The sequence below is a fragment of the Phyllobates terribilis genome, unplaced genomic scaffold (genome assembly GCF_046119375.1).
Source record: "Phyllobates terribilis strain yellow unplaced genomic scaffold, ASM4611937v1 Scaffold_2__4_contigs__length_985480577, whole genome shotgun sequence".
NCBI classification, from domain to species: Eukaryota; Metazoa; Chordata; class Amphibia; order Anura; family Dendrobatidae; genus Phyllobates; species Phyllobates terribilis.
Genome location: NW_027362762.1, coordinates 905,823,045 through 905,967,223, shown reverse-complemented (window position 1 = coordinate 905,967,223; position 144,179 = coordinate 905,823,045). Strand labels below are relative to the sequence as shown.

General features: G+C 46.1%; 1 long non-coding RNA gene across 2 annotated transcripts; it reads left to right on the top strand.

Annotated features, from left to right (window-relative positions):
* Positions 1 to 86,746: 86,746 nt before the first annotated feature.
* LOC141253051 (uncharacterized) lies at positions 86,747 to 139,831 on the top strand. 2 transcript variants are annotated; one of them, XR_012314206.1, is made up of 4 exons: positions 86,747 to 86,925; positions 134,614 to 134,713; positions 135,409 to 135,481; positions 137,780 to 139,831. It is a non-coding gene; the product is annotated as an uncharacterized lncRNA (long non-coding RNA). The 2 variants fall into 2 exon arrangements; XR_012314205.1 differs by lacking the exon at positions 137,780 to 139,831 and adding an exon at positions 136,164 to 136,287.
* Positions 139,832 to 144,179: the final 4,348 nt, after the last annotated feature.

The window sequence follows — 144,179 nt, the reverse complement described above, 5'->3', positions numbered from 1 at the left end:
TCCACTAAAGCTGCTGCAGTTAAAAAGCTTTTATAAGGATCGAGCTCGGCTGTCCACCGCAAGGCATCCTACTGCCAGTCCCAGCCCCTATGCCTTGGGGTGCCTCCTGATGCTCTTCACTAAGTATCCCATGGTCCCGAAGCATTTCCTTTGAAAAAATTAAGTGTCTAAACTACAGGTGGTGTAGCTTGCTTAACAGCCGGGATAATCCGCTGACTAGCAGACACTGCTACTAGGCACAAAGTATTTCCTGGGCTAGATGCAGTTAAAAATTTGTAATTAGATACTCTCGTTGGATGCTGAGAAAGCATTCCATAGAGTCTCCTGGCACGCCATATATGATTCTCTTAAAAAGCTTGGGGTAGGGGTCTAGGGGACCCTTTTATAGCCAAAATCACGGCCCTGTATCACAATACGTCACCTAGGCTGAAGATAAATGGAACTGTAGCACCCTGAGGGCTCGGTTGCTACAGACGTATTGCACCTCACCCAGAGGTGTGATATCTCACTCTCAGGTAAGGATGGAGTGTGGATCAGGACCCGACACCTGCATGCATTACACCACATTGCCGTGGGGCAGGGCGACCAATATGCCTCTGAGATGGGCACGACAGTCCCTGTCCCTGGCTGGAGTGGGGGGAGGGAACACTGAGGAAGGGGAACCCTGTAGTGCAGGAGCAGGGAGGAAGCAGTTCCTGGGTGCATTGAGAAGGGAGTATAAAAGGTGGGCACCATCTTAGTTCAGTGCAGAGAAGTCTGAGCAGAAGTGGCAGGGAGCAGGGGCTCTGCATGAGCTCTGCTCCGGAGGCGGGCCTAGTAACAGAGGCCCAGGCCTGGAAGAGGGAGAAGGAAGGAAGAGGAGCGGAGAAGGCTCCAGGAACGAGGAATGAAGGGATCCCAGGGGTGCGGACGGGCGAGTCGCCACCGCACGCCCGAATCCACCTGCGTGGAGGGGTCAGGCCAAAGGGGGAGACCGGTCCCCGAAACTAGTGGAGGCAGGAAACGACCCTCAGCTAGAAACCGGAGGCTGTGACATTTTATGTGGTGCAGCCCCTCGCTATACCCGCTAGGAAGGCACCACATAGGGTCAGGGAAACTGGCGCCAAGTTTACCAAGAGGAGGCCCGAGGCAGCCGGACAGAAGGGTTGGTAAGAAAGGCCAGACAAAGGACACACAAAGGGGGTCCTGTGAAGCGCTCCAAAGTTATCTGGGAGTTGTCTGAGCCCCTCACCTGGTGAGCACAGTACGACGTGGGCAGCCGTTACCTGCAGACGTGGTCTGGATAATAAGAACTGTAAGTAAAGGCCCTGGACTGCATCACTGACTCCGTGTCGTTACTGCTGCTGCCCTGCACCATCACCCCCATCCTCCGCATACACTGCCCTGAGGCTATACTCCTCCCGTGGGGAGTTATGCTACGCTCTGCTGCACCCACAACACCAGCCTCAGCGGTCTGCCCTGCAGCGGCGGTTCACTCTGACCGCAATCCACGGGTGGCGTAGTCGGACATTTAAACATCAAAACCACATAAATAGTTCCGCCACTGGTTTGACCACCCTGAGCCACGGAACCGGGTCACCGCCACGAAGACTACAACCACCAGCATCCACCAAAAAGGGTCCGGCTCCGGGTGTCCCAAGGCCCAGGGGGTGCATCAGAACATTTTCATCACCTTTCACAATCACCAATGGGACAAGGCAGGGATGTCCTCTGTCCCCTCTCTTATACATCCTAGTGACGGAGCACCTGCTCTCATCAATTCGCCATAACCCCAATATTAGGTGGATTGAGGTGGGAGGCACTGAGTACAAGTGCTCTCTATTTGCTGATGATGTCCTAGTATATATCACTCAATCACGTATATCCATCCATGCTGTTATGGCTGAAATAGATCACTTTGTTACATGGTCAAATTTTAAAATCAATGCAGCAAAGTCGGAGGCCCTCGATGTCTCCCTCCCCAAATCCATATAGGATTCCATCCAGTCCAACTTTCCCTTTGCCTGGCCCTCACAGGGTATCAAATACTTTGGAATTCCTATTCATAGAGACCTCTCCCATCTATGTTATCTTAATTTTGGGCCCTTTATTGAACAACTCCATACAGACCACGGTTGGCAAGTTAGAACTGTAAGATTCACTACGTGAACCACTGGTGTTTTGTGGAAAAGCACATGTACACTGCGTTCCAAATTATTATGCAAAAAGTGTTTAGGAGTGATAAGGGAAGAATTTGTTTGTTTGTCAGTTAAACTCATTGATGGTGATGTGTGTCAGGGCTCTTTATTAGAGATGAGCGTTGTTCTACTCGAACTGTTCGCCAATCTCAAATTCGAGCTGTTTTGGGCGGTGTTCGAGCCGTTCGGCGAACACGAACAATTTGAGAAAAATTCGGCTGTTCGAGGTTATGTTCGATAACTGTTCGTGCACCAAAATCATAACTGGATTTTTTCTCAGTAATGATGAAAATTAATGTTAATACGCAGTTTGAGTGTACAGCGGGGTGGGGGGAGGGGCAGGGGATGGATCTCTGCAGGAACAATGAAGATCTCCATTTTTTTTCTCTTTCCCGCATTTACAGTGGGGAGGTGCAATCTGTCAGCCTATCAGCAGCGCACACACGGAGCGAAGTGCTTTTTTTCACACAAGCAAGGGCATGTGTCATTGGCAGTGTATGTCACATGTCCTTGCCCTATAAGACCAAGCCATTTTCCCCGTCGCCACCATTTTCTCACTGCTGCAGCTGCGTGTTAGACGGCACCGCTGTTGCTGTGTGTGTCTATACCTTGTTAATTTCAAGCCAATTTTCGCACAAATATACAGATAGCTTGGGAGTAGGGAATAGTTGTGATTGCAGTCCTTTTAAGGACTAGGTTACAGCATTTCCTACGACTTTTATCAGGCAGGTCTGTGCTCTTAAATAGATAGATTGTGGGAGTAAAGACTAATTGTAATTGGAGTCCTTTTCAGGACTAGGTTACATCAGTTCCTATCAGTTTTTGCCAGGCAGGTCTGTGCCAGTGCTGTGCAAGTTTTTTTCACAGCATTTGGCTGAATCTAGCAAAGCTAATCCTTTTTGGCCTATTGCAGAGTGTGTTAGTCAGTGGAGTAGCCTATCTGTGTTGCAAGATATACCACCTGTGTATAGAATACCAATTTTTTTACTGCACCTAGTGAAGTAAAATCTTTTGGGCATAGCATCATTCTATTAGTCCATCTATACTGACCTCCATCAGGTTGCAAACTGAATCTAATTTTTTTCTGCATCTAGCTCTGAAAAAATATTTGGCCTTCTAGCAGTGTGTGGGACTTGTTCTATTAGTCCACCTATACTGACCTCCATCAGGTTGCAAACTGAATATATTTTTTTCTGCATCTACCTCTGAAAAAATATTGGGCTTCTAGCTGTGTGTGGGACTTGTTGTATTAGTCCATCTATACTGACCTCCATCAGGTTGCAAACTGAATATATTTTTTTCTGCATCTACCTCTGAAAAAATATTGGGCTTCTAGCTGTGTGTGGGACTTGTTCTATTAATCCATCTATACAGACCTCCATCAGGTTGCAAACTGAATATATTTTTTTCTGCATCTACCTCTGAAAAAATATTGGGCTTCTAGCTGTGTGTGGGACTTGTTGTATTAGTCCATCTATACTGACCTCCATCAGGTTGCAAACTGAATATATTTTTTTCTGCATCTACCTCTGAAAAAATATTGGGCTTCTAGCTGTGTGTGGGACTTGTTGTATTAGTCCATCTATACTGACCTCCATCAGGTTGCAAATTGAATATAATTTTTTTCTGCATCTAACCCAGCCAATAGTTTTGGCCTAATACCACAGTTTGGCCACTCAGCTCTGCTCGGTTACCATCCATTGTTTTTTTGTGCAAACAACTCCAGAGTTGTGAATTAGTTAACCACCAAAATGAGTGGAAAAAGGCCTGCTGCTGGTGGAAAGGGGAATAGGCGTGTTGGGAAGGGGAAAAAAGGTTGTGTCCGTGGGGTAGGTGTTAAAGCAACAGTAACATCTGCAGAAGAAAGACCATCTTCCAGCCAAACTAAAATGTCTACTTCTTTTAGCGGACAATGTGATAAGATCCCTTTCTTGCGGCCACGTCAATCGCTACAAATTCCAGATGAGGCACAAAAACAGCAGGTGCTTCAACGGATATCAAGTGCTCCTTTAAGTGGGCTCTCCTCCACATCAACTTCAACATCACAAATACTCCAGTCCTCAAAGGTGTCACCCAAATCGCACTTGCTTCCTCACAGCTCCCAAATCTCCAGCTGCCCGTCTGAGTATGAGGTAGAACAGATGGTTGAGTCTGCAGAGCTGTTTACTCATACTATAGCCTGGGAATCAGAGGTCGACTCCAGCGCTTCTGTGAATCCAGACGAGGAAATGATCTGCACTGATGCCCAGAATCTTTATGAGTCGGATCCAGGACCAGACGCAGAAGGTTCTGACCATAATGTAGACCCTCATTCCCAAACTGTAAATCCTGTTGGTGGAGACAATGAGGAAGACGATGATAAGACTCAAATACCTGATTGGAGCGACAACTTTAGTTTTTTGTCAGGGCAGGAACAGGTTGACTCTGAGGACGACGGGTGTGATAACACACAGGGTGATGATGATGAGGTTGGAGATCCCACTTACTGTCAACCCACAGTCAGCCAAGAGATGAGGTCAGCAGAGGAGGTGGAGGAAGATGCTAGTGACGACGAGGTCAGGTTGCGCCTTCCTGGACAGAGACGTAGTACTGGAAGCACGTCAACAACTGCATCCTCAAACACAACTCTGCCTCTCACCACAAGTCGTGGTGGCTCTTCAGGTCACATGGGTGCTAAGCCTTGCATAGCCTGGGCATTTTTTCAGATCGATAAAGATGACCCAACTCGTGTTATCTGTAACATTTGTCAGCAAAAGCTAAGTAGAGGCCAAAAAATACATAGTTTGAGTACTTCATGCATGAACCGGCACATGGACATGAAGCATAAGTTGCAGTGGGAAGCTCAGTGTGCTACAATGCGGCCTAGCCGGCCGGGCCAACCACCATCTGCCATATCTTGTGCATCCGCGGCCTCTTCATCCTCTGTGACTGGGGGGACAGCAGTCACACCTGTTTTGGGGCGCAGACCTGCCACCTCTTTACCCGCAACAGCCAGCGTGATTGGCAGGTCATCATTTTCTTTGGAGGTGGTAACACCAGCTGGTGTTGAGCGCTGTCCGACATCGATAGCACCACCTTTGGATCAAGGCAACCTAACATGTCCGCCTGCATCTTCCTCACAGACCGGCAGTTTGCCGGGGACACCCTTATCAACCCCGTCTAAGCACAATAGCCAGCCCTCGGTCCCTCAGATGTGGACAAGTAAAAGACCATTTCCTCCTAGCCATGAGAAAGCTAAGAGGTTGAATTTCACCATCTGCAAGCTCTTGGCTACAGAAATGCTGCCTTTCCGCCTGGTGGACACAGAGGATTTTCGAGACCTTATGTCCGTCGCAGTGCCCCAGTACCAGATGCCCAGTCGGCACTACTTCTCAAAGAAAGGTGTGCCTGCGCTCCACCAGCATGTCGCACACAACATCACCGCTTCTTTGAGAAACTCTGTGTGTGACAGGGTGCATTTCACCACAGACACTTGGACGAGTAGGCATGGACAGGGGCGTTACATGTCGCTGACTGGGCACTGGGTAACTATGGTGACAGCAGGACAAGGGGCTGCTGTCCAAGTCTTGCCGTCCCCACGAGTTGTGCGTCAATCCTCTTTATGTCAAAGTTCCTCCACTGCTTCTGCCTCCTCAACCTCCTCTCGCTCTTCCACCTGCACCCAAAGCCTGTCTGGTCATGCCACAAGCTTTCTAACTGCGCAGAAGGGATCCTGCACACCTCCTTACTATGCTGGCAGTAGGGCTCAACGTCATCAGGCGGTTTTTACTTTGAAATGTCTGGGAAATGTGAGTCACACAGCTGAGGAGTTGTGGTCAGCTCTGGAGAACCAATTTCATGAATGGCTGTCTCCACTGGACCTGAAACCAGGGAAGGCCGTGTGCGACAATGCTGCAAACCTGGGTGCGACCCTTCGCCGGGGCAATGTCACACACGTGCCTTGTATGGCTCACGTGTTGAACCTGGTTGTCCAGCAATTTTTAGCCCACTATCCCAGACTAGATGGCCTTTTGCAGAGGGCACGGTCGCTGTGTGCTCACTTCCGCCATTCGCATCCCGCAGCTCAGCGACTTACATCTCTACAGAAGTCGTTGGGCCTGCCACTTCACCGGCTAAAATGCGATGTGCCTACCCGGTGGAATTCAACTCTGCACATGTTGCAGCGACTGTGGCAGCACCGACAAGCCCTGGTGCAATACGTTCTGACGTATAGCCTGGGCCAACGAGATCCAGAGGTGGGGCAAATCACGCTGGAGGAGTGGTCTCAGATCAGGGACCTATGCACCCTTCTGCACAGTTTTGAAATGGCGACGAAGATGTTTAGTGCTGATGATGCCATTATCAGCATGACTATTCCGGTGATTTACATGCTGGAGCACATGTTAAACAGAATTCGGAGTCAGGTGGTGGCACAAGAGGAGGTGGAGGAAGTAGAGGAGGAGGAGTTGTATGCGGAAGGGCTAACATCTGCAAGGTCCAGACGGTCGGCAGCACCAAGGCGGCAGGCATGTGAGGGTGGGGGAGATGGTTTTACCAGGGCGCATGGTAGCAGCCAAACTAGTGAGGAAGGTGCAGGAGCCCAGGAAGAAGTGGAGGACGAACTGATGGAAGACTCATCAGATGAGGGAGACCTTGATCACATTTCTGTTGTGCGAGGTTGGGGGGAGAGGACAGAGGAAGGAAGCATGATTGTTACCTCGCCACCAACACAACAGGGACTTGGTGCTCCTGGATGCGCAACACACATGAGTGCCTTCTTGCTGCACTACCTGCAACATGACCCTCGAATTGTGAGAATTAGAAATAATCCTGACTACTGGGTTGCCACACTGTTAGATCCCCGGTACAAAAGTAAATTTGCCGAAATTATTCCTGCCATAGAAAGGGATGCACGCATGCAGGAGTATCAGCAGAGACTGTTGCAGAATCTTACATGTGCTTTTCCACAAAACACCAGTGGTGCACGTAGTGAATCTCACAGTTCCAACTTGCCAACCGTGGGACCGTCAAGTGTTCAGCACTCAAACCGTAACAGAACCACAGTATCTGCTGGTAACATCAATTTTGCGGAATCATTTCACCACTTTTTTAGCCCATCCTTTGCAAGGCCACAGGAGACAAGAAGTCTGACACATAGTCAACGCCTAGAGACGATGGTACAGGAGTATCTCCAAGTAAACATTGAAGCCACGACTGTGTCACTGGACCCTTGCTCTTTTTGGGCTTCCAATCTGGATAAATGGCCGGAGCTAGCCACTTACGCCTTGGAGATCTTGTCATGCCCCGCAGCCAGCGTTCTGTCTGAACGTGTGTTCAGCGCTGCTGGTGGTGTGCTGACAGATAAGCGCACGCGGCTCTCCACTGATAATGTAGACAGACTCACGTTCATAAAGATGAACAAATCATGGATCCGAAACGACTTTTCTACCCCTGTGTCATTCTGGGGAGAGTAAAATCTTGATGATTGGTTAAAATCACCCTACCAACCGTTTTAAGCTTTCAAATTACTAATCATGTTTATCTGTATCTTGACTGGAAAATAATTTGGGCTTTGTAGCAGTGTGCAGCACTGATCCTATTAGGCCATCTATAATAAGCTCCACCAGATTTAAAATTAAAAATAATTTTTAGCTGCATCTAGCCCGGAAAATAATTTTGGGGCTCCGAGATGCGCAAGACACATAAGTGCCTTCTTGCTGCACTACCTGCAGCATGACCCTCATATTGTCAGAATTCGAAGTAATCATGACTACTGGGTTGCCACACTCTTAGATCCCCCAAACTTTTCGATCAACCTTTTCATTTTAATAAAGACCAAAAAAATGGTCATTTTTGAAATTATAAGCATTAGCAGGTTGTTAGAAACTGAAATCAAACAGTTTTCAACTCAAAACTTTATTCTAGGTGATGTTACATTTTCACATAGGACCCCTTGTTCGAAAGGAGCTTCTGAACTCTCTCGTCCATTGAATTTGTCAGGTTTTGGATGGTTTCTGCTTCAATTGTTTTGCATGAGGACAGAATACCCTCCCAGAGCTGTTGCTTAGATGTGAACTGCCTCCCGCCATCATAGACACTCCTTTTAATGATGCTCCAAAGGTTCTGAATGGGGTAGAGGTCAGGGGAGCATGGGGGTCACACCATAAGTTTGTCCCCTTTTATGCCCATATCAGCCAGAGATGCAGATGTTTTATGTGCAGCATGAGATGGTGCATTATCATGCAGAAAAATGATCTTGCTGTGAAATACACTGTTCTTCTTCTTGAACCATGGCAGGAAGTGCTGTTTGAGAAAATCCACATACATTATGGAGTTCATCTTTAGAGCCTTCAGGGATCCTAAAGGGGCCGACAATCTCTCTCCCCATGATTCCAGCCCAAAACATTACTCCACCTCATCCTTGTTGGCGCTGTAGCCGTGTTTGCGTGGGGTGTCCATCAACCAGCCATCCTCCACTCCATCCATCTGGACCATCGAGCGCTGCACGGCACTCATCCGTGAACAAAACAGTTTTGAAATCAGTCTTCATGTAATGTTTGGCCCACTGGAGCCGTTTCTGCTTGTGGGAAGTGGATAGAGGAGGTCGACAGGATGGCGTATGCACAGCTGCAAACCTCTGAAGGACCCTGCATCTTGTTGTTCGGGGGACGTTGGAGGCACAAGCAGCTTCAAAAACTTGTCTGCTGCTATGACAAGGCTTTTTTGCCGCTGCTCTTTCAACCTGACGTAATTGCCTGTAGGAAAGAGTCCTCAATTTGCCCTTATCAGCACGCACACGTGTGTACTGTGAATCAGCTACATACTTCTTGATTGCCAAGACACTTCATCCTGATCATCGCACAATGTTGATTGTAGTCATGCCTTGACCTAAACACTCCACAATTTGTTGCTTCTCAGCAGCCGACACATCCTTTTTCTTTCCCATTTTGGCAGAAAATGTAGGCTGCTTAATAATGTGAGAGAGCCTTCTTAAGTAGTCTTGCCTTTCATTGGACACACCTGCCAAACTAATTAGCACAGGTGTCTGCAATTGCTTACAGTGATATAAAGAGCCCTGACACACATCACCATCAATGAGTTTAACTGACAAACAAACAAATTCTTCCCTTATCACTCCTAAACACTTTTTGCATAATAATTTGGAACGCAGTGTACATGTGCTTTTCCACAAAACACCAGTGGTTCACGTAGTGAATCTTACAGTTCTAACTTGCCAACCGTGGTCTGTATGGAATTGTTCAATAAAGGGCCCAAAATTAAGATAACATAGATGGGAGAGGTCTCTATGAATAGGAATTCCTAAGTATTTGATACTCTGTGAGGGCCAGGCAAAGGGAAAGTTGGACTGGATGGAATCCTATATGGATTTGGGGAGGGAGACATCGAGGGCCTCAGACTTCGCTGCATTGATTTTAAAATTTTACCATGTAACAAAGTGATCTATTTCAGCCATAACAGCAGGGATGGATATATGTGATTGAGTGATATATACTAGGACATCATCAGCAAATAGAGAGCACTTGTACTCGGTGCCTCCCACCTCAATCCACCTAATATTGGGGTTATGGCGAATTGATGAGAGCAGGTGCTCCGTCACTAGGATGTATAAGAGAGGGGACAGAGGACATCCCTGCCTTGTCCCACTGGTGATTGTGAAAGGTGATGAAAATGTTCTGACGCACCCCCTGGGCCTTGGGACACCCGGAGCCGGACCCTTTTTGGTGGATGCTGGTGGTTGTAGTCTTCGTGGCGGCGACCCGGTTCCGTGGCTCAGGGCGGTCAAACCAGTGGCGGAACTATTTATGTGGTTTTGATGTTTAAATGTCCGACTACGCCACCCGTGGATTGCGGTCAGAGTGAACCGCCGCTACAGGGCAGACCGCTGAGGCTGGTGTTGTGGGTGCAGCAGAGCGTAGCATAATTCCCCACGGGAGGAGTATAGCCTCAGGGCAGTGTATGCGGAGGATGGGGGTGATGGTGCAGGGCAGCAGCAGTAACGACACGGAGTCAGTGATGCAGTCCAGGGCCTTTACTCACAGTTCTTATCCAGACCACGTCTGCAGGTAACGGCTGCCCACGTCGTACTGTGCTCACCAGGTGAGGGGCTCAGACAACTCCCAGATAACTTTGGAGCACTTCACAGGACCCCCTTTGTGTGTCCTTTGTCTGGCCTTTCTTACCAACACTTCTGTCCGGCTGCCTCGGGCCTCCTCTTGGTAAACTTGGCGCCAGTTTCCCTGACCCTATGTGGTGCCTTCCTAGCGGGTGTAGCGAGGGGCTGCGCCACATAAAATGTCAGAGCCTCCGGTTTCTAGCTGAGGGTCGTTTCCTGCCTCCACTAGTTCGGGGACCGGTCTCCCCCTTTGGCCTGACCCCTCCACGCAGGTGGATTCGGGCGTGCGGTGGCGACTCGCCCGTCCGCACCCCTGGGATCCCTTCATTCCTCGTTCCTGGAGCCTTCTCCGCTCCTCTTCCTTCCTTCTCCCTCTTCCAGGCCTGGGCCTCTGTTACTAGGCCCGCCTCCGGAGCAGAGCTCATGCAGAGCCCCTGCTCCCTGCCACTTCTGCTCAGACTTCTCTGCACTGAACTAAGATGGTGCCCACCTTTTATACTCCCTTCTCAATGCACCCAGGAACTGCTTCCTCCCTGCTCCTGCACTACAGGGTTCCCCTTCCTCAGTGTTCCCTCCCCCCACTCCAGCCAGGGACAGGGACTGTCGTGCCCATCTCAGGGGCATATTGGTCGCCCTGCCCCACGGCAATGTGGTGTAATGCATGCAGGTGTCGGGTCCTGATCCACACTCCATCCTTACCTGAGAGTGAGATATCACACCTCTGGGTGAGGTGCAATACGTCTGTAGCAACCGAGCCCTCAGGGTGCTACAGTTCCATTTATCTTCAGCCTAGGTGACGTATTGCGATACAGGGCCGTGATTTTGGCTATAAAAGGGTCCCCTAGACCCCTACCCCAAGCTTTTTAAGAGAATCATATATGGCGTGCCAGGACACTCTATGGAATGCTTTCTCAGCATCCAACGAGAGTATCTAATTACAAATTTTTAACTGCATCTAGCCCAGGAAATACTTTGTGCCTAGTAGCAGTGTCTGCTAGTCAGCGGATTATCCCGGCTGTTAAGCAATCTACACCACCTGTAGTTTAGACACTTAATTTTTTCAAAGGAAATGCTTCGGGACCATGGGATACTTAGTGAAGAGCATCAGGAGGCACCCCAAGGCATAGGGGCTGGGACTGGCAGTAGGATGCCTTGCGGTGGACAGCCGAGCTCGATCCTTATAAAAGCTTTTTAACTGCAGCAGCTTTAGTGGACGCTACTGGAGCTGGAATTACCGCGGCTGCTGGCATGAGACTTGCCCTCCAATAGATCCTTGTAAATGGATTTAAAGTGTATTCATTCAAATTAGAGAGACAATTTAAATTAAAAAGCTTAGAGCTGCCTCCACCACAGGGGGGCTCGCTCGACCCACCAGCGGACAGGCACCAGTATTGGGAGAGGGGGGCTGGCCGTCAGGGTTCAACGCGGCTCTGGCACAAACCCGGCGACACGGAGGTGGCACGGGCAGGAGCGGACTGGCCGTGTCGGCTTCTCACTTTTTGGATTTTAGAAGGGCATGACATGCCTATATCTGTGTCTCCCCCTCCTTTTACTCCTCCACCTCTTTTATTTTCGCATGACTATATGTACTTGTCACTTTTCCATGTGTTAGTTATGTCTTCTGAGCAGTTTGTCAGCTTTTGGACACCTTTGAAGGTGTTTTCTATGTGTTTCTATGTGTTTTTGTTTGCCTGCCATTGGTTTTAACGGTGTTCGAAGGTGTTCGACGAACAGTTCGACGAACAGTTCGGCGAACACACGGGTGTTCGACGAACCGAACCGAACTCGAACACTACGGGGGTGGCTCAACACTACTCTTTATATCACTGTAAGCAATTGCAGACACCTGTGCTAATTAGTTTGGCAGGTGTGTCCAATGAAAGGCAAGACTACTTAAGAAGGCTGTCTCACATTATTAAGCAGCCTACATTTTCTGCCAAAATGGGAAAGAAAAAGGATGTGTCGGCTGCTGAGAAGCAACAAATTGTGGAGTGTTTAGGTCAAGGCATGACTACAATCAACATTGTGCGATGATCAGGATGAAGTGTCTTGGCAATCAAGAAGTATGTAGCTGATTCACAGTACACACGTGTGCGTGCTGATAAGGGCAAATTGAGGACTCTTTCCTACAGGCAATTACGTCAGGTTGAAAGAGCAGCGGCAAAAAAGCCTTGTCATAGCAGCAGACAAGTTTTTGAAGCTGCTTGTGCCTCCAACGTCCCCCGAACAACAAGATGCAGGGTCCTTCAGAGGTTTGCAGCTGTGCACACGCCATCCTGTCGACCTCCTCCATCCACTTCTCACAAGCAGAAACGGCTCCAGTGGGCCAAACATTACATGAAGACTGATTTCAAAACTGTTTTGTTCACGGATGAGTGCCGTGCAGCGCTCGATGGTCCAGATGGATGGAGTGGAGGATGGCTGGTTGATGGACACCCCAAGCAAACACGGCTACAGCGCCAACAAGGAGGAGGTGGAGTAATGTTTTGGGCTGGAATCATGGGGAGAGAGATTGTCGGCCCCTTTAGGATCCCTGAAGGCGCTAAAGATGAACTCCATAATGTATGTGGATTTTCTCAAACAGCACTTCCTGCCATGGTTCAAGAAGAAGAACCGTGTATTTCACAGCAAGATCATTTTTCTGCATGATAATGCACCATCTCATGCTGCACATAAAACATCTGCATCTCTGGCTGATATGGGCATAAAAGGGGACAAACTTATGGTGTGACCCCCATGCTCCCCTGACCTGTACCCCATTCAGAACCTTTGGAGCATCATTAAAAGGAGTGTCTATGATGGCGGGAGGCAGTTCACATCTAAGCAACAGCTCTGGGAGGGTATTCTGTCCTCATGCAAAACAATTGAAGCAGAAACCATCCAAAACCTGACAAATTCAATGGACGAGAGAGTTCAGAAGCTCCTTTCGAACAAGGGGTCCTATGTGAAAATGTAACATCACCTAGAATAAAGTTTTGAGTTGAAAACTGTTTGATTTCAGTTTCTAACAACCTGCTAATGCTTATAATTTCAAAAATGACCATTTTTTTGGTCTTTATTAAAATGAAAAGGTTGATCGAAAAGTTTGGGGGATCTAAGAGTGTGGCAACCCAGTAGTCATGATTACTTCGAATTCTGACAATATGAGGGTCATGCTGCAGGTAGTGCAGCAAGAAAGCACTTATGTGTCTTGCGCATCTCGGAGCCCCAAAATTATTTTCCGGGCTAGATGCAGCTAAAAATTATTTTTAATTTTAAATCTGGTGAAGCTTTAGTATAGATGGCCTAATAGGATCAGTGCTGCACACTGCTACAAAGCCCAAATTATTTTCCAGTCAAGATACAGATAAACATGATTAGTAATTTGAAAGCTTAAAACGGTTGGTAGGGTGATTTTAACCAATCATCAAGCTTTTACTCTCCCCAGGATGACACAGGGGTAGAAAAGTCGTTTCGGATCCATGATTTGTTCATCTTTATGAACGTGAGTCTGTCTACATTATCAGTGGAGAGCCGCGTGCGCTTATCTGTCAGCACACCACCAGCAGCGCTGAACACACGTTCAGACAGAACGCTGGCTGCGGGGCATGACAAGATCTCCAAGGCGTAAGTGGCTAGCTCCGGCCATTTATCCAGATTGGAAGCCCAAAAAGAGCAAGGGTCCAGTGACACAGTCGTGGCTTCAATGTTTACTTGGAGATACTCCTGTACCATCGTCTCTAGGCGTTGACTATGTGTCAGACTTCTTGTCTCCTGTGGCCTTGCAAAGGATGGGCTAAAAAAGTGGTGAAATGATTCCGCAAAATTGATGTTACCAGCAGATACTGTGGTTCTGTTACGGTTTGAGTGCTGAACACTTGACGGTCCCACGGTTGGCAAGTTGGAACTGTGAGATTCACTACGTGCACCACTGGTATTTTGTGGAAAAGCACATGTAAGATTCTGCAACAGTCTCTGCTGATACTCCTGCATGCGTGCATCCCTTTCTATGGCAGGAATAATTTCTGCAAATTTACTTTTGTACCGGGGATCTAACAGTGTGGCAACCCAGTAGTCAGGATTATTTCTAATTCTCACAATTCGAGGGTCATGTTGCAGGTAGTGCAGCAAGAAGGCACTCATGTGTGTTGCGCATCCAGGAGCACCAAGTCCCTGTTGTGTTGGTGGCGAGGTAACAATCATGCTTCCTTCCTCTGTCCTCCCCCCCCAACCTCGCACAACAGAAATGTGATCAAGGTCTCCCTCATCTGATGAGTCTTCCATCAGTTCGTCCTCCACTTCTTCCTGGGCTCCTGCACCTTCCTCACTAGTTTGGCTGCTACCATGCGCCCTGGTAAAACCATCTCCCCCACCCTCACATGCCTGCCGCCTTGGTGCTGCCGACCGTCTGGACCTTGCAGATGTTAGCCCTTCCGCATACAACTCCTCCTCCTCTACTTCCTCCACCTCCTCTTGTGCCACCACCTGACTCCGAATTCTGTTTAACATGTGCTCCAGCATGTAAATCACCGGAATAGTCATGCTGATAATGGCATCGTCAGCACTAAACATCTTCGTCGCCATTTCAAAACTGTGCAGAAGGGTGCATAGGTCCCTGATCTGAGACCACTCCTCCAGCGTGATTTGCCCCACCTCTGAATCTCGTTGGCCCAGGCTATACGTCAGAACGTATTGCACCAGGGCTTGTCGGTGCTGCCACAGTCGCTGCAACATGTGCAGAGTTGAATTCCACCGGGTAGGCACATCGCATTTTAGCCGGTGAAGTGGCAGGCCCAACGACTTCTGTAGAGATGTAAGTCGCTGAGCTGCGGGATGCGAACGGCGAAAGTGAGCACACAGCGACCGTGCCCTCTGCAGAAGGCCATCTAGTCTGGGATAGTGGGCTAAAAATTGCTGGACAACCAGGTTCAACACGTGAGCCATACAAGGCACGTGTGTGACATTGCCCCGGCGAAGGGCCGCACCCAGATTTGCAGCATTGTCGCACACGGCCTTCCCTGGTTTCAGGTCCAGTGGAGACAACCATTCATGAAATTGGTTCTCCAGAGCTGACCACAACTCCTCAGCTGTGTGACTCACATTTCCCAGACATTTCAATGTAAAAACCGCCTGATGACGTTGAGCCCTACTGCCAGCATAGTAAGGAGGTGTACAGGATCCCTTCTGCGCAGTTAGAAAGCTTGTGGCATGACCAGACAGGCTTTGGGTGCAGGTGGAAGACCGAGAGGAGGTTGAGGAGGCAGAAGCAGTGGAGGAACTTTGACATAAAGAGGATTGACGCACAACTCGTGGGGACGGCAAGACTTGGACAGCAGCCCCTTGTCCTGCTGTCACCATAGTTACCCAGTGCCCAGTCAGCGACATGTAACGCCCCTGTCCATGCCTACTCGTCCAAGTGTCTGTGGTGAAATGCACCCTGTCACACACAGAGTTTCTCAAAGAAGCGGTGATGTTGTGTGCGACATGCTGGTGGAGCGCAGGCACACCTTTCTTTGAGAAGTAGTGCCGACTGGGCATCTGGTACTGGGGCACTGCGATGGACATAAGGTCTCGAAAATCCTCTGTGTCCACCAGGCGGAAAGGCAGCATTTCTGTAGCCAAGAGCTTGCAGATGGTGAAATTCAACCTCTTAGCTTTCTCATGGCTAGGAGGAAATGGTCTTTTACTTGTCCACATCTGAGGGACCGAGGGCTGGCTATTGTGCTTAGACGGGGTTGATAAGGGTGTCCCCGGCAAACTGCCGGTCTGTGAGGAAGATGCAGGCGGACATGTTAGGTTGCCTTGATCCAAAGGTGGTGCTATCGATGTCGGACAGCGCTCAACACCAGCTGGTGTTACCACCTCCAAAGAAAATGATGACCTGCCAATCACGCTGGCTGCGGGTAAAGAGGTGGCAGGTCTGCGCCCCAAAACAGGTGTGACTGCTGTCCCCCCAGTCACAGAGGATGAAGAGGCCGCGGATGCACAAGATATGGCAGACGGTGGTTGGCCTGGCCGGCTAGGCCGCATTGTAGCACACTGAGCTTCCCACTGCAACTTATGCTTCATGTCCATGTGCCAGTTCATGCATGAAGTACTCAAACTATGTATTTTTTGGCCTCTACTTAGCTTTTGCTGACAAATGTTACAGATAACACGAGTTGGGTCATCTTTATCGATCTGAAAAAATGCCCAGGCTATGCAAGGCTTAGCACCCATGCGACCTGAAGAGCCACCACGACTTGTGGTGAGAGGCAGAGTTGTGTTTGAGGATGCAGTTGTTGACGTGCTTCCAGTACTACGTCTCTGTCCAGGAAGGCGCAACCTGACCTCGTCGTCACTAGCATCTTCCTCCATCTCCTCTGCTGACCTCATCTCTTGGCTGACTGTGGGTTGACAGTAAGTGGGATCTCCAACCTCATCATCATCACCCTGTGCGTTATCACACCCGTCGTCCTCAGAGCCAACCTGTTCCTGCCCTGACAAAAAACTAAAGTTGTCGCTCCAATCAGGTATTTGAGTCTTATCATCGTCTTCCTCATTGTCTCCACCAACAGGAGTTACAGTTTGGGAATGAGGGTCTACATTATGGTCAGAACTTTCTGCGTCTGGTCCTGGATCCGACTCATAAAGATTCTGGGCATCAGTGCAGATCATTTCCTCGCCTGGATTCACAGAAGCGCTGGAGTCGACCTCTGATTCCCAGGCTATAGTATGAGTAAACAGCTCTGCAGACTCAACCATCTGTTCTACCTCATACTCAGACAGGCAGCTGGAGATTTGGGAGCTGTGAGGAAGCAAGTGCGATTGGGGTGACACCTTTGAGGACTGGAGTATTTGTGATGTTGAAGTTGATGTGGAGGAGAGCCCACTTAAAGGAGCACTTGATATCCGTTGAAGCACCTGCTGTTTTTGTGCCTCATCTGGAATTTGTAGCGATTGGCGTGGCCGTAAGAAAGGGATCTTACCACATTGTCCGCTAAAAGAAGTAGACATTTTAGTTTGGCTGGAAGATGGTCTTTCTTCTGCAGATGTTACTGTTGCTTTAACACCTACCCCACGGACACAACCTTTTTTCCCCTTCCCAACACGCCTATTCCCCTTTCCACCAGCAGCAGGCCTTTTTCCACTCATTTTGGTGGTTAACTAATTCACAACTCTGGAGTTGTTTGCACAAAAAAACAATGGATGGGAACCGAGCAGAGCTGAGTGGCCAAACTGTGGTATTAGGCCAAAACTATTGGCTGGGTTAGATGCAGAAAAAAATTATATTCAATTTGCAACCTGATGGAGGTCTGTATAGATGGATTAATAGAACAAGTCCCACACACAGCTAGAAGCTCAATATTTTTTCAGAGGTAGATGCAGAAAAAAATATATTCAGTTTGCAACCTGATGGAGGTCTGTATAGATGGATTAATAGAACAAGTCCCACACACAGCTAGAAGCCCAATATTTTTTCAGAGGTAGATGCAGAAAAAAATATATTCAGTTTGCAACCTGATGGAGGTCTGTATAGATGGATTAATAGAACAAGTCCCACACACAGCTAGAAGCCCAATATTTTTTCAGAGGTAGATGCAGAAAAAAATATATTCAGTTTGCAACCTGATGGAGGTCTGTATAGATGGATTAATAGAACAAGTCCCACACACAGCTAGAAGCCCAATATTTTTTCAGAGGTAGATGCATAAAAAAATATATTCAGTTTGCAACCTGATGGAGGTCTGTATAGATGGATTAATAGAACAAGTCCCACACACAGCTAGAAGCCCAATATTTTTTCAGAGGTAGATGCAGAAAAAAATATATTCAGTTTGCAACCTGATGGAGGTCTGTATAGATGGATTAATAGAACAAGTCCCACACACAGCTAGAAGCCCAATATTTTTTCAGAGGTAGATGCATAAAAAAATATATTCAGTTTGCAACCTGATGGAGGTCTGTATAGATGGATTAATAGAACAAGTCCCACACACAGCTAGAAGCCCAATATTTTTTCAGAGGTAGATGCAGAAAAAAATATATTCAGTTTGCAACCTGATGGAGGTCTGTATAGATGGATTAATAGAACAAGTCCCACACACAGCTAGAAGCCCAATATTTTTTCAGAGGTAGATGCAGAAAAAAATATATTCAGTTTGCAACCTGATGGAGGTCTGTATAGATGGATTAATAGAACAAGTCCCACACACAGCTAGAAGCCCAATATTTTTTCAGAGGTAGATGCAGAAAAAAATATTTTCAGTTTGCAACCTGATGGAGGTCTGTATAGATGGATTAATAGAACAAGTCCCACACACAGCTAGAAGCCCAATATTTTTTCAGAGGTAGATGCAGAAAAAAATATATTCAGTTTGCAACCTGATGGAGGTCAGTATAGATGGACTAATACAACAAGTCCCACACACAGCTAGAAGCCCAATATTTTTTCAGAGGTAGATGCAGAAAAAAATATATTCAGTTTGCAACCTGATGGAGGTCAGTATAGATGGACTAATACAACAAGTCCCACACACAGCTAGAAGCCCAATATTTTTTCAGAGGTAGATGCAGAAAAAAATATATTCAGTTTGCAACCTGATGGAGGTCTGTATAGATGGGTTAATAGAACAAGTCCCACACACAGCTAGAAGTCCAATATTTTTTCAGAGGTAGATGCAGAAAAAAATATATTCAGTTTGCAACCTGATGGAGGTCTGTATAGATGGGTTAATAGAACAAGTCCCACACACAGCTAGAAGCCCAATATTCTTTCAGAGGTAGATGCAGAAAAAAATATATTCAGTTTGCAACCTGATGGAGGTCTGTATAGATGGATTAATAGAACAAGTCCCACACACAGCTAGAAGCCCAATATTTTTTCAGAGGTAGATGCAGAAAAAAATATATTCAGTTTGCAACCTGATGGAGGTCTGTATAGATGGATTAATAGAACAAGTCCCACACACAGCTAGAAGCCCAATATTTTTTCAGAGGTAGATGCAGAAAAAAATATATTCAGTTTGCAACCTGATGGAGGTCTGTATAGATCGATTAATAGAACAAGTCCCACACACAGCTAGAAGCCCAATATTTTTTCAGAGGTAGATGCAGAAAAAAATATATTCAGTTTGCAACCTGATGGAGGTCTGTATAGATGGATTAATAGAACAAGTCCCACACACAGCTAGAAGCCCAATATTTTTTCAGAGCTAGATACAGAAAAAAATTATATTCAGTTTGCAACCTGATGGAGGTCAGTATAGATGGACTAATAGAATGATGCTATGCCCAAAAGATTTTACTTCACTAGGTGCAGTAAAAAAATTGGTATTCTATACCCAGGTGGTATATCTTGCAACACAGATAGGCTACTCCACTGACTAACACACTCTGCAATAGGCCAAAAAGGATTAGCTTTGCTAGATTCAGCCAAATGCTGTGAAAAAAACTTGCACAGCACTGGCACAGACCTGCCTGGCAAAAACTGATAGGAACTGATGTAACCTAGTCCTGAAAAGGACTCCAATTACAATTAGTCTTTACTCCCACAATCTATCTATTTAAGAGCACAGACCTGCCTGATAAAAGTCGTAGGAAATGCTGTAACCTAGTCCTTAAAAGGACTGCAATCACAACTATTCCCTACTCCCAAGCTATCTGTAGATTTGTGCGAAAATTGGCTTGAAATTAACAAGGTATAGCGCACACAGCAACAGCGGTGCCGTCTAACACGCAGCTGCAGCAGTGAGAAAATGGTGGCGACGGGGAAAATGGCTTGGTCTTATAGGGCAAGGACATGTGACATACACTGCCAATGACACATGCCCTTGCTTGTGTGAAAAAAAGCACTTCGCTCCGTGTGTGCGCTGCTGATAGGCTGACAGATTGCACCTCCCCACTGCAAATGCGGGAAAGAGAAAAAAAAATGGAGATCTTCATTGTTCCTGCAGAGATCCATCCCCTGCCCCTCCCCCCACCCCGCTGTACACTCAAACTGCGTATTAACATTAATTTTCATCATTACTGAGAAAAAATCCAGTTATGATTTTGGTGCACGAACAGTTATCGAACATAACCTCGAACAGCCGAATTTTTCTCAAATTGTTCGTGTTCGCCGAACGGCTCGAACACCGCCCAAAACAGCTCGAATTTGAGATTGGTGAACAGTTTGAGTAGAACAAAGCTCATCTCTAGTAGTGAGCACTTGCGCTCAAGACTTTTGACAACTTATTCAATATGATGACCTAATGTTATCAAATTGGTCGTACCTCTGGATTCAAAATGTTCACTATACCCCTTGATAAAATCCTTGAGGGGTGTAGTTTCCAAAATGGGGTCACTTGTGGGGGGGTTTCCACTGTTTAGGCACATCAGGGGCTCTCCAAACGCAACATGGCGTCCGCTCTCAATTCCAGCCAATTTTGCATTCAAAAAGTCACACAATGCTCCTTCACTTCTGAACTCTGCCGTGCGCCAAAACACTGTATTTTCCCCACATATGGGGTATTGGCGTACTCAGGAGAAATTGCACAACAGTTTTTGGGGTCTATTTTCTCCTCTTATCCTTGTGAAAATAAAAAAATTGTGGCTAAAACATTATTTTTGTGGAAAAAGTTTTTTTTTTTTATTTTCACGGCTCCATGTTATAAACTTCTGCAAAGCACTTGGGGGTTCAGGGTGCTCACCACACATCTAGATAAGTTCCCTGAGGGGTCTAGTTTCCAAAATGGTGTCACTTGTGGGGTTTTTCCACTGTTTAGGCACATCAGGGGCACATCCGCTAAGTATTCAAGTAAATTTTACATTCAAAAAGTCAAATGGCGCTCCTTCCCTTCCGAACCCTGCCGTGCGCCCAAACAGTGGTTTTCCCCCACATATGGGGTATCTGCTTGCTCAGAAGAAATTTCACAACAAATTGCATGGTGCAATTTCTCCTGTTACCCTTATGAAAATGCAAAATTGGGGGCTGAAAAAACATTTTTGTGGGAAAAATGTGAAAATTTTATTTTTACGGCTCAATGTTATAAACTTCTGTTAAGCACCTGGGGGTTCAAGGTGCTCACAACACATCTAGATAAGTTCCCTGAAGGGTCTAGTTTCCAAAATGGTGTCACTTGTGGGGGGTTTCCACTGTTTAGGCACATCTGGGGCTATCCAAACGCTACATGGCATCCGCTAATTATTCAAGCAAATTTTACATTCAAAAAGTCAAATTGCGCTCCTTCTCTTCCGAGCTCTGCCGTGCGCCCAAACAGTGTTTTTTCCCCAAGTATGAGGTATCTGCGTGCTCATGGGAAATTGAAAAACAAATTTTGTGGTCCATTTTTTCCTGTTACCCCTGCAAAAATAAAAAAAATTGGGTCTAAAGTAACATTTTTGTGAAAAAAGTTAAATGTTAATTTTTTTCTTCCACATTCCAAAAATTCCTGTGAAGCACCTGAATGGTTAATAAAGTTCTTGAATGTGGTTTTGATCACCTTGAGGGGTACAGTTTTTAGAATGGTGTCACTTTTGGTTATTTTCTGTCATAAAGACCCCTCAAAGTGACTTCAAATGTGATGTGGTCCCTAAAAAAATGGTTTTGTAAATTTTGTTGTAAAAATGAGAAATCGCTGGTTATCTTTTAACACTATCATGAAGTACAATATGTCACAAAAAAACAATCTCAGAATCAGGGGGATCCGTTGAAGCGTTCCAGAGTAATTACCTCATAAAGTGACAGTGGTCAGAATTAGTGTTGAGCGAGTATGTTCTGTTAACCCTTTCGGCCGAGCACCGAGTAGTTACAGCTGCTCGGTGTTATGTTTAAATCACTCCTGTGTGCATGATTTGCAACTGTTTGACAGCTTTATTACATGTGAGGAATGTGTAAAAAATAGACATTCCTTACATGTACTAAAGCTCTCAAACAGTCGCAAATCATGCACACGGGAGTGATTCAAACATAACACTGAGCAGCTGTAACTGTAGGGGAAGAGTCAGGAGGCCTCCCTCCATACACACAACATGTTCTACCGAAATTGGTGAATTCGGATGATTTTTTTATGATGTATACAGTACAGACCAAAAGTTTGGACACACCTGCTCATTTAAAGATTTTTCTGTATTTTCATGACTATAAAAATTGTACATTCACACTGAAGGCATCAAAACTATGAATTAACACATGTGGTATTATATACGTAACAAAAAAGTGTGAAACAACTGAAAATATGTCTTATATTCTAGGTTCTTCAAAGTAGCCACCTTTTGCTTTGATTGTCTGCTTTGCACACTCTTGGCATTCTTTTGATGAGCTTCAAGAGGTAGTCACCGGAAATGGTTTTCACTTCACAGGTGTGCCCTGTCAGGTTTAATAAGTGGGATTTCTTGGCTTATAAATGGGGTTGGGGCCATCAGTTGTGTTGTGCAGAAGTCTGGTGGAAACACAGCTGATAGTCCTACTGAATAGACTGTTAGAATTTGTATTATGGCAAGAAAAAAGCAGCTAAGTAAAGAAAAAAATGAGTGGCCATCATTACTTTAAGAAATGAAGGTCAGTCAGTGCGAAAAAATTGGGAAAACTTTGAAAGGGTCTCCAAGTGCAGTTGCAAAAACCATCAAGCGCTACAAAGAAACTGGCTCACTGAGGACCGCCCCAGGAAAGGAAGACCAAGAGTCACCTCTGCTTCTGAGGATAAGTTTATCCGAATCACCAGCCTCAGAAATCGCAGGTTAACAGCAGCTCAGATTAGAGACCAGGTCAATGCCACACAGAGTTCTAGCAGCAGACACATCTCTTCAACAACTGTTAAGAGGAGACTTTTTGCAGCAGGCCTTCATGGTAAAATAGCTGCTAGAAAACCACTGCTAAGGACAGGCAACAAGCAGAAGAAACTTGTTTTGGCTAAAGAACACAAGGAATTAACATTAGACCAGTGGAAATCTGTGCTTTGGTCTGATGAGTCCAAATTTGAGATCTTTGGTTCCAACCACCGTGTCTTTGTGCGTCGCAGAATAGGTGAAAGGATGGACTCTACATGCCTGGTTCCCACTGTGAAGCATGGAGGAGGAGGTGTGATGGTGTGGGGGTGCTTTGCTGGTGGCACTGTTGCGGATTTATTCAAAATTGAAGGCATACTGAACCAGCATGGCTACCACAGCATCTTGCAGCGGCATGCTATTCCATCCGGTTTGCGTTTAGTTGGACCATCATTTATTTTTCAATAGGACAATGACCCCAAACACACCTCCAGGCTGTGTAAGAGCTATTTGACCAAGAAGGAGAGTGATGGGGTGCTACGCCAGATGACCTGGTCTCCACAGTCACCAGACCTGAACCCAATCGAGATGGTTTGGGGTGAGCTGGACCGCAGAGTGAAGGCAAAAGGGCCAACAAGTGCTAAGCATCTCTGGGAACTCCTTCAAGATTGTTGGACGACCATTTCCGGTGACTACCTATTGAAGCTCATCAAGAGAATGCCAAGAGTGTGCAAAGCAGTCATCAAAGCAAAAGGTGGCTACTTTGAAGAACCTAGAATATAAGACATATTTTCAGTTGTTTCACACTTTTTTGTTAAGTATATAATTCCACATGTGTTAATTCATAGTTTTGATGCCTTCAGTGTGAATGTACAATTTTCATAGTCATGAAAATACAGAAAAATCTTTAAATGAGAAGGTGTGTCCAAACTTTTGGTCTGTACTGTATGAACACCTGAGGTCATGTGTGGTCATGTGAGGTCATTATGTAGTCACCATATTATGCTTGTTCAGATGAAAGATGTTCTGTCCTATGTTCTCCATACACAGGGACAAGTGACTCGGCCAAGTGTTCATGTGTTCTCAATGCGGAGATGGTAATATGTTACACGCACGCCGCCTAAGTTCAGATAGGGGCGAGACCGGTTACATAAAGTCGTTGAAATCCTGGGGGAACCGTTACTCATGGCGACCATAGGCTGCAGCTTCTCTCAGGCACACGATAGATTCAGTTGCTGACCAGACACATCTGACAAGAGTCTTCATAAACGGTAGAACAGTAACATATAATGAGGCACGGCCAGTGCAATGCAAATGTCTCTTGAGCAACAGGCTCCAGTAATAACAGTACGGTCTCCTTTGCAGCAGAACAGTACACTAGTGATGAGCAAGCATGTTCGCTTCTGCTCGGTGCTCACCCGAGCATCTCACTGCTCGAGATGCTCGGCGCTCGCTGTGTATTTCCGGGGTTGCTCGGCAGGAGCTCGGGTCTCCTTCCTGCATGTTTGGCGCTCTTTACAGAGCCAATGAACATGCAGGGATTGTCTGCCACTCACTGTAATGCCATAGCCATGTTGGTTGTGGCATTACACTGATTATCTGGCCGCACAGTGTCATCAGGTCTATATCAGACCTGGCACCGCCATGCTCGTCACAGTCACTCCGGAATTAGACAGTGTAGGGAGAGGTGCTGCTGAGCTAGGGAGAGATTTGCTTGTTTCTAGTTAGTGTAGGTGTACCAAACTATATTAGAGACACATATCCATCTCAATAAACAGTCCTTCTGAGGATTAATCCATATGCAGAGATATCAGGCAAGCAGTGTATGTAGACAGGCAGGCAGTGTATATAGCAGACTGCAGTGCATATAGCACAAGAGGCTCCATTACAGTTTTGTCTGTTGCTGCTGTTAGATATTTCTAGAAATAGGCCCGGTCTCAGGGGCCAGGAATAATTTTTTGGGAGATCTTAATCCTCATTATTTGCTTAAAAACCAATCCAGAGAACACAGTTTTTCTGCGCCATTTACTTGTTGAAACTGCAAAATACAGCCAAGTCCTTTCCATATTACAGCGCTAAATATCCAGCTATTTAAAACTGTGGTTTGTCCGTCACACAGATCACATAGAAATTGCGCTGAAAATACTGCCATTTCTGGCCTCCATTAAAAATTTGTTTCAGTGTGTCAGTGTAGCAATTGACACCAGTTTTCTGTTCAAAATAGTTACCTACAGGCCAGGCATTCAAAACTGTGTTTTCTCCGTCACACGGATCACATGTACGTTTTCAGAAAATACTGCCATTTTTGACCTCCATTAAAAATTTGTTTCGGTGTGTCAGTGATGCAATTGACACCAGTTTGCTGTTCAAAATAGTTACCTACAGGCCAGGTATATAAAACTGTGTTTTCTCTGTCACATGGATCACATATACGTTTATACGTTTTCAGAAAATACTGCCATTTCTGACCTCCATTAAAAATTTGTTTCAGTGTGTCAGTGATGCAATTGACACCAGTTTGCTGTTCAAAATAGTTACCTACAGGGCAGGTATTTAAAACTGTGTTTTCTCCATCACACGGATCACATATACGTTTTCAGAAAATACTGCCATTTCTGACCTCCATTAAAAATTTGTTTCAGTGTGTCAGTGAAGCAATTGACACCAGTTTGCTGTTCAAAATAGTTATCTACAGGCCAGGTATTTAAAACTGTGGTTTGTCTGTCACACGGATGACATATAAGTTCGCTCCAAATTCAGTCATTTGTAGTGAGCGTGGAAGATATTGTCCTCCATTTAAAATGGGCAAGGCACGTGACAAATGATGGGGAACTGGACGTGATGGTGATGATGGTGCATGCAGAGGCCGAGGCCGTGGGCAAGCTGAAATTGAGCCACAACAAACACTCACATCTTCTCGCTCGATCTTCCTGTCCCAATTAATAGGGGACCTCAGAACACCACTTTTGAACACAGAGTACTGTGAAAAGGTTATTGGTTGGATAGCAGATAATGCTTCCAGTCACTTAGCCACCACCACCACCACCTTGTCTTCCACATGGTCAAGTCTCAGTAGCTGTGAGTCTGGACCGCATATTCCTCACCCTGAACCTCCTTCCTCCCACCATGCCAAGTGCCCAGAGACAGCTGATCCCACACATGGACACTCCGAAGAGCTGTTCACTTTTCCATTTGTAGATTCGGGCCTCTCGCTCGGTCCACTTGAAGCGGGGCAAGAGGAGATCGCATGTAGCAATGCCCAAATATTTGAGCAGCCACGGTCACACGAAGGCGACGGTGGGAAAGTGTCACAAGAGGTGAAAAATGATCAGACACAATTGCCAGAAAGTCAGGAGGAGGACCAGAGTGCAGAAGTGGAAGACAAGGTGGTGGATGATATAGTAACTGACCCAACCTGGCAGGAGGACATGCAGAGCGAGGACAGCAGCACAGAGGGGTAGGGAGGCAGAGCATCCCAACAGGCAGGAAGAAGCAATGTGGTGGCCGCAGAAAGAAGGCAAGCAACCGTTCCCCGTAACATCGACACGAAGGAAGTTGCCAGTACAACTGTTAGGTCTTTCCGAGTCTGGTTGTTTTTTAAAGACTCTGCCGATAACTCCAAAAAGGCCATTTGCACCACCTGCCAGGCCAGCATCAGCAGGGGTGGCAAAACGACCAGCCTGACCACCACCAGCATGATCAGGCACATGGCAGCAAAGCACCCGACTTTGTGGGCCGAACCTCAGGGTCCAGGAACAGTGTCTGTGGGTGGCACCACTGCTTCTTCCGCTGTTGTGCATGCAAGCCAATCCCCTGTCCATGGTGCATGCGAAGATGCCTCCTGCCTTGCACCTGTCACTGCACACTCTCAAGTAGCAGCATCAGGAAGCACATCCACGTCCTTGTCCCAGGGCAGCGTTCAGTTGTCCATACCCCAGTCCTTGGAACGCAAGCGCAAATACGCAGCCAACGCCTCACAGGCCACACTACTAAATTCCCACATTTCGCAACTGCTTGCGCTAGAAATGTTGCCTTATAGGCTCATGGAGACAGAAGTATTCCGCAACCTGATGGCGGCGCCGTTCCTTGGTACTCGGTCCCCAGCCGCCACTATTTCTCCCGGTGTGCCGTCCCTGCATTACACAAGCACGTGTCCCAAAACATTAGCCGTGCCCTCAACAATGCACTTACTGGGAAAGTCCACCTAACCACAGACACGTGGACAGGGTCTTGTGGGCAGGGACGGTACATCTTGCTGACGGCACACTGGGTTAACAAAGTGGAAGCCGGGACCCAATCGGACCTTTAGACGGAACACGTCCTCCTGACGCCAAGGATCACAGGTCCTAGGTCAATCAGGGTTGCCCCCACAGTCTACAACTCCTGCACCTCATCCTCCTTAGCCTCCTCCTCCTCTTCAGCCTCCATCTCCAAAATGACCACATCAGCCACAAGCTGGAAGCACTGCAGCACTGCCTTGGCCAAGCGGCAACAGGCTATGTTGAAGCTAATATGCTTAGGTGACAAACTGCACAATGTTGAAGAGTTGTGGACAGCTCTGAAAGAGCAGGCAGATCTGTGTCTCACACCGCTGAACCTACAGCCAGGCATGGTCGTGTGTGACAATGGCCGGAACCTGGTGGCGGCTCTGAGGCGAGGCGAGCTCACACACGTATCATGCCTGGCCCATGTGCTTAACCTCGTGGTTCAGCGGTTTCTCAAATCCTATCCGGAGCTGCCATATCTGCTTGATAAAGTACGCCGCCTGTGTGCCCATTTTAGAAAGTCACCTACAACTTCCGCCGCCCTTGCCGTGTTTCAGCAGCGTTTGCAGCTTCCGGCTCACAGACTGGTTTGTGATGTCCCCACGCATTGGAACTCTACACTGCAGATGTTGGGAAGGATTTGTGAGCAGAAGAGGGCAGTTGTTGAGTACAAGCATCAACAAGGCCGTCGGTATTCAGTTCAGACTCCACACATAAGACCTCAGGAGTGGACATGGATGACAGACATATATACCATCCTCCAAAACTTTGAGGACTCCACCAAGATGGTGAGCGGCGATGACACCATAATTAGCGTTACCATGCCGCTTCTCTGTCTCCTGAAACGCTCTCTGCTCACAATCAAAGAGGATGCATTGCAAGCAGAGCACGATGAGATGGAGCAAGGAACCATACAGGGTGATTACACACAGCCCAGCCTCATCTCATCCCAACGTGAATTGGGTGACAATGAGGAAGAGGAGGAGGAGGAAGAAGAACAGGAGCTAGTTTCATGCCCTATAGACGGTACTACCTGCACAGCTGTCATACCATCTGTTCAGCGTGGATGGCCAGAGGACAGATAGGAGGAGGAGGAGAGCATGGTCAGTCATTCTCTTGGTGAGGACACGTAAGTCTTGGCACATATGGGTGAGTTTATGTCACGCTGCCTTTCCCATGACCCTCGCGTTCTCAAAATTTTGGGTGACAGTCATTACTGGTTGGTGACACTTCTAGACCCACTTTACAAGGAGAACTTTCTATCTCTTATTCCTGAGGCGGACAGGTCTACAAAAATGGGGCAGTACCAAAAGGCCCTTGTTGCAGAACTATTAAAAAAATTCCCATCTGAAAATGCTGGCGGCAGAGGTCACAGTTCGTTGGACAACCAAGGAGTACTGGCGAGAGAGACACAACTTGAATCCAGCAGCGGAACAATGTCAAAGTTCTGAGAGAATTTTCTCAGCCCCTCCCATCGCACAGGCCCTGAGGTGCGGGGTACTCTCACAAGGAGTGCAAAGTTTGGGAAGACCTAGAGGTTACAGCAATCGATGTATCGGCCGTGGATATGGTAGAGCCCGCAGTACCCCCCGCAGTCGTCTTTTGTACCCCCCTCGCGGGCCCCCCTCTAGGTTTCCGGAGAGGACCCGCTTCATCTCTACCTACAATCATGAGTGGGGGGCGATGAGGCAGGTCCTCTCGAAACACTGGAATGTTTTTGGCACGGAGCCCTCCCTTAGGGACACGGTGGGACAAGTTCCACTTATGACTGCTAGAAGAGCCAAGAATTTGGGTGATTTGGTTACTTCTAGCCATTATGTCCCTCCGGCCCCTAACCCATTTGGGTCATGCGGCCCCAGGGTTGGGTCTTTTCCATGTGGCGATTGTATGGCTTGCGCCAATGTCCTTCGCTGTTCATCCTTTACCAACTCGGATGGATCCCACACCTATCAAATCCTGAAATATATTTCCTGCAGCACCACACACGTGGTGTATTATGCCACGTGTAGCTGTCAGAAAATCTACGTAGGACTTACTACGAGGTAATTAAGGATTCGGGTGCGGGAACATGTGCGGGACATTGGCGCAGCCAAATCCATCTCAGACCCCTGGGAGCACAGAACGTTACCCCGACATTTTAAAAAATGTCATGATTGTGACCCACGTAGCCTTATGGTACGTGGTATAGATGTCGTGCATCTGGGCTCTCGAGGTGGTGATTATAAACTTTGCCTTGCGCAAAAGGAAGCCAGATGGATTAATACCCTTGATACCCTGGTGCCGCGTGGCCTTAATGAAAATTTGAGTTTCTCCTCCTTCTTATAACTCGGCCCTATTGTTTGGTTATGCTCTCCCCCAGTGTTATGTACATCTCTGTTCTCTTAGTCTGTGCTTCAGTTTTTAGCCTGTTTTTCTCTTTGTTTTTAATTGTGTTTGTTTTTCAACTCTTGTTTTAGATTTTGGGCTACTACTCTATTGTTTCAGTGCACCTCCTCCTGGGACCTTTTCAATGTGAAGCTCAAGACATCTCTGATAGCTGATATGATGGAACATCGTTTATGACCCCCCCTCCCCCCTAAATGTGCACTCCTACATCTTGGAGTGAAATTAATCTATTTTGAGTTGCATCATTTTTATGGACTTGCACACCTTGGGATTGATCCCCTGGGAATTATATTTATTTGTACCTGTGTATCCATAGGAGAATTTTTTTGATGCACCACGAATCTACTAACTGTGGATCATGAGAATCTCTTGCCCAACTCCATCTGTGATTGAGTCATATTGCTAGTCACTTTAGTATACTTTATCTCTGTCTTCATCACTGGTGGTGCGCGTGCCTCCTGTTCCCTCGCTGTCCTGCGCGCGTGTCTGGCTGTCTCCCCGTCCCTGGCACGCCTCTGGGGGCGTTCCTAGGCGCGCCCCCGGACGCCTGTCTGGGACCTGACGGCTGTGACGCGCACGGCGGGAGGCGGGGATCCGGACGCACGCGCCGCTGTACACCAATGAGCTCCGCGCCCAGTCGATAATGTGACTGGATTGGGGGCGTATATAGTTAGGTCCTTTCTGGTGTACTACACGGCGCCTCTTGAGAAAGAAGAAGCGAAACGCGCGTCGGGGCACGTCTTTCACCACTTGCACTTTCTGTGGCTCCCCTGGGATCTGGTCGACTGTCCTATACTCAGGTCTCTCCCCTTCCACTTGCTTGGGTGAGTGCTATGTATTAGACTCTAGGTGCATTTTGGACACTGCAATCTATTATATATTGGTGTCTGATATGGGTGCATCCTTTACCTATTGCTCTAAGTCCTTATCAGTCACTAATTTTTGTATTAGACTCAATATACTGTTTTACTGACTGTATTGGATTTCCTGCCCCACAATGGGGTTGTTTCCCTCTTAATGGAGGGTTTTTGATTGACCTATTTATGCACCCATTTCTGGACTCCTTGTCCTCCTTTTATATGTACCTTCTAGAGTTGGATATCCCACTGTATGATCTCCAGGAGATGCCTTAGTTCTGGCACCTCTTTTTACCTCATTGTGGTGTTATCTCTACATAACTTTTAACACTTTGTTAATGTATTTAGAATAAAATTGCTGTCTGTTTTGCGATATTGCTCTTTTTTGGTCTCCTTTTTTGCATACCCTATAACTGTATAGCAGACCCTCTCATTTTTAATGGGAACATGTCGCCTTGCTCTATGTGTCTTTAAATTCTTAGTGGGGTTTTTCCTAAATTTGTTCAGCCGTTGGACTCACTGCATACCCTATAACTGTATAGCAGACCCTCTCCTTTCTAATGGGAACATGTCGTACTTGTTACTGTGGCCCTGCTCTGTTTCTTTAAATTCTTAGTGGGGTTTTTCCTAAATTTGGTCAACCGTTGGACTCACTGCATACCCTATAACTGGATAGCAGACCCTCTTCTTTCTAACGGGAACATGTCACACTTGTTACTATGGCCCTGCTCTATGAGTTTTTGTTAGTGGGGTTTTTCCCAAATTTTGGCAGCCCTTGCAGTCACAGCATGGGCATTACCACTATAGGAGATCCGCTCCTTTATAATGGGAACATTTTTTTTTACTGAGACCCTCCTCTATGTCTCTTCAAAGGGGTATTGGGTTGCGTCTGAATTTTTGGCAGCCCTTGCAGACACTGCATACGCAATAACAGTATAGGAGACCCACTCGTTAATAATGGGAACAACAAAGCATAGCCGGCTGATAGCTCTCTAACAATAGCAAGGTCCAACTGCTGGCCTTTTAAGAATAGTAAGGGCCGCCTGATGGCCCTATAAAAATAGGCTTTGTGACTTTCAGAGTCCCTCCATCATAAATGAAACAGGATGTGTCTGATGATGTGTCATTGCCAGATAAGGTTGTAAAATGTTAAAATGACATTTCCTTGTGAATGCATTTGTCTTAAAAAATAACGTAATAAAAACAGTAGGATCTTTCTTTAGTATAAAAAACAGAGTCACCAATGTAACTTCAATGTAATCACATTGTTCAGCTCCTGCACCTCGTCCTCCAGTTCTGCTTCCATCTCCGAAATGACCACATCAGTCACAAGCTGGAAGCACTGCAGCACTGCATTTGCTAAGCTGCAACAGGAGAACATACAAAATCCTTGCAGATGTTGTCTTTGCTGGGATTTGAACCCAGGATCCCAGCGCTGCAAGGCTTCAGTGCTAACCACTGATCCAATGTGCTGCCATTCACTCTCTAATATCTAACAGGCTGGAGAAACTTGCACCTACTGTCACTCTATCTTCAGCTCCTTTGTGAGAAACTAATGTACTTGGGCAGCCACTCAGTCTACCAAATAAAATTCCTGAGAAGGAAATTAGGGATGGCTTCGCTTCTGGTACTGGGGGCAGTGCTAATTCCATGGCGTTGTACCATAGTTTACTGGAAATATTCCAGGCTGGTAGGAGGCAAGCAAATTCCAACAGAAAAGTACCAGCAGTAATGTTTAGGGACTCGCGCTTGTAGAAGGCGGAGACAACACCGGGAGAAATAGTGACGGCTGGGGACAGAGTATGAACACGAGGCATGAGGTTGTGAAAAGCTTCCGCCTCCATGAGCTTAAAAGGTCACATTTCAAGTACAAGCAGCAGCCCAGAAATCTGGCAGTTTAGTATTGTGGCCTGTGGGTGGGTGGGTTGGCTGGCTGCATATTTGTGCTTGCATTCCAAGTAACAGAAAACTAAGCAGATGGTGGCCTCTATCATCATCATGGCCTCAACTCGGCACTATGAACTCTCCTGAAGGAGAAGCCAGGGCCCACTGGAGGAGTCTCCGGTTTTCTGGTGGGTCTGACCAACCCTGCCGAGATGCAGCCCTGGCTAAGAAAAGTGTGGGGGAAGGTTCCCGGACACTCTATGGCTGCTTTTTTAATGTGGATCAGACGTGCTTATGCATGTTATTTCTCAAACTGCATTGCAGATCAGGCAATTGCCCAACTCTGTAGTCATGAAATTAAATGTGCAAAGAAAGATATTAGTGTGTCAAAGCACCACCAACAAGTGCTAGCTGATGTTGGTCATGCTGCCATTGCTTCTGCAACAAGCTGCATTAGAGGACTTCTTGGGAGAAATGACACCCAGAGTACATACAGTTTCCCTCTATGCCAGTCCTTTCACCGAGCTAAAGAATATGGCTGTGGTGAAATACAACTCTCAGCCAAAAAAGCTGTGGACTGGCTCCGTGCCTTCCCTGGCCACATTCACTTGACCACGTGTTTGTGGTTAGGCGGTCCTTCCCAGTGAGTGCACTGTGGAGGGCACGGGTAATGTTGTGGGACCCGTGATTGTGGAAGGCGGAGAGGATACCGGGAGAAATAGTGGCGGCTGGCGACCGAGTATGGACACCCGGCCGCCGCCGGCATGAGGTTATGAAAAGCTTCCGCCTCCTCGAGCCTGAAAGGCCACATTTCAAGTGAAAGCAGCTTTAGAGGACTTCCTGGGAGAAATGACAGCTGGGTAGATATGGTTTCCCAAGTCCTTTCACCAAGCTAAAGAATATGGCTGTGGTTAAATACAACTCAGCAAAAAAAGCTGTGGACTTGCTCTGAACCGTCCCTGGCCACATTCACTTGACCACATGTTTGTGGTTAGGCGGTCCTTCCCAGTAAGTGCACTGGGGAGGGCACGGGAAATGTTGTGGGACCTGTGCTTGTGGAAGGCAGAGACGACACCGGGACAAATAATGGCGGCTGGGGACCGAGTGTGTATGCTCGGTCGCCACCGCCATAAGATTGTGGACAGCTTCTGCCTCCACGAGCCTAAAAGGCCACATTTCAAATGCAAGCAGCCATCAAAAATTTGGCAGTATAGTATTGCAGCCTGTGGGTGAGTGGGTGGCTGGCTGCATACTTGCGCTTGCATTCCAAGGAATGGGGTAGGGACAACTGAACGCTGCACTGGGACAAGGACGTGGACGGTGATTGTTTCAAGTCTGCAACGACAGGTGTATAGTGGGAGGCATCTTCGCATGCGCCAAGGATCACTAATGATGTGCACACTTTTAGGCAGTGACCTGGGAGTCAGAGATGCTTCCAGAGGTCTTCCCCATGCTGTTATCATGTCTTTTCAGTACTGTATGCATGTGTCTGATGATGTGTCACACATCACATGGCCAGATAAGGTTGTAAAATGACATTTCCCAGTGAATGCATTTGTCTTGGTTGAAAGCAATGCAAAAAAGCATCAAAAACACTACGTGTGAACATAGCCCAAGGTGTGGAGGAGTATTTTTGTTTTTGGTTATTTATTTTGCCTTTTATTCAAGTCATTTCCCTGGAATGGATGTTCCTTAACATATTTCCCAGGAAAATCCATTTTGGTTTTGTTTTTGTATGTTTTATTGTGAGTCCGTAAAAGTGGCGTAATACTCTGACAATAGTGTTGACAGCAGTGACCTGGGAGTCAGAGATGCTTCCAGGGGTCTTCCCAATGCTGTTCCCATGTCATTTGAGCACTGTTCCCATTGATTTGGGCAATTTTTAGGCCCTCTGCAGACCGCCGGGGGGAGCTGCATTAAAAATGCTCGAGTTTCCCATAGACTTACATTGGGCTCGTTGCTCGGGTCGTTAACCCGAGCATTCGAATTTGCTCGACCCAAGCATTGAGCACCCGAGCATTTTAGTGCTCGCTCATCACTACAGTAGTGATGAGCGAGTATGTTTTGTTAACCCTTTCGCTGAGTATACTCGGCCGAGCACTGAGTATTTATAGCGTGCTCGGGTTTTAAGTTTTCGTCGCTCCGTGAACATGATTTGCAACTGTTTGACAGATATAATATATGTGAGGAATGCTGGAAAAACAGGCATTCCTCACATGTATTAATTCTGTCAAACAGTCGCAAATCATGTTCACGGAGCGAAGAAAACTTAAAGCCCGAGCACGCTATAAATGCTCAGCCGAGTATACTCGGTGAAAGGATTAACAAAACATACTCGCTCATCAGTACACTACAGTACACAGTCTATTATCCGGTAGCACAGTACAGCACAGTTTTAACCCCATTACAGCCTGTGCCGTATTTGTACGCACAAGGCTGTAACCTCGGTTCAGTGAGGGCTCCGGCGGTGAGCCCGCACTGAACCGGGCACATGTCAGCTGATTATTACAGCTGACATGTGCCCGCAACCGCCACGGGTGGAATCGCGATCCACCCGCGGCTGTTAACATGTTAAATGCCACTGTCAATCTCTGACAGCGGCATTTAACATCGCCGCTCCGGAATCGCGTCCTTTACCCCGCCCATCGGTGACCCTGTCACATGATCGCGAGTCACCGATGCATGGGCATGATAACCCTGGGTCTGCAGCAGACTCCAGTTGTTGTCATGAGCTGATTGGTCGGCGCTCATAGCACAGGACCATTTCTGCTGATCACCTCTATGTAGCAGGGGCGATCAGACAAGTGCTGCTTCTAGTCTCCTATGGAGACTATAGAAGCAAGCAAAAAGTTTTTAAAAAAATGTTTTTAAAAATATGAAAAAAATGTAAAAAAATATAAAAGTTTAAATCACCCCCCTTTCCCCCCATTCAAAATAAAATAATAATAAAAAAAACACATACACATATTTGGTATCGCCGGTTTCAGAATCGCCCGATCTATCAATATAAAAAAAGAATTAATCCGATCGGTAAACGGCGCAATGAGAAAAAAATTCTAAACGCCAGAATTACGTTTTTTGGTCGCCGCAACATTCCAATAAAATTGAATAACGGGCAATCAAAACATTGGATCTACCCCAAAATGGTATCAATAAAAACTTCAGCTCGGTGCACAAAAAATATGCCCTGACCCAGCCCCAGATCCCGAAAAGTGGAGACGCTGCGGGAATTGGAAAATGGCGCCATATTTTTTAGCAAACTTTGGAATTTCTTTTTCACCACTTAAATAAAAAAGAACCTATACATCTTTGGTGTCTATGAACTCGAAATGACCTGGAGAATAATAATGGCAGATCAGTTTTAGCATCCAGTGAATGTGGTAAAAAAAATAAAAAAAACATCTGTGGTATTGCACTTTTTTTGCAATTTCACCGCACTTGGATTTTTTTTCCCGTACACGAAATGGTAAAACTAGTAATGGCGTTGAAAAATACAACTCATCCCACAAAAAATAAACCCTCACACGGACATATTGACCAAAAAATAAAAACGCTATGGCTCTGGGAACAAGGGGAGCAAAAAACTAAAATATAAAAATGGAAAATCCCATGGTTGCGAAGGGGTTAATGCATACACAACCACAGGCTTTTCCTTCTCAAGGACTCAGTTGTACACATCATTCTTTATCCTGCATGGAGATGGAGGGGGGGAGGGTTTGATGAGGGAGATGATCTCTGTGACACAATTCTTTCCAGTCCTTATCTTCCTGCCCAATGATAGACTTCCTGAACTAACAGTGCAGGGTATCTGACCTGTGTTGAGCTTCACCCTGGACTTGAATCCTGTTCTCTTTCCTGCACTTTTACTGAGATACAGATCACACACACTACTTCTCCCTTTGGCTCCAGCTAGACAGTAAACAACTTCCCCACAATTCCCCTGGGGCTCTGCTAAAACACTCCCCTTCTCCTGTGACTGTGTTAACCCCTTTAGCTGCTGGATGCTTCTGAAGCACAACACTTCCTGTCTCATGTGCTTGTGTTACTTCTAATAGTTACTGACTGCTTTTAAAGCAACAGCACTACTTCTGCATGTCACACTCTGCAACAGCACTACATCTGCATGCCACACATAACACCAGAAACCTCTGACAGTGGCTCATCTTCTCTAAGAACAAAGAATTGGGCATGTTGAAATATAATATTCCTGATCATTCATTCCTCTAACATATGTTGTTGGGGAAAAGTTAAAAAAGCTCCATACACGTTAGATAGTAGACAGTCCTGCTGAAATTGGCAAGTATAGTCATCGTTCGCCTAATGCATGTTAATACCTCAACTGAGAACCATATTTGAGGACCTAAATAATTAGGAAGCAAACCTGGAGGCTAGTTTTGAAGTCCCCTGCAGCAGCACCACAAGAGATATGAAGCAGTACTCCTTACCCATTGAAATTATTATTAGTAGTAGTATTTGTTTTTAGAGCACCATGGATTCCATGGTGCTGTACATGAGGAGGGGTTACATGCAAAACACAGATATTTTGTAGACTCTATGCTCTTGTGGGCTTAGAGTCTACAGGGTAATTGGGAATGAGACAGTAGGTTGGGGATTTGCTGTGGTGGTGAGGTGGTTCGGGGTCATTACAGGCTGTAAGCTTTCTTGAAGAGATCGGTTTTCAAGTTCCGTCAGAAAGTTCCAAATGTGATAGATAATTGGATGGGTTGGGGCGCAGAATTCCAGAGGAGGGGGATACTGAGTGTGAGGAGAGGAGGAGGTCTTGGGAGGACCGGAGGTTGCATGTTGGAAGATATCGGGAGATTAGTTCGGAGATGTACGGAGGAGACAGGTTGTGGATGGCTTTGTAGGTCAGTGTTAGCAGTTTGAACTTGATACATTGGTAAATTGGGAGCCAATGAAGGGATTTTCAGAGAGGAGAAACAGAATAGTAGTGATGAGAGAGGTGGATTAGTCGAGCATCAGATTTAAGGACGGACTGGAGAGGTGTGAGAGTGTTAGCTGGGAGGCCACAGAGGAGGATATTGTAGTAGTCGTGGGAGATGATGAGGGCATGCACTAACATTTTAGTAGATTCAGGGTTGAGAAAAGGACGGATTCTGGAAATATTTTTGAGTTGGAGGCAACATGGGGTGGTAAGAGCTTGGTTGTGCGGTTTGAAGGACACGGCAGAGTCGAGGGTAACTCCGAGGCAGCATGTGGCGCCCTGCTGCGCATTGGTGCCACAGAACCCAGAAGGGTGTGACGTGCCCCCAGGGCCGTGGGGTACTCGGCAGCCAGGCCTCTGGTTGCCGTGGGATATCACGGTGGCTGGCCCGGTCCGTGACCCAGGGCGGTCAGTGAAATGGAGAAAACTTCTTTTGTATGGGGTTTTGGGGATTTTTCGTGACGCCACCTGTGGTGTCTGGTGAGGATCACCAGCGCTGCGACAGTCCTCTGAGGTAGATGATAGGGCAGCTTGAGATGGAACAGCTCCCCACAGGTGGAGCAGGCCTCAGGGCAGTGAAGAGAGGAATGGAGGTGCGCTGGGCGTTGTAGTGCAGGGAGGGAGAAGGTACTGGCGAAATGAAGAGCGGAGGCAGTTCAGTGCAGTCATCCGAGTTTACTCACAGTTCTGTCCAAGTTCCTCAGGTGCACAGTACTGGTGCAAGCCTCCCGCATCGCAGTAGATCGGAGCCTACTCCCTGCTCCCCTCCTGGGCCTCAGTCCTGGGCCCTTGTAGTGGAGCAGAGCTCCTAGAGAGACTCTGCTCCCAAACTGTTCTCCAACTACTAGACTGCCACCCTAAGATGGCTTCCCTATTTTATATCTTTACTGTATGAGTGCTCCCGTGAACTACTTCCTCCACCCACAGCAACTACTGGTTCCCCCTAACTTTTGGTTCCCCCCACCCCAGCCAGGGTCAGGGCTCAGCAGAAAACTACATTGCGTCTTGCCCCTCCTGCTGGCCTGGGGTAGTGTAGTGTTGGATGTAGGTGTTTGGGGTTCCGTGCAGCACTCCCTCCTTACCTGAGTGAAGGGAGGCTCCACACCTCTGGGTGAGGTGCAGTACCTCTGTGGCGACCGAACCCTCAGGGTGGCCACAGGTGCATGGATGGACTTCTCCACCTACCACCTCAGACAAGCAGAGGGAGCCCGTTAGGGACATATGTAGGGAAGGTGGAGCTAGGTAGCTCAGTTGAGTTTCAGTTCAGAGAGGAACATAGCTCAGAGTGAGCAGAGAGCGTGCCGACGCTCAGAGAGCGGTGAAGACGCAGCATGCCAGCTGCCAAGTAGTGAGGGCCCCGAGTGTGGTCGACGGCGAGGAGAAGAGGAGAAAAGGAGAGTGGAACTTAGGGGGCAGAGGAGCATAGTAAGCTCACCCCGATATATATACCGGACACCGGAACCGTGCCTACAGGGAATCACTACACCCAGTAGGAACCACCGGAACCCCTGGAGAACTACAGGTCCCAGGTCCACCTAATGCTGATTGTAGTACCAGGGCTAGGAGTCACAGAGGTCCCAGCATCCAGGGAGAGTGATCTCCAAAGAGAAGGCCCTACCACCAGGTCAGCAGGTGCAGAGAGAGACAGTAACCAAGCTAGGCCCAGCTCCAGGAAGGCCAGAATCCTAGAGAGTAAAGCAACAGACCAGGAGGCCCTATACTCGCTCACTGGGGAGAGTCCAGAAGTGCGCCCTTCACCTGGAGTACCCTGGACCGTGCCTGCAGCATCACCAGTAAAGGTACTGAAGCTTACCCCTGAATGTGTGAATGTGTGAATGTGTGAATGTCCATCCTTCCTCCGGGACCGACCTGCCGTCTCTCCCCTGCACCACCATCCAGTACATCCCCTACACTGCCCTGAGGCCTGCTCCACCTGTGGGGAGCTGTCCCATCATTTGCTGCCCTAACATCTGCCTCAGAGGACTGTTGCAGCGCTGGGGATCCTCACCAGACACCACAGGTGGCGTCACGAATAATTCCAAAAACCCCAAATAATAGAAGTTTCCCCATTTCACTGACTGCCCTCTGTCACGGACCAGGCCAGCCACCGTGGCAGACCCAAAAGCAGCCATAAGGCCCGGCTGCCGAGTACCCGACGGCCCTGGGACTTCTGGTACTGCGGAAAGCATGGTGTCATTAATTGTGATAGATTGAGTAGGGAGATTACATGGGATGGAGGAAAGATGATGAGTTCAGTTTTGTCCACATTGAGTTTTACGAAGCAAGTGGAGAAGAAGGAGGATATGGCTGATAGACAGTCTGTGATTCTGGACAGCAGAGAGATGACGTCTAAAATTAAAGGAGTTTTCCATGCTTACGATATTGATCTGTTTCTTTTCTTTTGATCATGCATTGTATATAACTCTCATTGTGGCCTACATGATTGCATTGGTAAAAAGTTTTAGACAATTGATGACCTATTAGAAAGATTGGTGGAGTGTTGACACCTAGTTTTGCTATAAATCAGTAGTTTGGAGCTTCGGTGGAGGGGGAGCTGTGCTGTTCCAGCTCCATTCACGGTATAGTGGCCATTCACATGAATAGGAGCTGAGCTGCAGGACCCGAGCCTGGTCACTACACAATGTACGGAACTCTCTAGGGAGCAGCAAACAGTTGATCGTGGGGGTGCCAGACTGCAAACCTCCATCAATCTGATATGGATCACCCATATACTGGTAGGCCATCAATATCGCTAGTATAGTAAATCCATTTAATTAGCTGCATTCATGAATGTGCTCAGCCCTCAAGCAGACAACCCCTTTAAGCCACAGCCATCAATGCAAAACCAAAAGGCAGGGAGCTACAGCTGTAAAAAAGGCAAGCAGACAGAGGAAACACCAGAAGACAGTCATGATAAGAAACAGATAATAGACCAGTCAGAGGCAGGACAAAGAAGCAGACAGGCTGATAAGGATGCAGATAATCATGTCCAAAACTGCAAAAAAAATTCTCCAGACAGCTAGAAGATCTCACACATGTACACAGTGTTTATGAAGGACCTCTTTAAATTATGCAAATTTACAAAGGACCGCTTTCATCCGCTTTTATTTTCTTAAACATTTTTTTTCCAATGTGGAAATGCTATTTTTTTTTTTGCAGACAAAAAAAAAATAAGTGATTAACATCTGCTCCTATATCCTTGCAGCCCACGGTGTGAACCAAGATCTTCTTTTCCCACAGTAATATGTTGGATGGAGATTGGGAACATTAAGAACAGGCAGAGAAGTTAGCAGATGTGATTACTGAGGGTATCACAATGATTGCTTTTGGATGGATGCCACCAGCAAAATGTTTTGAGATTCTTATAGAATTATTTATCCATATTCAGCGCTTGATACTCCATCTACAGTTCTGGACTGACCCAGTCTATGTGTTCCAGATGTTAAATCTAAGTGGGCAGAGCAGTTTGTGGTTAACTCTTGTTTTACTGCGAAGGTAAAAATTTGGGATAGTTTTTGCTTTGGGAAGACATGGCAAAATATTGTGTGCCATACTCCTAATGGAAAGTCATTTTTAGATGCCCAGGTTATCTACAAAGGATCTTATTTTCCAAATGGATGCATCAGCACCCATGGGACTAACTAAAGAGGTAGCTGTAGTACCTGCTGTGGGGTCCAGAGGCTTCTGGCAGCTGCTTATCTCCCCTAGAAGAAAAGGAATGTTGATCCCTAACGCTCCCGACATCTGCAGTAAGACATAGTCCACCTACTCATATTAGATGGTTTACTGGTCCCACTAAGATCGGTGGGTTCACATGATATTTATTTAATAAGTATGACCAGCTTAAGTCACCGGTTGGCCATACCCTTGAGATAGCCTTCGTTTGGCAGACAGGTATATATCCCGATTACACCATAAGCATAAGAGCTTGGCTCGGCCAAGTGTTCATGTGTTTGCCACAGGGAGAGATGAGAAAGCCACTGCCAGACACCTCAACTAGCGACACATCTACCCTGAAATTAAAAGGGTCAGATGCTAAAATTCCTACTGCCTGATCCTTCTCTCCCCAACATCATGTGTTGAGTAAAAGTCAGGAGACTCGTGTGCATATCATTTGTGTATGGGGGGCCTTAAGAAGTTTTGGTCTTGATGGACTTTTGTGTTTCCCAAAGTTTGTTCTGATCAGCTTTGGACAATATAGATTCCTGAGGCCTATATGCATTTTATTTGTAGGAAAAAGATAAAGAGAATCTGTCATATTGTACATTCAGTCTGATCTGTGGACAGCTCAGTATAGAGAAGAATGATAGATAGGTTTGTAAAGATTCAGTATAACTTCCATTTTATTCATGAAAATCCCCGGTGTTTGTATGTATATGAGTCCAGTGGGTGGTCCTACTAGTGACTGATCTCTGCATGCACAGTCATACTGGGAACTCTGTCCATCACTGAGTAGGACCACCCACTGGACTCATATACATGCAAACACCAGAGATTGCAATGAATAAAATGCAAGTTTTATGGAAATCTTTCCCAATAACATATACAGTATATCAATACGATCAGCTCCTCCTGCTCTATAACATCCCGCCTGCAGATCAGATACCATTTTCATTTCCCTTTGAACTTAAATTTACAAAGCAGGTATCATGTATATGTAGCACCCCAAGGGTTCGGTTGCTACAGAGGTATTGCATCTCACCCAGATGTGCGATATCTCACTTCCAGGTAAGGATGGAGTGTGGCTCAGGACCCTAACACCCACATGCACTACACCACATTTCCGGGGGACAGCTCGACGGTGCTCCCATTAGTTATGCAGGCACGAGTGAGCATGTCCCTGGCTGGAGTGGGGGGAGGGAACACCTAGAGAAGGGAACCCGGTAGTGTGTGCGTGGGGGAAGTAGATCCTGGGTGCACTCTGTACAGGAGTATAAAGGGAGGCACCATCTTGGAAAGGGAGTGAGTTGAGAGAGGAGAAGACAGGGAGCAGAGCTGCTTTATGGGCTCTGCTCCACAGGCAGGCCCTGTCAGGAGGCCTGAGCCTGGAGGAGGGAAGAAGGAGGAAGAGAAGCAGACTGGGCTCCAGGAAGGACAGAGGGGACCCCAGGGGTGTGGACTGGCTGGTAGCCACCACACGCCCGCCGCTACCTGAGTAGGGGGGTCAGGTCAAGAAGATGGGAACCGGATCCCAAATTAGTGGAGGAGAGAAACTACCCTCAACTAAGAACCGGAGGCTGCGACATTACATGTGGAGCAGCCCCTCACCATACCCGCTAGAAAGGCACCACATACGACCTGGGAAACGCAGGCCAACGTTTGCCCACCAAGAAGGTCCGAGGCAGCTGGACATAAGCGTGGTCACTAGTGGGGTTGAAGACCAGAGACAGGGGACATAAAGGGGGTCCTGCAAAGCACTCCAGAAAGACCTGGGAGTTAACCGAGCCCCTCACCTGGTGAGCACAGCGCGACACAGGCGGCCACCTCTGCAGCGGTGGCCTGGAGCAGTAACCGAGTAACCATGAGTAAAGACCCATACCACCGGCCTCAGCGGACTGTTCTGCAGCGGCGGCTGCAAAGCCGCACTCAACGGGTGGCGTAGTCGACATCCAAGTTAACATCTACTGCCATAGACTGCCACTTAGTTTGACACCCTGGGCACGGACCGGGTCACCGCCACAAGGACTACTACCCCTATCCAGATTCGGCTCCGGGTATCCCCTGAATATGGCCCAGGGGGCGCGTCAACTTTTGGCGTAGTCGGCAGGATTTCGTGCCCGCAACCACCGGGTACTGCGTGCCTGAAAAAAGAGACTTTTAAAACTTACCATCCGTGAAGTTTTCCCGCCATCCGGCGCCATCTTCAGCCTTCTTCCCGCCATCCGTGAAGATTCCCGCCATCCGGCGCCATCTTCAGCCTTCTTCCCGCCATCTGTGGAGTTTTCCCGCCATTGGGCGCCATCTTAAGGACGCCGCGCGGGAAGAAGAGGGGCGTGGACTCCGAAAGCGCGCGAGAACTGAAGCCCCGCCTCACGTCCGGACGTTGCGTAAGGTCCTGGAAGGAGCCCAGCAGACGCCGACGTCACTGGAGCGCGACGGAAGGTCCTCGACCCTGATGATCAACTGCGGAGCCGCGGCCTACGGAAGAGGATCATCGCCAGGTAGGCCACGGTCCACCAGGGGGGAGGAGGACACCAGGAACGGACAGCAAGATGGCGGACCGGCAGCAGACTAAGCTGCCCAGCATCGGCAGCGCCCCAGCCGTCGCGGGCCCCGACCAGCACCAGGAGAAGACGCGTGACGCAGGAGCGGTCGCGGGAGCAGGTAAGAGGAGTCTCCCTGTCCCGGACGCTGCCAGCGTCAGCCTGCTCCCGGGCCACCCGGTGGAGCCGCCGATCCCGGGCGCTGCAGACGCAGACCTGCTCCGGACCCCGCAACAAGCCCTGCAGCCGAGCCCTCCAGACCTGGGCACTGCCACCACCAGCCCGCGCCCAGGCCCAAAGTCGCACCCCCTGACCCCGGGCGTCATTAACAGTACCACTCAGACCCCGAGTACCAAGAGGGCCCGGACGGGTCTGAACCTGAGAAAGAGAAAGGAGCGTGTGGAGCACACCGTTAATCGTAAACGGTAAAAGAGGAGATGTAAATAGTTACCCGACCGGGTATAAGGACTGTTGTGGGACTGTTTCCACTAAGAGTGTGGTCCCCGTTGGGACAGAAAGAGAACTGTTTCCCTTACCCCCTACCTGGCTTGGGACTGAGAACAGCCACCCCTTTTTCCCTCTAACTGGCTGGGGACTGAGAACAGCCACCCCTACCTGGCCGAGGACTGAGAGCGGCCATATCCTGTAAATAATTATGTGTTTCTAGTAATATATAGGAGTCCTTGGTGGATTTACCGGGAATCCTTTGTACAGTTAGTAGAGCGTAACCCAGGATGGACTAAAAGACTGTTAAGGACTCGGGGCAGGACAGACCCCTACCTGGTTACGTCTCCCTGTTTTAGGAAAATGGACACCTGGTTGCAGAATAAACTGTGACCTGTTATAAAGAGACTTCTTCGTGGATCTGCTGCTAGAAATGTTTTATATGAAAAATTTATATGCTAGAATGTTTTACTATGAAAAAGAGTTCCAGAACAGTACATATGCACTTATACCGTTTAAGAGAGAGCCGTTCCCATAAAGGGAAACTGAATGTTGATACCTGTTATACTTGTTGTTTATGAAAAATTTGCATGTTCTAATGTATACCCTGTCTTTTGCTCAGTTCCAGCCCGCGGACGTGCTGGGTTTTGCCAGGGGGGAATGTAGCACCCCGAGGGTTCGGTTGCTACAGAGGTATTGCATCTCACCCAGATGTGCGATATCTCACTTCCAGGTAAGGATGGAGTGTGGCTCAGGACCCTAACACCCACATGCACTACACCACATTTCCGGGGGACAGCTCGACGGTGCTCCCATTAGTTATGCAGGCACGAGTGAGCATGTCCCTGGCTGGAGTGGGGGGAGGGAACACCTAGAGAAGGGAACCCGGTAGTGTGTGCGTGGGGGAAGTAGATCCTGGGTGCACTCTGTACAGGAGTATAAAGGGAGGCACCATCTTGGAAAGGGAGTGAGTTGAGAGAGGAGAAGACAGGGAGCAGAGCTGCTTTATGGGCTCTGCTCCACAGGCAGGCCCTGTCAGGAGGCCTGAGCCTGGAGGAGGGAAGAAGGAGGAAGAGGAGCAGACTGGGCTCCAGGAAGGACAGAGGGGACCCCAGGGGTGTGGACTGGCTGGTAGCCACCACACGCCCGCCGCTACCTGAGTAGGGGGGTCAGGTCAAGAAGATGGGAACCGGATCCCAAATTAGTGGAGGAGAGAAACTACCCTCAACTAAGAACCGGAGGCTGCGACATTACATGTGGAGCAGCCCCTCACCATACCCGCTAGAAAGGCACCACATAGGACCTGGGAAACGCAGGCCAACGTTTGCCCACCAAGAAGGTCCGAGGCAGCTGGACATAAGCGTGGTCACTAGTGGGGTTGAAGACCAGAGACAGGGGACATAAAGGGGGTCCTGCAAAGCACTCCAGAAAGACCTGGGAGTTAACCGAGCCCCTCACCTGGTGAGCACAGCGCGACACAGGCGGCCACCTCTGCAGCGGTGGCCTGGAGCAGTAACCGAGTAACCGTGAGTAAAGACCCTGAACTGCACCACCAAGACTCCGAGTTGTCTTTGTTGTGCTCGTGTACCACCATCACCCCCATCATCTATCCCTGCTGCCCTGAGGCCATACCCCTCCCGTTGGGGGTTATAACATCATCGCTGCACCCATACCACCGGCCTCAGCGGACTGTTCTGCAGCGGCGGCTGCAAAGCCGCACTCAACGGGTGGCGTAGTCGACATCCAAGTTAACATCTACTGCCATAGACTGCCACTTAGTTTGACACCCTGGGCACGGACCGGGTCACCGCCACAAGGACTACTACCCCTATCCAGATCCGGCTCCGGGTATCCCCTGAATATGGCCCAGGGGGCGCGTCATATAGTCCTAGTATGGGTATTATTATAGGGTTAATCTGATCTTGAGAAATTATCGTCTACCCTTGTCAGAAGGGATGTCCCAGAGAATCGGAGAAGGATGAACTTGACATAGTGTCAAATGGATCATTAGGTTTGGATGGTTACAAGCTTAGGGTAATATTGCTGCATAATTTACATGGAATTAAATATGCACTTTATGAACTCGCCAAACATTTTACTAGGATGAAAACAATGATGAGGTGGAGAGATGAAATACTAGGGTTACTAGGGTTATGGTCAATCCTGACTGGGTATACCTTGTCGCGGAGAGATGATTTTGAAGCTTTTTTGATCAAAATAGTGTCAACCGAGTAACCTATGTTATTTACATGTACTATTAGGCTCCGGATTTTTCCTGAGAGTTTCTGCATCTCCCTGGCAGAAAAAACGCATGCGGATTGTATATGCGGATTGTATATGCGGATTGTACATGCGGATTGTACATGCGGATTGTACATGCGGATTGTACATGTGGATTGTACATGCGGATTGTATATGCGGATTGTACATGCGGATTGTACATGCGGATTGTACATGTGGATTGTATATGCGGATTGTACATGCGGATTGTACATGCGTTTTCCTGCCAGGGACATGTGGATGTGAAGCGTTCTTCACATGCATTTCCACATGCGGGTTGACAAGCGCTTTCCAAGCGATTTTAGCATCACTTGGAAAGTGCTTGTCAACTTGGTCACACTATATAAATCCATGCAACCGACATGGATTTATATAGCGTGACTGTAAAAGAATGGTAAAAAATAAAAAATAAATATTATACTTACTTTCTGATGGCCCCCGGTGTCCTTATCCGATCCGTCCTGGCTTGCTGGCAGCTCGCGATGTTCTAACATGACCTGCCATGACGGATCGGATAAGGACACCGGGGGCCATCAGAAAGTAAGTATAATATTTATTTTTTATTTTATTCTTTTTTTTTTACAGGTACTATGGTACCTGTGTCTGGAGGAGAGTCTCCTCTTCTCCAGACCCGGCTACCATCCGCACATTGAACCGCATGATATTCGCATGACATCCGCACGTGCACATGTAGTGATGCGGATGTCATGCGTTCTAATGCAAGTCAATGGCGGCGAAAACACCGCTATTCCGAAAAATAATTGGTAAAGCTGCGGATTTTTCCGCAATGATAACCCGCAGTGGAAATTTCCGCAGCATGTGCACAGCACATGCGGATTATCATTGGGGAACATGGCAGACCTTCTATCAAGCGTTTTTTAAGCGTTTCTGCAGCAGAATTGCCGCTGCGGAAACGCTTAAAAAACACATAGTGGGCACACAGCCTCATTACTAACTTACTGCAGGGTATTTGCTCATTGATTTTATCCTAGGTTTTGTCTGTTAATGGCCACAGAGTGTGCCTGCCCATTTTTTCAGTTTTGCAAACCTTTCACTCGGATAATACATGACAGAAACAGTAAGGTGATGAGTTATTTTACTATCTGACATGCTACATTAATTTCGGCTGATGATGGCATAATTGTGCATGTATTGATGCGCCTGTAGAGGTTCCACTGTGTGCATTGTGTTCTGTGACTTACTGATTTCTTGGTGGTCACTTCCTGATAAGACCCTTGAATGAGATGAGACCTTTGAATGGTTCATTGATTCTGCTATCTTCTACTGGGCAGTTAACCCATTACCTATGTCTGGACTTTGCATCTTTGCTATCTGCACTGACCCCGAGGACTCCATGTTCCTGAGTAAGTTCACCTTTGTTTTTTTTCCAATTTTAGAATTTTACATGTGAAGAGATACACGTGAGTCATGTGGGTAATTACTTATATATTACCAAACCCTCCCCTGCCCCTGTGAGTCAATGTGTAATTTTAGGTGTGATTGTCTTCTGTAGTATTATTTTTTTTATTTCACTTTTTTAAGCTGCAATTCTAGGAAATGTTTTAGGGTGAATGTCCACATATTCTGTATCATCTCCTATTAAAAAACAGCCATTATAAAAGCAAAGTGCCAATGGGGGAAATTTAAAGGGAACCTGCCATCTGATTTGTGTTGCCCGAACCACAGGCAGCATGAATCAGAATCTGACTGTGCTATTACAGCTGTGTATGTTTTACTCTAAAATGCGTTTCAGAGAAAACATACTATGTAAAGCCGGCTGTGGACTATATGGCTTAGCTGACTAATCTAAGGCCAAACCCAGATGGCTTCTCCCCACCTCGATCTCTCTGACTGACAGGTCTCTCTTTATGCACACACGTAGGCAGAGACTTTTCAGTCTAGAGGAGTGGGGCAATGAGGAGCTGCCAAGGACACCTGAGGCACTTAGCCCTATCTAAGTATATTGTCCAAGTATAAATCCTTATAAATATGGCTGATCGAGTTGTGTCAAGCCGTAATAAAGTACTCCTGATGTCTCAATGTATTTCCTATTTTATAATCTTATAATCTGATAACTCAACAGAAAAAACACTCTATCGCCTTTAGAAGAGAATAGCTCCAAGATATGATTGACAGTTCAGCCCAGTGGATCGTGAATGTGGGATACCCCGATGCTGCTATACATACAGGCCTGTGCAATTTGGTCTTGGCTCTGTAGGTGGTCTATAATAGATAATAGATGGTCATTAGTGCTATAGAGAGGTGAGTGGACAGGAGTGTACTATGCATGATCCAGTGTGAGAGCCTCCATGATATCAGCCATGCTAAATAGAAAGGGAGGAGGAAAAGAGTCGCATGCACCACCGCTGCTGTATCATAGTCGATCATGACTTAAACAGCCAGCGTGGAGAGGAGGAAACAGGTTGAATTAATTTAATAAGTCTTATATTTTTACAATATCTAACAGATGAAATATAATTTAGCAGATGACAGTGGCGTAATTAGAGTCCAATGGGCTCCGATGGAAAATTTGAACCTGGGTCCCCACCTGCATGTTAGTCAGAGATATTAGCCCGTCTAGCGTTCTAAATCCTATAAAGAAAGATATCTTGGATCCTTCAAAATGTAATAATGTTCCACATCCTGTACTAATGTCACATATCCTGGGCCCCTTCCTGATATAATGTCCTTCATTCTGAGCCCCTTCCTGCTTTAATGTCCAAGCTCCTAGGCCCATCCTGCAAAAATACTCCCTGTTCTGCTGCTGTTCTCTCCCAGATATATATATATATATATATATATATATATATATAGGATATATATAAAAAGCATGATTCTTCTCACCTTCCCCTGCTCCCATGATGCACGCATCCTCTTCTATTGCCAGCGCAGAGAGCAGCAGCTCACTTTGACATGCCTGCTATGAGCGTTGCAAGACGTCACTGCAATATGCCTGTGACTGGCATGCCAAGTCATCTGCCAGCCACATCTAGCTGAAATAGTCACCGGCGTCAGAGGGCCCCGCTCCCACACGGGCCCAGTCGTGGTTGCACCCTCTGCATCCGTGATCATTGTGCCTTTCCCAGATGGGCATTCCCCTTAGGACCCTCAGTGGTGGCATACCATAGGTCTGTTTTGCTCCATGTTATAGTTTATGGTGTCACTTTCCTTCATCGTATTTAACACACCTTGCAATGTATGGGAAATGAACCTATGTCTGGTACAGTATGGGCCCGGGTCTGTAATATCCTCATCTTGTACCATAAATGTATAGTAGATGTGGGTCCTACCAATGGGATCAGCATCTGTCTCAAGAACAAGGCCCCGTCATACACTGATGTCAGTGGAGAGGTGGTCGTAATTCTCATATACCTGCACCATGTCATCTATAACCATCGCACTCTAATCAACATGTCTGTTTATCCATTTCTCATACAGGTACATCACTCAGCTTTTCCCATGCTGTCATTCGCCCTACCACTGCTGGCTGTACACACTTAGTATGTCTTTCACCTAATCACTACTCTACCCCCACTTTTATTTATGACCTCCTTGTTTACTCTGCCTTGAATATCCTGCAACTGGCTCAGTCTTAATTATCTGATAAAGATAAGCAGAGGCCACGCCCCTCTGTTTCACACCTGAATGTATTTTGTAGCAAATATATTGTGAGCACTAAGTCTGCAAGATGTCAGTCTGCTCAGTGCAGCATAAAAGTGCAACATAGAAGTGTACAGCTATGAAGAAGTATACAGCTATGAATTATACCAGAATGGAACTGAAAGTAACTGGATACTTAGTCACAGTAAACAATGTTTCTGTTTGTTTTCACTCTCACCCCTATAGTCCTTCACTTCCTACTAATCCCCCTAATCCCAACACCTAGTAATGAACTAGTTATCTCTCCCTACAGCCTCCCCATCCATCTCACCTCCTCCTCAGAACTGTTCCTCAACATACAATCCTTTGGTTTCAAACACAGACAGCCATCTCATGCCTTCTCTTGCTCCCACCTACTAACACTTTCTCTGCTCCTAGTCACTGCCAGTGATATCTCTCCAAATCCTGGTCCTCCTCACTACATCCCCACAATCACTTCTACCTCTCATCCATGACCTATCACAATTTTCCGTAACCCTTCTAACCTTATACCCATCCGCCCAGCCCCTGCTTCCCCAGTCCCTCTGAAAGGAGCTCTTTAGAATGCTCGCGCTCTCTGTAACAAACTTTCCTACATTCATGATCTTTTCATTACTAACAAACTTTCCTTCTTTGGTATCACTGTGGGCAGCATGGTGGCTCAGTGGTTAGCACTGCAGCCTTGCAGAGCTGAGGTCCTGGGTTTAAATCCCACCAAGGACAACATCTACAAGGAGTTTGTATGTTGTTTGCGTGGGTTTCCTCCCACCCTCCAAAGACATACTGATAGGGAATTTAGATTGTGAGCCCCAATGGGGACAGCGATGTATGTAATGTATGTAAAGCGCTGGGGAATATGTTGGTGTTATATAAAAATAAAGATTATTATTATCACTGAAACCTGACTCCCCCCCTCTGACACAGCCTCTCCAGCTGCACTTTCATATGGTGGATTCCACCTTCCCCACACCCCCTGCCCCCCTGCCCCAGTGGCAAACATGGCAGAGGAGTTGGTTTTCTCCTGTCAGATAACTGCTCCTCCCATATCCCACTGCCGCCCTCCATTACTCTTCTCTCTTTTGAGGTGCACTGTGTGCGCATCTACTCCCCCTCCAACCTCCAACTAGCTGTCATTTACAGCCCCCCAGGGCCAGCTATCAACTTCTTTGACCACTTCACCACCTGGCTGCTTCATTTCCTTTCTGCTGACCTCCCCACTATCATCATGGGTGACTTTAACATCCCCATTGACACTTCCCACTCAGCTGTCTCAAAGTTTCTAACACTTAATTCCTTCTTCGGCCTTGCTCAATGGTCTTCCGCAGCCACTCACAAAGATGGCCACACACTGGACCTCATCTTCACCTGCCTCTGTTCTCTATCTAACATCTCTATCTCACGTCTCCCTCTTTCTGATCACGACCTACTTACATTCTCTTCCCTCTCCTCTCCAGGTCCACAATCCCCAGTCCACAAACTTGCACACTCTCGCAGAAATCTCAAACACCTTGACCTACACTCACTGTCTGAATCTCTTCTCCTTCTTACAGACATAAAATCCTTACACGATGCAGATGCTGCTGCCGCTTTATATAAAACCACAACCGCTGCAGCTCTCGAATCGGTCGCCCCCTGACACATACCAACGCTCACACAATCAACAGGCAAACCTGGCACACCAGCCTGACTAAAGAACTGAGACGGTCTTCCAGGGTTGCTGAGCAGAGATGGAAAAGGTCCCACTTAAATGAGCACCTTATCGCATTCAAACAGTACCTCACTACTTTCAAATCCACACTCACTGCAGAAAAACAAACCTACTTCTCATCTCTCATATCCTCCCTGTCTCACAACCCTAAACAGCTATTCAGTACTTTCAATTCTCTGCTCCATCTCCCAGCACCTCCTCCCTCTCCTCTCATCTCAGCTGAAGACTTTGCCTCATTCTTCAAGCAGAAGATTGACAACATAAGGCAAAGCTTTTGTCTAAAGTTCCTACAGCCCCTCCTCAGAACTACTCCACTCTCCTCCTCCAAAATCAGCTTCTCTGCCATCACAGAAGATCAACATCAACCGATGTGAAAAAAGTGGAGGACTCTTTATTAGCCCATGTGGTAACATTTCGGATCCATAACAGAACATTTCTCTGCTATGGAACTGAAATGTTACCACATGGGCTAATAAAGAGTCCACTGCTTAAAGGGAATCTGTCACCCCTTGGGAAGTTTTTTAGCTATTAATACGGGCATACAGGTGATAGAATGGTTATAATAGTCCTACCTGTATGCCCATATCTGCGGTCTTGTTGTGGAGAAATCATCTTTTATTTCTTTATGGTAATGCGTTCTTCCAGGCTCTGGGGTATGCGGTGCCTGAAAGAAAACTCTGCCTCCTGTCTTGATTTGCATACTACCCCCCCCCCCCATCAGCGTCACAGGGTCCTGTGACGTGTACTCTGCTCATTGAATGATGGAAAAGGTGTGTATAATCACGCTATTGCAGGGCGCAGGCGTGGGATTCTTGGGCCACCAATACACGTCACAGGGCCCTGTGACGCTGATGGGAGGGGGTGGTACGAAAATGAACACTGGAGGCAGAGTTTTCTTCCAGACACCACATGCCCCTGAGCCTGGAAGAACACATTACCATAAAGAAATAAAAGATGATTTCTCCACAACAAGACCGCACATATGAGGCATACAGGTAGGACTATAATAACCATTCTATCACCTGGATGCCCGTATTAATAGCTTGAAAACTTCCCAGGGGGTGACAGATTACCTTGATTTGGTGCTGCACAGTACCGCTTCTGTCCTGTATATACACACTGCACAGTACCACTCCTCCTGTCCTGTATATATACACTGCACAGTACCACTTCTGTCCTGTATATACACACTGCACAGTACCACTTCTGTCCTGTATATACACACTGTACAGTACCACTTCTGTCCTGTATATACACACTGCACAGTAACACTCCTCCTGTTCTGTATATACACACTGCACAGTACCACTTGTGTCCTGTATATATACACTGCACATTACCACTCCTCCTGTCCTGTATATATACACTGCACAGTACCACTTCTCCTGTCCTGTGTATATACACTGCACAGTACCACCTCTCCTGTCCTCTATATATACACTGCACAGTACCACTCCTCCTGTCCTGTGTATACACTGCACAGTACCATTTCTCCTGTCCTGTATACATATACTGCACAGTACCACTTCTCCTGTCCTGTATATATACACTGCACAGTACCACTTCTCCTGTCATGTATACATATACTGCACAGTACCACTTCTCCTGTCCTGTATATATACACTGCACAGTACTACTTCTCCTGTCCTGTATATATACACTGCACAGTACCACTCCTCCTGTCCTATATATACACTGCACAGTACCACTTCTCCTGTCCTGTATATATACACTGCACAGTACCACTTCTCTTGTCCTGCATATATACACTGCACAGTACCACTCCTCCTGTCCTGTATATATACACTGCACAGTACCACTCCTCCTGTCCTCTATATATATACTGCACAGTACCACTTCTCCTGTCCTGTATATATACTGCACAGTACCACTTCTCCTGTCCTGTATATATACACTGCACAGTACCACTCCTCCTGTCCTGTATATATACACTGCACAGTACCACTCCTCCTGTCCTCTATATATATACTGCACAGTACCACTTCTCCTGTCCTGTATATATACTGCACAGTACCACTTCTCCTGTCCTGTATATATACACTGCACAGTACCACTTCTCCTGTCCTATATATACACTGCACAGTACCACTCCTCCTGTCCTGTATATATGCACTACACAGTACCACTTCTCCTGTCCTGTATATATGCACTACACAGTACCACTTCTCCTGTCCTGTATATATGCACTACACAGTACCACTCCTCCTGTCCTGTATATATGCACTGCACAGTACCACTTCTCCTGTCCTGTATATATGCACTACACAGTACCACTCCTCCTGTCCTGTATATATACACTGCACAGTACCACTCCTCCTGTCCTGTATATATACACTACACAGTACCACTCCTCCTGACCTGTATATATACCCTGCACAGTACCACTTCTCCTGTCCTGTATATATGCACTGCACAGTACCACTCCTCCTGTCCTGTATATATACACTGCACAGTACCACTCCTCCTGTCCTGTATATACACTGCACAGTACCACTCCTCCTGTTCAGTTGTCGGCATCAATATTGGTTTAGTATTTTCAATATTACTATGACCAAATAAGAATAAATATTGGAAAACCTGTTTAAATTGATTATCCCAAGTAATCCCCTCTCCTCTGGATAGGGAATAACTGTCTAATCGCTGGAGATCCGACTGTTGGGACCCCCATGATCCCGAGAATCTGAACTTTGTAGAGCACCATGTGAATGGAGCTGTGGCTGATCATACGCACTGTGGCGCCATTCACATGCGGCTCTTCAAATAACTCCTTTTAGGAGAGTGGGGGGCACGACAAAGTAAAGCAAAATTCACTGATAGGGGGTAATGAGTGTTATAGTATGTGGGCTGATGGGGTTTGTGTGGCATATCCTGTGAATATGCCATAAAAGTTCAAGATGGGAATACTCCTTTATGGTTCAAGCAAACAAATCTTATATACAGGTATAGCTCATAAACAGCTCTTGTTTTAGACGCGGCTACTTAGAAACGCTGCAGGGTGTACAGACACATGGGGAAGGGGAAAAGGTTATGCCGGCAGAGTGGTGATTGTTGAATGTCATTACTTATGGGCTGAAGCAATTTACTGCTTTTAGACACAGGATTTTCTTCTTATAATGATACACAAAATACTGAATACTTGTTGACTTCCAATATTTCATTTTTTGCATGAGCCGTCGTCGTGAGAATCAGGGTCTTTCTCTCGCTTGAGAATCTAACCAATAGATCACGCATTACACCTTGTAAATTTGGGAAGTGAGAGAATAAAGGTCAGATTGGAGGTCTCTTAGTAAGACACGCAAGAGATTATTCCGCCAGCCTCGGCTATACAGCACGGAGCTGGTGTAAATTTGACTATGCAGCCTGCATTATCACAGCAATGAAAAGTCACCTTGTGGGGATTTTGTGATAAACCTGAAGGAAAATTAAAGTGACTGCATGTTATTCACAATCTGCATTTTTTCCGAAATCCCAAAAGCAACTTGTAAAACATTTCTCAAAGGGTTTGTAAAGCCGAATACTTAGCAATTCATGAGGAATCTTTTAGACCTAGGTGAAGAAATATTACTTATTTCTGGCTGCGAGGAGACGCTGATCCCGAACATCACATCACCTGGGGTTTTAAATGCTAGAAAATCACATAAAGTATAATTAGGTTAGAAATGTTTAAAAAACACTTTCATATAAGTGTAATTTCAGTGCCACGATGCTCAGTGCGTCTCCACGTACTGGAATGATAATAATAATAATAATAATAGATAGATACAGTGGTGGCCAAAAGTATTGGCACCCCTGCAATTCTGTCAGATAATACTCAGTTTCTTCCTGAAAATGATTGCAATCACAAATTATTTGGTATTATTATCTTCATTTAATTTGTCTTCAATGAAAAAACACAAAAAGAATTGTCCTAAAGCCAAATTGGATACAATTCCACACCAAACCTAAAAAAGGGGGTGGACAAAAGTATTGGCACTGTTTGAAAAATCATGTGATGCTTCTCTAATTCGTGTAATTAACAGCACCTGTAACTTACCTGTGGCACCTAACAGGTGTTGGCAATAACTAAATGACACTTGCAGCCAGTTAACATGGATTAAAGTTGACTCAACCTCTGTCCTGTGTCCTTGTGTGTACCACATTGAGCATGGAGAAAAGAAAGAAGACCAAAGAACTGTGTGAGGACTTGAGAAACCAAATTGTGAGGAAGCATGAGCAATCTCAAGGCTACAAGTCCATCTCCAAAGACCTGAATGTTCCTGTGTCTTCCGTGCGCAGTGTCATCAAGAAGTGTAAAGCCCATGGCACTGTGGCTAACCTCCCTAGATGTGGACGGAAAAGAAAAATTGACGAGAGATTTCAACGCAAGATTGTGCGGATGGTGGATAAAGAACCTCGACTAACATCCAAACAAGTTCAAGCTGCCCTGCAGTCCGAAGGTGCAGCAGTGTCAACCAGTACTATCTGTCGGCGTCTGAATGAAAAGGGACTGTATGGTAGGATACCCAGGAAGACCCCACTTCTTACCCCGAGACATAAAAAAGCCAGGCTGGAGTTTGCCAAAACTTACCTGAGAAAGCCTAAAACGTTTTGGAAGAATGTTCTCTGGTCAGATGAGACAAAAGTAGAGCTTTTTGGGAAAAAGCATCAACATAGAGTGTACAGTAAAAAAAAGAGGCATTCAAAGAAAAGAACACGGTCCCTACAGTCAAACATGGCGGAGGTTCCCTGATGTTTTGGGGTTGCTTTGCTGCCTCTGGCACTGGACTGCTTGACCGTGTGCATGGCATTATGAAGTCTGAAGACTACCAACAAATTTTGCAGCATAACGTAGGGCCCAGTGTGAGAAAGCTGGGTCTCCCTCAGAGGTCATGGGTCTTCCAGCAGGACAATGACCAAAAACACACTTCCAAAAGCACTATAGAATGGCTTGAGAGAAAGCACTGGAGTCTTCTAAGGTGGCCAGCAATGAGTCCAGACCTGAATCCCATAGAACACCTGTGGAGAGATCTCAAAATGGCAGTTTGGAGAAGGCACCCTTCAAATATCAGGGACCTGGAGCAGTTTGCCAAAGAAGAATGGTCTACAATTCCAGCAGAGCATTGTAAGAAACTCATTGATGGTTACCGGAAGCGGTTGTTCGCAGTTATTTTGGCTAAAGGTTGTGCAACCAAGTATTAGGCTGAGGGTGCCAATACTTTTGTCTGGCCCATTTTTGGAGTTTTGTGTGAAATGATCAATGATTTCATTTTTGCTTCATTCTCTTTTGTGTTTTTTCCTTGCAAGCAAATTAAATGAAGATAATAAGACCAAAGAATTTGTGATTGCAATCATTTTCAAGAAGAAACTGAGTATTATCTGACAGAATTGCAGGGGTGCCAATACTTTTGGCCACCACTGTAGATAGATAGATAGATAGATAGATAGATAGATAGATAGAAAGGAAAGTGATTCATATGAGATAGTTAGATAGCTTCTATATCCTCCTACTAGGTCTTCTTCATCATCCTACTTGGTATGCTATATCAATTTTACTAGTTAGAACAGAAAAAAACATGAGTACAAAATGGCATAAAAAGTTAAAGTTTTATTTAGTCAATCTGTAAATACCTTACTTTAATGTATCCATAATATAAATATAATGCCTGACAAGAAAGTGCAATGTGCTGGAAGAAAAACACAGTCCCAGCTGCAAGGGCATATCATACCCAAGCTAAAAAGATAGAGTCCATATACATAGTGTGGTATCTATCCAGAGATATACTGGATAGAGTAAGACTATATATTCCAAGTGGAGCACATAAAAATGTTTAAACAAACCCAGGTTCACCAGATGCTTACCACACTTGTATATGGGTCCAGAGGGACGCGGGGGACAGGTGGCAAAGGTGTCTCGATGCACATTTCGCTTGCAAAAAGCTTTATCAAGAGACAGGTAAGTGAAAGAGAATTAACATGACCTTTATAAATACACCCACAATTGGTCACATGGTACGTCATGTGCTTGAAACACATACCTAGGTCCGCTACATCATCCTACTAGGTCTGCTACATCATCCTACTAGGTCTGCTAAACCATCCTACTAGGTCTGCTACATCATCCTACTAGGTCTGCTACACCATCCTACTAGGTCTGCTACATCATTCTACTAGGTCTTTTACATCATCCTACTAAGTCTGCTACATCATCCTACTAGGTCTGCTACATCATCCTACTAGGTCTTCTACATCATCCTACTAGGTCTGTTACATCATCCTACTAGGTCTGCTACATCATCCTACTAGGTCTGCTATATCATTCTAATTTGTCTGCTACATCATCCTACTAGGACTGCTACATCATCCTAATTTGTCTGCTACATCATCCTACTTTCTCTGCCACATCATCCTACTTTGTTTGCTACATCATCCTACTAGGTTTTCTACATCATCCTACTAGGTCCACTACATCATCCTACTTTGTCTGCTACATCATCCTGCTATGTCTTCTACATCATCCTACTATGTCTTCTATATCATCCTACTATGTATTCTACATCATCCTACTTGGTCTGCTACATCATCCTACTATGTCTTCTACATCATCCTACTTGGTCTGCTACATCATCCTACTAGGTCTTCTACATCTTCCTACTAGGTCTTCTACATCTTCCTACTAGGTCTTCTACATCTTCCTACTAGGTCTTCTACATTATCCCACTAAATAGGTGTGTACAGGTGCTTACTAGGAGCAGCTACTTCCATATACAACTAACAAACAAAGTAGCACTCTGCAAAGCTAAGAATACGAACATGAAATATATGAAACTTGAATTGCATTAATGCTCTAGAAAATAGAAATAAATGAGAAATCTTAGCGCATAAATTGGCCAATTCATGTGTACCTGGTAGCCACGTTAAGGCGTTTCTCGTTATACCAGGACCCTGCCAATGTGAACTCCTCTCTAAGAGACAAAAGTCTGCATGTGTATGGTTAAGCAAGATCCTGCTGCAATTAAAACCGCCTGTGGCCTTTATGTGGAGTGCTCAGTCAAAGCCTATACATATAAACAGAAAAAAATGACCACCACATCCAAAACAAGAAATAGGTGTGTACAGGTGCTTACTAGGAGCAGCTACCTCTATATACAACTAACAAACAAAGTAAAACTACTTTGTTTGTTGATTTCTCATTTATTTCTATTTTCTAGAGCACTAATGCTATTCAAATTTCATATATTTCATGTTCGCATACTTAGTGTTACAGTGTGCTACTTTGTTTGTTAGTTGTATATGGAGGCAGCTGCTCCTAGTAAGCACCTGTACACACCTATTTCTTGCTTTGGATGTGCCGGTCATGATATCAGTTTGCAACCTGATGGAGGTCAGTATAGATGGACTAATAGAGAAAGTCCCACACACTGCTAGAAGGCCACATATTTTTTCAGAGGTAGATGCAGAAAAAAATATATTCAGTTTGCAACCTGATGGAGGTCTGTATAGGTGGATTAATAGAACAAGTCCCACACACAGCTAGAAGCCCAATATTTTTTCAGAGGTAGATGCAGAAAAAAATATATTCAGTTTGCAACCTGATGGAGGTCAGTATAGATGGATTAATAGAACAAGTCCCACACACAGCTAGAAGCCCAAATATTTTTTCAGAGGTAGATGCAGATAAAAATTATTTTTAATTTGCAACCTGATGGAGGTCAGTATAGATGGACTAATAGAGAAAGTCCCACACACTGCTAGAAGGCCAAATATTTTTTCAGAGGTAGATGCAGAAAAAAATATATTCAGTTTGCAACCTGATGGAGGTCAGTATAGATGGACTAATACAACAAGTCCCACACACAGCTAGAAGCCCAATATTTTTTCAGAGGTACTGAAGATGCAGATAAAAATTATTTTTAATTTGCAACCTGATGGAGGTCAGTATAGATGGACTAATACAACAAGTCCCACACACAGCTAGAAGCCCAATATTTTTTCAGAGGTAGATGCAGAAAAAAATATATTCAGTTTGCAACCTGATGGAGGTCAGTATAGATGGACTAATACAACAAGTCCCACACACAGCTAGAAGCCCAATATTTTTTCAGAGCTAGATGTTTTATATGTATAGGCTATGACTGAGTACTTCGAAAATATCATATAGACTTAAAACTGGTGCTAAACACATTCTCAGAAAGTATCTTTCATACGGATTTCAAGTTGGTTTCTAAAGAGAGAAATAAATATATGTAAAATAAAAAAAATAGATTAACATGACCAATTAACCACAAAAAAACTCCTCGTAAAGCAAATCCACAATAATAATGAATTACCGTAGCCTGTTGAAATAAAGACTAATCAAAAAGACACGCTTGCTGCCTCTAGACAATAGGCCATTGGTCAGGTATCCAATGTAAGACATGTTTTAAAACAATCCATCAATAGAATTGTGACTATTGTATTGATCTCAGGTCATTGAAACCAGGCTGACATCTTGAATTTCCTCAGGTCATGTCATGGTAAACCTTAGCTTTCTTTCATGAGTTCATCAGAATACTATGTAATCTTAATTTTAACTTTAAAGTAGCGTGACTTTATAACTGTGTCTCTAACCTGATGGTTGAGAAATCATCTTAATTGTTAGACCTGAACCTAAAGAAGATCAATGAGAAAACCTTAAAAGCTTCTATTAAAAATCTCATAGCAAGTTACTTATAAGAAGCCTAAACTATGGAACCTCCATTTTGCGCCTTTGGACCACCTATATTGGACTGCATATACAGTGGGAAAGATAAGTATTTGATACACTGCCGATTTTGCAAGTTTTCCCACCTAGAAAGAATGGAGAGGTCTGTAATTTTTATCGTACGTAAACTTCAACTTGTGAGAGACGGAATCTAAAAAAAATATCCAGAAAATCACATTGTATGATTTTTAAATAATTAAATTGCGTTTTATTGCATGAAATAAGTATTTGATCATCTACCAACTAGCAAGAATTCTGGCTCTCAGAGACCTGTTAGTTTTTCTTTAAGAAGCCCTCCTACTCTGCACTCATTACCTGTATTAATTGCACCTGTTTGAACTCGTTACCTGTATAAAAGACACCTGTCCACATACTCAATCAATCACACTCCAACATCTCCACAATGATCAAGACCAAAGAGCTGTCTAAGGACACCAGAGACAAAATTGTAGTCCTGCACAAGTTTGGGATGACTACAGCACAAAAGGCAAGCAGCTTGATGAGAAGGCAACAACTGTCGGAGCAATTATTAGAAAATGGAAGAAACACAAGATGACTGTCTATCTTCCGCGGTCTGGTGCTCCATGCAGATATCGCCTCGTGGGGTAAGGATGATTCTGAGAAAGGTCAGGAATCAGCCCAGAAATATGCCGGAGGACCTGGTCAATGGCCTGAAGAGAGCTGGGACCACAGTCTCAAACATTACCGTTAGTAACACACTATGCCGTCATAGATTAAAATCCTGCAAGGCATGCAAGGTCCCCCTGCTCACGACAGCACATGTTCAGGCCCATTTGAAGTACGCCAATGACCATCTGGATGATCCAGAGGAGGCATGGGAGAAGGTCATGTGGTCAGATGAAACTAAAATAGAACTTTCTGCTATCAACTTCGCTCGCCATGTTTGGAGGAAGAAGATTGAGTACAACCCCAAGAACACCGTCTCAACCGTGAAGCATGGTGGGGGAAATATCTTACTTTGGGGGTGCCTATCTGCAAAGGGGGCAGGATGACTGCACTTTATTGAAGGGAAGATGGATGGGGTCATGTAGCCCGAAATTTCGGCCAACAACCTCCTTCCCTCAGTAAGAGCATTGAAGATAGGTCGTGGCTAGGTCTACCATCATGACAATGACCCGAAACACACAGCAGGGCAACTAAGGAGTGGCTCCGTAAGAAGCATTTCAGGGTCCTGGAGTGACCTAGCCAGATTCTAGACCTGAACCAAATTGAAAATGTTTGGAGGGAGCTGAAACTCAGTGTTGCCCAGCGACCGCCCCGAAACCTGAAAGATCTAGAGAAGATCTGTATGGAGGAGTTTGCTAATATCCCTGCTGCAGTGTGTGCAAACCTGGTCAAGAACTACAGGAAACGTCTGACCTCTGTAATTACAAACAAATGTTTCTGTACCAAATAATAAGTTATGTTTTTCTATTGTATCAAATACTTATTTCATGCATTAAATACAAATTAATTATGTAAAAATCACACAACGTGATTTTCTGGATTGTTTTTTAGATTCTGTCTCTCACAGGTGAAGTGTACCTACAATAAAAATTACAGACCTCTCCATTCTTTGTAGGTGGAAAAACTTGCAAAATCGACAGTGGATCAAATACTTATTTTCCCCACTGTACTATGTCTTCATGGTTAACTGGGCAATGGGCACAGTCCTGTTTGGTACCATCATGTGTGGTGCTGTGACTTGACAAAGCAACATGAGTCTTCCAAGTAATAAAGGGTTTACACAGGACAGATTAGGCCAAGGAAGAACCTATTGCTGGTCAGAGGCTCATATACTACACCTCCACATTGTCATGAGGGTCAGTAAAGGGTCCATAAAAGGAAGAGGTTTGGTGCCAATTAGGATGTGAACTAACAAAGCACATGCTATTTCAGGGTCTGTAGGAGGTCTTTACATGGGCCAAATCATAGGAGGAGGGTCGCTTGCATCAGAGTGAGGAAGCATTGGATAGGAAAGTAGTATGGCTGCTTTGCCAAACAGGGCTTTGACCACGTGTTATGGAGCAGAAATAGTCTGGGCATGAAGTAGATGGGCCTAAGAGTGTCCTGTCTGGGCTGCCGTTGATAAGTTTTTGAAGTGCACCATCAGACCACAGTTGTTAGCATTGGGGAGTCGGCTCTTGGGTGTGAAGTAGCGTGTTATAACCCAAGGAAGGTGTAGTGTGGTCCTGTTTTAGAGTTTATCTTGGGCTGTAGGCTGTACTACCAGGCCTACCATACCGTGTAAGCCATGGGTATGGCTTTCCTGAAAGAACAGCCCTGAACTACAATGGACAATGTGAAATTGTAATAGGGAGGAGATAATAGGGAGGAGAGGTATTGTGGGAGCCAATAAAAGTCAGGGCTAAGCTGGGTAGGAGGCTGCATTATTGTGGGGTGGTCCTAAAGTGAGGCCTAGCTTTCCAAAAAGTACCTTTAAAGCAAAAATATGAAAGGATGGCATTCTTATGAAGCATGGTCTGGGTTAGTGAAGTGGAGCCCTTACCTCTAGCAGTATGGTTAAAATTGAGATATTGGAGAGAGACACTGTAAAATAATTTGGTGCTTGATGTGTTTTCTGTGAGGTGAACAGAGACCTGAAAAAGTTACATTAATTGTTTTGAATTTTATTAATCTGCTTCATTCTTCAGAGTTAAGAAATTGAGCCACTTTCTGTGAATTGAAACGACCAAGAATCAATTCCTTCCTCTTTTAAAGACGCACTCCTATCAACGTTTTTATCCTCTTAATATATTGCTGTCACCATATTATATAGCACTGTGTACTTACAATTGCTCATTTTTCCCTTCAACTCAGTTAATTCTTCTCTTTTCCATTAGGTCTATAACATTACGTCATTAAAAACTGACTAAATGAATCCTTCTAAGCTCTATGTAGAAACAGGAGGTAAATTTTCCCTACATGACTCCTAAGTCACTGCGAAAGTCCCTGACAGGCGGAAGGAACAGTTGGATCAGGAGTTGAAGAGGTGGAATGATAAATGCAGGGAAAGGCGACTTCCTGTTTCTACATAGAGCAGAGAAAAGAGAAGAATTAACTAGCTAGAAAGGCAAAATGAGCAATTGTAAGTACACAGTGCTATATAATATGATGATTGCAATATATTAAGAGGATGAAAACTTTGATGGGAGGAGGAGGAGGAGTGCTTCTTTAAGTACTGAAGCTTCTAAGCCAGGGTTTCCAACTTGCCTTGCCAGAAGGAATTCCTGGATGGTTGGCGACTCTGTACTGAGTATTTTTTTACTTTTATATTGACAGTAACCAAAAAACATAGAGGCTGCAAACAAGGTCTCTAGCTATTGCATACCCATTTACTAATGCATTATGCCTGAGGGAAGGGGAAGTAAAAAATAATATTCAAGGTGGATCATTAAAAAAAAAACACCAAAAAACACCATCAGCCAGAAAGCATTGGTACTGAGATGTGGTCTGTGGTCCCCACCTGCAGAACCACTCCTTTATTGAGGGTGTCTTGATAATTGCCAATAATTTCCATTTGTTGTCTATTCCATTTGCACAACAGCATGTGAAATTGATTGTCAATCAGTGTTGCTTCCTAAGTGGACAGTTTGATTTCACATAAGCTTGATTTACTTGGAGTTATATTCTGTTGTTTAAGTGTTCCCTTTATTTTTTTGAGCAGTATATATATATATATATATATATATATATATGTACAGTCATATGAAAAAGTTTGGGCACCCCTATTAATCTTAAGCTTAATGTTTTATAAAAGTTGGTGTTTTTGCAACAGCTATTTCACTTTGATATATGTAATAACTGTTGGACACAGTAATGTTTCTGCCTTGAAATGAGGTTTATTGTGCTAACAGAAAATGTGCAATCTGCATTCAAACAAAATTTGACCGGTGCATAAGTATGGGCACCCTTATCATTTTCTTGTTTTAAATACTCCTGCCTACTTTTTACTGACCTACTAAAGCACTTTTTTTGGTTTTGTAACCTCATTGAGCTTTGAACTTTATAGCCAGGTGTATGCAATCATGAGAAAAGCTACTTAAAGTGGCCACTTGCAAGTTGTTCTCCTGTTTGAATCTCCTCTGAAGAGTGGCATCATGGGCTCCTCAAAACAACTGTCAAATGATCTGAAAACAAAGATTATTCAACATAGTTGTTCAGGGTAAGGATACAAAAAGCTGTCTCAGAGATTTAACCTGTCAGTTTCCACTGTGAGGAACATAGTAAGGAAATGGAAGAACATAGGGACAGTTCTTGTTAAGGCCAGAAGTGTCAGGACAAGAAAAACATCAGAAAGGCAGAGAAGAAGAATGGTGAGATCAGTCAAGGACAATCCTCAGACCACCTCCAGAGAGCTGCAGCATCAACTTGCTGCAGATGGTGTCACTGTGCATCGGTCAACTATACAACGCACTTTGCACAAGGAGAAGCTGTATGGGAGAGTGATGCGAAAGAAGCCGTTTCTGCAAGTACGCACAAACAGAGTCGGCTGAGGTATGCAAAAGCACATTTGAAGAAGCCTATTTCTTTTTGGAAGAAGGTCCTGTGGACTGATGAAACCAAGATTGAGTTGTTTGGTCATACAAAAAGGCGTTATGCATGGTGGCAAAAAAACACAGCATTCCAAGAAAAACACTTGCTACCCACAGTAAAATTTGGTGGAGGTTCCATCATGCTTTGGGGCTGTGTGGTCAATGCCGGCACTGGGAATCTTGTTAAAGTTGAGGGACGCATGGATTCCACTCAGTATCAGCAGATTCTTGGCAATAGTGTTCAAGAATCAGTGATAAAGTTGAAGTTACACAGTGGATGGATCTTTCAGCAAGACAATGATCCAAAACACCGCTCCAAATCTACTCAGGCATTCATGCAGAGGAACAATTACAATGTTCTGGAATGGCTATCCCAGTCCCCAGACCTGAATATCATTGAACATCTGTGGGATCATTTGAAGAGGCTGTCCATGCTCGGCGACCATCAAACTTAACTGAACTGGAATTGTTTTGTAAAGAGGAATGGTCAAAAATACCTTCATCCAGGATCCAGGAACTTATTAAAAGCTACAGGAAGCGACTAGAGGCTGTTATTTTTGCAAAAGGAGGATCTACTAAATATTAATGTCACTTTTCTGGTGAGGTGCCCATACTTATGCACCTGTCAAATTTTGTTTGAATGCAGATTGCACATTTTCTGTTAGTACAATAAACCTCATTTCAAGGCAGAAACATTACTGTATCCAACAGTTATTACATATATCAAACTGAAATAGCTGTTGCAAAAACACCAATTTTTATAAAACATTAAGCTTAAGATTAATAGGGGTGCTCAAACTTTTTCATATGACTGTATATATATACAGACCAAAAGTTTGGGCACACCTTCTCATTTAAAGATTTTTCTGTATTTTCATGACTATGAAAATTGTACATTCACACTGAAGGCATCAAAACTATGAATTAACACATGTGGAATTATATACTTAACAAAAAAGTGTGAAACAACTGAAAATATGTCTTATATTCTAGGTTCTTCAAAGTAGCCACCTTTTGCTTTGATGACTGCTTTGTACACTCTTGGCATTCTCTTAATGAGCTTCCAGAGGTAGTCACTGGAAATGGTTTTCACTTTACAGGTGTGCCCTGTCAGGTTTAATAAGTGGGATTTCTTGCCTTATAAATGGGGTTGGGACCATCAGTTGTGTTGTGCAGAAGTCTGGTAGATACACAGCTGATAGTCCTACTGAATAGACTGTTAGAATTTGTATTATGGCAAGAAAAAAGCAGAAAAGTAAAGAAAAACGAGTGGCCATCATTACTTTAAGAAATGAAGGTCAGTCAGTGCGAAAAATTGGGAAAACTTTGAAAGTGTCCCCAAGTGCAGTTGCAAAAACCATCAAGCGCTACAAAGAAACTTGCTCACATGAGGACCGTCCCAGAAAAGGAAGACCAAGAGTCACCTCTCCTTCTGAGGATAAGTTTATCCGAGTCACCAGCCTCAGAAATCGCAGGTTAACAGCAGCTCAGATTAGAGACCAGGTCAATGCCACACAGAGTTCTAGCAGCAGACACATCTCTTCAACAACTGTTAAGAGGAGACTTTGTGCAGCAGGCCTTCATGGTAAAATAGCTGCTAGGAAACCACTGCTAAGGACAGGCAACAAGCAGAGGAGACTTGTTTGGGCAAAAGAACACAAGGAATGGACATTAGACCAGTGGAAATCTGTGCTTTGATCTGATGAGTCCAAATTTGAGATCTTTGGTTCCAACCACCGTGTCTTTGTGCGACGCAGAAAAGGTGAACGGATGGACTCTACATGCCTGGTTCCCACCACCGTGAAGCATGGACGAGGAGGTGTGATGGTGTGGGGGTGCTTTGCTGGTGACACTGTTGGGGATTTATTCAAAATTGAAGGCATACTGAACCAGCATGGCTACCACAGCATCTTGCAGCGGCATGCTATTCCATCCGGTTTGCGTTTAGTTGGACCATCCTTTATTTTTCAAAAGGACAATGACCCCAAACACACCTCCAGGCTGTGTAAGGGCTATTTGACCAAGAAGGAGAGTGATGGGGTGCTACGCCAGATGACCTGGCCTCCACAGTCACCAGACCTGAACCCAATCGAGATGGTTTGGGGTGAGCTGGACCGCAGAGTGAAGGCAAAAGGGTGAACAAGTGCTAAGCATCTCTGGGAACTCCTTCAAGATTGTTGGGAGACCATTTCCAGTGACTACCTATTGAAACTTATCAAGAGAATGCCAAGAGTGAGCAAAGCAGTCATCAAAGCAAAAGGTGGCTACTTTGAAGAACCTAGAATATAAAACATATTTTCAGTTGTTTCACACTTTTTTGTTAAGTATATAATTCCACATGTGTTAATTCATAGTTTTGATGCCTTCAGTGTGAATGTACAATTTTCATAGTCATGAAAATACAGAAAAATCTTTAAATGAGAAGATGTGTCCAAACTTTTGGTCTGTACTGTATATATGTTTAAATACCCCCTCTTCTCCCAGTTTAAAATAAAAAGAATTTAAAATTTTAAAATGTATACATATTTGATATTGTTGTGCCTGTAAAACTCCAATCTATCAATATGTAAGATTATTCAACCCGTCAAACAGAAAAAAGGTAATTTGAAATGCCAGATTTGCAGATTTTCAATCATCACACTTCCCCCAAAAAATCAAATAAAACGCTATTAAAACATCATATGTCCCCTAAAATGGTAGTAATAAAAATGTGAAATGCAAAAATGTAAAAAAAAAAACCTCACATAGCTCCATCGGCAGAAAAGTAAAATAGTTACAGGTCTCAGAAAACGGTGACAAAAAGCGAATTATTATTTTTAAAAAAGTTCAGAATTTTTTTTGTACTAATAAAATATAAAAAACCTATATCAGCATAATTGTACTGGATTGGAGAATAATACTCACGGTCATTTTTACTGCACAATGAAAGCTGTAAAAACTAAAACAAAAAAACAATGCCGGAATTGCTTTTTTGTTTTCCACCTCAGTTGTATTTTCCGTTTTTTCGGTACATTGTATAGAAAAGTGAATGGTGTCATTCAAAATTGCAACTTGTCCCGCAAAAAGAAAATAAGCCTCATATACACACGTGGTCAAAATTTTTGGTACCCCTCGTTTAATGAAAGAAAAACCCACAATGGTCACAGAAATAACTTGAATCTGACAAAAGTAATAATAAATTAAAAATCTATGAAATTTTTAAAAAATTTAACTCATGAAATAGGCCTCGACAGAAATGATGGTACTCTTAACTTAATATTTTGTTGAACAACCTCTTGAGGCAATCACTGCAATCAAACGATTCCTGTAACTGTCAATGAGACTTCTGCACCTCTCGTATTTTGGCCCACTCCTCATGAGCAAACTGCTCCAGTTGTCTCGTGTTTGAAGGTTGCCTTTTCCAGACGGCATGTTTCAGCTCTTTCCAAAGATGCTCAATAGGATTAAGGTCAGGGCTCATAGAAGGCCACTTCAGAATAGTCCAATGTTTTCCTCTTAGCCATTCTTGGGTGTTTTTAGCTGTGTGTTTTGGGTCATTATCCTGTTGCAAGTGTGGCACCCCTGAGGGTTCGGTCGCCACAGAGGTACTGCACCTCACCCAGAAGTGTGGCATCTCCTTCTCTCAGGTAAGGATGGAGTACATACCCTGCACCCCAACACCTGCACTCAACACTACACTACTCCAGGCCGGCTGGAAGGGCATTATCCACTTCTTCTGATGCCCCGTCCCTGGCTGGAGTGGGGGGAACCAAAAGTGAGGTGGAACCATGTAGTGGGTGTGGGTGGAGGACGCAGACCAGGGAAGCACTGTCAGGAGTAGTATAAGAAAGGGAAGCCATCATGTGTAGGGGTGGATTCAGTGAGAGAGAGAAGAGGAGAGGAGCTCTGCTCCAGAGTGGGGCCTAGTAAGAGAGGCCCAAGAGTGAGAGAGGAGCGGAGGAGAAAGGCTCCAGTAACAGAAGGGATCCCAGGGGTACGGTGAGTGCAGGACGGCACCCGTATGCCTGAATCTGCCAGGTGTCAGAGGGACCAGGCCGCAAGAAGGGAACCGGTCCCTGGACTAGCCGAGTTACTTTACGTCTCAGCTGGAAAACCGGAGGCTTCTGCACTTTCAGGGTGCAGTTGGCACATGCGCACCTAAGCCGCCGAGGAGGGCACTAAGCCAGGTCCGGGAACTTCAAGTTGCCCAGAGGGATCTCAAGGTACCTGATCGGGACTTTGTTTGGCGGGGCACAGGGCAGGAGGGAGAGACCCAGCGCGGGAAGTCGGCTAAGGAAGGAACATAAAGAGAGGGGTCCCGTTAAGTGCTCTTGAAATACTTGAGGGAGTGCTGAACCCCTGCCTGGTAAACGCAGCGCGACGTGGGAGGCCGATACCTGTACAGTGCCACCTGAAGAACCTAAATAACTGTGAGTAAACTCGGATGACTGCACCCCACGGTTAGTTAGTTAGTTATTTCTACCACGTTATACCTCCTGCACTACAACGCCCAGCATCACCATATGCACTTACACTGCCCTGAAGCTGTGCTCTGCCTGTGGAGAGCCGCACCAACCAAGCTGCCCTGACATCTGCTCCAGAGGTCTGCAGCAGCGCCGGTACCCATTACCGGGAACCACAGGTGGCATCACGAGACAAAACTGTTATTCATCCCTTCGAGTAACAGACCCCCTTTTAAAGAGTGACCCCAGAGTACGGGCCCGGGAGCCGACCGCCGTGACATCCCCAGATGGTAAAGGCCCGTGTACCGAGTCCCCCATATCCCCCTGGGCAAGTCATACTCTTTCTGGCGTCACGAACAGGATTCAAACAAACCCGTTATCACCGGGTATTGTGCGCCTAGAGACTGTTTTTCTTTACTGAATGTGGTTCCCGCCCCAGAAGAACGGGCGCCATTATGTGCGTACTCAAAGACAACAAGGAATCACCTCCCATCGTGGGCCGGGTCCCAGAATGGCGCCAAAAGCGAGGCCCGCCCCAAGCAACAGTGACCATGTATGTAGATGTGTCTATCAAAGTGGGGGGGGCCGCCCCTAGGAGTGACCGACAACAGGCTGCCATGGAACCGCACCCGAAAGGGGAGAGGAGGAGGAGGAGAGAAGCAGTGGAGACAGGGTGTGGTCTTAACCAGTCTAGACAGACCGCACCCAGCAGCCAGCATGGACGGAAGCCAGGACCGAGCCTCCGCCTCTGGCCTGCAGCAGCAAGTGACCCCCCTCACCCTGGAGGGAGCGATAACCAAGCTGTCCCCGGAGGATGCCGAATTCCTCCAGGCCGAGTGCAGGAGCTGAGCCAACAAGTGGAGAAGGCCCAGCAAGCAGCAGTTGCCAGGTGGAAAGAGGAGCTGCTGGTGAAGATCGCAGCCCGGCGGCAGCCAGCGCTGCATGTCACCAGTGGCACCTCAGCCCCGGCGGAGCCTGATGAGCGCCAGGAGGAGGAACAGGTAGGAGAAGTTCCCCTGTCCTGGGCGCTGAAAGTGCCGACCTGCTACTGGGTCTCCTACAGAACCCTCTGTCCCCGGGCGCGTACGCCCTAGAGCAACTTCTGAGCCCGGAACCTCTACCTCCGGGCTCAGAGTGGGCGTACGGAGCCCCCTCTTTGGACTGGTCTGCCAAATATGAGGACCAGCAAGAACCCCCTCTAATCCCTGTACCAGCACCCCCGGCTGCCCGCCAAGAAGGAGAAGAATTTAGGTGGGACAACCGGGGGGGGGGACCTGATGGGGTTCCCGCAGGAGACCCAGGCCCAAGCTCTGCAGAGGGAGGAATTCTGCAAACAGGAACTCCTGTAACTGGCAAAGGAACAGCACACCCAGCGGGTGTGCTGGGAGCAAATGGAGGCCCGGAACAAGGCCGCCAAAGCTCAGGTCCACCAGTCAGAATCCGCCCGGCCTAGTCCCCGTGCGGAGGGACTAATAGTGAAATTTGATCTGGAAGCCGGATGGGGCTTTATCCGGGATCCGCAATTTTATCAAGACATTTTTGTTAATCGGCGGGATGTCGAGCCCCACCTGGAACAGGGCCATCCTGACTGAAACCTTTACCCCGGTGAACGTGTCACTTATACCAGGCACCACGGGGAATGCGGGTGGTATGCCCTCCAAGTTCACCGTGTGGTCAAGGAGGAAGAGGACATGCTCCTGCAGTCTGAGGCTGATGACCTCATACCACCAGAGGGAGCCTGTTAGGGATATATATACAGGAGGGTGGAGTTAGGTAGGGAGAGTGTGCTAGCACTTGAGATCAGAGAAGAGGCAGCACCTGTTGAGCTGCTGTGCTGAGGGCAAGCCAAGGCCTAAAGCACGTGCTGAAGCCTTAGGGCCTAGAGCGTGGCCGGAGACAAGGAGAGGAGAGAGGAGTTAAGGGGGCAGAGGAGCATCTTAAGCTCACCCCAGAACACAAGCCAGACACCGGGTCCATGCCTACAGGGTCCTCTATGCCCAGTAGGAATAACCGGTATACCAGGAGGATTCCAGACCCCTGGTCAACCTGAAGCTACAATCATCTACAGAACTAGGAACCATGAAGGCACCAGCGTCCAGGGATAGTGGTAGCCAGAGAAAAGTTCTTACTACCAAGCAAACAGGTGAGAGAGTGAAACAGTACAGAAGCGAGAGAGGAAGAAGTGGAGCAGGAGGCCTACTACCCGCTCACTGGGGAGAGTCCAGAAGTGCACCCTTCCTACTAAGTACCCTGGACCATGCCTGCCGTTTACACCAGTAAAGGTACTGAAGCGAATCCCCTGTGTGCTGTCCATCATTCCCCCTGACCCGACCGGGCCACCTCTCACCTGCATCCCTTCCATCAACCCTGCCCCGGGGCCTGTGGGGAGCAGAAACATCTCAGCTGCCATCCCATCACCCCCGGAGGTCTGCAACAGCGCTGGTACCCATTACCAGGAACCACAGGTGGCGTCACGAGACAAAACCGTTTATCATCCTTTCAAGCAACAACCCCCTTTTAAGAGTGACCCCAGGGTACGGGCCCGGGAGCCGACCGCCGTGACATCCCACAGAAGGTAAAGACCCGGGTACCGAGTCCCCCATATCCCCCTGGGCGAGTCATCTCAAGACCAAAGACCTGCGACTGAAACCAAGCTTTCTGACACTGGGCAGCACATTTCTCTCTAGAATCTCTTGATAGTCTTGAGATTTCATTGTACCCTGGACAGTGTATGTAGCTAAATCAATGGGAAAAAAATGAAGCTTAGGATCCAAGAAAAGAAAGGGAAAAAAAAGTGAAACAGCAAAAATGACAAATTCCGTATCTATTTTACTCCCGATTATATCAATCCGTAGTGATTTATTTCATGTATATGATGGATTTATGTCCATTTTTGGGGTTAGCCAGAAATCTACTTTATATAGAACAGGAACTAAATAGCCTAAATTATCAATGGATATATTTAATTCCACAAATCTATAATTTAACTCAAACTTTCATTTCCTCACACAGACAAGTTTCCATTTGTGTCTGAAGACCCTTAGCAGGTGGTTACCCGACGTGATCTCCATGAAAATATTCAGTACAAACTATGTGCCTCTAAGTTTGGATTATTTTTGCCCAGCATGCAGTAATTGATGGAAATAATTAGGGGGATAGAGTTACTGAGTGATCTCCATTTGCTTTATAGATGATTCAGCTGTTTAGGTTTCTATATGTTAATAGGCTAACAGAGAAAGTCAAGCTGCTACTGTTTATAACATAATGATAATTTTATTATTTTGTGCTCGTGTACTCATCTGTGGTTTCGGCTGATGTATATAATTCTGTATAGTGGGATTTGGCAATCTTTGGCTCTATAGCTGTGATGATCCCAGCTAAACTGCTGCCAGGCCCCTCCGGTACCTGCTTATCTCCCAGGAGAACAAAGTAACAGAAAACGTATGCCAAATTGTTCTTTTCCTCTCTGCTGCTGACAGGGGACTATCATAATGCCTAATCCTGCTAATAAAATGAGTCCGTCTAGGGAGTGGAAGAGCTCATGAGTCCAACAGAATTCAATCTCTGCCCACCCAGCCTGGCTGACAGTTGCAGCTGGCACTGATCAGTATGAGATCTCTTCAAGGAGGAGGGAGCTGCAAATCAGGATAGGTTGGTGGAAATTGAGGTTAAACATTCTTAACTGCATCCGTACCCACAGGTCGTGCAGCTGGGGGAGATGGCTGTCATATGCAGCATGATTCCACTATAGAGAAGGCAGAGAGGGTTAATTACCATCTCTGCCTTTCTGATCACTGTATACATAGCGCTGAACAAGCAATGTGTATACAGGATAGGAAGTGACGCGCCCCCTGGGCCGTGGGGTGCTCGGTGCCGGGCCGGTCGTTGCTAGGGGAGATGTCACAGTGGTGGTGACCCGGTCCGTGTCCCAGGGCGGTCAATAAAAAGGAGATATTTACAGGGGAATTAAAGTTCTTACATACAGTTCGTGATGCCACCTGTGTAATGCGGCTAAAGGGAGCCGCCGCTGCGGAGCAGGACCTCTGGAGCTGTTGTTAATGCAGCAGAGTTGGTTCAGCTCTCCACAGGCAGAGCTTAGCTCCAGGGCAGTGTAGATGTTGTAGATATTGAGGTAGTGCTCGTGGTGCAGTGTAGTGCAGGGGGTGATGGCACAGCAGTAATAATTCACAGAGACAGTGGGGTGCAGTCTTCCGGATTTACTCACAGTTCTCCTTTTGCTCCTGGTTACAACTGTAGATCATAACTTCCCACGTCGTGCTGCATTCACCGGGCAGGGCCTCAGCCAACCCTCAGGTACCTCCAGAGTACATAACAGGACCCCCTTCTGTGTGTTCCTTCTGGCCGTCTCCCTGCACCTCACACCCAGTGTCCCAATCCAGTGACCGCGGACTTTGTCGGGCGACGTCTTCCCTGTCCCCTGGGTCCTCTATGGCCGCCTTTTCGGTGAGTTAGGTGTGGTTTTTGGGCTGCAGCGCCTGAAATGCTGCACCTTCCGGTTACCTATTTGAATATTGTAATTCTCACTAGTTAGGGGCCGGTCCCCTCTGCGACCCGATCCCTCCACCGCCTGGTAGACTCGGGCATACGGGTGGTCTCCAGCATTGCCCGTACCCCTGGGATCCTTTCTTCACTCCTGGAGCCTTCTCTCTGCTCCCGTTCCTTCCTTCTCTCCTTCTCCTGGGCCTCCTCACTCAGGCCCGCGCTTCCCCTGAGCAGAGCTCTTGCAGAGCTCCTGCTCCCAACTCTTCCTCTGACTCTCTCTCTGACTCTACTCACTCTAGAATGTTCCACCCTCTCTTTTATATCACTTCTTACTAAGCTCCCCTGAACTTCTTCCTCTACCCACACCCACTATATGGTTCCCCCTACTTTGGTTCCCCACACTCCAGCCAGGGACAGGGCTCAGCAGGAGAGCGACGCATCTTGCCCATCCTGCTGGTCTGGAGTAGTGTAGTGTTGGATGCAGGTGTTAGGGTTCCGGGCAGTACTCCTTCCTTACCTGAGAGTGAGATACCACACCTCTGGGTGAGATGCAGTACCTCTGTGGCGACTGAACCCGCAGGGGCGTAACAGAAGCCCTGACAGCGCTTCCTTCTCCAGACCCAATAAACATGTGATTGCTGGTTGTAGGAAGTAAGCAGGAGCTGCTGGTTCCAAGCAGATTAAGTTTAACACTGCTTTGACGACAGGAGGCTAAATGTTACCCAGGGTCAGCGTTAGGGGCAGGCAGTCTAGGCGCCTGACCACTCCCCTAGGGGACTCCAACCAGTGGCGCGCTGCCCGTGAGTCAGGGGGCCCGATGCCAGCACTGGCCACCCTCCTTCCGCATCGCGCATTCAACTGTATCGACATCTATGATGCCGTTACAGTTGAAAGCAATGATGGAGGAGAGAACGTCATGTGACACTCTCTCTCCCATCATTCCCCCCTCTACCTGCAGCGGGCGGCGCTATGACGCGCCACGCTGTGCCGGCAGTGGAGTTGCTGAGACTCGCTGCTGACACCAGGGCAGCGAGGGAGCGAGGAGGGGTAAGTATGCATTTATTTTTTTGTAAATCAGTGAGTACACGGTCGCCATAATACTACATGACTGGTGGCCTGCATTATACTATATGGGGGTCTGCATTATACTATATGGGGGTCTGCATTACACGCTGGAGTGGCTGCATTATACTCTGGGTGACGAGTGGCTTCCTTATACTCTATGGGGGCCTACTTTATACTCTGTGGGTGCTGCATTATACTCTGGGGTGGCTGAATTATACTCTAGGAGGCTACATTATACTATGATGGGGCTGCATTATACTATGAGGGTGGCCTGCATTTTACTCTGGGTGGGGGGTGGCTGCATTATACTCTGGGGGTAGCCTACATTATACTCTGGGGGGGCTGCATTATACTATGGTGGGGACCTGCACTATACTATGGGGGCACCTGCATTATACTCTGGGTGGGGGGTGGCTGCATTATACTATGGGGGCTTGCATTATACTCTTGGGGGTGACTGCATTATACTCTGGGGGTGGATGCATTATACTCTGTCAAGGACTATGAGGTGCATTATACAATATGGAGGACTATGGGGTGTGCATTATACAATATGGAGGACTATGGGGTGTGCATTATACAATATGGAGGATTATGGGGTGTGAATTATACAATATGGAGAACTATGGGGTGTGCATTATACAATATGGAGGACTACGGGAAGTGTATCATAAAATATGGAGGACTATGGGGTGTGCATTATAAATACAACTGAAATGTTTGCATGTGATGGTGCAATACGTGAGCATTTGGGGCCCCAGTTTAAACTTTTGCCTAGGACCCCACTTTGTCTAAAACCGGCCCTGATGTTACTTGTAACTGGGGCTAATATACCAGTCCCAGTTACAGGGGAAATCAGATTTTTTTTTTAAAAAAAAGTATGTAAATGCAGAAATGGAGGCACAATGTGTGAAATAAATAAAAAATTAATAAATAGGAAAAAGGAAGATGGCTAAGTGGTTTGCATTGCAGCCTTGCAACGCTGGAGTCCTGGTTTCAAATCCCACCAAAGACTACATCTGCAAGGATCTGCAAATGTTCTCTCCATGCTTGCATGGCTTTCCTCCCTCACTCCAAAGACATACTAATAGGTAATTTAGATTGTGAGCCCCAATGGGGACATTGATGATGATGTCTGCAAAGCGCTGTGGAATTAATGGCGCTATATAAGTGAACAAAAAAATATATATACAGTACAGTTTGGACACACCTTCTCATTTCAAGATTTTTCTGTATTTTCATGACTATGAAAATTGTACATTCACACTGAAGGCATCAAAACTATGAATTAACACATGTGGAATTATATACTTAACAAAAAAAGTGTGAAACAACTGAAAATATGTCTTATATTCTAGGTTCTTCAAAGCAGCCACCTTTTGCTTTGATGACTGCTTTACACACTCTTGGCATTCTCTTGATGAGCTTCAAGAGGTAGTCACCGGAAATGGTCTTCTAACAATCTTGAAGGAGTTTCCAGAGATGCTTAGCACTTGTTGGCCCTTTTGCCTTCAATCTGCGGTCCAGCTCACCCCAAAACATCTCGATTGGGTTCAGGTCTGGTGACTGTGGAGGCCAGGTCATCTGGCGTAGCACCCCATCACTCTCCTTCTTGGTCAAATAGCCCTTACACAGCCTGGAGGTGTGTTTGGGGTCATTGTCCTTTTGAAAAATAAATGATGGTCCAACTAAACGCAAACCGGATGGAATAGCATGCCGCTGCAAGATGCTGTGGTAGACATGCTGGTTCAGTATGCCTTCAATTTTGAATAAATCCCCAACAGTGTCACCAGCAAAGCACCCCCACACCATCACACCTCCTCCTCCATGCTTCACGGTGGGAACCAGGCATGTAGAGTCCATCCGTTCACCTTTTCTGCGTCGCACAAAGACACGGTGGTTGGAACCAAAGATCTCAAATTTGGACTCATCAGACCAAAGCACAGATTTCCACTGGTTTAATGTCCATTCCTTGTGTTCTTTATCCCAAACAAGTCTCTTCTGCTTGTTGCCTGTCCTTAGCAGTGGTTTCCTAGCAGCTATTTCACTATGAATGCCTGCTGCACAAAGTCTCCTCTTAACAGTTGTTGTAGAGATGTGTCTGCTGCTAGAACTCTGTGTGGCATTGACCTGGTCTCTAATCTGAGCTGCTGTTAACCTGTGATTTCTAAGGCTGGTGACTCGGATAAACTTTTCCTCAGAAGCAGAGGTGACTCTTGGTCTTCCTTTTCTGGGACGGTCCTCATGTGAGCCAGTTTCTTTGTAGCGCTTGATGGTTTTTGCAACTACACTTGGGGACACTTTCAAAGTTTGCCCAATTTTTCGGACTCACTGACCTTCATTTCTTAAAGTAATGATGGCCACTCGTTTTTCTTTACTTAGCTGCTTTTTTCTTGCCATAATACAAATTCTAACAGTCTATTCAGTAGGACTATCAGCTGTGTATCCACCAGACTTCAGCACAACACAACTGATGGTCCCAACCCCATTTATAAGGCAAGAAATCCCTCTTATTAAACCTGACAGGGCACACCTGTGAAGTGAAAACCAATTCTGGTGACAACCTCTTGAAGCTCATCAAGAGAATGCCAAGAGTGTGCAAAGCAGTCATCAAAGCAAAAGGTGGCTACTTTGAAGAACCTAGAATATAAGACATATTTTCAGTTGTTTCACACTTTTTTGTTAAGTATATAATTCCACATGTGGTAATTCATAGTTTTGATGCCTTCAGTGTGAATGTACAATTTTCATAGTCATGAAAATACAGAAAAATCTTTAAATAAGAAGGTGTGTCCAAATTTTTGGTCTGTACTGTATATATATATATATATATATATATATATATATAAATTTAAAAAAATTTCTAGCTCCGCCACATCAAAAAACAAATTATGTGTTTGTTACAGAAGGGGGAATACATTTTAAAATGTATTTCAGGGATTTTAAGTAAGTACACTAGCCTCATCAGGTCTGAGAGATCTATTGATTAATGGATGCAGTTTGTAATTTGAAAACTGCTGAGTGATCCACTTTAAAATGTCATAAAAACAACTATAAGCAGAATTTTTCATTACTTTTGTCATTTGGGAGATAAGTAGAGTCAGAGAGACCTAAAAACTGGTTCAACACAAATGGGCATAGACAAGTAGATTTCTCACCAACTCACACCAAGTCGCCTTGAACATTGATTTGATTACTGTACCTGAGTTAAATTTTGAGAAATACTCATGAAAGACAATTGTTACCTCCTGGCCCAACTATTTCTGTTTATCACAAGTGAAGTCACGTAGCGCTATCATTAGGAGCACAAGGTAATTATGACTTGCATCGCACACATCAGGAGCGCGGGGTGCTGCATTACATGCACAGTGAGGCCTTTCCTTTCATCAAGCTTCAGCTAATGAGTTAATAAGGATCTTATCAGCCCCTGAAGTTATAAGTAAGCCTAACATTTACCTGCAAGAGGAACTAAATAACAAGCTACTTAGTTATTAATCAAGTAGAAACTTTCTGTAAAGTGACTGATTTCTAGCTGCAGGGAGTTTCCTTGTATGTGATTGATTATTCCTGCTACCCACTGGTCGTCTGTGCCAGGAAGGAGCCCTGCGTAATCTCATAACTCTCCCTGCTTCCTCTGCCAAGTATCACACTATGCGTGGCAGAAATAAAGATTATTTTATTTTGATTTTTGTATTGATTTTGCTTTGTTACCAAATTGATTTGACTATAAATCACCACTGCCTTTAGAATTGGTTTCCAAACCTTGCTTTTGTCTGGTGGTATAGTACTTGGTGCATTAATAGGTAGTAGAATAGAAAAATGTAGAGAAAGAAAGCATTGGTGCTTCCAATGGCCACCAATTGAATACGTGATACTTTTACAAATTCTAAAAAAAAATTGTTGCCCTCTGACACCATTTTGACCTCTTCTAACAAAATCCTTAAATTCGACTGCAGCATTTAAGGGGTTAAATGACTGGGATTCTAAATAGCCCCGACACTGCAAGGTGGCTGTACAATTGTGTAAAGCTTCTTGCCTAGTTGACGGCCACCATGAAGTGTCAAAGTGACCAGTTATCTAGGCAAGGTGCATCGCTCTCCAGCTGGCTCGATCGCTGGATCTAACCAGCTTCAGTGTCCTTGCACTTCCCCCATGCTGCAGAGGTAACTGATCAAAAATGTCAATCTTCAGGAGCATGTAGCACCCCCTCAAACAGGAAGCCGGGGGGCAGGGGAGCGCCGAGCTCCTGAAGAAAGAATATATGAAAAATACTTCAACTTCAGTTTGCAAAAACTACATTACTGCATGACATAAATTTTACGTCACGGTGAGGGAAGGTGTTCAAAGTGTGTTCCACAGAATAGGTGATGTTTTTATTATTGTGACTGACCTTTTATATTAAAGGGGACTGTCCACTACTCGGCCAACCCATTCTCAATCTCTATGTTTGTGTCACCCTGGCCTGGATGCCACTAATATAATAAAGCTGTGTCTGAGAGCAAGGGGGAGGTTCTCTAGTCAGGGGAACATTAGCATGCAATACCTCCTGTCTCAGGCCAGTAGGGGGAGCAGGCTGCCCCTATAAAAGCTGGAACTGGGGGCAGGATTAGAGAGAACTGGACGACCTGTCTCAGCACTGAGAAGTGTCCAAAGCAGAGAGGGACAGCTGTATTTCACCCTAAGAGGAAGTGTGGCAGTAGGAGAGCCACAAGCCAGAGACAAGAGGCAAAGTGAGCCTGTCTTGGCAGACAAAGAACACAATTTACCAGACTTTGGTGTCTGAGGCTGGGAGGATTCCACATCCCACAGCAGATAATCAGTCCGCAGGGGACTGTATGTTCTTTGGCCTAAGAAACCTGGAGGCTCTGCCACAACAGAAGGGACCAGTAAAGCCGTACCAGGCCGGGAGTAGAGATGAGCGTTGTTCTACTCGAACTGTTCGCCAATCTGAAATTCGAGCTGTTTTGGGCGGTGTTCGAGCCGTTCGGCGAACACGAACAATTTGAGAAAAATTCGGCTGTTCGAGGTTATGTTCGATAACTGTTCGTGCACCAAAATCATAACTGGATTTTTTCTCAGTAATGATGAAAATTAATGTTAATACGCAGTTTGAGTGTACAGCGGGGTGGGGGGAGGGACAGGGGATGGATCTCTGCAGGAACAATGAAGATCTCCATTTTTTTTTTCTCTTTCCCGCATTTACAGTGGGGAGGTGCAATCTGTCAGCCTATCAGCAGCGCACACACGGAGCAAAGTGCTTTTTTTCACACAAGCAAGGGCATGTGTCATTGGCAGTGTATGTCACATGTCCTTGCCCTATAAGACCAAGCCATTTTCCCCGTCGCCACCATTTTCTCACTGCTGCAGCTGCGTGTTAGACGGCACCGCTGTTGCTGTGTGCGCTATACCTTGTTAATTTCAAGCCAATTTTCGCACAAATCTACAGATAGCTTGGGAGTAGGGAATAGTTGTGATTGCAGTCCTTTTAAGGACTAGGTTACAGCATTTCCTATGACTTTTATCAGGCAGGTCTGTGCTCTTAAATAGATAGGTTGTGGGAGTAAAGACTAATTGTAATTGGAGTCCTTTTCAGGACTAGGTTACATCAGTTCCTATCAGTTTTTGCCAGGCAAGTCTGTGCCAGTGCTGTGCAAGTTTTTTTCACAGCATTTGGCTGAATCTAGCAAAGCTAATCCCTTTTGGCCTATTGCAGAGTGTGTTAGTCAGTGGAGTAGCCTATCTGTGTTGCAAGATATACCACCTGTGTATAGAATACCAATTTTTTTACTGCACCTAGTGAAGTAAAATCTTTTGGGCATAGCATCATTCTATTAGTCCATCTATACTGACCTCCATCAGGTTGCAAATTGAATATAATTTTTTTCTGCATCTAGCTCTGAAAAAATATTGGGCTTCTAGCTGTGTGTGGGACTTGTTGTATTAGTCCATCTATACTGACCTCCATCAGGTTGCAAACTGAATATATTTTTTTCTGCATCTACCTCTGAAAAAATATTGGGCTTCTAGCTGTGTGTGGGACTTGTTCTATTAATCCATCTATACAGACCTCCATCAGGTTGCAAACTGAATATATTTTTTTCTGCATCTACCTCTGAAAAAATATTGGGCTTCTAGCTGTGTGTGGGACTTGTTGCATTAGTCCATCTATACTGACCTCCATCAGGTTGCAAACTGAATATATTTTTTTCTGCATCTACCTCTGAAAAAATATTGGGCTTCTAGCTGTGTGTGGGACTTGTTCTATTAATCCATCTATACAGACCTCCATCAGGTTGCAAATTGAATATAATTTTTATCTGCATCTAGCTCTGAAAAAATATTTGGCTTTCTAGCAGTGTGTGGGACTTTCTCTATTAGTCCATCTATACTGACCTCCATCAGGTTGCAAACTGAATATATTTTTTTCTGCATCTACCTCTGAAAAAATATTGGGCTTCTAGCTGTGTGTGGGACTTGTTCTATTAATCCATCTATACAGACCTCCATCAGGTTGCAAACTGAATATATTTTTTTCTGCATCTACCTCTGAAAAAATATTGGGCTTCTAGCTGTGTGTGGGACTTGTTCTATTAATCCATCTATACAGACCTCCATCAGGTTGCAAACTGAATATATTTTTTTCTGCATCTACCTCTGAAAAAATATTGGGCTTCTAGCTGTGTGTGGGACTTGTTGTATTAGTCCATCTATACTGACCTCCATCAGGTTGCAAACTGAATATATTTTTTTCTGCATCTACCTCTGAAAAAATATTGGGCCTTCTAGCAGTGTGTGGGACTTTCTCTATTAGTCCATCTATACTGACCTCCATCAGGTTGCAAATTCAAAATAATTTTTTGTCTGCATCTAGCTCTGAAAAAATATTGGGCTTCTAGCTGTGTGTGGGACTTGTTGTATTAGTCCATCTATACTGACCTCCATCAGGTTGCAAATTAAAAATAATTTTTATCTGCATCTACAGTACCTCTGAAAAAATATTTGGGCTTCTAGCTGTGTGTGGGACTTGTTCTATTAGTCCATCTATACTGACCTCCATCAGGTTGCAAATTGAATATAATTTTTATCTGCATCTAGCTCTGAAAAAATATTTGGCCTTCTAGCAGTGTGTGGGACTTTCTCTATTAGTCCATCTATACTGACCTCCATCAGGTTGCAAATTGAATATAATTTTTATCTGCATCTAGCTCTGAAAAAATATTTGGCCTTCTAGCAGTGTGTGGGACTTTCTCTATTAGTGCATCTATACTGACCTCCATCAGGTTGCAAATTAAAAATAATTTTTATCTGCATCTACCTCTGAAAAAATATTTGGGCTTCTAGCAGTGTGTGGGACTCATTGTATTAGGCCATCTATACCAAGCTCCACCAGCTTTGAAATTAATAATAATTTTTAGCTGCATCTAGCCCTGAAAATAATTTTTCCCAATAGTGGTAGCAATAGAAATATGGGGCGCGCGCCTGGCTAACAAAAATATACGCTTCATAACACAAAACACCAGCCTAGCGCACTGCATTAATAAGATGGCATCATCGTCTCTCCCAGTGCTAGGCCTACTACACAGGCTAGTATTCCTGTGCCTAAAACACAATGTATGGGTCCGCGCTAGCCACTATGCTGAGGGGTCTAAAGCTGCTGCTAACGCTTTATAACAATTCAATTGGCAGATTTTCACAGAGCTCTTCCACAACGCCCACCCATCGGGCAACAGTTGCCCACCCTCCCTATGGGATCTTGTGGCGAATAGTTGATGCCATTAATCAGAGCATCAGTTGCCCCGTCAACGTGGCAAGCATACGGTAAGGCATGGGAAGAGTGGACACGACTAGTAGCAGGCAGACGGGTTGACCAATGTGAACAAGCCAGATCACAAGTCACCATAGAATTTATCCACCAGCTAATGATGAGGGGCATATCAGGGGCGTCAGCGCAGCGGTGTCTGACCGGAGTAGCATTTCACTTCCAACTACTGAATTGGGGAGATGTGACAAAGATTCATCATCAGACAATCCATAAAAGGGTGGAAAAGGGGTCCGCCAAGTCAGGAATGCAGACGTCCCGTCCCGTGTCACTAAAACTGATTTCTCACATCTTATCCCTAACACCATTAACATGACACTCACAATTTGAAGCAACACTAATGTCTACTGCATTTGTGATCGCCTTCTTCGGGGCGCTATGTATAAGCGAATTAGTCCCTCAATCCAAAATTACCACCAGTGGACGCTTATTACACCAGGAAGTAGTCATAGCCAATAATGCAATACGTGTACGCATACACCAATCGAAAACGGTTCCAGCGGGCAGGGGTACTTGGGTACTTCTACAACCCACAAACGGTACACTGAGTCGGGTAACAATAGTAAAAACATATCTAACCATCAGATCACAAAGTAATTTCTTCGTATCACACATTGATGGAACGCCATTATCAAGATACCTGTTCCAAGCTATATTTAATAAATGCATAACATCGGCAGGGAACCACCCCAAAGATTACGGGACACACTCATTCCGCATAGGTGCGGCCACGGAAGCAGCAAGAGCAGGACTGTCAGAAACGGAAGTTCAGAGGATAGGGAGATGGCAATCCACGTGTTTGGCGAGATACATAAGACCGGACTTGTTATCCTAACGTGGTTTGTTTCTTTTACAGGTGACGCTAAGCCAACAGTGTGAGTGTTGGGCCACTCGTATATATATTGGGCACAAAAAATGGCGAAAGTCCGCCCAGGCGGGAGGAAATTAGAGTTTCATAACACATATTTCAACTGGAGAGGTATTAGAGGCCTGCTATGGCCACAGGTACTAATGGAGGTAATCAAGGTAGGGAGAGAGGCAAGAGGTCCGGTCATCTTAGTTATACAGGCCGGGGGAAACAACCTAGGTCATCACAAGAGCGCATAACTAATGGCAATAATGAAACTAGACACTGAGCGCTTCAGAGAATTTTTCACAAAATGAGCTATAGTATGGTCAGAGATTGTGCCGATAGCGGTATGGCAAGGTGCGCGAGACATCACGGCCATCGAATGGACAAGGCGGGTAATAAATATTCGGATGGCAAAATTTAGAAGAGACAGAGGCGGTGTAGTGATACGACACCGACAACTGGAAGGAGATAAAGCAGGCCTCATACGGCCCGACGGTGTTCACTTAATAGATATTGGACTGGACATATTCCTGTCAGGACTCCAGGACGGAGTGGAACAAGCGTTAAGAGTGATGGGTGGGGGTCAGAGTCCTGCATACGAGTACGCTGGATCCTCCATGGCCTGGAAATAGAAAGGACATGTTGGAGAGTTACACTTGTTGGCCAACTTGCCGGAGTGGGGACCCAGGGCATGCTGCAACAAGCTGAATTATTTTAGAAATAAAATGCCTTTCTAATGGAATGAGTATAAAGAGTTAATAAAGCTGTGACCGATCCTCACCCATCCAGTTGTAAGAGTTACATTATTGGGTTGTCCATGAAAGGGGGGCGGTAGGGGGGCTGAGCATCTGGGTTTGGTTGGGGGTCCCCACAGTCTGCCTAGGCTAGATTAATTTAAAAATTCTTATTAGATACACAGGCGGTGCAGCTTGCTTCGCAGCTGGGCTACTACGCCCAAAGTATTGCCTAGGCTAGATGCAGTTAAAAATTCTACGCTGACTAGCAGACACTGAAGATTTGGAGCAGACCTCTGAGTAAACAGCTCTTCAGACTCAACCATCTGTGTTACCCCAAGCCATAGTGTATGTAGTTTCTTACAGTTAAAAGGGGGGAGGTGCGACCCAACCCACCTGGAATTGACGATGCCAATGTCACGTAAGACACAGCAAGGGGACTCCCAAAATTGTGGCACAGACAGCACTTAACCCTAGAACGCATACCTGTGGCCTTGCAGGCCCGCCCAGTTAATTGTTTTCTATTTTCTGCAAGATTGCTTTAGTTAGAATTTTGAAACTCTAGGTATTCTTCATGTATATAGTTGTTTGTCATTTGAGTTTGAGTTATTCCATGTTATTTGCACACGGGCCTAAAGGGCCCCAGGTATGTGAAAGTGTAGATTTTTATGGTCATGCGTTCTAGGGTTAAGTGGCATCAATTGCCCCACTGTTGCTTAAAACGGTTGGTGAGGTGATTTTACCAAATCCCCAAGCTTTTAGTCTCCCAAGGATGACACAGGGGTAGAAATGTCCTTGCGAATCCATGATTTGATCATCTTTATGAACGTGAGTCTGTCTACATTCTCAGTGGACAGCCGCGTGCGCTTATCAGCACACCACCAGCAGCGCTGAACACACGTTCAGAGAGAACGCTGGCTGCATGGCATGACAAGATCTCCAAGGCGTGAGTGGCGAGCTCCGGCGATTTTTCAAGATTGGAATACCAAAATGAGCAAGGGTCCAGTGACACAGTCATGGCTTCGATGTTCACTTGGAGATTCTCCTGTACCATCCTCTCTAGGCATTGACTATGTGTCAGACTTCTTGTCTCCTGTGGCCTTGCAAAGGATGGTCTAAAAAAGTGGTGAAACGATTCCACAAAATTGCTGTTACCAGCAGATACTGTGTTACTGTTACTGTTTGAGTGATGAAGACTCGACAGTCCCACCGTTGGCAAGTTAGAACTGTGAGATTCACTACGTGCACCACTGGTGTTTTGTGGAAAAGCACATGTAAGATTCTGCAACAGATACTCCTGCATTCGTCAATACCTTTTTATGGCAGGAATTATTTCGGCAAATATACTTTTGTACCGGGGATCTAAGAGTGTGGCAACCCAGTAGTCGGGATTACTTCGAATTCTGACAATCCGGGGGTCATGTTGCAGGTAGTGCAGCAAGAAGGCACTCATGTGTCTTGCACATCCAGAAGGACCAAGTCCTTGTTGTGTTGGTAGCGAGGTAAGAATCATGCTTCCTTCCTCTGCCCTCTTCCTCCAACCTCGCACAACAGAAATGTGATCAAGGTCTCCCTCATCTGATGAGTCTTCCATGCCCATTGCCAGTTCGTCCTCCACTTCTTCCTCGGCTCCTGCACCTTCCTCAACAGTTTGGCTGCTACCATGCGCCCTGGTTAATCCCTCTCCCCCACCCTCCCATGCCTGCCGCCTTGGTGCTGCCAACCGTCTGGACCTTGGAGATGTTATCCCTTCCGCATACGACTCCTCCTCTACTTCATCCACCTCCTCTTGTGCCACCACCTGACTCCGAATTCTGTTTAACATGTGCTCCAGCATGTAAATCACCGGAATAGTCATGCTGATAATGGCATCGTCAGCACTAAACATCTTCGTCGCCATTTCAAGACTGTGCAGAAGGGTGCATAGGTCCCTGATCTGAGACCACTCCTCCAGCGTGATTTGCCCCACCTCTGGATCTCGTTGGCCCAGGCTATACGTCAGAACGTATTGCACCAGGGCTTGTCGGTGCTGCCACAGTCGCTGCAACATGTGCAGAGTTGAATTCCACCGTGTCGGCACATCGCATTTCAGCCGGTGAACTGGCAGGCCCAACGACTTCTGTAGAGATGTAAGTCGTTGAACTGCGGGATGCGAACGGCGGAAGTGAGCACACAGCGACCATGCACTCTGCAGAAGGCCATCTAGTCCGGGATAGTGGGCTAAAAATTGCTGGACAACCAGGTTCAACACGTGAGCCATACAAGGCACGTGTGTGACATTGCCCCGGCGAAGTGCCGCACCCAGGTTTGCAGCATTGTCGCACATGGCCTTCCCTGGTTGCAGGTCCAGTGGAGACAACCTTTCATGAAACTGGGTCTCCAGAGCTGACCAAAACTCCTCAGCTGTGTGACTCACATTTCCCAGACATTTCAAAGTAAACACTGATGCGTTGAGCCCTGCTGCCAGCATAGTAAGGAGGTGTGCAGGATTCCTTCTGCGCAGTTAGAAAGCAGGTGGCATTACCAGACAGGCTTTGGGTGCAGGTGGAGGACCGAGAGGAGATTGAGGAGGCAGAAGCAGTGGAGGAAGTTCGAGATAAAGAGGATTAACACACAACTCGTGGGGACGGTAAGACTTGGACAGCAGCCCCTTGTCCTGCTGTCACCATAGTTACCCAGTGCCCAGTCAGCGACATGTAACACCCCTGTCCATGCCTTCTCGTCCAAGTGTCTGTGGTGAAGTGCACCCTGTCACACACAGAGTTTCTCAAAGAAGCGGTGATGTTGTGTGCGACATGCTAGTGGAGCGCAGGCACACCTTTCTTTGAGAAGGAGTGCCGACTGGGCATCTGGTACTGGGGCACTGTGACGGACATAAGGTCTTGAAAATCCTCTGTGTCCTCCAGGTGGAAAGGCAGCATTTCTGTAGCCAACAGCTTGCAGATGGTGAAATTCAACCTCTTAGCTTTCTCATGGCTAGGAGGAAATGGTCTTTTACTTTTCCACATCTGAGGGACCGAGGGCTGGCTGTTGTGCTTAGACGGTGTTGAGTAGGGTGTCCCCGGCAACTGCCGGTCTGTGAGGAAGATGCAGGCGGACATGTTAGGTTGCCTTGATCCAAAGGTGGTGCTCTCGATGTCGGAGAGCGCTCAACACTAGCAGGTGTTTCCACTTCCCAATGAACTGACGACCTGCCAATCACACTGGCTGTTGTGGGTGAAGAGGTGGCAGGTCTGCGTCCAAAAACATGTGTGACTGCTGTCCCCCCAGTCACAGAGGATGAAGAGGCTGCGGATGCACAAGATGGGGCAGACGGTGGTTGGCCCAGCCGGCTAGGCCGCATTGTAGCACAGTGAGCTTCCCACTGCAACTTATGCTTCATATCCATGTGACGGTACATGCATGAAGTACTCAAACTATGTATTTTTTGGCCTCTACTTAGCTTTTGCTGACAAATATTACAGATAACACGAGTTGGGTCATCCTTATCGATCTGAATAAATGCCCAGGCTATGCAAGGCTTAGAGCCCATGTGACCTGAAGAGCCACTACGACTTGTGGTCAGAGGCAGAGTTGTGGTTGAGGATGCAGTTGTTGACGTGCTTCCAGTACTCCGTCTCTGTTTAGGAAGGCGCAACCTAACCTCGTCGTCAATAGCATCTGTGATGCCCCGCTGCGCTTGGTATCACAGATCCTACAAGAGTGCATTGATGGAATCCTCCACAAGAGGCCCCCATAAACATTCACACATCTCCACCTTCCACCTCAGACCAGCAGAGGGAGCCCGTTAGGGATATAAATAGGGAAGGTGGAGCTAGGCAGTTCAGTTCCTCTGAAGAGTTCCTGCAGTAGAGAAGCCTAAGAGAGGTCAGTCTGCAGTGGAGCTCAGTCTAGTCTAGAGAACGCAGTTAATAGTTCAGCAGTGGAGCACGAGGCTCCTGCTTGCTAGATTCAGGGAGCCCAGATAGAGCTTAAGGTGTGCCGGTGCCTTAAGATCAGTGAAGCGCGGCAAGCTGCCGTTAGTGTGTATAGCCTAGTGAGGGCCCGAGTAGGCCGAAGGCGAGTGGCGAGTTAGTACATAAGGGGCAGAGGAGCTTAACCAGCTCACCCCGAAGCATTTACCGGACACAGGATCCGAGCTTACCGGTATCTCTATGACCCAGTAAGGCATAACCGGAATCCCACAAGGTCAGCCAGCGCAGGACAGAGACAAAGTTAGGCCTAGCTCCAGGCAGGTCAGAAACTTACTACGCAGAGGCAAGAAACAGGAGGCCCTACACCCGCTCATTGGGGAGGATCCTGATATGCACCCTTCACCCTACAGTGCTCCGGGATGTGCCTGAATTTCCACCAGTAAAAGGTACTGAAGTGACTACCGTGTCCGTTCCCGTTCTTGCTCTGACCCAGCTGGGTCTCGCCTGTCCTGCATTCCCCCTGCATACGCTGCCCTGAGACCTAGCTCCACCTGTGGGGAGCTATACCATCGAGCTGCCTTATCACCGGCCTCAGTGGACTGCTGCAGCGCTGGTGCTTGTCACCAGATACCACAGGTGGCGTCATGAACTCTTATAAAATTAACAATTATCCACCCTTTTAAAGAGAGACCCCAGGGTACGGGCCAGGGAGCCGACCACCGCGACATCCCCAAGGCCAGGCAAATGCCCGGGTACCGAGTCATCCCCATCCCCAGGGCTAGTCACATCCTCCTCCACCTCCTCTGCTGACCTCATCGACTGTCTGACTGTGGGTTGACAGTAAGTGGGATCTCCAAACTCGTCATCATCACCCTGTGTGTTATCACACCCGTCGCCCTCAGAGCCAACCTCTTCCTGCCCTGACCGAAAAGTCAAGTTGTCGCTCCAATCAGGTATTTGAGTCTCATCATCGTCTTCATCATTGTCTCCACCAACAGGAGTTACAGTTTGGGAACAAGGGTCTACATTATGCTCAGAACCTTCTTCATCTGGTCCTGGATCCAACTTATAAAGATTCTGGGCATCGGATCAGATCATTTCCTCATCTGGATTAACAGAAGCTCTGGAGCAGACCTCCGTTTCCCAGGCTATAGTATGAGTAAACAGCTGGGCAGACTCAGCCATCTGTGTTACCCCATACTCAGACAGGCAGCTGGAGACTTGGGAGCTGTGAGGAAGCAAGTGCGATTGGGGTGACACCTCTGAGGACTGGAGTATTTGTGATGTTGAAATTGAGGTGATGGAGAGCCCACTTGAAGGAGCACTTGATATCCGTTGAAGCACCTGCTGTTTTTGTGCCTCATCTAGAATTTGTAGCGATGGGCGTGTCCGTAAGAAAGGGATCTTATCACATTGTCCACGAAAAGAAGTCGACATCTTAGTTTGGCTGGAAGATGGTCTTTCTTCTGCAGATGTTACTCTCCCCCCCACCATGGGGGGCCTCGACCCACCGGCGGACAGGCACCAGTATTGGGATAGGGGGGCTGGCCGTCAGGGTCCACCGCGGCTCTGGCACAAACCCGGCGACACAGAGGTGGCACAGGCAGGAACGGACTGGCCGTGTCGGCTTCTCACTTTTTGGATTTTAGAAGGGCATGACATGCCTATATCTGTGTCTCCCCCTCCTTTTACTCCTCCACCTCTTTTCTTTTCGCATGACTATATGTACTTGTCACTTTTCCATGTGTTAGTTGTGTCTTCTGAGCAGTTTGTCAGCTTTTGGACACCTTTGAAGGTGTTTTCTATGTGTTTCTATGTGTTTTTGTTTGCCTGCCATTGGTTTTAACGGTGTTCGAAGGTGTTCGACGAACAGTTCGACGAACAGTTCGGCGAACACACGGGTGTTCGACGAACCGAACCGAACTCGAACACTACGGGGTTGGCTCAACACTAGCCGGGAGCAGAAAGGAACCCACGTCGCAGGCCATACAGGCGAGAGTACACGGAAAGCTCGGAAACGTGAGCTGTTACCCGATAAGGAGGAGATAGCCAGAAGGAGCACAGAAAGCACGGTAGGCCTACACCCTCACCCTGACCAGGGCCAATTTCCCAATTGCTCTCAGACATCCAGGTCCCCTCCTAGCTGGGACTGTTTGTGGGTCAGTTTATCTGTTCTAGTAAAGACCCTGGACTGCAACCTGTCGTCTGTGTGCTCCTTGCTCCTCCAGCACTATCAGCACTGGGACTCTCACCACCATCACTCCCACCATCCACTACACTGCCCTGGGGCCGCACTCTTCCCGTGGGGAGTCACACCATCCCAGCTGCATACATCATCAGCCCCAGCGGTCTGCCTTGCAGCGGCGGTTCCTAATGACCGCAAATCCACGGGTGGCGTAGTCGGACATAATCAACAGCACATAACGGACTACCACTGGCCTGACCACCCTGAGCCACGGAACCGGGTTGCCACTACTACTCCCATCGTTCCCCTACTGCCCGGATCCGAGTGCCCCACGGCCCAGGGGGCGAGTCATGTTTGCCCCTTGTAAAATAATAACACTTACAGTATACTCACCTCCGTTCCATCAGTGTCTGCACTGGCTCTCCCAGGGATCATGTGACATTTTTATGTCACGTGATCCCTGTAGCTTCACCAATGGAACGAATCACATACATCCAGAGGAAATAAGAGAGTAACTTCTCATAGGTGTAGTTATTTTACAAGAGGAAACATAGGGATTGAGAAGGGGTTGTCCAAGTAGTAAACAACCACTTTAAATGTACATGCAATAAACTGTAAGCAGCCAGCATTGTAATATTTAAGCCGTAATTATCATTTCACCCAAAAAATAAAAACATGGTCTTGCTGCTTTCATTCATTGCACAGCAAGTTAAAACTGTTTTTGGTTCATGCAAGCCCGTGAACTGCTCAAATTCTTATAATCTGTGACTTGTAGTCCACTCATTTTCAGTGAACATTTCCTCTATATCAGCATTCTGCAGCACTATAGGTGTTGTATCTATATTTCCCTCACTATCTTTAGCTCACCCTGAACAAACAGCCCACTTCTCTATCATAGTTGTGTGCAATTTGACTGATAGGAGAGCAGAAGAAGAGAGACAAACCCCATTCCCTTCTTCATGTAATCCATCTCTGAGTCTCTGCTGTTAGCAACAGATTGCATTTTACAACAGGCAGCGGGCAGCAAATTAGACAGAAGGGAGACACTTAGTGTCTCGAACTTTGGAGTGTTTTTTTTGGGGGGGGATATTTCAATTTGGGCAAACAAATTACTTTGCAGTATAGTTCTACAGCTTTGTAAAAGGAGCATCTGTCTGATCATTAAATGACTCTACACAGAATACTTACCTGCAAATAAAATGGGGTTAAAGGTAATGATTCAGTTTAAGATCATTATGTAAAATTTCTAATGCAGAACTTTTTACGTAAAGTAGTTTTCCAGTGTTTGAAAACTATGGCTGCATTCTTCCATAAAGGATGCCATGCCAGCTCTCAGGTTGTGTCTGGTTTTCCAGTTTATCCCCATTTACTTCAATGGAGATGCAATACCAAACCCAATTTATGCACACGCATGCACTCTCTACAAATAGTATAGACCGTGCATTGTATCACTTGAGTAACTTTGGGTGTGTCGCTGCTTTTGTAGATTTAGAAGCATAGCTTGATGAAGAACAAACAGCAATAAATAAGCTTTTACGCTATTTCGATCAAAATAGTGTCAGCTACCCTATGTTACTTACATGCACTATTACTATTTAGTTGTTTACTTACTACAGGGTACTGTATTTGCTCATTTTGTTTTTAACTTAGGTTTTGTTTCTGTGTAAACATGCTCTTACACTTTGCACTTATACAAAGTTATGCTTCGGCTCATTTCTTTGGTTTTGCTGTAGTTTCTTGTACTCTGTACAAACAGCGGCTTGGCTCCCCTTTCTGATCAAGTCATTTCATCTATATAGCTTCCCATGGGCATGTGTCTGCCTAGTGGGACCCCAATCCTGCTCTGCCCCCATCTATATTGAGGTCAGCTGACACAAGGTGAGATATAACACAATAGATAGGACCATCTGATTGGGTACACCTTGTTGCGGAGGGATGGCTTTTACTCTTTTTTTTTAATCAAAATAGTGTTATCCAAGTACCCTATGTTATTTACATGCACTATTACTATTTACTTATTTACTTACTGCAGGGTATTTGCTCATTTTGTTTTTATCTTGGGTTTTGTCTGTTAAATTGCCACAGTGTGAACGTGCACCTACACATTGCACTTTTACCAACTTATGTTCTGGCTCATTTCTTTGGTTTTGATGTCATTGTTAGTGTAAGAAAGCAGCCATATTTTTTTAACTCTGTACAAATTGTATAGACCGTGCATTGTATCACTTGGGTAACTTTGGGTGTGTCGCTTCTTTTGTAGATTCACAAGCATAGCTTGATGAAGAACAAACAACAATAAATCAGCCAGATCCATTTAGCATACCGACACTCAGTGATGAGCCGACATGAAGCATTAAAATCAGGCAGGATAATACTGTGGTTGATATTGTGGAGAGCCAGCCAAGTGAATTAGGAGGAGAGATTGCTTTAGCGAGCTGATTCCAGCAATGTTTTGAATGGATTACAGTAGAGAATGAAAAAAGCCGGCAGCTGGCTGACTAATTAATTAAGAAATAATATAAAAATGAGGTGAGCTGAGGTGAGGCGCTCTACTGTACAATGCGAAGACGGGCGCTGCCATCCTGACGCCTGGATTTTCTGCCCAATACAAACACTTGACTTAACCTCTTTAGTGCCAGACCTCTGTATAGAAAATGATGGATCGACCTCAGAGATCAATGATATTACATGATAAGTCGATGCTTGCTATTCTTCCATCCCTAAAGTGGATGTAAGAAAAAAAAAGTTTTTGACGCACATTCTTTTATTTTTCTTATCTGTTTTTGTTTCCTGATAGTATTTTTTTAATATATATTTGCTGCACATGATTATAGAGCCACCAACTTGTCAGAACGTCTGTTAACAGTGTTTTACACCTGCCTTTTGGATTAAAGAAAGCAACAGAATCATTGACTTAAAAGGAAGAATGTTGCGGCATGCTCTGTGACCTGTGCAGAGGTCACCGTACGGGGAGGGTGAGGAGGTGAGCTGTGACCAGTTATCTATTGTGAATGGTAGATACTGTGAAATTTATACATAGATTTTACCTTTCATTGTAGTCCTGCCAAGTGATAATGAGTTAACTGCTGAGAATTGATCTCTAGAGACCAGTGGCCAGTGTAAAAACTGCAAGATTTCAGGATTATTTGTCGAATATTTAAATCAATACAAAATTGTGAAAAATATTTAAAATGTTAAATACACATGTTTAAAATAAAAATTTGATTTCAACAATAGGTCATTTTCTGACAATATATTCCCTTAAAGATTCCTACTCATATTGGCATAAAAAATTGTGCTGCCCTAGTATGAAATTAGTTTGCAAGAATAAAAGAATAAGTAGGTGTTTACTTATATTGGATGAAAAACAACATGGCTGTAAAAATAAAAATTTTAAATCTAATTTAGTCTTACTTACATTTAGGGTTCCACATAAAAGGAATAATCTGAAGAATTAATTTATTGGAATTGAACAGTATAAAATAAAAAATCCCCAAAACCACTTTATTTTGGCCACGTCAGTGAAAAAAAAAATGGTTATGACTGTTAAACATGGATGGGGAAAAACCATATAAATGATAAATGAGGATTCAACCTCCAAGATGTATTGAACTTGATCATAGTGGTCTACAGTCTGCTGGATTTTCTGCATGTTCCTGAAATATTCTTGTAGAAATCCTTACCGAAAAATGGGGTTCATGTCTTACTGATCTCTTCACTTCTTCACTTTGTGTCTGATAGACGGGGGCAAATTCCATAGGCCTAACATTCTTTGTCTACTACTGCAGACAGAGCAGCGGAAGAGACTGCAGATAGTTGACTTACAGCCAGACACAAGATTGTGAGAAGATGTAGGGAAAATGGTTTTGAGACACTTATTAAAGAAGTTATTACATATTCTTATTGCAATGGGACAAAATAAAATGAGAATATTATATAATGATTTAATAACAATAATAATAATAATAATAATGTGTTGATATGTATTGATTCGTAGGACAAGGTCCATCAGCCACATCAGTAATCTGTGACTACTGGATAGGAGCCATGAGAACCTCCTCTTACCTCCGGTCATCCACGACTCCTCTTTTGATTTGCAAGCAGTTGCTACATCATCATTGCAGCATGTCGCACATTTATGATCACAGATTACTGGCGTGGCCAATGGACCGGGTCCTGTCTGTGTGAAGGAGCTATGATGCTTAAGTTTGCTGCCTTATTGGTGGAGGAACTTGCCTTTGTTTTTAGCTGTTTGTTCCAATATTGATGTATGATTTTGCAATGAGCTGACAGTCCAACAGCCTTTATTGTTTTATATGACTTTTCTATAAAATCATTTTTTGACATATAGCTGCTTTTGAAGATGACATCAATAGAGCTCCTTAGGCTAAGACGTGGTTCTTCACCAATGTGCAAAGATGATGAGCAGGGGCATTCATAGAAGTCTTGACGCCCCAGTGCATAAATCCTAACTGCCATCATCCCTCCAAAAAAAATATAAATAAATATTTGTCGGACTAGGCATGTTCACAGAAGGGCAAATCTCACAACTTTAAAAGCCAGAGAAAGAGAGACATGTATTGCAGAACTTACAGAGTAATTTTGCCTCTATTGACACCCCTTAGCATTCTCACCCACTACAATTAACCTTTTGTATAACTCAAGAAAGAATGATGCTAGAAAAAATACCACTATAGTAAGATACCCCCAAAGTGAATTTCTCCACAGTACTCTTCACCCACACAGTATGATGACCCCACAGCAAACCCCCACAGTGCTCCCAACACAGTATGATGCTCACAGAGTGCCCCCACACAGTGAAGTCCCCACAGTCCCCCATACACATCATGAGGCCCCAGCTATCCCAACAAAGTATGATTGCCTACACAGTCCCATAACCCAGTATGATGGCCCCCACACAGTATAATGACCTCCACACAGTATAATGACCTCCACATACCCCTCCATACAGTATAATGACCTTCACACAAACCTCCACACAGTGTAATGGTCCCCAAACAACCTTTCACACAGTTTTATCACCTCCACATACAGGTGATGGTCCCTAAAGCTCCCCACATTATGATGGCCCCTCATCCCCTTACACACAGTATGATGGCCCCACACTCAATGATAAAAAATTAAAAAAAAAGAAAACTACTCACCTCTCCTACTAACCTCTCACCACTCCCTCGCTGCCTCGGACTCTACAGCATGTGGTCTGAGGCTCCACACAGCAGGCGCGATGAAGAGACATCACCAGGCTCAATATAGTGAGCTCTTCATGCCCGCTGCCCTATGAGACATCAAAGCTCAAAAGATAAGGGATAATGGTAGAACAGAATGATGGCTCACTTTTCTATCATTGTTTCCAACTGTATCTGCATCTGAAAGTGGGACAGTGTGGCCCATAGCAGCCATATGTGACTCACGGGCCCTATAGCAGCCGTGTGATCTATTAGCATAACGCCATTGATGATGAAACACGCTCAAGGGAGTTAATCCATTTTGCTACAATTAACATTACATCTAGTGATGAGCGAGCATGCTCGATACTACTCGGTGCTCGCCCGAGCATCTCACTGCTCGAGATGCTCGGCGCTCGCCGAGTATTTCCGGGTTGCTCGGCGGGAACTCGGGTCCCCTCACTGCATGTTTGGCGCTCTTAGAGAGCCAATGAACATGCAAGGATTGCCTGCCAAGCACTGTAATGCCGCCATGCTCGTCACAGTCACTCCAGATCAGACAGTGTAGGGAGAGCTGCTGCTGTGTCAGGGAGAGATTTGATCGTGTATTAGGTAGTGAAGGGAGAAAAACCGTACATTACACATATCCATCTTAACAAACAGTCCTTCTGAGGACTAATCCATCTGCAGAGATATCAGGCAGGCAGTGTATATAGGCAGGCAGGCAGGGTATATAGCAGACTGCAGTGCACATAGCACAAGAGGCTCCATTCCAATTTTGCCTTCAGCTGCTGTTAGATATTTCTATACAAAGGCCCAGGTATCAGGGGCCAGGAATACTTTTCTTTGGATCTTAATCCTCACTATTTGCTTAAAAAGCAATCCAGAGAACACCGTTTTTTCTGCACCATTTGCTTGTTGGCACTGCAGAATACAGCCAGGTCCTTTCCATATTAGAGCACTAGAAATTCAGCTATTTAAAACTGTGTTTTCTACGTCAAACGGATCACATATACATTGTCAGAAAATACTGCCATTTCTGGCCTCCATTAAAAATTTCCTTTAGTGTGTCAGTGAAGCAATTCACTGCAGTTTGCTGTTCAAACTACTTACCTACAGGCCAGGTATTTAAAACTCTGTTTTCTCTAGAACACGGATCACATATAAGTTCGCTCCAAACTCAGTCATTTGTAGTGAGCGTGGAAGATACTGTCCTCCATTTAAAATGGGCAAGGCACGTGGCAAGGGATGGGGAACTGGACGTGATGGTAATGGTGCATGCAGAGGCCGAGGACAAGGCCGTGAGCAAGCCGAAATTGTGCCACAACAAACACCCACATCTTCTCGCCTGACCTTCCTGTCCCAATTTCTACGGGACCGCAGCACACCACTATTGAACCCAGAGCAGTGTCAAAAGGTTGTTGGTTGGATAGCGGATAATGCTTCCAGTCACTTAGCCACCACCACCACCACCCTGTCTTCCACGCGGTCAAGTCTCAGTAGCCGTGAGTCTGGACCGCATATTCCTCATCCTGATTCACCTTCCACCACGCAGAGTACCCAGAGACAACTGATCCCACACTTGGACACTCTGAAGAGCTGTTCACTTTTCCATTTATAGATTTGGACCTCTCGCCCGGTCCACTTGAAGGGGGGCAAGATGAGATCGCGTGTAGCGATGCCCAAATATTTGAGCAGCCACGGTCACACGAAGGCGATGGTGGGAAAGTGTCACAAGAGGTGGACGATGATGAGACACAATTGCCAGAAAGTCAGGAGGAGGACCAGGGTGCGTAAGTGGAAGACGAGGTGGTGGATGATATAGTAAATGACCCAACCTGGCAGGAGGACATGCAGAGCGAGGACAACAGCACACAGGGGGAGGGAGGCAGAGCACCCCAACAGGCAGGAAGAAGCAGTGTGGTGGCCGCAGACAGAAGGCAGGCAACTATTCCCCGTAACACCAACACGAAGGAAGTTGCCAGTACAACTGTTAGGTCTTCCCGAGTCTGGTTGTTTTTTAAAGACTCTGCCGATAACCCCAAAAAGGCCATTTGCACCACCTGCCAGGCCAGCATCAGCAGGGGTGACAAAACTACCAGCCTGACCACCACCTGCATGATCAGGCACATGGCAGCAAAGCAGCCGACTTTGTGGGCCGAACCCAAGGGTCCAGGAACAGTGTGTGAGGGTGGCACCATTGCTTCTTCCGCTGTTGTGCATGCAAGCCAATCCCATGTCCATTGTGCATGCGAAGACGCCTCCTGCCCTGCACCTGTCATTGCATACTCTCAAGTAGCAGCATCAGGAAGCACGTTCATGTCCATGTCACAGCGCAGCGTTCAGTTGTCCATACCCCAGTCCTTGGAACGCAAGCGCAAATATGCTGCCAACGCCCCACAGGCCACACTACTAAATTCTCACATTTCATGACTGCTTGCGCTCAAAATGTTGCCTTTTAGGCTCGTGGAGACGGAAGCATTCCGCAACCTGATGGCGGCGGCCGTCCCTCGGTACTCGGTCCCCAGCCACCACTATTTCTCCCGGTGTGCCATCCCCGCATTACACAAGCACGTGTCCCAAAACATTAGCCGTGCTCTCAACAACACATTTACCGGTAAAGTCCACCTAACCACGGACACGTGGACAAGTGCTTGTGGGCAGGGATGGTACATCTTGCTGACGGCAAACTGGGTTAACATAGTGGAAGCCGGGACCCAGTCAGACCTTGGGACGGAACACGTCCTCCCGACGCCAAGGATTGTGGGCCCTAGGTCAATCAGGGTTGCCCCCACTGTCTACAGCTCCTGCACCTCATCCTCCTCAGCCTCCTCCTCCTCTTCAGCCTCCATCTCCGAAATGACCACATCAGCCACAAGCTGGAAGCACTGCAGCACTGCCTTGGCCAAGCGGCAACAGGCTATGCTGAAGCTAATATGCTTTGGTGAAAAACCACACAATGCTGAAGTGTTATGGATAGCTCTGAAAGAGCAGGCAGATCTGTGGCTCACACCGCTGAACCTACAGCCAGGCATGGTCGTGTGTGACAATGGCCGGAACCTGGTGGCGGCTTTGAGGCGAGGCGAGCTCACACATGTACCATGCCTGGCCCATGTGCTTAACCTCGTGGTTCAGCGGTTTCTCAAATCCTACCCGGAGCTGCCGGATCTGCTTGTTAAAGTATGCCGCCTGTGTGCCCATTTTAGAAAGTCAGCTACAGCTTCTGCCGCCCTTGCAGTGTTTCAGCAGCGTTTGCAGCTTCCGGCTCACAGACTGTGATGTCCCCACGCGTTGGAACTCTACACTGCAGATGTTGGGAAGGATTTGTGAGCAGAAGAGGGCAGTTGTTGAGTACCAGCATCAACAAGGCCGTCGGTATTCAGTTCAGACTCCACACATAAGACCTCAGGAGTGGATATGGATGTCAGACTTATGTACGATCCTCCAAAACTTTGAGGACTCCACCAAGATGGTGAGCGGCGATGACGCCATAATTAGCGTCACCATCCTGCTACTCTGTCTTCTGAAACGCTCCCTGCTCACAATAAAAGAGGATGCATTGCAGGCGGAGCACGATGAGATGGAGCAAGGAACCATGCAGGGTGATTACACACAGCTAAGCCTCATCTCATCCCAACGTGGATTGGGTGACAATGAGGAAGAGGAAGAGGAAGGACAGGAGCTAGTTTCATGCACTATAGACGGTACTACCTGCGCAGCTGTCATACTGTCTGTTCAGCGTGGATGGCCAGAGGACAGAGAGGAGGAAGAGGGGGTGGAGGAGAGCATGGTCAGTCATCCTCTTGGTGAGGACACGGAAGTCTTGCCTGTTAGTAGTCTGGCACGCATGGCTGAGTTTATGTTACGCTGCCTTTCCCATGACCCTCGAGTTCTCAAAATTTTGGGTGACAGTCATTACTGGTTGCTGACACTTCTAGACCCATGCTACACGGAGAACTTTCTATCTCTTATTCCTGAGGCGGACAGGCCCTTGTTGTGGAACTATTAAAAAAATTCCCATCTGAAAACGCTAGTGGCAGAGGGCACACTTCGTTGGACAACCAAGGAGTACAGGCGAGAGAGACACAACTTCAATCCAGCAGAGGCAGGGGAACACTGTCAAAGTTCTGGGAGAGTTTTCTCAGACCCTCCCATCGCACAGGCCCTGAGGCGCGTGGTACTCTCACAAGGAGTGCAAAGTTTGGGAAGATGCTGAGGGAGTACCTTGCCGACCGTACCAACGTCCTCCGTGATTCCTCTGTGCCTTATATTTATTGGATATCCAAGCTGGATACGTAGAATGAACTGGCTCTCTATGCCTTGGAGGTCCTGGTCTGCTCTGCCACCAGCGTTTTATCAGAGCGGGTTTTTAGTGCCGCTGGTGGAATTAAAACTGATAAGCGCATCCGCCTGTCAACTGAGAATGCTGACAGGCTGACTCTTATAACAATGAACAAGGGCTGGATTTTGCCAGACTTCTCAACACCACCGAATGATAGCAGCGTAACATAAACTCAAATCCAGTGTCTTTTCTTGGGAGGTGTATTCCCATGCACCTTTTCACACCCACACATTGGTATACGATTCCTGATTTTGTCTATTTGTTCTTGTCCTCCTCCTTCTCCTCATCCTCCACCACCATATCACCAGGGTGACCGTGGTCCATGATGCAACACCCACATAATTTTTTTAAAGGGTGTTTATGATGCCCATGAAAAAAATTTTTTATACACTATGTTCATGTATACCCCCCAGGAGTAAATGTTTGTTAGCCCATACACTTAGTGCATGGGCATTACAAGTATAGGAGGCCCGCTCCTTTCTAATGGGAACATTTTTTTATGAGGCCCTCCTCCACGTCTCTTCCAAGGGGCTTTGAAGTGCCTCCAAATTTTTGGCAGCCCTTGCATTCACTGCATAGGCCAACACTATGGGAGACCCTCTCCTATCTAATGGGAACATGTCGTACTTGTTACTGTGGCCCTGCTCCGTGTGTCTTTAAATTCTTAGTGGGGTTTTGCCTAAAATTGGTCAGCCGTTGGACTCACTGCATACCCTATAACTGTATAGCAGGCTCACTCCTTTCTAATGGGAGCATGTCGTACTTGTTACTGTGGCCCTGCTCTGTGTGTCTTTAAATTCTTAGTGGGGTTTTTCCTAAAATTGGTCAGCAGTTGGACTCACTGCATACCCTATAACTGTATAGCAGACTCTCTCCTTTCTAATGGGAACAGGTCGTACTTGTTACTGTTGCCCTGCTCTGTGTGTCTTTAAATTCTTAGTGGGGTTTTTTCTAAAATTGATCAGCCGTTGGACTCACTGCATACCCTATAACTGTATAGCAGACCTTCTCCTTTCTAATGGGAACATGTCATACCTTGTTACTGTGGCCCTGCTCTATGTGTCTTTAAATTCTTAGCGGGGTTTTTCCTAAAATTGGTTAGCCGTTGGACTCACTGCATACCCTATAACTGTATAGCAGACCTTCTCCTTTCTAATGGGAACATGTCATACCTTGTTACTGTGGCCCTGCTCTATGTGTCTTTAAATTCTTAGTGTGGTTTTTCCTAAAATTGGTCAGCCGTTGGACTCACTGCATACCCTATAACTGTATAGCAGACCCTCTCCGTTCTAATGGAAACATGTCGTATCTTGTTACTGTGGCCCTGCTCTATGTGTCTTTAAATTCTTAGTGAGGTTTTTCCTAAAATTGGTCAGCCGTTGGACTCACTGCATACCCTATAACTGTAAAGCAGACCCTCTCCTTTCTAATGGGAACAGGTCGTACTTGTTACTGTGGCCCTGCTCTTTGTGTCTTTAAATTCTTAGCGGGGTTTTTCCTAAAATTGGTTAGCCGCTGGACTCACTGCATACCCTATAACTGTATAGCAGACCTTCTCCTTTCTAATGGGAACATGTCATACCTGTTACTGACGCGCCCCCTGGGCCAGTGCTGTAGGGATACCCGGAGCCGGATCTGGGTAGGGGTAGTAGTCCTTGTGGCGGTGACCCGGTCCGTGCCCAGGGTGTCAAACTAAGTGGCAGTCTATGGCAGTAGATGTTAACTTGATTGTCGACTACGCCACCCGTTGAGTGCGGCTTTGAAGCCGCCGCTGCAGAGCAGTCCGCTGAGGCCGGTGGTATATGTGCAGCAGTGATGGTATAACCCCCAACGGGAGGGGTATGGCCTCAGGGCAGCAGGTGTAGATGATGGGGGTTGTGATGATGCAGAAAGAAGACTCAGAGTCAGGAGATGCAGTTCAGGGTTTTTACTTACTGGTGTTCTTTTGGTCACTCTGGCCTTGAGTGACCACCCGAGCCGTGCTGCGTCCACCAGGTCCTGGACTCGGCTAACCCCCAGGCGATTCCGGAGCGTGGTCCTGAGCTCCTTTCTGACTCTCCCTTCCTCTGGCCGTTCCCACCAGGGATCCACTTTTGGCCGGCTCCCTCGGGTCTCTTGGTGGTCAAGCCTCCTTTGGGCTCCCTGACCCTATACTCGGTGTGCCTTTCTAGTGGATTTGGTGAGGGTCGTGGCAGATCCTGACCACGACCTCCGGTTCCTGGCTAAGGTTGGTTTTGGCCTCTGCCAGCTTGGGATCCGGTACCCTTGTCCACCAACCCTTCACCCTTTTGTCTTTATTCTGGGATCTTGGGGTTCCCTTCTTGTTTCCTCTCTGGGTCCTTCTGACTCCTCTCTCTCTCTCTGCAGGCTCTGCTCTGGAGCTGGGCCCAGCCGGAGCCACAGCTCCCTGTCAGCCCTTCTGGCTGAGCTCCTCTGCTCTGCTCCTCAGGCTAAACTCTGTCCCTGTTCTAAGATGGTGCCCACCTTATATACTCCCTCTATGTGTGAGCTCAGGTGACCAGCACCCAATGAGCTCCTATCTTTACCCAGACTACTCCCCCTATCTGCCCCTACACTACTGGGATGTTCCACCCCCCTCCCACTCCAGCCAGGGACAGACGCTGTCGTACCTGCACATATACTGGTGGGAGTACCGTTGATCTGTCCCCCGGAAATGGGATGTATGTAGTGCATGCAGCCTACTAGCTCAGTTCCACACTCCATCCTTACCCGGGAGTGGAATACCACACCTCTGGAGTGAGGTGCAATACCCCTGTAGCAGCCGAATCCTCAGGGTGCTACATTCCCCCCTGGTAAATCACAGCACGTCCTCGGGCTGTAAAAGAATAAAAACATCCACAAACATACAATTTTTTTTTCAAAAACATCATAAACATATAAAACATTATATATATCATCAGCATAAAACTTTTTCATATAAACATTCTTGTCCTCTGGCCACTTGTGCAAATTGTGACCAGGTAAGTGCCACAGTCTCTTCAAGAAAAAACAGTTTCCTATAAAACTGGTAGGGGGCGCCTTAGAAAGCGCAACTATATACAAGGGGAGGTATGGCCGCTCTCAGTCCTCGACCAGTGGGGAAAAGGGAAGGAATGACCGCTCTCAGTCCTCGGTCAGTGGGAAGAAGGGACACACTGGAACAGTTCACTGGTCCCAACGGGGAACATATTTAAATTTAGCAGCATGGCATATAACAGTTCTCATACCCCGACGAGTAACTATATACAGTTTCAGTTCACCTCTTAATGGTGACGATGCCCTCCTGCTCCTTCCTGAGGGTAGGCTTCAGACCCGTCCGGGTCCTCTTGACCTTCCTCACACCGCAACTCCTCTTCCGTCAGGCGATGTACATGAAGGGCATAGGGTCCTTTGGCACACTGGTGCCGGGTGAAGGTGACCTCATCACCCAGGTAAAGATCACGACCTCTGTGTCCCTCCGGTAGGTGGGACTCGACATCTCTTCTGGTCACGAAGACGTCGCCGGGGGTGTGATGATCTCTGATGAAGCCCCAACCGTGCTGCAGTTGGAATTTAATTACAGTCCCGGTGGCACGGGGACCGTGGGCTGCACGGGGGTTCCTTCTGGTCCGGCTCTTCTGTTCTGCACTTTTTATTTGCAGCCGCTGCTCACGGACCCGCCTCTCTTTCCTTTCTCTGTCAAAGGCTTCCAACTGCTGGCGGCAGCACTCTGCACGCTCCGCTGCAGCCGCCCGAGTTTCTTGAGTGAACCCGATGAGGTCTCCTCCTGCGGGGTCCCACTCAAACTGCGCCTCCTCTAACGAGAGCGGGGTCATCTTGACGGGCGCCGGAACCGGGATTAGGGGCTCATCCAGGGGTCTTTCTTTCCGGAGTCGGGGATGGTAGTACTCCGGTGGCCACACAAAGGGCTGCCCATCCGGGCATGTGTGCTGGGCAAATAGGTCTTCACCCAGGTGTGGCGCTGTGGAAGTTGAGGGCGCGGTGGTGGCAGCGGCGCCCGGGATCACTAGGCCTTGCGACCAGGCTTGGGGTACCCTGAAGGTAAAGGGCACCGTGAAGACGGCGGCGCCCGGGGGCACTCGGCCTTGCGACCAGGCCGGTGGCATCTCCTGCTTGGCCGCGCTCAGGGTTGAGGCGCGTGACGTCACAGGGGGCGTGGTCGCGGCTCCTGCTTGGGGCCTAGTCTGGAGCGGTAGCGGTGCGGCAACGGGCACGATCAGTGGGACTTCGGGCTCTGCGACGGGGAGCGGGGGTAGGCTTACGGTGGCTGGGCTTGGGGTAGTGACGTCCCCTTTACTTGCCTCCGTCTCTTCAGCTCCCTCTGCGGCGTCGTCTCCGGCCTCCGTCCCTTCTGCATCCTCTTCAGGGGCAGGCGTGCTCCTCGTTGCGGGTGGTGTGCTCCGCTGGCGGGTTCCAGCCTGCTGGGCCATCTCCCTGCTCCACTCCGTCAGCGTTTCTCGCTGCACTTGGGCCATCCTCCGTGCGAGGCCCTCCAGCGCGGTCTGTGCACGCTCCCGGTCTCGGGGAAGCTGTGCCAGGATCTCCACCAGGTCTTGTGGGGTGGTTGCTTGCATCAGGCTCCTGACCACAGGGTCGGTGCTGCCTGCCTCTCCCTCCATCTCCGGGTACGGCTCCTCCAGACTCCTCCAGGCTGCTCCCATCTTCTCTCTTTTGTTTTGTATACGCCCATACTGAGGGCGGTCCTGGGGTAACTTGGTGATTGTCAGTTCCAGGGGCAGTCCCCTCACGCTGATGGACATCTCTAACATCACAGTCTCTACTGGTGGGGGCGGTTTCCGCTTTTGGCGCCATTCCTTGACCTGGCCCACGATGGGAGGTGGCCTCTTGCCACCCTCTGGCACGCCCATAATGGCGTCTGCTCTTCCAAGGCGGGAAATCTTCTCAAAATGGCGGGAATCGTCTCCCAGTGGCGGGAAACTCTGTGGATGGCGGGAAAAGACTGCGGATGGCGGGCAAATGGCGGGAAACGATCCGAGATGGCGTCCGATGGCGGGGACCCTCCGGAATTGGCGGGAGACTTCTTTTTGAGGTAAATGTGAACTTTTCTTCAGGCACGCAGTACCCGGTGGTTGCGGGCACGTGAGCCTGCCGACTACGCCAAAAGTTGACGCGCCCCCTGGGCCAGTGCTGTAGGGATACCCGGAGCCGGATCTGGGTAGGGGTAGTAGTCCTTGTGGCGGTGACCCGGTCCGTGCCCAGGGTGTCAAACTAAGTGGCAGTCTATGGCAGTAGATGTTAACTTGATTGTCGACAACGCCACCCGTTGAGTGCGGCTTTGAAGCCGCCGCTGCAGAGCAGTCCGCTGAGGCCGGTGGTATATGTGCAGCAGTGATGGTATAACCCCCAACGGGAGGGGTATGGCCTCAGGGCAGCAGGTGTAGATGATGGGGGTTGTGATGATACAGAAAGAAGACTCAGAGTCAGGAGATGCAGTTCAGGGTTTTTACTTACTGGTGTTCTTTTGGTCAATCTGGCCTTGAGTGACCACCCGAGCCGTGCTGCGTCCACCAGGTCCTGGACTCGGCTAACCCCCAGGCGATTCCGGAGCGTGGTCCTGAGCTCCTTTCTGACTCTCCCTTCCTCTGGCCGTTCCCACCAGGGATCCACTTTTGGCCGGCTCCCTCGGGTCTCTTGGTGGTCAAGCCTCCTTTGGGCTCCCTGACCCTATACTCGGTGTGCCTTTCTAGTGGATTTGGTGAGGGTCGTGGCAGATCCTGACCACGACCTCCGGTTCCTGGCTAAGGTTGGTTTTGGCCTCTGCCAGCTTGGGATCCGGTACCCTTGTCCGCCAACCCTTCACCCTTTTGTCTTTATTCTGGGATCTTGGGGTTCCCTTCTTGTTTCCTCTCTGGGTCCTTCTGACTCCTCTCTCTCTCTCTGCAGGCTCTGCTCTGGAGCTGGGCCCAGCCGGAGCCACAGCTCCCTGTCAGCCCTTCTGGCTGAGCTCCTCTGCTCTGCTCCTCAGGCTAAACTCTGTCCCTGTTCTAAGATGGTGCCCACCTTATATACTCCCTCTATGTGTGAGCTCAGGTGACCAGCACCCAATGAGCTCCTATCTTTACCCAGACTACTCCCCCTATCTGCCCCTACACTACTGGGATGTTCCACCCCCCTCCCACTCCAGCCAGGGACAGACGCTGTCGTACCTGCACATATACTGGTGGGAGTACCGTTGATCTGTCCCCCGGAAATGGGATGTATGTAGTGCATGCAGCCTACTAGCTCAGTTCCACACTCCATCCTTACCCGGGAGTGGAATACCACACCTCTGGAGTGAGGTGCAATACCCCTGTAGCAGCCGAATCCTCAGGGTGCTACATTACTGTGGCCCTGCTCTATGTGTCTTTAAATTCTTAGTGTGGTTTTTCCTAAAATTGGTCAGCCGTTGGACTCACTGCATACCCTATAACTGTATAGCAAACCCTCTCCGTTCTAATGGGAACATGTCGTATCTTGTTACTGTGGCCCTGCTCTGTGTGTCTTTAAATTCTTAGTGAGGTTTTTTCTAAAATTGGTCAGCCGTTGGACTCACTGCATACCCTATAACTGTATAGCAGACCCTCTCCTTTCTAATGGGAACATGTCATACCTTGTTACTGTGGCCCTGCTCTATGTGTCTTTAAATTCTTAGTGGGGTTTTTCCCAAATTTTGGCAGCCCTTGCAGTCACAGAATGGGCATTACCACTATAGGAGACCCGCTCCTTTATAATGGGAGCATTTTTTTTACTGAGACCCTCCGCTATGTGTCTTCAAAGGGGTATTGGGTTGCGTGCAAATTTTTGGCAGCCCTTGCAGTCACTGGATTCGCAATAACAGTATAGTAGACCCACTTGTTAATAATGGGAACAACAAAGCATAGCCGGCTGACGGCTCTCTAACAATAGCTACGGCCGACTGCTGGCCTTTTAAGAATAGTAAGGGTCGTCTGATGTCCCTGTAAAAATAGGCTTTATGACTTTCAGAGTCCCTCCATCATAAATAAAAAAGGATGCGTCTGATGATGTGTCACACACCACATTGCCAGATAAGGTTGTAAAATGTTAAAATGACATTTCCCGGTGAATGCATTTGTCTTAAAAAAATAACGTAAAAAAAACAAAACAATAGAATCTTTCTTTAGTATAAAAAACAGCTCATGCACCTCCTCCTCCAATGCCGAAATGATCACATCAGTCACAAGCTGACAGCACTGCAGCACTGCCTTGGCCAAGCGGCAACAGACTGTGCTGAAGATAACATGTTTAATGCTTAATTGACAAACTGCCCAGCGCTGCAGAGTTGTTGAAAGCTGTAACACAGCAGCCTGATCTGTAGCTCTCACCGCTGAACGTACAGCCAGGCATGGTCGTGTGTGACAATGGGCGGAACCTGGTGACGGAGAAATGACAGCCGGGGTAGATACGGTTTCCCTCTATGCCAGTGCTTTCACTGAGCTAAAGAATATGGCTGTGGTGAAATACAACTCCCACTGAGAAGCTGTTTCAGATTGAAAAACATTGTGCCCACCAGAGGATTTGATTCTGAGGGCTAACCTTTCTCACCCGCTCAAGAGCCTCATAGCAGCTGCAAAGTTAGCGCTATCATGAACTCTCCTGAGGTAGAAGCCAAGGCACACCAGAGGATTCTCTGGTGGGACCGTCCAACCCTGCTGAGAAGCAGTCCTGGCTAAGTAAAGTGTGTGGGAAGGTTCTCAGACACTCTATGGCTGCTTTTTTACTGAGGAGGAAACACACGCTAACACGGGGAGAACATACAAAGTCCTTGCAGATGTTGTCCTTGCTGGGATTTGAACCCAGGATCCCAGCGCTGCAAGGCTTCAGTGCTAACCACTGATCCAATGTGCTGCTGTTCACCATCTAATATCTAACAGGCTGGAGAAACTTGCACCTTCTGCCACTCTATCTTCAGCTACTTTGCGAGAAAATATATTTGGGCAGCCACTCAGTCTACCAAATAAAATTCCTGAGACGGAAATTGGGGATGGCTTCGCTACTGGTACTGGGGGCAGTGCTAATACCATGGCGTCGTACCATAGTTTGCTGGAAATATTCAAGGCTGGTAGGAGGCAAGCAAATTCCCACAGAAAAGTACCAGCAGTAATGTTCAGGCCACATTTCAAGTGCAAGCAGCTTTAGAGGGCTTCCTGGGAGTAATGACACGCAGGGTACATACGGTTTCCCTCTATGCCAGTCCTTTCACCGAGCTAAATACAACTCTCAGCCAAAAAAGTTGTGGACTGGCTCCGTACCATCCCTGGCCACATTCACCTGTCCACGTGTTTGTGGTTAAGCGGTCCTTCCCAGTAAGTGCACTGGGGAGGGCACGGGTAATGTTGTGGGACCCGTGCTTGTGGGCGATACTTGGAAATATAGTGGCGGCTGGGGACCGAGTATGGACACCCGGCCGCCGCCGGCATGAGGTTGTGAAAAGCTTCCGCCTTCACGAGCTTAAAAGGCCATATTTCAAGTGCAAAGAGCTGCCCAGAAATCTGGCAGTTTAGTGTTGCGGCCTGTGGGTGGGTGGCTGGCTGCATACTTGCACTTGCATTCCAAGTAACAGAAAACTAAGCAGATGGTGTCCTCTATCATCATCATGGCCTCACCTCGGCACTATGAACTCTCCTGAAGGAGAAGCCAGGGCCTGCCGGAGGAGTTTCCGGTTCTCTGGTGGGCCCGTCCAACCCTGCCGAAAAGCAGCCCTGGCTAAGAAAAGTGTGGGGGAAGGTTCCCGGACACTCTATGGCTGCTTTTTTAATGTGGATCGGCCATGCTTATGCATGTTATTTCTCAAAACGCATTACAGATCAGGCCATTGTTCAACTCTGTATTCAAGAAATTAAATGCGCAAAGAAAGATGTGTGTGTGTCAAAGCACCACCGACAAGTGCGAGTTGATGTTGGACGGGCTGCCATTGCTTCTGCAACAAGCTCAATTACAGGACTTCCTGGGAGAAATGACACGCAGGATACATACAGTTTTCCTCTATGCCAGTCCTTTCACCGAGCTAAATATAACTCTTAGTAAAAAAAGTTGTGGACTGGCTCCGTACCGTCCCTGGCCACATTCACCTGTCCACGTGTTTGTGGTTAGGCGGTCCTTCCCAGTAAGTGCACTGGGGAGGGCACGGGTAATGTTGTGGGACCCGTGCTTGTGGAAGGCGGAGGCAATACTGGGAAATATAGTGGCGGCTGGGGACCGAGCATGGACACTTGGCCACTGCCGGCATGAGGTTGTGAAAAGCTTCCGCCTCCATGAGCCTAAAAGGCCACATTTCATGTGCAAGCAGCTGTCAAAAATTTGGCAGTATAGTATTGCTGCCTGTGGGAGGGTGGGTGGCTGCCTGCATACTTGCGCTTGCATTCCAAGGAATGGGGTAGGGACAACTGAACGCTGCACTGGGATAAGGACGTGGACGGTGATTGTTGCAAGTCTGCAATGACGGGTGCATGGCGCGAGGCATCTTCACATGCGCCAAGGATCACTCATGATGGGCACACTTTTAGGCAGTGACCTGGGAGTCAGAGATGCTTCCAGAGGTCTTCCCCATGCTGTTCCCAAGTCTTTTCAGCACTGTATGCATGTGTCTGATGATGTGTCACACAACACATGGCCAGATAAGGTTGTAAAATGTTAAAATGATATTTCCTGGTGAATGCATTTGTCTTGGTTGAAAGTGCAAAAACGCATCAAAAACGCTACGTGTGAACATAGCCCAAGTTGTGGAGGAGTATTTTTGTTTTTGATTATTTATTTTGCCTTATATACAAGTCATTACCCTGGAAAGGATGTTTCTTAACATATTTCCCAGGAAAATCCATTTTGGTTTCGTTTTTGTATGTTTTATTGTGAGTCCGTAAAAGTGGTGTAATACTCTGACCACGTTGCTGACAGCAGTGATCTTGGAGTCAGAGATGCTTCCAGGGGTCTTCCCCATGCTGTTCCCATGTCATTTGAGCACTGTTCCCATCGATTTGGGAAATTTTTAGGCCCTCTGCAGACCGCCGGGGGGAGCCGCCTAAAAAATGCTCGAGTTTCCCATAGACTTACATTGGGCTCGTTGCTCGGGTCGAGCACCCGAGTATTCCAATTTTCTCGACCCGAGCAACGAGTACCCGAGCATTTTAGTGCTCGCTCATCACTAATTACATCCATTGACTTTCTAAAACATTTAGAAAGGTTTACATTATATGAAAACATGACCAAAATAGCAAATATCTCCACTGAATGCTCAAGTGTTAAAGAAAAAATTCAACTCAAAATTGGAGTCTATGGACAGACTTTGCATTGGCATTTCCATGTAGAAGGTCCCAGGTGCTTCGTGGTGTTCATCTTCTCATTCTTATAAAGGGATGTGGCATTCACAGAGGGTCCCCTGGGTTGTGTCTATAGAGTAACTTCTGTAAGATGGAGTAAGTTGTGGAAAAAATGTTAAACAAGCCAGGTCAGAATTAGAGGAACAGGGACAATGCAAAATTAGAACTAAATAAATTTGTAATGGTAGCCGGGTTCAAGACCATTAGCTCAGGTAATAAGATTAGCAGAGAAGGAAGTCAGGAGTCAAGTCCAAGAATACGTTGGGATTAAGCAGAATTAACCATGATAACCTGGCAAAAGCCACCAAAAACTCTCTGCTTGACTTCTTGACCAGCCCATGTCATTGATCAGTCAAGAGGACCTGTACTAATAATGGAAGTACAGTCATTTACTCAGGATGCCATGGCCAGCAAAGGAGATACCATTCCTATCACTGTTAGTGTCCCCCTGGTGGGTCCGGCTAGGGTGATCAGTCCAGTAGTGGGGGCAGTAGAGCATGTAACACCAAGAGTGGCCCAACCTGTGACTTTTCTTGAAAATCTAAAATTCCTACTATGTCCTATCAATTCATAGTAATTTAGAGTTTAATCTTTTATAATTAGTTTTGCAATCTAGTTCAGAAAAAGTACAAAATGTGAAAACATTTAACAAACAGTGTATATCCCATTCCTAGGTAATTCCTAATTTTGCAACCTAGAAACTCACATTTTCGTTAAAACATGGTACAATGTATATCCCATTCTCAGGTAATTCCTAATTCTATGCCCCTGTTAACTACCAATTAAGATCCTGTAATAAATAAGCCCATTGATGTGGAGTCACATGCTCACTGTTGACCTTTTGACTCTTTTCTATGGCCAAAAAAGCCAACATGTGTTATGTAAATTGTATAAGCCTGGGGTAATGTAGACAGTTCTGTGAATGATCTATGTCTTTCCCTGCAGAATCTCTCTATGATGTCTATTACTGAGACATGGCCATTAGGTTGTTTTACTTGTTAACTAAAAAACTATTTAGGAAGGTCCAGATTGTATGTTAGCACCACCAAAACGCCAATTATCACATTAAAATAAATCTCCTGTTTCAGATGAACATGGCATGGACAGTGCTGACTGCCCATGGGTCCCCAAGATGTCATTATGGCTTAGTTCACTAAGAGTTGCATAAAATGTCATTGCCAATAGGGAACAGTGATGAGACAGTAGCAGAGAAACTATAGAAGATATCTACATTTACATAAAACATAACAAAATATCTGTAATTAAAAGAGTTGCAAAGAAAAAAAAAGATCGGAAGTGTAAGGACTGGATCCGTAAATATAGAGTACATAGTATTACTTAGGGATCCAGTCCTTACACTTCCGATCTTTTTTTTTTCTTTCTGACTGTTTAAATTATAGATATTTTGTTATCTTTTATGTAAATGTAGATATCTTCTATAGTTTTCCTGCTACAATATACATGTGTTTCGATATTGCCTTAGTCAGGGGGTGAGCGCATCTGACTAAGGCAACGCCGAAATGCACGTTGGAGTGGGCATCTTGTAGGAGTCCCTACTGTCATTTATACAGGTATTATACCTACACTATGATCTCTTTGCCCATTGTACCTGCTTGTTTCCCATTGTCTAGTGTGCATCCTATATGCCATCTGACTGGTTATTTATGACTTTACATTACCACTTGTTAAACTAGCTACTTACCCAGTTTTTGTAGCACATATGCTTAGCCATTTGGTTTTTGGACACAGCAAACTTCGGCCCATTGTACCACTATTTATTATGTACTCACTTTTTTTATTCAAGTCTCTATATATTTATATTTTTACACATTTACAGCAGATCTCTCCAATTTGTACAGTAGCATGTAAAAGTTTGGGCACCCCTGGTCACAATTACTGTTATTGGGAAGAGTTAAACAAGTTGAAGATGAAATGATCTCTAAAAGGCCTAAAGCTAAAGATAACAGATTTCCTTAGTATTTTAGGCAAAAAATATATATATTTTCATCTTTTACATTTTAAGAATTACAAAAATGAAAATGGGCAGATGCAAAAGTTTGGGTATCCTGCATGGTTAGTACCTAGTAGCATCCCCTTTTGTAAGTATCACAGCTTGTAAATTCTTTTTGTAGCCAGAGAAGAGTCTTTCAATTCTCGTTTGAGGGATTTTCATCCATTCTACCTTGGGAAATTCTTCCAGTTCTGTGAGATTCCTGGGTCATCTTGCATACACTGCTATTTTGAGGTCTAGCCACAGATTTTCAATGATGTTCAGATCAGGGGACTGTGAGGGCCATTGTCAAAACTTCAGCTTGCACCTTTTGAGGTAGTCTATTGTGGATTTTCACGTGTGTTTAGCATCATTATCCATTTGTAGAAGCCATCCTCTTTTCAACTTCAGCTTTTTTACAGATGGTGTTATGTTTGCATCAAGAATTTGTTGAAATTTCATAGAATCTATTCCTCCATCTACCTGTGAAATATTCCCCGTGCCACTGGCTACAACACAACCCCAAAGCATAATTGATCCACCCCCATGCTTAATGGTTGGCGAGATGTTCTTTTCCTGAAATTCTGTGCCATGTTTTCTCCACACATAACTTAAATCATTGTGGCCAAAGAGTTCTATTTTAACCTTATCGGTCCACAGGACTTGTTTCCAAAATGCATCAGGCTTGTTTAGATGTTCTTTTGCATTCTTCTGACTCTGAATTTTACGGTGAGGACACAGGAGAGGTTTTCTTCTGATGACTCTTCCATGAAGGCCATATTTCTGCAGGTGTCTCTGAACAGTAGCACAATGTAGCACAACTCCAGAGTCCGCTAAATCTTTCTGAAGGTCTTTTGCAGTCAAGCGCGGGTTCTGATTTGCCTCTCTAGGAATCATATGAACAGCTTGTGCTGAAATTTTGCTTGGTCTTCCAGACCTAATCTTGACCTCCACTGTTCCTGTTAACTGCCATTTCTTAATTACATTTAAAACTGATCAAAGGGCAATTTGAAAACGCTTTACTATCTTCTTATAGTCTTCTAATGCTTTCTTGGTCTCCACCATTTTCATTTTCAGAGTGTTGGGCTGCTGCTTAGAAGAACCCATGGCTGCTGGTTTTTGGCACAAGGTTAGAAGAGGCTTAGTTTTTAAAAAGCTAGGAAATTAGCATCACCTGGCCTTTCCTAACGATGATAGTGAACAAGCCATAACCCTAACAGGCTAATTAGGGTCTGAAACCTTGGTCAAAGTTATCTTAGCACACAAATCTCTAAGGTGTCCAAACTTTTGCATCGATCCATTTCCATTTTTGTAATTTTTAAAATGAAAAAAATGACTATATGTACAGTACAGACCAAAATTTTGGACACACCTTCTCATTTAAAGATTTTTCTGTATTTTCATGACTATGAGAATTGTACATTCACACTGAAGGCATCACAACTATGAATTAACACATGTGGAATTATATACTTAACAAAAAAGTGTGAAACTACTGAAAATATGTCTTATATTCTAGGTTCTTCAAAGTAGCCACCTTTTGCTTTGATGACTGCTTTGCACACTCTTGGCATTCTCTTGATGAGCTTCAAGAGGTAGACACCGGAAATGGTTTTCACTTCACAGGTGTGCCCTGTCAGGTTTAATAAGTGGTATTTCTTGCCTTATAAATGGGGTTGGGACCATCAGTTGTGTTGTGCAGAAGTCTGGTGGATACACAGCTGATAGTCCTACTGAATAGACTGTTAGAATTTGTATTATGGCAAGAAAAAAGCAGCTAAGTAAAGAAAAACGAGTGGCCATCATTACTTTAAGAAATGAAGGTCAGTCAGTCCGAAAAATTGGGCAAACTTTGAAAGTGTCCCCAAGTGCAGTTGCAAAAACCATCAAGCACTACAAAGAAACTGGCTCACATGAGGACCGCCCCAGAAAAGGAAGACCAAGAGTCACCCCTGCTTCTGAGGATAAGTTTATCCGAGTCACCAGCCTCAGAAATCGCAGGTTAACAGCAGCTCAGATTAGAGACCAGGTCAATGCCACACAGAGTTCTAGCAGCAGACACATCTCTTCAACAACTGTTAAGAGGAGACTTTGTGCAGCAGGCCTTCATGGTAAAATAGCTGCTAGGAAACTACTGCTAAGGACAGGCAACAAGCAGAAGAGACTTGTTTGGGCTAAAGAACACAAGGAATGGACATTAGACCAGTGGAAATCTGTGCTTTGGTCTGAGGAGTCCAAATTTGAGATCTTTAGTTCCAACCAATGTGTCTTTGTGCGACGCAGAAAAGGTGAACGGATGGACTCTACATGCCTGGTTCCCACCGTGAAGCATGGAGGAGGAGGTGTGATGGTGTGGGAGTGCTTTGCTGGTGACACTGTTGGGGATTTATTCAAAATTGAAGGCATACTGAACCAGCATGGCTACCACAGCATCTTGCAGCGGCATGCTATTCCATCCAGTTTGCGTTTAGTTGGAAAATCATTTATTTTTCAACAGGACAATGACCCCAAACACACCTCCAGGCTGTGTAAGGGCTATTTGACCAAGAAGGAGAGTGATGGGGTGCTACGCCAGATGACCTGGCCTCCACAGTCTCCAGACCTGAACCCAATCGAGATGGTTTGGGGTGAGCTGGACCACAGAGTGAAGGCAAAAGGGCTAACAAGTGCTAAGCATCTCTGGGAACTCCTTCAAGATTGTTGGAAGACCATTTCCGGTGACTACCTCTTGAAGCTCATCAAGAGAATGCCAAGAGTGTGCAAAGCAGTCATCAAAGCAAAAGGTGGCTACTTTGAAGAACCTAGAATATAAGACATATTTTCAGTTGTTTCACACTTTTTTGTTAAGTATATAACTCCACATGTGTTAATTCATAGTTTTGATGCCTTCAGTGTGAATGTACAATTTTCATAGTCAAGAGAATACAGAAAAATCTTTAAATAAGAAGGTGTGTCCAAACTTTTGGTCTGTACTATATATATATATATATATATATATATATATATATTGCCTAAAATACAAAGGAAATTAACTTTAGCTTTAACTTTAGGGTTTTTAGAGATCATTTCATCTTCAACTTGCCTAACTGTTCACAATAACAGTAATTTTGACCAGGGGTGCCCAAACTTTTACATGTCACTGTACATATTTATACAATTTGTACTATAATTTGTACTATACAATTTGCACTATAATTTGTACTATACAATTTGTACTATAATTTTCTACAATTTTCTGACTTCTTGGTACTTCTATAGTCTGTTCAGAAATGACCGTACAAACAAGCGAGGGGGGGGGGTGTTTATATGTAAAATCATCCTTAAAACCTGTCTTGCGGGAGGATATATGTGAATCTAATGAAAATGTAGAGTCCCTGTGGGTGGAGATAAGGGGAGGGGGAAAAAATAATAAATTACTGATATGGGTTTGTTATAAGTCTCCAAAAATAATGGAAGTAGCAGAGAATATCCTCGTAAAGCAAATAGATGAAGCAGCGACTCAAGGAGAAGTCATTATTATGGGGGACTTCAACTACCCTGAAATACATTGGGGGACAGAAACATGTAGTTCAAGCAAAGGTAATAGGTTTTTGACAACTATGAGAGACAATTACCTTTCACAACTGGTTCAGGACCCAACAAGAAGGAGGGCACTGCTAGACCTAATATTAACCAATAGGCCAGACCGCATATCAAATATACGAGTTGGGGGTCACTTGGGTAATAGTGATCACAAAATAATACGTTTTCATGTAACCTTTAATAAGATGTGTAGTAGAGGGGTTACAAGGACACTAAACTTCAGGAAGGCAAATTTCCAACGGTTAAGAGATGATCTTAGTGCAATAAACTGGGACGATATCCTGAGACATAAAACTACACAAAGCAAATGGGAGACATTTATTAGCATCCTGAATAGGACCTGTGCACAATATATATCCTATGGGAATAAACATGCTAGAAATAGGAGGAAACCACTATGGCTAAATAGAGCTGTAAGGGGCGCAATAAGTGACAAAAAGAAAGCATTTAGAGAACTAAAGAAGTAGGTAGTGATGAGGCATTAAATAAATATAGAAAATTAAATAAATTATGTAAAAACCAAATCAAGGCAGCAAAGATTGAGGCAGAGAGAATCATTGCCAGAGAAAGTAAAAATAACCCCAAAATATTCTTTAACTACATAAACAGTAATAAACTAAAAAATGATAGTGTTGGCCCCCTTAAAAATAGTCTGGGTGAAATGGTGGATGAGGATGAGGAAAAAGCCAATATGCTAAATGATTTTTTTTCAACCGTATTTACACAAGAAAATCGCATGACAGAAAACATGGTTAGGGATAACAAAAATTCTCCATTAAATGTCTCTTGCTTAACCCAGCAGGAAGTACGGCGGCGTCTAAAAATCACTAAAGTTGACAAATCCCCGGGCCCGGATGGGATACACCCGCGAGTACTGCAGGAATTAAGTAACGTCATAGATAGACCATTATTTTTAATCTTTAAAGATTCCATAATAGCAGGGTCTGTACCACAGGACTGGCGTATAGCAAATGTGGTGCCAATATTCAAAAAGGGGACAAAAACTGAACTTGGAAATTATAGGCCGGTAAGCTTAACCTCTACTGTGGGTAAAATCCTGGAGGGTTTCCTAAGACATGCTATACTAGAGTATCTGAAGAAGAATAACCTCATGACTGGTGTTGAGCATTCCGATACTGTAATATCGGGTATCGGCCGATATTCGCGGTATCGGAGTTCCGATACTGAGTTCCGATATTTTTACAATAGCGGATACCGGAATCGGAAGTTCCCATAATGCCTGCGCTCTGCAGTGTCTCTGAAGGATGACCAGCTGGATGGCAGCGCTCAGCTGCGATCCAGCCTGTCATCAGAATGCCATCCCAGCGTGGGAGAATTCTCCTGATTGTTTAAAAGCCGCCGGCCCATACTGCTTCCCCGCAGCCTCCCACCTCGATCCTGCGCTCCCCTCGCCACCTCCCATCCCGATCGTAAGTTAGGACCGGGAGGGGAGCGCAGCACCAAGGAGCGGGGAGCGAAGGACCCGGGCGGGGAAGCCAGCAATGAAAAGACTTCACCGCCGGCTTTCCCGTTCTGTCCTGCGCTCTCCCGCCGGTTATTTCAAATGAACAGCTGAGGTATCAGGTGATGCTGATCAGCTGTTCATTTGAAGTCCCCGCGGTGCCCTCAGAGGGTTCATGTGAGTTCATGCTTGACTGCATTGCATGAACTCACATGAACTTTCCCACGGCCGCACAGGTCAGCCACACCTCGCAGACCATCAGCCCGTCATGATTGGTGTGTGCGGGTGTCTGTGCGATGTCTGCGGTTGTGTGCGTGCAGGCAGACATAGGCCGATGTGACACTACTACTCCCATCGGCCTATGTCTGTCCCCGGGCCACTCGTGCCAGCAGGATCAGCTCGATGGGAGCAGTAGCTCCCATCAGCCTGATCCTGCTATTTAAATTGCCCTACTGTGTCCCCAATAAATTTTAAATACATTTCATTGGTGGCCAGTGGTTACCTAAAATAAATTAGTTTATACATTATCTGTCCCCGCCGATCGCCACCTAAAATAAAGTAAAAAATAAAAAAATACACCTATACTCACCTAGACACCTAATTCCCCGAAGCCATCGATCTCCTGTAATAAAATATAAAATAATAAACCACAACCTTATCCTCACCCCTCCGTAGTAGTCCATGAGTGTCCCACGAAGATCTCCAGTTTAGAGCAGCCACATAGAATGTGACCGCTCTGAACCGCTGCCGCCGCTAGAATGACAGCATAAGCGGGTTCGCCGGAGTTCAGGCAGCGCTGCTCCGGTCAGCTCCTTTATGGCCCTGCTGTACCGTGAGAAATTCCCACGGTACAGCAGTGCCGTAAAGGAGGTCTCTGGAGCTGCGCTGACTGAATGCACTCCGGTGACCTCAGTCAGGGGCTCACGCTGCCAGGAGCGGACCTGTTCCCGGCAGTGTGAGCTTACAGCAGCCATGCACAGCTGTCACCATCTCCAGATGTGACTGCTGTGCATGGGAGATCAGCGCAGGAACGTGGACAGGTAACTATTTTTTTTTAGTAAACTAAGAATTAAATAAAATGGTGTTTTATTTCAAATAAATTATTTTTTTCTGGGTGTAGTGTGTGTTTTTTCTTTTTAACACTTTGTAGGTTAGTAATGGGGGTGTCTTATAGACGCCCATCATTACTAACCTGGGCTTCATGTCAGCTGGCGCTGACATGAACCCCAACCCTATTACCCCCTGCCACCGCACCAGGGCAGCGTGGAAGAGCGAGGCTAAGTGCCAGAATTGGCGCATCCTATGGATGCCATCCAGCCTGTCATACCGCAGACACTGAGAAGTGCAGGCATGCTTGCGCTCCTCAGTGTCAGGCTGTGACGGCATCTCGATGTGCCGAGTCTCTCACGCTCACCGCATGCGCAGGAGAATTCTCCCACGCTGTCAGTGACGTGCATGAGGTGAGCTGAGTTCATTGTCGGCTCATCGGGATGCCGTCACAGCCAGACACTGAGGAGCGCAAGCATGCCTGCGCTTCTCAGTGTCTGCGGGATGACAGGCTGGATGGCAGCTTTCTGCTGCGGTCCAGCCTGTCATCTCGATGTAGCAGAGCTGGAACTGTCCTGGGAACCATCGAAAGGTAAGGATGATGTTGCTTTATTATTTTCTTTTATTGCAGGAGATCGTTGGCTTCAGCTGGAATGGGCATGATGGTAAGTATGGTTTAATTTAGAACAATAAAGAATTGTGTCTTTATTTCAATTAAAGGACTTTATTCTGGGTGTTTGTGTTTTTTTTTTAACTTTGCCTATGGGGTTAGTAATGGGGGTGTCTTATAGACGCCCATCATTACTAACCTGGGCTTGATGTCAGTTGGCATTATAAGCTGACATCAACCCCAGCCCTATTACCCCACTGCCACCGCTACAGGGCTGTGGGAAGAGCGAGGCTAAGTGCCAGAATTGGCACATCCTATAGATGCGCCATTTCTGGGGCGGCTGACGGCTGGTGTTTCTAGCCTGGGAGGGGGTCAATATTCATGGCACCCTTCCTGGGCTATTAATATCAGCCCCCAGCTGTCTGCCTAGCCTTTGCTAGCTATTAAAATAGGGGGGACCCCACATCATTTTTTTGGGGGCGTCCCCAATTTTAATAGCTAGTAAAGGCTAGGTATTCAGCTGGGGGCTGATATTAGTAGCCTGGGGAGCTCCGTGGGTATTACCCTCTTCCCAGGCTTAAAACACCTGCCCCAGCTGTCTGCTTAACCTCCGCTAGAGACTAAAATTACGGGGAACCCCACAGCAATTTTTTTTTAAATAAATCCTTTATTTTAACACTAAATGACAAGTACAGTAACCAACACTATCACTGTACTTATTATATATGTGACTGACATGTTTCTATCTATCTAATCTATGTGTGATGCTCTATTATTTCTGTTATAAATTGTTGGGTACCGCTGCTGAATTGCCGGCCGGCTTTTTTAAAGAGACGGTGCATGAAAACACTAATATTTTTTTAAATAAATCCTTTACACTAAATGACAAGTACAATAAGCAACACTGTCACTGTACTTCTTATATATGTGACTGACATGTTTCTATGTATCTAATCTATGTGTGATGCTCTATCTTTCTGTTATAAATTGTTGGGTACCGCTGCTGAATTGCCGGCCAGCTTTTTTAAAGAGACGGTGCATGAAAACGCTAATATTTTTTTAAATAAATCCTTTACACTAAATGACAAGTAAAGTAAGCAACACTGTCACTGTACTTCTTATATATGTGATTAACATGTTTCTATCTATCTAATCTATGTGTGAAGCTCTATTCTCTCTGTTCTAAATTGTCGGGTACCGGTGTATGCCGCTGCTGAATTGCCGGCTTTTCATGTTTCACTATGAGCACTGTTCCCATCGATTTGGGCAACCACCTCCCCCAATACATTCGACATTATTGTTAGTTGTTTTCTTTCATGTAGAATTAACCTACAAGGAAAGAAAGGGTTTATTTTCATTCCGATATTTGAGTCCCATTGACTTGCATTGGTTTCCGGTATCGGAATCGGCGATATCTGATACTTTTTGGGTATCGGCCCGATCCAATCCAATCCGATATTTCCTGATATCAGAAGGTATCGCTCAACACTACTCATGACCCAATATCAACATGGGTTTACGAGGGACCGTTTGTTATGCACACGCCCGGGCTGAGCGGCGTGTGCGTGTGATTGTAGTGATTCCACTGGACCATGAACCGGAGAGTGCCTGGAGGGGCGTGACTAAGTATCTGGCCGATCCGACCAAGATGGCACGACGGCATACGACGCCAGTGCACCAGGGAGAAACCGGGCAGAGGGACCAGGTGCTACTCCAGGTCAAACTCCGGACACGGGGGTTGACCCACACAGGGATTACTGGATCAGGCTGGTTAGGCTGGCGCACAGACTGGAGGGTATAGGCAGGCACGACTGGTATGCAGGCAGGCGGGTAAAGGCAAGCGCAGCTAGAGTGCAGACAGGGAGGCACTAGCAGGTAGGAACACAGGCGGGATAGGACCCAGTACACACTGGGACTCAGGAACAATACAGGTAGAGGGGTACAGGCAAGCACAGCTAGAGTGCAGACAGGGAGGCACTAGCAGGTAGGAACACAGGCGGGATAGGACCCAGTACACACTGGGACTCAGGAACAGGCAGGTTAGGCTGGCACAGACTGGTGGATATAAGCAAACACGGCAGGTATGCAGATGGGTGGATACAGGCGAGTATGCAGGCAGGGAGGTACTGGCCGAAAGGACGGGCTGGAGCACAGAAAGGTTAAGACCCAGTACAGACTGGGTCACAGAACCGCAGATGCGGTAGACAACCACAGCAGAGAGGGAACGCCCGAAGCGGTGGGCAAGAACAGAGCAGGACAGGGCTGCAGGAGCAGCGAGCACAAGCAGGGCAGGACAGGACTGCCGGAGCAGCGGGCACAAGCAGGGCAGGACAGGACTGCCGGAGCAGCGGGCAGAAGCAGGGCAGGACAGGACTGCCGGAGCAGCGGGCAGAAGCAGGGCAGGACAGGACTGCCGGAGCAGCGGGCAGAAGCAGGGCAGGACAGAACTGCCGGAGCAGCGGGCAGAAGCAGGGCAGGACAGGACTGCCGGAGCAGCGGGCAGAAGCAGGGCAGGACAGGACTGCCGGAGCAGCGGGCAGAAGCAGGACAGGACAGGACTGCCGGAGCAGCGGGCAGAAGCAGGGCAGGACAGGACTGCCGGAGCAGCGGGCAGAAGCAGGGCAGGACAGGACTGCCGGTGCAGTGAGCAAGGAGTCAGAGCAGGCTAGAACCGCCGGAGCGGTGAGCAAAGGAGTCAGAGCAGGCTAGAACCGCCAGAGCGGTGAGCAAAGGAGTCAGAGCAGGCTAGGCTGAGTAGGGGGGACAGGGCTCTGTACACACGGAACAGACAGGAAGGGAAAGGCAGAGCCAGACACCCACAGGGTACTTGCAGTGAAGTAGCGAGTGGACCACAAACTCACAAACGGGAGTACAGAGACAACAAGCAGGAGTTAGGTACGAGTTCAGACTCTGCAGAAAAAGGAAGGGAACGGACATAGAGGCAAAACAGGTAAAGGATAGGAGAGAGTTCAGACTGGAACTGAGTGTACGGAGGAGACCGACACTGCAGCGGGATACAGGAGCGGGTCTGGGAATACGGCCCCCAGAGAGGCAGGACGAACAGGCAAGGAGTGTGTTCAGACAGGACAGACAAGATACAGGAACAGGTCTAGGTAATCGGCCCCTAGAAGGCAGGAGGAACAGGCTAGGAGCGTGTTCAGACAGGTCAGACAAGATACAGGAACAGGTCTAGGTAATCGGCCCCTAGAAGGCAGGAGGAACAGGCTAGGAGCGTGTTCAGACAGGCCTGGAAATACAGCCTCCAGGATAGGCAGACAAGAGAACACAGAACGGGACCTGGCACCTTCAGAGTGCAAGCACACACTGAAAGAAACACTATGCTCAGGCAGGGATAGATGGGCGCAGCTGAGCTATATACCAGGTGACAGACAGCAATAGGCTGAGGACGCACAAGAGGTGTGACCCACAGCAGGTACAAAAAGCAGGAAGTGATCGGGCGCCGCCCTTAAGCAGCAGAAACAGACACAAACAGACAGCATGGAGGGAAGCCAGAGAGACATTCTGGACAGGAGATCAAGTGCGCGCTCTTGCACAGTGGGAGATGGACCACTATGCAAGGACGCCGCCAGGTATGTTACACCGTTCCTGTCAAACTAATCTGATCAGTTTTTATGAGGAGGCAAGTTCTGGACTGGACCAAGGAAATGCAGTGGATGTTGAGTATATGGACTTTTCAAAAGCTTTTGATACGGTTCCACACAAAAGGTTGATACATAAAATGAGAACAATGGGGATAGGGGAAAATATATGTATGTGGGTTAAGAATTGGCTCAGTGATAGGAAACAAAGGGTGGTTATTAATGGAAAACACTCAGACTGGGTCTCAGTTAACAGTGGGGTACCACAGGGGTCAGTATTGGGCCCACTTCTTTTTAACATATTTATTAATGACCTTGTAGGGGGCATACAGAGTATTATTTCAATATTTGCAGATGACACTAAACTCTGCAGGGTAATAAATACAGAGGAGGACAATTTTATATTACAGGAGGATCTATGTAAACTAGAAGCTTGGGCTGATAAATGGCAAATGAGCTTTAATGGGGATAAATGTAAGGTAATGCACTTGGGCAGAGGAAATAAAATGTATAATTATATGCTTAATTGTAAAACACTGGGCAAAACAGTAACTGAAAAAGACCTGGGTCTATTGGTGGACGACAAGCTCACGTTTAGTGGCCAGTGTCAGGCTGCTGCTACAAAGGCAAATAAAATAATGGGATGCATTGAAAGAGGCATAGATGCTCATGAGGAGAACATAATTTGACCTCTATACAAGTCACTAGTGCGACCACACTTAGAATACTGTGTACAGTTCTGGTATCCGGTGTATAAGAAAGACATAGCTGAACTAGAGCGGGTGCAGAGAAGAGCGACCAAGGTTATTAGAGGACTGGGGAGTCTGCAATACCAAGACAGGTTATTACACTTGGGGTTATTTACTGCGGAAAAAAGAAGGCTTAGGGGTGATCTTATTACTATGTACAAGTATATGAGGGGACAGTACAAAGACCTTTCTACTGATCTTTTTACTCTGAGGCCTGAGACGGGGACAAGGGGGCATCTTCTACGTCTGGAGGAAAGAAGGTTTAATCATAATCACAGACGGGGATTCTTTACTGTAAGAGCAGTGAGACTATGGAACTCTCTGCCGCATAATGTTGTAATGAGTGATTCACTGTTAAAATTTAAGAAGTAAATCCAAAGGCGGTGAAGGTAGAGATATACGTCCGCGCCGCTGAATAATCCTCAAATCAAGACCATATAACAACACCCTGATGAAGGGGTGTGGAACACCCAGAAACGCGTAGGAATTTACCAATAAACAAGGATTTTATTATATGGTCCTGATTTGAGGATTATTCAGCGGCGCGGACGTATATCTCTACCTTCACCGCCTTTGGATTTATTCTGGTCCCGTGGGACACCTATTGGAGATCCCCTGCAGCTGCCTTTTATATGTTATGGTAGTTGTGTCCTCACACAACCTAACCAAGTGAGAACCACCTTTTTACTATTATTCCCTATGTCCACAGGTGTAACCCTATTGGGCTTTGCGCTCTCTCTCTCTCTTTGTATTTTAAAATTTAAGAAGGGCATAGATGCCTTTCTTGAAAAGTATAATATTACAGTTTATAAATACTAGATTCCTTGATAGGGCGTTGATCCAGGGAACTAGTCTGATTGTCGTATAGAGTCGGGAAGGAATTTTTTTCCCCAATGTGGAGCTTAGTGTTTGCCACATGTTTTTTTTTTGCCTTCCTCTGGATCAACATGTTAGACTATGGGTTGAACTAGATGGACTTAGTCTTCCTTCAACCTTAAAAAAAAAACTATTGTTCTACATGTACATGTGTGCCACCTTTCTTTTGCTTAATGATTACTTTACACCAATATGTTTGATTAATAAAGTGCTAACTTTTTCTATCACGCTACTCATTGACTTTTTAATTTGTTTATTCTTTTGGTTTTGGTTTTTGATAACTGTATAGAACTGCTCGCTCATGGGCACGCACAGAAGCCCAGGAGGAGTTCTATTGTGCCACTCGCTTTTTTCCCCCACCAGCTACGTTTGTGAAAACTCAGGCCAATTATGGTCACTACTGACCTGAACTGTCACTGAAGAAGGAACGCCAACCCCTCCAGCAATCAAGCAGTGGGGCTGGCTAGGGAGCGCTGTGCTCCTGGTGCCCAAAGATGTAAAACCCTTAACAAGTCCTTGCATTTTAACCCCCAAAATTCCATAAAATACAGTGAGAAACACTGCCAAACACTATGGAAGGAATTCACTTAGAGTAGACTAATGGTTCAAACGTCAGTCTCAAAATAGAAGATCACACAATTAAAATGTGCAAAATTTATTAAGCAACCATCCATGTACTGCAAACTGAAATATATTTCAGCTGTGGGCTTGGCTACATTTAAGCTATAACTTACAAGAACTTCTGTTGTAAATTAAAGTACAGTTGGCCATGCTCCTCCCAATAAGCCACACCCACTTGTCAGATAAGTTGTGAAGACACGGGGGTCAGTGGGTGCTCTTGTCCACTGGCCCGGCTGTCTTTATAAAGACCGCATGGACCAGGGCTCATACCACTGAATGCCCACTCTCTTTTACCATGGGCAGAACACTACTCAGACAACACAGGGTGATGGTAAACAGTGTGGCAATAATTTATTGAACCACCAGCAATCAATAACATATAGAACAGTCCAAGCAAATATTCAAGATGGTGCAAATTACAGAGTCTCACCCTTCCGCTGGCCCACCGGGATTAGGGCACTGAGATATGTGGCCAGGTGACCTGATGTCCAAACCTGGATTCTTCAAATCATCTCTGAGAGTTCAGCAATGGTCAATGGAGCAGATCTGTATTTTTCCTGCCAGGGCTGTGGTCCCTTAGACTAACATAATGTAGAGTATCTCAGAACAGACGCAGAGACCACCTTTTTATAGTTCACATTTGTCCTTTCAAGCCATCATTCACAGGTCAAGGGTCAGGGATCATGATATTAATTCACAATGCTCGATTATCCACTGCTCATCCCCCATTTTGACTGGCAGACACCCTATAATGGTATTTAACATATCTAGCAAACATCCATTGTTCAGAGTCCCTGTTTTGAATAACTAGCAGATATAAGATGTAAATAACAGCCATTCATAAATTACCAAATATCAACTTAAGTGATCAATATTCAGGTTTATACGAACAATAGTCTGTGTTGATCAACCAAAGAAGAATACAAGTTCAAAGTCAACATAAAAATAAAGGTGTATGGTTCCTGGCCTACAGAAAGTATGTCTGGCATAATTAAGAAGAAAAGCTATGTCGCCACATAAGTGTTGATACCTATTTTAAAAAAAATCACAGTTTGGCATAAAAAAACAGTGGACCATAATTTGTGACTTGCAACACAAACTGAAATGCAAAAAAATGTGGCAAAAAGAATCCACCTATGTGTTGTGCGTGAATCGTTTGTGTTCTTACATAGCTTTCTAGGGGCTCTGAATGTCAAATACATACAGCAGGTAGATAGACAGACAGACAGATAGATAGATAGATAGATAGATAGATAGATAGATATGAGATAGATAGATAGACAGATCAATCGATATGAGATAGATAGATAAACCTCATACACTTACAGACTCCCTACACTCATTACTGTCCCCAATCTCCTCTTTTTACTGTCCTGATCTGGATGTTTATGACTACAATGACACTCTCAGAAACACCCTGGACCAAGTAGCACCCCTCACCCTCTGAACCTCCAAACACAGAGTAAAACAGCCCTGTCTCACACTGCAAACTCCATTTCTCCAGCGATGTTCTAGGAGTGCCAAACAACTATGGAGGAAAATTCACACACCTGAAAACTTTATCCACTATAAATTTATGTTAAAAACTTATAACTCTGCCCTTCACCTTGCCAAACAGACCTACTTCACCACCCTGAAACCCAAAAAAAACTCTTAGACATCTCCTCAGTCCTAAAGCGTAGGCCCCTATCACAGACATTTGTGCTGAGGATCTGGCCCCCTACTTTACAAAGAAAATAGGAAATATCCATCAGGAAATCAGCTCCCAGGCACCAAGTTCCCTGACTCCCATCCCTCCCCACATCTGCTCTGGCTCACTCTCCTCATTTGACCCAGTCACAGAAGAAGAAGTCTCCAGGCTCCTCTCTTCTTCTCATCCTACTACATGTACTACCGACCCCATTCCCTCACACCTACTCCTGTCTCTCTTTCCAGTCGTCACTACTCACCTAACTAAAATCTTCAATCTCTCCCTTTCTTCTGGTATCTTCCCCTCCTTCAAACACTCTATCATTACTCTATTATTAAAAAAACCCTCTCTTGACCCATCGTGCACAAATAACTACAGACCAGTCTCCAATCTCCCCTTCATCTCTAAATACTTGGAGTACCTGGTCTACTCCCGCCTTACCAGTTACCTCTCCATTCACTCTCTTCTAGATCCATCACAGTCTTGCTCCCGCCCCCTACATGTGACTATTCTTTGCTTATGTTTCTTGACCTCTCTGCAGCTTTTGACACTGTTGACCACCATCTACTACTCTGTGTGCTCCACTCAACCGGCATAAAGGACACTGCTCTCTCCTGGTTCTCCTCCTATCTTTCTGACCACTCCTTCATTGTATTGTTCACTGGCTCCACCTCTTCATCTCACTATTGGGGTCCCTCAGGGTTCAGTCCTTGACCCTCCTCTCTTCTCTGTCGACACGGCCCCAATTGGACAGACCATCAGCAAATTTGACTTTCAGCACCATCTTTATGCTGATGACACACAACTATACACTTCATCCCCTGACCTTACACCCACTGTACTACAGAACATCAGTGACTGTCCGCAGTTTCCAACATCATGTCCGCTCTCTATCTGAAACTCAACCTTTCCAAAACTGAACTTCTTCTGCTCCCACCATCTACTTACCTCCTTAAATCTGACATCTCCCTCTCCGTGTGTGGCACCACATTAACACTGAGCCAGCAGGCTCCCTGTCTGCACCTTAAGAAGATCTCTAGAATCCACTCCTTTCTCACCATGGAAACAACAAAAACCTTCACTGTTGCCCTGATCCACTCCCGCCTTGACTACTGTAACTCTCTATTCATTGGCCTCCCCCTCACTCGACTTTCCCCTCTCCAGTCCATCCCTAATGACGCAGCCTATCATCTATCTGCCTAATGATTACTCAGACGCTTCCGCTCTGTGCCAGTCATTGCACTGGCTGCCTTTACATTATAAAATCCAATTTAAATTGCTTATTCTCACCCACAAAGCTATCCAAAGTGTGGCACCCCTCTACAATTCCTCCGTCATTTCTGTTTATTGGCCTACCCGTTCTCTGCGCTCCTCAAGCGATTTTCGACTAACATGAGCACCTCCCACTCCCGGCTACAAGACTTCTCCCGAGCTGCATCTATTCTTTGGAATGCTCTACCCCAAGAAATTAGGATGAACCACAACTTACACAGTTTTAGGCGCTCCCTAAAAACATATCTGTTTAGGGCTGTCTATCATGTTCCCTAATCGAAGTCCCTTTATATATAGCCCCTTCACTAGTTCTTTGAACATAATTCTCAATCAAACTCCACCACACCCAAAATCTCTACAAATATTGGCTGATGACTAGTTCATGCAGCCTTTATCTATCCCCCATTCCCTCAAGGTGGCTGGACCATCATTGTAAATAAGCCCCTGTACTTTGTGTCAACCCCACCTCATTGTAGATTCTAAGCTCTTACGAGCAGGGTCGTCATTATTTTCGCTTTAATTATTGCATTATCTTTAACTGTTACTTATGACTGTTGTATATGAATGTCTGAATTGTAAAGCGCTGCGGAATATGTTGGCGCTATATAAATAAAGTTTATTATTAGTAATTGATAGATAGATAATGTATATATATTTCTTGACGTCTCGGAGTTACCGATGAATGGATCTGCCTATATATTTGTCTCGGGTTTTTAGATCGCAGCTTGGGAACCAAAATAGAACAGGGTGTATAAAGTTAAATTACCATTGTGTAGTTCCAGACATCTGCCTGTGCTTAATACACGTGACATATGACAATGCCCTCATTACACGGGAGAAGGAAGTTTTCTTGTTTTTTTTTAATTTAATGTGAACAGCAAAGGTAAAATCAGGTCAGCCGGTGACGATCGTTGCTCTGCTGTTGCACTGTTGCTGCTTGACCTAACAGACTGTTCCACTGGAAGCATTAGGAAACTTACAGCAGCACATAACTGGGAATGACCTAAATTGCAGAAACCATTTACTTATTACCACTAATGGAACTACTTCACTGGAGGCTATGCAATGCAGCACGCACCTCCATAGGATTTATATATTTATGCAGGATTTTTTCAAGTTTTATTTTACTAATTTTCTGCAGTTTTAAGAGTTTTCTGTTATGTTTTTTACTTACTTTTTAATTTTGTGTAACTTTGTACAGATTTAATGAGATTCTACTGAGAAGCGTTTGTAGGAAATTTCCTGCAAAACATTTTATTTCTACCTTACTAAGTTCTTCTGGAGATGCAACTGACCACAAAAATGTCACCAAAATGTCCCTAAACAAAACCGTGTGCATGAAGTAATTTTTATATTTTACTATAGACTTTTTATTAATATCTACCTGCAGCATTTTAGCCACAAAAAAACGCTCCTAAACATTGACTACGAAGTTGGCCTAAGCTTTGGATATTGTTTGGATGCTCTTTACCTCACATTTTGCTATACGGTTGGAAGTACAGTATATATATGGCCGTAGAAAAAAAAATATGGATGTATACTGTACAGTACTAATAGGATTCCATGGGCCAGATGTAAACTGTACAGTATTAAGAGGCGGATCTATGTCTTCCCGCACCTGGGGCAAGAATTCAGTTTGGCGCCCCCTTATATACACAGCTCAAACACTGCGAGTAGTCGTCATGTGTCTGCTCATATATGAGCACAGTTACTGTCACCTGCCGACAAGCTGCTCTTCATAATTCTCTCAATGTTCAGTGAAATACTACAGCCCCTGCATCATTGAGAGAAACAGGATGAAAAGGTAGTTCTCACATGACCGGAAGTATGAAAATCGCATATGAGTGGTCATGTGATGACCGCTGTAATCGGCAAGCAGATCCGAATCCTGATAATAGGCATATTGGACACTTTTAGGATTTAGCCTGCTATAGTGCTTAATGTTATAATAATAGGGGTTGTCCAGATTTGTGATAAAAGTCTGAAGTTACTCTGTGACTGCAGACTTCTGAATCCACACAGAGAGCACACTGCACGCTGTCAGGAGTCTCCTGTGCTGTGGGCAGTCATGTGACCACAAGTATACGATTTGCATACTTCTGAACACATTCTGACTAGATGTGCGCTTCCTGGCTCAATACAAGTGAATTAAACGTGGCAGCGCATATCTAGATGCATGTGCCCAAATCACATATTTGTGGTTACATTGTCAGGATTCTCTGATGCAGTTAGCACGCTATGAGGATTCAAAAGTCTGCAGTTACATAGCATGACTAACACTGGACAGCCCCTTTAATACTCCTAACATAAATACAAATGTAGTAACCCTTAACTTGTCAGACGGCACAATACTGTCACGGGTGTATCAGGATTGACAGTCGTTCTGGATCCGGCTGTAGAAGGTCGCTGCACTTGGCTTTGCAGACACCTTCTTGATCCTTTCATCTCTGTAGTGTACTGGTATCCTTCTCTCGCTAGGACCCAGCAGTGATCTCCGTCTTCTGCTGCTAATTGACACACCCTTGCTTGATATATAAAACCCCTCATTGTCTCCAGAGAGTCACCGGTGATAGAACTATTTTCCGCTGCTCAGGCCTGGAGTTCTAGCAATCGGCTAGTTTTTTCTGGGAGTTTATTGGTGGATTATTGTCATCTTCTCTCTGGAGTCTTCTCAAGCTAAATGTATTCCATTGTCTGTTTTTCTTGTTTGTTTTTAGTTGCAGTGGGGGCTGACTAGTGCTCACCCCTTCTCCTCCCTACCTAGGGCCTAGCTCTAGGGACAGTTAGGGATTAGATATCCTGCTCGGCGATAGTTGCGGAACCTATTTAGGGATGGTAGGGGAGTCAGGGTGTTGTAAGATCTGCCTAGGGGTCTCCTCTCTCCCTTTCCCTAGTTGTTTGGATTTCCCCCTTTTCCTATCGTTGTACACTTGGCCCTCCCCTCACCTAGCGTGAGAAATACTTTATTAACATAGCCATTTATCAAGTAATCTTACAAGTTATGGAATCTTACATGTGTACAGCATCAAAACCAATAGCAGTACAGGAATATAGCACCAGAACCACCATCAGTACAGCAATACATCACCAGAACCATCAACAGTACAGGAATATATCACCAGAAGCATGATCAGTGCAGGCATAAATCACTATAACCACCATCAGTACAGAAATACATTACCACATCTGCCATCAGTACATGAATACATCACCAAAACCACCATTTTTACAGGAATACAGCAACAAGCTGAGTACAGCGATCAATTGCAATGTCAGGTCAGCTCCATAAACAATTGTATCGAATGAATCTACAACTCCCAGTATGTCTATAACAATGGTAAGTAGATACTGGGAGTTGTTATTATATCCATTTTCTGACTGCGGACCATACAGGAACCACAGCACTGATGAAAAGTAGTCAGTATCACAAATAAACATTTACATCCAGGTATCTTATAAGCGACATCTTCTCTGATTGGAATCTCTCTCCTTTTTTTCTTCTTCCTCTTGTCCAGATGACTTTGACTATGATGACTTTTCACATCCACAACTCATCTCTGCAGACTTCCATCTCCTCCAGTCTTTTGCCACTAAAAATAACAGCATGATTATAATGCTCCTGAATAAAAAAATATTTGCCCTATGCAGTGCACCTGAATAAATAATTGCCCTCACTGTGCTTCCTGCACAAAATATGACCGCCATACTATCACTTTTATTGTACATTCCCTCCACACTGTTCTCTCCTTTCCATACTGGGCCCCCTCTTCACACTGTCCCCTCACACTTTGTCCCCTTTATAGTGGCCAGTCTCTATATTGTACCCCCTCCTCACACTCAACCTCCTCGGCATACTGTCCCGTTTGCTGTGCCCTCACACTGTCTGACCATGTTGCTCCTTCTCTGTACTGCCCCATATGCTGCCTTCTTCTATACTGCCCGACACTACCTAGTCTCTATTTTGTGCCCTCACACACTTTTCTCACCCCATATTGCCTCCTCACATATTTTCTCCCTCCCCATACTGTCCCTTAACAGGCATATGGTCTCCTCACACATTCCCTCCCTACCCCCCATCCCAATACTGGTTCCTCACCCATTTCCCCCTCCCACCCATGCTCCTCATACTCTTTCCTCACACATGTTCAGCTCCATTGGAGTGCTTACCATACTGACACTCGCTGTGTCTATGAGGCAAGGAGAGTGATGTCAGCAGTGTGATCAGGTGACTTGATCACAAAGCTGACGTCATCCTGACCCGCAAGTGTATCAGTGGTCACATTTTCAATTGTGCTCGCGCCTTAAAGACGCAAACACAATTGAATGGTGGGAGCAAGCGTGTTACACCTTCTCTTGACAACCAGCTCAGAGAGCTGATGAATCCCACTCCGAGGGGTAGCAAAATGTAGCTACCTGAGAAACGCCTCTGACCACTGTATCAGGCGGCCTGGCGGTGCCCCCTGCCGGCTGCGCCCAGGCAAATGTCCTGCGTGCCCTCATCCCCCAAGATACGCCCCTGCGGTACTGATAGGGTTCAATGGGCCAGATGTATACTGTACAGTACTAATGGACATGTTATTAATAATAATATTCCGCAGCACTTTACAAATTTTAGGGGGGACTTATACAGACAATACAGAATAAGCATATCTCATATCGAAAGGAGTGAGGGCCCTGCTCGCGAGCTTACAGTCTATGAGGAAATGGGGGAGACACAAAAGGTAGAATGTACATATATTCTATAATGCAGCCTTGATATACTATATAGGATAAATAATACATGGACTGGTCGCCTGCCAGTATGTGTGCAGTCCTGACCGAGGCTATTATGTGCATGATTGGTATGAACCTGAAATTTAAGAAGATTTTAATATGGGGGAAAACTGGGACGGACAACTGGGATGGACAGATAGTGTGTGGAGGCGATACGCCAGTCTAAAGAAATGGGTTTTTAGGGTCCGCTTAAAACTGTGGGTATTGGGAATTAATCGAACTCTCCTGGGTAGTGCATTCCAAAGAATTGGCACGGCACGCGATATTAAAAGCAAAAGAAAAACAACAACAAAGGGAAAACAGGGAAAATACCATAGAAAATAATACATTGTTTTAAAATGCAAGTTAATAGCATAAGTATCCAAAGGTTTGAGCATACTTTAGAATATTTTTTTACATTATTCTTTTAAATCCATCAAAAGGAAAAAGGCCAAAAAATTTTCTTCATTTTCCCTTTAAAAATTATACAATTGTTTACTTCACTAATTTTCTGTAAAATGGCATGTGGTTTCTGTGTTCACGCACGTCAAAGAAGTACTATTGCATGTTTTCATACCCTATGAGCTTGATTTTATTATGTATGAGTCATTAAGCTGCTCAATACCCAGACCAGATTGACATAGTAACATTTTTTATGTATTTTTATGTTCTTTTATGCAGTATGTCTGTTGTGTTTCCTTAGCATATTTTGAGTCAAAAATCACAGATTGCTTTAGGTATAACCTCAGTCTTACTCACCTGAACAGCTTTACTGCCAGGCTTCGCATCCTTACCCTATGGCCAGCTCCTTCTGTGCTAGTCCATCTAAGGCCTTTTAAGGCCAGCTCATTAAAAGCAAAAAAAAATATGGCTTGCCATGTCCCAATCCAGGAAGCACACTTTCTCTGTGTGTCACACAAGTCTTGATTTCAGTATTTTTCTCCAATAGCAAAATTAGGACAAAGGAGAAATAAATTGCCCTCCTTGTTTGCAAGTGTGTGAAAAAAAAAAATACTGATGTTGAGGTGTTGCACTTTATTGTATCATACATCAATCAATTCACAGTCATGGTGACTATGTAGGTACAGCACCTCCCTATATATCACATGAATCTTTGGATTAGTATTCACAGAATGAGACTACCACTCTCATTTTCAGCACTGCAGTGATACACCACAATCATATTAGGCTCTTATACCCTATCTGTAATGGTCATCTGTGCACTCTAACCTCCCGTCCCTAGGATGTAAAATCCTAAAATGGCCTTTGCTTGCCTTGTTCTCATCTTTTATAGTTCCTGTGATTGTCTGAGCTAGTCCATGTGATATTGTAAGGGACCATTCATAGCGAGGTTTGCTTTTCAATCACAAAGCACTTAGTTACCCCGGTGTGTGTATGATCTGGGGGTTTGCTGACGACCACTATTCAGGCCACAAGTGCTTTGATGGTATGGGGACCTTGAAAAGATGCAGTCAGGGAGACCAGAGTTCTTGAATAGAACAATTGATCAGAATAGAAACTCCTTTAAACACACCCTCTTTTAATGATTGCCGTCCTCAACAATCCAATACCTGAAAAACATAAAAGCACCATTGCAATATAGAGCCCCATGTAATTGCTCTCGCCTTTACAAGGGCAGTACTCATGTGTGGTACTGAAAACTAAGATGGCCCCAAAAAGATCCCTCCTTATGCGTTTCCTCCTCGGTACCGAGGATTCTTTAGGGGAGTATGTTTTGTGGTGGGGTAAGAACCAAATAAGGTCCTTTAGTGACAGAAAACCCAGATAAAATCCCGCAGGGATAAACTACATGGGGCACGGCAGGGTACTTTAGTACCTGTCACCACATACCTAAGCTTCCCCCGGATTCGCTTGGCCGACTATATCTCATCAGGACAGATAGGTGAGATTGAGCCTTTTTTAATCTTGCACGGGTACTCATGAGCACTTTATTGTATATATATATACCTTTGCACACTTATTTTGTTGGGTCACAATCCAATGATTGCTCCACTAACCAGCTTTTGTAATATATTGCATTATAAAAGATAGGTTTTATATATTTATTATTTATAATTCTCCTTGCTGTCTTTTTTTTCAACATAGAATACAATCAATTCTTGGACTTGTAATGGTCTGGACACATCTCTTTCTTCAAGAAGCATGGCCACCCGGTCCTTCTCGGTTAAGGACCCCGGATCAAGAGGTAGGCACAGTCCAGAACAAGAGGTAGACACAGACCTTTTTTTTGAGGACCGACTGGTCTCTGACCTCATTGTTCAAAAGGGTTTCCACGGAATCTGTCCCAGAATGAACCTGGCTTTACCGGCCCAATAAGGTGTTCCAGGTGGTGATAAAAATAAAACAAGTAACACTGGCTTCACCATCACATCTTCTTATCTTTATCTTCTTGATCGCTTGGTCAAATGGGAGCATACCTTCCTGGAAATTTTCGTCTTCTCCAAGGCTGGTCAGAATAATTTGTTTTCTGGCTCTGAGGTAGGCTGGCTCATGCATATAAACGCCATAGCTTGTTGAGATAGACAGACGTTTGTAGAAGCTTGGTGTTGGCTGGGCTCGTCGTATCCCATTGCACAGGTGGGGTAGCTTCCCCTCCTGAACTGTGGCATGGAAGAAGTTGCTTGGTAGTGTTCCCTCAGCTGTGCACTACCCACAAGGGAACCACCATCTTTTGTGGCCCTGCCAGTGCCCTGCTGGCGCCTCCTATCCTTCTTCTCCCTCTCCAGTGCCTTTTCCTTTGCTCTCTGTTCTTTCCACTTCTCCATGTCCACTGCCGTACATGCCATATCTTCACTTTGCGATGCATGCTGCTTCCTCCTCGTCATTCAATAAAGCAATGGTGCCAGCTCAATCTTCCTGTGTTCTTCTTTCCCCTTTCAGTGGGCAGAGCTCGTGCTTCCAGCACACCTTCTCCTTGAAGATACAGCTATATAGGGGAAACTGGGAGTGCTTGGTAAGTAAAGACAAAGGAGATCTATGCTGCTGCCTTAAAACTGTTTTGGTAAAAAGAAGGATTGATTATATGTCCCCCTGATCTCAACACCATCAAGTCTGTCTGGGATTACATGTAGAGACATACTTATTTGCATAAATGACATCTACAGAAGATCTGTGGTTAGTTCTCTAAGATGTTTGGAAAAACCTTCCTGCCAAGTTCTTTTAAAACCTGTCTACAAGTGTTCTTAGGAGAACTGATGCTGTTTTTGAGGCAAAGAGAGGCCACACCAAATATTGATTTGATTTAGATTTCTCTTTTGTTCATTCACTTTGCATGGTTTTAATTGATAAAAACAAACTATTAAAACTTCTATTTTTGAAAGAATTCTTACTATTTAGCACTATTTAGTACTGAATTTTTGAACAATGCCATATAATTTCATCTTCTATCACTGTTTCCCATGTTTTTCTCATAATCAATAGCTTCTTCTTTAAATAACAAAAAAAAAACACTTTGTGGAGGAGGCATACTGATTATTGAAAAAAAACACTATGAAGAAATAAATTTGCATTGGACTAAGTTACTATTGTCTTGAGTAGTCTCGAAAGCTTGCTATTTGTTATCATCTTTTCAATTAGCCATTAAAAGATATCAACCACGGAGGACTCTCAATTTTAATATTTTTTTATGTGTCCAGCTAAAAAGACAGATACTACCGGAAAGAAGATCAAATGAAAGTCAATGCCTCTGTTGGGGGCATGTTTAAATCCTGTTTTTCAGGGTTTCAGACAGAAACCTCCAACAGAGTCAGGAATGAGCAGAGACACATAAGGTGAGCCTGGCCTTGGTGACCTTTTACCATTCTTTTTGCTTCTTGTCTTAAGTTTTTCTATTCCATTTAAAAAGCGGAAAAAAACTGAATGTGACTGAACAGTTCAAGGACCCATTTATTTCAATGGATGGTTGAAATGTTTAGTTTCAGTCAGTTCAGCGCTGTTCTGTTCATTCCATTTTTTTTAAAGCAAAAAATAGATATATTTTCTTCTCACATTGAAGTGTATGGAGAATGACCATAGATGGAAAACTTTCCATTTAAATCCACTTGCATTGATTAATGGACTGTTTCCAGGTTTAATCTATAGGAGCCTATTGCTCCTCAATTTCCCAGCTACTTGTGCGCTCCTGAAGATTGACAGATCTCACCAGTGATATGGTGGCCCAAACTATTTCCTCAAACATTGGATCCCACAGGGACAGTAAAGCTGGCTGAATTGTGCACTCCAACGATCCAGCTAGCTTTTGATCAGTGCATGCAAGGCTCTACTGAAAAGAGCTTGTAAGCACTGTGAATGCACGGACCCGCTGCTGGACGGCAGATGAATATTAAAGGTTAATAGCGTTATTTTACCTGACAGGTTCCCTTTAAACAATAAAATTTTTAGATTTTTAACAGTATTACAATTGCAGTTGCTTGTTTTTCTAAACATTTTGCATAGGCGAAATTGAACATTTTGCATTAAGTTTTCTGTAAAAATAAATGTCTGGTTCTAAATAGTTGTTTTTTTTTTTTAGATGACAAACCTGTTTTCCATTATAATTTATCGTCAGTGATAAGTGTGAACATGATAAAGCAATCTCTTCATACATATCAGGATCTCTACTCATCAGCTACTTTGCCCAGAGTTTTAGTCACTCCCTACAGCTGCCTGTTAACTTTTTCCTGTCTGAATCACTGTACAACGCCTTCCCTATCTCTTTTCTTAGTGAGGGGGTTGAGGTTCTCCTTATTTGTTTATGTAGGGGAAGTGATGATTCCTCACCTCAGTTGCCCTTTAATTCTCTGGTGTTGGCCGGTATCCACCATCCCCTCGAGCTATGTGATATGTCATCATTATAGAGCCAAAAGTCGAGGTGATATAGGGCCAGTTCTATACGCCTAAAGGGGAAACGAGGTGAGGAATGCTTAGATCCTTTACATTAAAAAACATGCTGATTATTCCTACACCTCAGTATTACCTGCCCAAAAGGGAGTATGAGCACCAATGAAGGTGAATGGAAAAGTGGACAGGCGAGTGGTAACTGGGATGACCTTACTCTGGTCTACGTTATCTGAGAAGTCAGAAGGACTATGTCTGAACTTCACTGACCTTCCTTCAGTTTCCTGCCTCTCTGGTTTCCCACCATTTATTTCACTCACTTCACACTCTTACTTTTTCCATAGAAAATGGACACAACTAACATTCATACCCAACATCAGACATAAGTTTCATCAGGAATGGCTGACCATCTAATGTGTAGATTCTTCTTCAACAGATGATGTCAAGGGCATAATACATCTGAATGCCAAATCCTTCTCTTCTACTCGGAGATATGTCACCAGCCGAGGTGCCTGGAGGTGTCCCACTCCCTTCTTCCTACTGAGAATAAATGTACGCTCAGCCAATGTGTCCATGTTTATTGGAGGGTCAAGAAGAACAGTTTCCTGCCGAATGAGTGGCTGGCTGACAGCTATTGACGTTGTATGTTTTTAGTTTAGTTTTTAGATATCTTAATATTTAGATTTTTTTTTAGATATTTCCTCCATTATTCATTGCACTATCTTTGGTATAAAAATGATGAAAGCCTCAAAAGGAACAGCAACAAGTGCTGGCATGGACATCTCATTCTCTCATATTACTGTATGGCTGAAACAAGGGGCATGTGATGGAAACATGAGATATGATGTGCCTCAGTGATATTACCAAACATCACTAAACAAATAGGCTACATAATTATGTAAATGTCAAATCAATATGAAGAAGCTGGGTCGGTGCAGCGACTACGTGACTTAACTTCAAGCAATGACGCATCGGCTTGCTATCCTCAATGCAGGAACAAATTTCAGAAGTGACATAGGCAGTGAAGGAAAGATGTAGAGCCCAATATAGAAGAAATGGGATAGCACTCACTGGTAAGGCAAAACGTTTTATTATTTGCATGAAATGCAAGACAAACTATAAAGGTGCAGAAAGCACTAAGGCTTTGAACGTTTCGCACTGTTCTGCACTTCATCTGGCCCAATTATGCAACATTTATAAGCCCTCAAATAGTATTTTAGGGGCTGCAGAGTTGATCTCATTCCCAATTTGTGTCCCTGCCCTGTAATGTTCTTGCTCCCCATCGTGAAGTTCCAAACAAGTGTAAAACACTGGGGCTCCTTCAGTCTTAGGATTATGAATTTAAGAGGCCAGAGCACCATCAGCAGTCATACTATACCAGTCCTAACAGTACCTTGTGTCTGTCGAAGTGCCACCCAACCTTGTAACCACAATATCCCCCATTGTTAGCGAGAATCCTCCCAATGTCTCAACCTCACCATTGCCACCCAAAATCCATCCAAATCCCAGCCATATGCTGCTTTTTATGTCATGTTCTTTCAGTCAAGGATTACCACTACCAGACAAAATATTCTCTAAGTGCCAGACATGGCCACCATGACCAGACAGAATGACCCCATCATGCAAACAAGAATGCCACCTAGTACACAGGTCCCATTGGAAGTCACAACACCTTATTGCCAGCCAAAAGTGCCACAACCCTACTCATAAGAGGTAGACATCCAGAAAACTTTAAGAGGCACTCACCACTTGGTGTAAAATAATTTTTCTTTTTATTGTGGTAGGACAATCCGACTGGAAACACGAAGACAAATTGCCTACTCATAAGTGCACATCTCCTCCTGATGCCTACTGTGTTACTGCTATTTATTTATGTTACTCACTCATATAGCTCCATTAATTCCACAGGATCTTACAGACCAGACATCATCGTCACAATCACCCATTGGGGCTTGTAATCTAGATTCCCTAGAGAACCCGGAGGAAACCCACACAAACACGGGGAGAGCCTACAAACTCCTGGCAGATGTTGTCCTTGGTGGTATTTAAACCCAGGACCCAAGCGCTGCAAGGCTATTGTGCTAACTACTGAGCCACCGTGCTATTAATACAGAAGGATGAACCTTTCACAATGGAAAATTCCATTTCACTTAGTTCATAAATATTAAAATCTGCATAGAATTCTAAATATTGTATGAGTACAACATAAATATGAGTAAATGTTCTGTAAAATCATATTTAAAAAAAAAAGAAACATAAGATATTGTAAATGATGTATTAACAACGATCAGTAGAAATCTTCACACCCAGACTTCTTCTTTAGTATACTTCTTGAGAAACCCTCTGACCTTCCCTTTTTGGCATCCTTCTTATCTTTATAACCCATCCAGTTCATTTCCTCTAAAGTCATTCCATTCATAACCAATTTCCTTCTCTGAGGGGTCACTCATGTTCTTGCTTCATCACTTCCCCAACCTCAATCCCCCCTACTGGCTAATACGGTAACACAATATAATTTTTTATTGTACATCAATTCTCCCTTAAATTCCCTCTCTGACAGATGCTCACCATTTTTTATGGAGATATTGAAATTGGAAATTAGATTTGCATTTATTCTGATATTATCCACCCATCGAAGTGTTAATCTGATTCCAATCACAGAGTAAACTCTTTAATTCCTTGAAAAGTATATTAATTCCTTACTATAGATACATATAATGACGCACCCCAGCCTTTGGAAGGTCAATCCAGCCATGGTGGACATGGGACTGCATGAATCATGAAGACTGTGACCACCCACCGGACTCTTCACAGGTAGCATGTGCTACTTCATAACTTCGTTTTTTCTCTTAAGTGATGTGATGAAAGCCGGCCGGTGGGTGCAGCTCTCTGGCGCCCCCTTACCTCTCAGGTCAGTCAAGGTACTGCACCTAGAGAAAGTAGTGCCAGGTAGCTGCAACCAGCGCAGGGAACACGGTAGTGTGTTATCCCTTCAACGTCACTACACAGCACAACTCGCTAGCGCCCTCTTAGCCTCAGGTCAGTCAAGGAACTGCACCTAGGATAAGCGGTCGCCAGAGAGACTGTCCTGTAACCTACTGGGTATCGGGGCCCTCTGTAGTGAGGGCGGTATATATATCTTCCTTGGCCGCGCCAGGAATATATATATCTGAACCTCCGACCGTCACTACCAGCCTTCCCCAATCCCCAGTTGGTATGCTGCCACCAGTCCCTATTTTAGATATACGCCCAGTCCGTGAATGGGCCTATATCGGGTCAGGGACCAACCCTGGGTAGCGTTTTGGCTTGAGCCGAGCTCACACGGACGTGCGTTCGTTATGCAGAATAAAAGGCAGGCCCACAATTACTTGAGGTAATTGATTATAATAATACACTAGATACACGATATACAACTAAATATACACAGGTATAAGGTCAGGCTAAACTATACAACAATGGAATACAACACACAGAATCACCACAGCATATCAGTTACCGGTTTCTTGATTTTCTTGTGACGCAGGGAGAGGATTCTGCGGTCGCAGGCACGGTTCTTTGTTACAGGCTGAGGCCTACCACCGCATGGTCAAACTGCTCCTCCCCTTGGTGGCCTCAGCTGGTGCTCAGATGTTCAGCACACCACTCTTGGGTCAAGACTGACTTGTCTCTTGTCTGTCCTGCTATCTTACCTGCCCCGTCCCGCCCACTGCTGGTGAGGTCAGCTGGCTCAGTCTCCACCCTCAGGTCTAACTTCGATCAGAAGCCCAAATTCTATGGAACCCAATAACTTCTTCTGGGATGGTCTCATGATACCCCCAGGGGTTCCCATGGATTCGGGCCGCCGTAACCGACCTTTTGATATCAATTATGATACCATACGGTCCTCAGGAATGGCTCCGCGCTATATCTTGGCTTCCAGAGCACGTACAAACGTCTACCGCGGAGGCTTGTGTGCGCAATGGCTCCGGGACGCCGTGATATTTTTTTTTTATTGGCCCATCCCATGCAACATGCGTGTACTTTTCATGTTTCTATATCTTATGCCTCCATGCTTGTGACAGACAAAGAAACTAGTCCTATGGGACAAATGGTCAGGTACAGATAGACGAAGCACCCCCCCCTGCTGGCTGTGTTTCCTCTCGAAGTCTTTGAAGCTCCTAGCATTCAAGTGTTAAGTAGGCTTCTTATCTTACAGGAGCCTGGATGGGGGGAAACTATCTAGTTGACGTTTTAACAGAAGGTCCCAAGGGTGGGGGCTGCTGAAGTGTGGCCATCCCTGGATATGATTTATCATTACCAAGATGGCGGCTACAGGTTCATCACACCTCCCCCTATACGAGGGCGCGAGGGGGTAGCACATTCCTGTGTTCCCCCGTGCGTCCTTCTGCACCCTCCCCTTGCCGGGATAACCCGTCAGCGTTACCGTGGTCACGGCCTCTTCTGTGGCGAATGGAGAAGTGGTACTGCTGGAGAGCGAGGCTCCAGCGTAGCAACCTGCCATTCGACCCAGAGACCGTGTGTAACCAGCTGAGGGGGTTGTGGTCCGTCTCCACGGTGAAATGGCTCCCGTACAAGTAGGGCTGCAGACGCTGCAGGGCCCATACAATTGCCAGGCATTCTTTTTCCACCGTGGAGTAAGCCACCTCCCGGGGCAGTAGCTTCCTGCTCAGGTACAAGACAGGATGTTCCTGGCCTGTCGTGTTGACCTGACTTAGCACAGCACCGAGGCCAAAGTCACTGGCGTCGGTCTGTACCACAAACGGCCGGTCGAAGTCGGCAGCTTGCAGTACAGGGGAGCTACTTAGGGCGGCCTTGAGTGCCCCGAAAGCTGTCTCGCAGGCGACTGTCCAGTCGACTGCGACGGGCAGCTTCTTCTTGGTGAGGTCCGTCAGGGGCTTGGCCAGGGTGCTATAGTGTGGGACGAACCTCCTATAGTACCCGGCGGTCCCCAAGAAGGACATCACCTGCTTTTTGGTCCTAGGAGTGGGCCAGGATGCGATGGCATCCACTTTCCCCGGTTCTGGCTTCAGAACCCCCCCGCCTACCCGGTGACCCAGGTAGAGGACCTCACTCATGCCCAGCTGGCACTTTTCCGGCTTGATGGTCAAGCCTGCCCGGTGGATCCGACCGAGCACCTGCCGCAGGTGCTCTAGGTGATCCTCCCAAGTGGGACTGAAGACTGCAATATCGTCCAAGTACGCAGCCGCGTACCCTTCAAGTCCCTCAAGCAGCGTATTGACCATCCGCTGAAAAGTGGCAGGGGCATTCTTCATGCCGAATGGCATCACTGTGGACTCGTACAGTCCAAAAGGGGTGATAAAGGCAGAGCGTTCCCTTGCCGCGGGGGTCAGAGGAATCTGCCAGTACCCCCGGCTCAGATCCATGATGGTCAGGTACTTAGCCCCGGCCATCCGATCGAGCAGGTCATCGATGCGTGGTATGGGGAACGCATCGGTGGCCGTTACAGCGTTGAGCCCCCGGTAGTCCACGCAGAACCGTGTAGTTCGGTCCTTCTTTGGTACGAGGACTACAGGCGAGGCCCACGCGCTGCTGGATGCCTGGATCACCCCCAGCTTCAGCATCTCGTCTATCTCTTGGCGCATGTTTCCCTGCACCTCGAAAGAGACCCGATATGCTGAACGCCGGATCGGCGGGTGATCGCCAGTGTCCACGTCGTGGACAGCCATCTCAGTCCTTCCGGGCAGGCTGCTGAACAGCCCCCGGAAGGGGTGCAGGGTGGTCCCCAGCTGGGACCGTTGGTCCTCCGTGAGCTGGTGGCCAACCCCCACATCCTCGATGGACCCACCCGCCTTGGCTTGGGTGAGCAGATCCAGGAGGGTTTCTACCTCTCCTTCCTCGGGAAGGTTGCACACTGGGTGGGCAGTCGCTTCCCGCTCATGATGAGCCTTCATCATGTTCACGTGGAAGGCCTTCCTCCTTCCACGGGCGTGATCCAGGGTGACCAGATAGGTGACGGCATTGAGTTTCTGGTGCACGAAGTAGGGACCTTCCCAGGCTGCCTGAAGCTTGTTCTGTGGTACGGGGACCAGTACCCACACCTTTTGACCCACCTGGTAGGTCCTCTCACAAGCATTCTGGTCGTACCACCGCTTCTGGTCGGCCTGGGCCTGGGCCATATTGTCCTGCACCAGCTTTGCCAAGGCCATCATCCTGTCCCGGTGGCGCACGACATACTCGATGACCGACACCTCGGGGGTGGCCAAATCCCCTTCCCATGCTTCCTTCACCAGAGCCAGGGGGCCCCGTACCCGTCGCCCGTACAGGAGCTCAAAGGGGGAGAACCCCGTTGAGGCCTGCGGAACCTCCCGGTAAGCAAATAGGAGGTGTGGGAGGTAACGCTCCCAGTCTCTCCCGTGGGAGTCGACCAACATCTTAAGCATCTGCTTTAAGGTGCCATTGAACCGCTCACACAGGCCATTAGTCTGTGGGTGATACGGGCTGGCCACCAGATGTTGCACCTGCATTTGCTTACAGAGGGACTCCATCAGCCGCGACATGAACTGGGTCCCTCGGTCGGTGAGCATTTCTTGGGGGAAACCCACTCTGGAGAAGATCTCCAGTAAGGCGGTAGCCACCTTGTCGGCCCGAATGGACGACAAAGCTACCGCTTCCGGGTACCGGGTGGCATAGTCCACTACCGTGAGTATGAAGCATTTCCCGGAGTGGCTGGGAGTGGACAGAGGTCCAATAAGATCCACAGCGACCCTCGAGAAAGGCTCTTCGATGATTGGCAGAGTTACCAGTGGGGCTTTGGGGAGCGGCCCCGCCTTCCCCACCCTCTGACAGGTGTCACACGAACGGCAGTAGGCACCCAC